Consider the following 110,480-nt stretch of genomic DNA (forward strand, 5'->3'; position numbering starts at 1 on the left):
GCCAAGGCCACGCAGAGAGATCCTGTCTGGAAAAATAAAACAAAGCAAACAAAACGAAAAGAAGCCAATGGAAGGGAAAGGTCAGGGGCTGAGGATGGGGTTCAGCAGTGGAGAACTGGCCCCCAGCACAGCCACACTTCACCCCAGGAGATCTGAAGAAAACTTGCTGAAAAATCAGCTTGGCCAACTATACTAATTTGCTCGAGGCAGCTTTAGGGCAAACACACATCTCAATGGAGAATAAAAGTGTTGCGTCTGTAGTCAGGTAAACCTGGGTTTGAATCCTGGTGCTGGCAGTGCCTGGCTGGTGGTGTTGAGTGAGGTACTTTTCTCAGCCCCCACAGCCGTTGCTAAAGCTAGGCTAGCAAGTCTTGCCTCATGGGGCTGTGGTGGATATGAAGGTGCTTTTTAAACGGACACCTTGCGTGTGCGTGTGTTTGAAGAGCTCTCTAGAAGCTAGGATGTCCTATTAGCTGAATCTGCCTTGCTGTTTGTTGGCTCAGCTTAAGAGCTCAGTTTGTCCTTGGGTGGTGACTTCAAAAGCGAGTTTCCCCAGAGTCGCTGAGAGGCTGCGGGCTGGGTTTCACTGGAAGCTTCCAATGAAAATGGCGTTTACACTTTGAAGCCGGTTTTCCTTTGTCATGATTTCTTTCTTTTCTTTTCTTTCTTTCTTTCTTTCTTTCTTTCTTTCTTTCTTTCTTTCTTTCTTTCTTTCTTTTTCTTGGCCATTGGGAGAAGGACTTTCATATTTCTAGTCATCCTGAAGTTAATTTTCCTTTTAAAATATTTCTTACCAGCAAAGATGATCTAGCCTTACCCCACAGATGAGCTCTGCGGGATGGGAAAGGAAAAAGATTCCTCCAGGAGCTTCACAGGGGGTGTGGGGAGCTACAGGTGAGAGAATAGAATCCACCTCATGCTCAGGAAGCAGCAGTTCCTGTGGACAGAGCTTTGCTGATGATGCCAGGGCTGTCTGTCCTTGTCAGGATGCGCTGCAGCCAGTCTTTGTGGGTCTGCACAGGAGACCTATGTCTATCCGGAAACCCACACTGACGGGCCCTCATAGTCTTTCTGCTGGCCTTTCTCTACACCTCTTGCCTCCTCTTGCAGTTTCTTGCATCTGCTTCTCTCCCAGAATCCTGTCTCATGTATTGCTGTCACTACCAGGAATGGCCAGTATCTGGGTGTGCAGCCTTTAAAGTAGCAGATTACATGCTCGGAAGAGCCCTGCCTACCTTTAAATCTCTCCACCTTGAAAATGTCAGCATTTTCTGTTTTGGAGACATGTTCGCACTGCATAGCTCAAGCTGGCCTCCAGCCTGCCTTTCTCCCACCTCTGTCATCTGAGCAATGAGGGAGTGTGTAGCTGTCCTTGGAGACCAAAAGAAGGCATTGGATACCCTAGAGCTGGAGTTATAGGTGTTTATGAAACACTGAGAACCAGTCTCAGGTTCTATGGAAAAGCAACTAGTGCTCTTAACCCCTGACCCATCGCTCTTTAGCCTGAAGTGACTCTTTACTTATTTATTTAGAGGTAGGGTCCCACTTGTATAACCCTGGCTGTCTTGGAACTCACTACACAGACCAGGCTGTTCTTGAAGTCACAAACATCTGCCTGCCTCTCCCTCTTGAGTGCTGGGATCAAAGGCATGTGCCATCACACCCAGCATGCCTCAACTCTTTGAACTTGTGTTTGGTCTGTGAAATACAGTAAGTCCTGGCAGCATGGATGTGAGCAGAGATAATGGTGACTACACATATAAGGCAAGGACTCAGAGCCTGGGGGCCCAATAGCCACACCTAGGTTTGAGACGGTCTCTGCTCGTTTGTGTCTCACCCTGTATTCCTGGCTGTCCTGGAACTCACTGTCTAGATCAGAGTGGCCTTGAATTTGCAGCAATGCTCTTTGTCTTGTTTACTCAGTGCTGGGATTACAGGTATGTGCCACTATGTCCTCTCTATCCGAATAGTCTTTAAAACTACTGGGGCTAGATTGGTGGCACCTATAGTGACAACAGCAGCAACCATAGAAGAAGGAAGAAGCTACCCGAGGGAGACATGCTGGAATCCCCAACTCGAAGTCTGCCTCTCTGTGCCTGGCTCAATAAATAATACAACAGGTTCAAGGACAGGAGAAATTAAATTTAAATGTCATTGCATTCAATGGATGGAATTTCATGCAAACGCTTATTAAGCCAGTTATTAACAAGACAATTTTAAAATTAATTGTCCTTGTAATTGAAGCCACAGCGAGAATGCATAAATGGATGTTTTAAATTATACATCAAAGCTGGAGCTACTTTTAGCTTCTTGTGTGACTTTTACAAGCCATGGAAAATGTCGGAAGAAACACTCAAAGGTCATCTTGTAAGCCTACATCAACGGCTGAATTCAGCCAGTGCAGTGGTACAGACCTGTAGTCCTACCCTATTTCATAAGGTGCAACTTGTTTTTTGTTTTTTCAAGACAGGGTTTCTTTGTACAGCCTTGGCTGTCCTGAAACTCACTCTGCAGACCAGTCTACTCTCAAACTCACCGAGATCCACCTGCCTCTGCCTCGCTAAGTGCTGGGATTAAAGACATGGTGTAAATACTTTTAAAGGCCAAATTTTGTGACCCAGTACCTATATCTTGTTCTTTGAATAAGCACACCATGTTTTGATTTTGCATTATGCTTTGAAAATTACATGATCAGCTCTGTCTTAGGCTTTGAAATCTCTTTCTATTCCAAGGAAGCCATAGATATTTAGATTTTAAGAATTCCACACTGGCCGAGCAGCGGTGGTGCAGGCCTTTAATCCTAGCAGTTGGGAGGCAGAGTCAGGTACATCTCTGAGTTTGAAGCCAGCCTGGTCTATAGCATGAGTTCAAGGACAGCCAAGGTTTCTTAGAGAAACCTTGTCTCAAAAAACCAAAAGAAAGAAAGAAAGAAAGAAAGAAAGAAAGAAAGAAAGAAAGAAAGAAAGAAAGAAAGAAGGAAGGAAGGAAGGAAGGAAGGAAGGAAGGAAAGAAAGAAGAAAGAAAGAAGAAGAAAGAAAAGAAAAGAAAAAGAATCCCACATTGGCTATGGTGGGGCAGTGCTCAGTAGGATCAAGACCATGAGCTACAGAATAGGTTCCAAGCCAGTTCAAGTAATAGCAGTGGATGAGGCTAAGTATCCCATAATGGGGCCAGCATGAAACCCATCTATATAAAGAATTAAATTTACTCCCACCATCAGGTCTCATCACATCCAAAATGCCGACAGTGCTATAGCTGAGAACCCTGCTCTAGGGTACTTACTAAGTGTGATTTTAAGAACCAAGCATTGCAGCTCCATGGTGAGTTGTTTCAGATACGGATCTGAAGGTGCCATCCCCAGACTCTCAGAATCTGCCTTTTAGCGAGATCCCTGGGTGATCTGTGTGTACACCAAAGCTTGAGGAGCAAGCTAGGGGATGTCAGTCTCGAGAGACGGCCTGGGGATCTCTTTCAAGTTCCTTAAGTGATGCTATGGCAGGTCATCCCTGTAGGGACTCTTATTAGTTACTTTATCATTGCTGAGTCAAAAGACATGCCAAACTTGAGGTAGGAAAAGCTTGTTCTGGTTCACAGTTGAAGGGTCCACAGTCTGTCGTGGCAGGGAAGTTTTGGAAGTGTGAAGCAGCTGGTCACATGTCAGACAGGAATGCTCAGCTCTCTCTTTCTCTTTTATTTAGTACAAGACCCCAGCCAATAGATAGTGACTTCTAAATTTAGGGATTGGTTTGACCACCTCAGTTAACCAAATCTAGAAAGTCTCTCACAGGTTTGTCTCCTCGGTGATTCTAGGCCCCGCCAAGCTGACAATCATTATTAACCACCAGACTCGAAGGACCATGCTATACTCTGCCATGTTCTTCATTTCTTGCTCATCTCCTAATGCCCTTCCAGGCATGGGGTAGGCAAGCTAGGGATGCAAGGACCCTGTGAGCCATGCCCCACAGCATCTCAGTCTCCTGGTATTTGGGGTTTAAACGTGCTTGTGATCAAGCAAGCATGCAGGGAAAGAGAGAGGGCTAGGGCCATCAGCAAACTTTCAGGCTCTGGCTTGTCTCTCAGTTGTTTGGGGTCAGGCTGGTGGTGAGGGATGGGAACCCTGGGCATGCATCTGGCTTTATAGCATGGGGCTGTGAACATGTGGCCTTTTCACACTTTGCCTCCTAGTTGGCACTCAGGGCTCACTGAGTGAGCTTTCAGTTTTCCTCAGGGTCCCATATCTGTCATCAGACAGACCTGTGACATTGGCTCCAAGCTTCAGGGTCTATAAAGACCTGGTAGGAAAGCAGATGAAAGTTAGATAGGGGTTGTGACATGGTCAGGCTCCTGACCATATGAATTCAAACTTTAGATTTTTTTTTTTTTAAGAGAGGCAGAGAAATTAGATTCTAAAAATGTGAAGCCTTTCGGTTTTCTCTTACTGACACTAAGTACAACTTTAAACAAACAACAAACCACAAGGCATATCAAAACCGTCTGTGGGAAGCTGGGGCCTAAGACATACTATCAGTTATGCTCAGCTACGTTGACAGTTGTTCTGTTGTTTAGCTGTTGTCTTGTCTCCCTAGTACCAGCATTCTTGGGAAGGAATTCGTGAAGGGCACTGCTCCCTGCTGAATGGTTCTAGCCATCTAAGATGGTCAAAGTCTGACAGTATAGGCTGTTAGGACATCAGGAATGTTTTATGCTGTTGATGATGAGGACATCTTTGGTGTCAAGGGCAAGACAAATAATATCAAGCTTTTTCTTATTATTTTTTAACTTACTGTGTGCTAGGTTCTGGTTTTAGCTTTTTGTTTTGGTGTTTTGTTTTTTGAGACAGGGTTTCTCTGTGTAACTTTGGCTATCCTGGACTTACTTACTTTGTAGACCAGGCTGGCCGTCAACTCCTCCAAGCTGGCCTAATGCCTGTCTCCTTAAGTGCTGAGATTAAAGGCATGTACCATAACACCCAGCTGGTTTTAGTTTTTTAATACAATGAAACATTTAATCTCAGTCTTACCCAGTATATTCTGCCTCCAAACCCATTTTACAGATGAGAGAGCATGGGTCAGTCTGCAATAGACAGGCTCTCCTTGCACTGTACAGGAACATCCTCTGTTGCATAGATTCCCTGCAGCCATGCCCTCATTTCATTTTTATCTTATTTTATTGAGACAGGGTATTGCTATGTAGCCCAGGTTGACCCATTGCACGGTCCATATGCTGCCACCCAAATGCTGGGATTATAGATATGCAGCCAGCCTTTGGAGGTTTAATGTAAGGGGAAAACATCATGTTATAATAGAAATATATATCTGTATCAAATATATATTAGAAATATATATATATATATATGTATGTATCAAAGATCAAGATCCTAAAGTTTTCACTTGCAGATAGTTTTACAACTGGGGCATACTTCATTCCATAAAATGAGCAAGTGTTCTGTGGGGTCCAGGAGAACAAGTTGGTTTTAGAGATAGGGAAGAGCTAAAGAAAGCAGGAACAACAACAAAAGGTAGATCTACCATTTTGAAATCCTTTTATGTTAGAGACAGGGAGATAGAGGAGGGGAAAAAAAAACTGTTTAACATTGGGTTCATCGAAGATACCTGTTGCCATGTGCACAGACCAAGCTGCCTTGGGAACATTGTTATCATGCTGATTGAAACCAGTCTGTTTTTTAAATTTGGCTAACTCCTTAATCTTGGTTTCTTGGAATGTTAGACAAAGAGTTTAGTCTCAGATTAATGGCTTGGGACTTTGGCCCAAGTGGATCCATTTTGATTTTTACCAGTGTAGATGCCTGGTTCAAATGATGATCTGCCGTTTTTGTTTCACAGTTGTATACTGCCCAGAGAGCATTCTGTATTTTTAAGCATTTTACCAAAGAGCTCACAATTTCAAAGGTCAAGGGAGCCAGTGGTAGCAATGGCCAAGGTGTTTATGTCACAAAAAACCACATAGCCACATCGTATCAGTGATTGCCATGGCCATAATTCAATCAGCTTTATCTTTCTTTTCTCATTTACAGTCAGAGCATTGAACTTTTTTTTTTTTTTTTTTGTGTGTGTGTGTGTGTGTGTGTGTGTGTGTGTGTGTGAACTATATACCTTTTTTCCCCCTGGGGGTGAGGAGAAGGAGGGATTGAGGAAAGGGCTCATTATGTAGGCTGGGCTGGCCTCAAATTCTTGGCAAAATCCTCCTGCTTCAGCCTCCTGAGTTGGTGATATTACAAGTGTTTGCCAGCACACTTCAAAAAGCCTGCTTCAAAAAGCACATATATATATGTGTGTGTATATATATATATATATATATATATATATATATATATATATGTATATATATATGTATAATATTGTTTTCTTAAGACAGGGTTTCTCTGTGTAGCCCTGGCTATCTTGGAATTCACTCTGTAGAACAGACTGGCCTCAGAACTCAAGTTTCCCTTGCCTCTGCCTCCTGAGTGCCAGGATTACAGGTGTGCACCACCACCATCCCACTAAGTATACAGATCTTAAAAGTGCATCTTGATGAATATCCCAAAATGAGCATGTCTGTGTAATTAGCACCCAGATCAAGAGACAAAACTGGGCTGGAATGTGTAGCTCAATGGTAGAACACCTACTTAACATGTTCAAAGCCTTTGATTTGATTCTTAGCACCAAAAAAGAGAAGAGGCTGGAGGAGTGGGGCAAAATTATAATCCCAGCATTAGGGAAGCTGAGGAAGGATGATCCCAAGTTCTAAGCCAGCCTGAGCTACATAGTGAGATCATGTATCAATATTTTCATTGTCCTGATTGCCCAATCCTAATCAAAACATCCCCAAAAGGTAACTGCCATTCTGACTTCTAACGCTATAAATGAACTTTGCCTTTCTCTAAACTTGATATAAGTAGTGGTTAGTCACAATGACTACAATACAGAAAAAAACAAAAACAAAAACAAAGCAAAACCCCAGCCTGAACCATTGAGATTTTTGTGACTGAAATTAACTGCCTTAAAGACTCATGCTGGGAACTGAATCTGTCAGAAGAGTTTTCCTGGAATCTGACAATATTTTGCAGACACTAGATTAGCCAGTTTGCCTCTTGACCTGGACATTCCAAAGGACTTATCACTCTGGTTCCCAACACTGAACTTATCTAAAATCTCCTTATCATCCTGGAAGAATGCTTTTTATGTTGTGCAAACCTCAGCCCTGCGTATCTCACGTGGAAATTCACCTGGCTTCTGAACTGAGCTCACATTCCAGATTTGCAAATTTTTTCTGCACTCAAATAAAACTGTCTTTCCTTTTACTTAAGCCTCCATTATGATTTCTTGATTTACAAAAACAAAACAAAACAAAAACAAACAAACAAACAAACAAAAACCCTGCAGCGCATCTATTTTAATAATGTCTGGCTTCTTTCACTTTTGATTCTCTTTATGAGATTCATTTACAATTTGAAAGTTTGTTCATTTTTATTCACTGCATAGTATGTCACCATATGGACAAACCACAACCAGTTGGTCCACTATGTCCTTGGTAGACATTTGGGTTGTTTTCTTTTTTGCTTTTGTTGTTGTCATTTTTTTTCTATTATGAATAATAGTGCTATAATTATTCTTGAACAAGTCTCCTATAAGAGCATGTGCATGTATTTCTTTATTTCTTGCAATAATGTGTTTAGGAAGATTCTGCTATGATCTTCATTTCATGGTAGTAAGGGCATCATTAGGTTCTTGCTAGCCTAAGAGGCACAGCTTCTGAGACAATGATTGTGGTTCTCTGGTTTGAAGAATTGCTTCTGTTCATGTTTGTTTGTCTGTACCAAAAGAATTGTTCCTGCTCTCCTCTTATGGGTGCTGGAGTCTATGGGTGCACTCTGTTTAAGGACAGGGCTGGAGAATTTTGTCAGGAGGCTAGAAGGCTGTGGCCAGTATTATCATTACCACTAGAGGTCACCTGCTTCGTCTCATCTTCCATGATAATTTAGGACCTAACTTTATTGGGAGAAAGAAATAGAGGCTAATTGGCCCAATACCAAACTCTCTGACCTGGTCTGTGGACCCACCTTTTTAGTTACTATGTAAGGTGTCAAGGGTCTGGCTGACTCCCTGGGTAATCTACTGTTCTCCACCCTCATTCACTCTAGTGACTTTGTTGGTGAGTTTGGCTAATCCTGGCCCACCTGCGCTGGGTCCACCTCCTCTAGTCCTACTCATTCACATCTGCTGAGTATTTCTTTCTTGTTAGGTGTATAACCTTGATATTTCAGATGTAAACGTTGAGCAGTGTGCGGGGGCTGAATTATAGGATTTGCCAGTTTCCCTCATGTTCATACTTCCACCCCGATTTGAAGTTGTCAATATGATGTTGTTGTTGCATATGGAGCTAGAAAGAGATGCCAAAATAGTGCTGTATTAGTATTCCCAACATAGAGATAGAATACATAAATGTAGATAAACTTGAGAGCAGAGAGAAAAGTGCAGCGTGGTATATCATATCGAGACATCACACTTCAGTGAGCTTTCTGTATGTAACTCAATTTTGTTTAACAGTAAAGTTGAAATTGGACGTTTGATCTTTTTGTATACCTTTATTTATTTATTTATTTTTGCTCCTGGGAACTGAACCCAGGACATTGCACAATAGCACAGTGCCTGGCAGCTGTCAGGGCCTCACAGCCTGAAGATCTGAATGAGGCCACTAACCCATCACCTCCATCCATTGGCGCCTCGGAACTGGCTGAACCAATCATACAGCCTTCTTTCCATTAAGTCACAGGAAGGTGAACCAACAAGAAACCTGGAGGAGGAAGAGTCATAAGACCGAGAGCAGTGTAGGTGAGGTCTGTGGGTTGGCTGTAACTACAAAGGCCTCAGGCTGTCAGCTGCCCACTGCCCATCCCTCCTCCCAGGCTGGCTATCTCCCAGAGTCTCTGCCCAGTTCTTGGGCAAAAGCAAGCTGATTGGTCAGCCTTGGGTGTGTGTCTGTGGCAGGATCTGGCATTTTTCTCTGGGTTACCACCTGGGCCACCTGAGGCCACAGCAGATGGACTCTCACATTTGAATTCTTTTCTCCCTTTTCCACCTCGCTCTCTCCTTTCTTTCTTGGTCTTGGTCTTTCTTGTGTAGTCCAGGCTGGTGGATCCTTTCTATCTTGGCTTTCTTTTGTGTGAAAAATGGACCCAATACCAATACTTTTATCCAGATTACTGGATCTGTGTTGGGAATAAAAATGTGGTTAGAGTTTTAGTGCTTCAGAAAATTGGGCATGGGCACGATCCACACCAACTGGCCAGGCAGAGTCCAATGCACATTTCCTTCCTTCCTTCCTTCCTTCCTTCCTTCCTTCCTTCCTTCCTTCCTTCCTCCTTTCCTTCCTTCCTTTCTTTAATTTGAGACAGGGTTTCTCTTTATAGCCCCATCTGTCCTGGAACTCCCTGTGTAGGTCAGGCTAGCTTCATACTCAAAAAGGTCCACCTGCCTCTGCCTCCTGGGTGCTGGGATTAAAGGTGTGGATCACCACATCTAGTCAGTGCACATACTCTAACTAGGGGTATGTTAGTTATCTGGGATGTTAGGTATATGGGCTATGCCGAACATTTCTCTCTAGGAGATGTGATTTGAACTCTGAACCCTGCGAAGCCCCGTATGCCTAGTTGTCTACAGAGGTCTGGAAATCAAGTTTGGCTCTCATGGGTTCCCATCAAGCTGTGCAGCTCACACACCCAGAGCTTTCTCCTTTGTATGGGGCTGGCCCCTCAGCTGGTGGAATCCCACCAGTCACCCTTACTGCACTTCTGCCTACTTGAGCAACTGGCTACTTCTACTTTCCTTGGAGTCAAATAGGTTCCTTTTCTTGGACTGTGAAGGCCACCCAAGTGATCTTGAACTGAAACACGAAACCGGAGCTAATGCCTGTTTGAGATGAAATAAGCCAGTTGTCTGCCCCTTACCTTTATGTGATTGCTCATGGCTCCTCACTTTATGGGAATACTGTGTGTAATGAGATGTATGAGAAGCCCTTTGAGAGAGATGAACAGATACAAGAGGGTCATTTTTTGCTATGAGTAGGAGAGGCTGCATTTTTTTTTTTTTTTAAAGAATGACCTTTAGAACAGACAAACAAGAACAGATTCTGGTTTTGCAACATACCTGCTGTGTTTTTTTTTTTTTTTTGATAGGTTGAAACCTCTCTGTGAGCCTCCCTGGTAAAATGATGTTGGTGATGCTTCACTTGGAAGGTGCTTACCAGAATTAGAAGTCCCAGGGATAAAGTTCCTACCAAGGAAGTACCTGGCACACAGTAGGTGCTCTATAAATAGTGGCTATCATTACAGCTGTTATATGTCACAACCATAGCAACAACGATGCCACACACTCATTCTGAGTGCCCCTCCCCCTCCTCCCAAAGAGCTAAGCTTCTCTGTTCCTGTCTGCAAGGTGTTAAGGCCTGTACACTCCTGGCTGGATTCCCAGCAAAGAAAGGCATACTTTGCCTCCGGGGCTCTTTCCTAAGGAACTGGACAACTTCTCTGCTTTGCCCAAGACTCTCCTAACTGTAGTGCTGGGAGTGTCACACATTAGGAAACCTCTTAGTCACTGGGAAGCTGCAATTCGTGGCTTTTCTACTTTTCACTGGGGTTAGCCCAACCCCTCTGGCATAGGTATTAGGCTGCCTAGATAGTAGAGTATTACAATTTGTTTTGGAGGCTACAGGATGCAGCTCAATAGTAGTCAGCATGCCTTTGCACCTCAGGAGCCCTGGCTTCTACCCTTTTTATTTGTGGGGGGGGGAGGTCCTGAAAATATATATTGAAAACATCTAATTGTGAATGTTAAATGTACATTTAACTGTGAATTGTATGACAAAATAAAGCTACTACATTAAAAGATATTTTAAAGTTTTAAAATGCACGTTTATGTATCTGTACACACGCGTGCACACACACACACACACACACACACACACACGCGCACAAAAGCACGCACTCATGCATCTCTACCACCACACACAGGTGTAAGTCAGAGGAATAATTGAGGAAGTCAGTTTCCTTCTTCCTCTATATGTGTTCTGAAAACCAAGCTCAGGTCATCAGGCTTAGTGGCCAGTACCTTTCCTGGATGATCTATCTGTCTTGCCAGCCCCAAAGTTTCAGCCCCACGGTTTTTAAATAGAACTGGAAGGACAGGATGGCAGATGCCTGTAGTCCTATCTTTCAGGAGGTAGTTGAGAAGATCAGTTTAGCCTGGGCTACAACAGAATCTGCTTCAACAAACAAACAAATGATGCCAGGAGGCCAAGGAAATATAGCGTACATAAAGACCTGGGTTTGGAACTGGTAGTGGCACATACCTTTAATCCCAGCACTTGTGTATTTGTGTGGGGGCAGAGGCAGGCAGATATCTGTGTGTTCAAGACCAGGTCAGCCTGGTCTACAAAGTGAGTTGCAGGACAGCCAGGGCTACACAGAGAAACCCTGTTGGGGGGAGGGGGCAAAAAACCAAAAAGCCTAAATTTGATTCCCTAGCACCATAAAAACCCAAAAAAGCCTCCTCCTTAAACCAATGTTCCTCTTATGCAAATTTAGTCCAAATTATTACTTACTCTTTCACAATTTCATATGTGTGTGTGTGTATATATATATATATATATACTTATATATACACATATATGATACACTTTGATCATATTCCCCAGCCCCATAATCTTCTCATCCCTAGACACCAAACTTTTTCTTCTTACCAGCACATCTCTCTCCTACTTTCATGGCTTTTTTGGTATGTGGGTCCTATTTCATTGATTGGGGCAGGAACATGGATTGGGGCACAAATCACTCTTAACCGCCATCTTGGGATATCTTATCAACTGTAAAAAATCCAAACCAAACCAAACAACAACTAACACTCTAAGCCAGAGGGTACCATCCTCATTTTGCAGAAGAGTAGAGCAAAGGCTTAGTATAAGCAGGCTATAAGATCTTTCGCCCAGTTCGCCCAGGACTATAGGGAGCATGGGAATGGTAAGCTATGAGGGGTAGGAAGGAGGGAAGAGGTTGGTGAGCCAGTACTGAGCAGAGAGAAAAGGGGTTTGCCCTGGTCCTCATCCTGGCAAATATAAACAAAGGGAAATAAGTGTGGAAGTGAAGGTAAAACCAGAGCGCCCCAGAGGGGCAGAAGGAGAAGTGCTGAAGTGAGGAAGGGTGAATTGAAACAAACCACTGTAGGTAGGGAGCAGCTGGTGAGGTCTCAGAGGCTTGACAGATGGTGGCTTGTTAGAGATCTGCCAGCGGGGTCAGGGGCTTGGGTGTCAGTTGTTGAGAGGGGTGATGTGATTGGATTTCTACCAGATTGTAGAGAGCCCTGGGCACAATCTGTGCTGGGGACTTTGTTCTCAGGTGGTGGACTCTGGTAGGTAATAAGTAACGATCCCATTTCATATCATGAGACGTGGCAGCATTACATTTATGATGTAGCAACAAAAACAGTTTTATGGTTTGGGGTCACCACAACATGAGGAACTGTTTGAAAGGGTGGCAGCGTTAGGTTGAGAATCGCTGCTCAGGAGGAAGGGTGTGTTGTGGTGGTAATTCACAGCACCTTTATTGAAAGCTTTCTAGGTGAAAGGCCCTGAGGTGTAACTTCGTTCAAAGGGCACTTGGCAAAACGAAACTCCCTCCCAGCTCCCACCCAGTAGAGCCTAGATAGGGCACTTGCCTAGAGGAAAAAAAAAAGGGGGGGGCGCAACCGGGCTAAGAGTTCTGCCTGATTTGTGAGCCACTGATTTTCAAGAAGCGACTCAACATTTATTGAGCACCTCTGGGACAGGCCAAGTCCAAGGACCTAGACAAAGAACTACAGTTTCCACTATCGTGTGGCCAGCGCCTCTGTAGTGAGAGGTCACTGTTAAATGGATGCAGCCGGCCAGTGCAGTTTGCTAACCAAAGATGCGCTTGAAAGCCATTCAGCGAGACTCGGAAGCAGAGCAAAGCTAGGAGGCAAGCCTGCAGGTCCGGGCTCCGCAGCCTTTGCTGGAAGTCAGTTTCCTCACTTTGAGATCTATCAGGTGCACAGAAATAGCACTCAGGGACAACCATTACAAAATTCCCGAAGCCCACCCCAGCTTTATAGAATCAAAACGGCTGGATCCACATTTCCACACCCACCTAACCCTTCGGGGCACTTTTGAGGTAGTTAAGTTACACACCTTAACCTAGAGTACTACTTAATAGGGACATAACAACCTGCTTCGGAGATGCAAGCGATTCAAGTCCTAAATGGGCAACGTGTGCGAAAGAGCCTCTTAAACAGCAATATACTTCTTTGCAAATGACAGTAATTAAAACAGCCAAATAATAACCGGACAATAACAGTAAAAGGACTGCGGGGCGCTCTAGGAAGGAGGCGAATTACCGTCTGCACCGCAGCCGGCGCAGTCAGGGCGACTGTCTCTTTAAGGCCCACCCCCCGCACCTCCCTCCCCCCCAGGGGCGTGTCAGAGGAGGTCAGCGGCGCGTGCGCGCGACTCCTTGGGGCGGCCGCAGCGGCGCGACGCCGGCGCTTGTGGCGTGTGCGTTTGGCCCCGCCCAGGCCCCGTCCCTGCCCTCCCCCACCCCCCTCCGCGGGGCCTCCCCCGCCCGCGCTGTCCAGCTGGGCCAGTGACGCTGGCGCAGCCGCCGCCGCCGCCGCCGCCGCCGCGTTCCGTCCTCGGAAGCCCGACCGCGGCCCGCGTCCTCCTCCTCCTCCTCCCTCAGCAGCCGGGACCGGCAGCGCGAGGCCGACCGGGGCACGCGAGTCGTCGCGGGGACCCGGCCGGGAGCGCGGGCGGGCGGGCGCGCGCAGCGGCGGAGCGGATCCGGCGGCGCGGGAGCTGCTAGCGCCCCCTTCCCGGAGGTCTCGGCGCCGCTCCCCCCCCCCCCCGGTGAGTTGTCACGGCCGCCGGGGCCGGAGGGCCGGCTTTGTGTCCGCGGCGCGCGCGGGGCTGGCTGTCAGGGCGCGGGCGGCCACGCACCCCCGCGGGGACGCGGCGGGCCTCGGCGCGGACGCTTGCTCCTGCCCCGGCCGGTGTCAGTGCTGCGAGCCGCGCCGAGGCTAAGCCGGGCCGGGGCCGCTCGGAGGCCGGCGGGGTGGCCGTGGGGCCGGGGGAGCCGAGGCTCGTCCCCCCGGCTCGGCGGAGCCCGCGGCGGGCGGAGGCCCTCCGTGCGTCCGCGCTGGCCCTCCCTGCACGCACGCCCGGCGAAGCCGAGGCCCCGCACGGCAGGACGGGCTCGGCCGAGGTGGGTTTCCTGAGGAAATCTTGCAGCCGCTCGCGAGTGCGTGAGAAACTTTTCTTATTATGTGGGCTGGAGCTCGCGGAAGCCACTTCCTGTTCGGTTTGGTTTTTGATGCATACAGACTTTGCCTTTTTGAGCCTCTGAAATCCCAGATATTGGTGAGCCTCACGGTCCCTCGCGGTGGTGACTGTGTAGCCACCGTGGGGGAAAAACTTACCTTGTAACGGGATTGGGAGGGCAGCAAGGCCCAGGGAAAGAGGCGTCAAGTTCATTGGGAACTTCACGGCTCGGCAGAGGCCTGATGTTGTTGCGCTGCACTTCTATGGTGACAGGGCAGTATGCTGCCCTTTGTTGCTCTTGCTGACTGGGGTTTGAAGTCCTCTGTACAGAGATGTACGGGAACATAATCCGGTTCAGTTAAGCCATGGGTATTCACTCTTTTCTAGATCTGCAGCGTCTTTCCACTTTTTCCACTGTGATCAATTTGCTTTTTGCTTTTAGAACCTCTTTGGTTAAAAAAAAAAAAAAAATGAGACACACACACTTACTTTTCGTGTTCTGGGAATTCTACACCCAGATTGTCACCATCTAGTGGAGACTAGTAGAGACATGCCCTTGGCATTGACTTCTTAGTTTTCTGAGCTTTGCAGCTTTCAGTAGATGCATATTCTGCATAGTAGAAATGAGAATTGTCTGAGTTGGAGGGTGTTGCTATTGGGGCGCCCCTTCCCTCTATCATATCTCGCTCCTTCTCTCTCTTCATCTCCATCTAATAAACCTCTTTCATATAAAATCTGCTGTGGACATCAGCGTTTTATTTGGTCCTAACACCTGTACTTCAGTGTAGGAATGTTTTCATAAAGCAGTGATAATGTGGAAAACTTCTTGAGGGGTTATTGTATATCAAGGTTGTGTCTCAAGAGTCTCAGTTAAAAGAAATTAAATTTATTTAGTGTGCGTGAGTTCGAGTGTGTGAGCCTGTGCACATACACACCCGGATGCTGGCGTGGAGGTCAAAGAGCAACTTGCAGGAGCCAGTTTTCTACCTCCCAGGGATTGAACTCAGGTGACCAGGTGTGGAGGCAAGTGCTTTTACACATTGTGCTATCTCACTGGCCCCAGTTTCACTTTTGATCGCGTTTAATACTATTTGAGGCAGGGTGGATATTATCCTTATTTTTCAAGTTGAGACAAAAGCCACACAAGGTAAATAATCTAAGACCATAAATGTAAATGCTGGCATCTCCAGATCTTTCTCACAGAACCAGTATTTGGGGCTGTTTATCTAATTATAAGCATTTCTAACTCCCAGATACACATTAACAGCAGGTTTGCACAAATCTACTTGTTCACCTTTTTTTTTTTCCATTCTATTTCGTGTGATACACAACATAGGCCAGTTGTTTCCTGGTATTATAGGCTGAATAAAACTAAAACCAGACAGGTCTTCATGGTGTTCTGGGTTTTTTATTTTTTTTATTTTACGGGCATTGGTGTTTTGCCTGAATGTTTGTCTGTCTGAGTGTCAAATCTTGGAGTTATAGACAGTTGTGAGCTGCCATATGGATGCAGGGGTTTGACCCACAGGCCTCTGGAAGAGCAGTCAGTGCCCTTAACCACTGAGCCCATCGCTCTAGCCCTGGGTGCTACAGTTTTTAAGTTAGTTTATTTTGGTTTATGGTGGTAGTTTTCATTACTGTTTGCTGCTTCAGGAACTTGTTACCCATTAAGTTAAAAGAGAGGACACTTGTCAGTTTGAGACCTGCAGATGGGATTCCTGTCTATTCTGGATGTTATAGTAGTAGGAATTATATATGGAACAAATCTTCACCCACTGCTCTAGAAAAGCCTCAGGGTGTGGTCCTGAGAGTAAACCCACCAGATGGCAGTTTGTCTTGCTGAGCCCGAGCTTCTGCAGAGCCAGCATCTAGGCTTGTTGAAAAGGTAAAAAGGTGCTGCAGCCAGTCTGGCCGGTGGCAAGACCTCAGCACTCGGTTTCCTGGCTGGTCTCCATGGTGTGGTGATTGAACTGAAGCTCTTATGTAATGGTGCATCTTCTGGCAGGGGATTTCCTCCTCTGCTGTTGCAGGGGCAGCAGTTTCTGCTTCACCACTTCCTCCACACACATACAAACATACCCTCCAAAGCTAGTAATTTACTTAGCTTCGAAAAGTAAGTCTTTTTACAAGTTTATTATTACTATTAATCATTATTTTGCACACTTGTGCTTGTCCATTTCTCATACTAAAACTTGCCTTTGGTTGTGCTAGTTTGTAATCTCAGCATTGGGGAGGCCTGAGGGCGGAGGGTCATGAGTTTCACCTAGCTTAGATACATAAACAGTGACACCCTCTGTCAAAATCAGATGGCAAAAACCAAAAGAGCTCTCTACCAAAATATCCTTTGCTCTTACTTCATACTTTTTCTTGTGCTTTTTCTGTATCTTTAGCTCTCTTGAAAACTGTTCAAGCCAGGCATGGTGGTGCATGGTTGTAATCCCAGCACTTGGAGGCAGAGACAGGTGGATCACTGAGTTCGAAGCCAGCTAGGTCTACAAAGCAAGTCCAAGATAGCCAACTCTACACAGAGAAACCCTATCTGGGGGGAAAAAAAAAAACAAAAGAAAACTGTAAAACTATTTACTTTTGGTATCTTCTGTAGGCTTAGAGAAGTAATAAAGTATCTTAATAATTCAGTTAGGGTCTGTAGAGATGGCTCAGTGATTGAGTGCATGCTGCTCTTGCACAGGACTGGAATTTGATTCTTGGCACCCAACCAGCTCACAGCCACTCATAACTTTACAGCTTCAAGTGACTTAATGCCTTTTTCTGGCCTCTGAATGCACACAGACACCTACACAGAAACAACAAAATCTTAAAAATGTTGAGGCTGGGCAGGGTGGCAAATGCCTTTAATTCCAGCATTGGGGAGGCAGGGGCAGAGTTTAAGGCCAGTCTCCTCTACGTAGTGAGTTCTAGGACAGCAGGTACTAAAAAGTGAGACCTTGTCTGAAAACAAAGAAAAAGTAAAAAATTCAATGGGGAACATGATTTTCTTCGTTTCAGTACCAAACAGGTGATCTAGGAGAATTAAGCAGAACCAGAAGGAAATGAAGGAAAGCCAGAGAACACATGGGTGTGTTTTCTCTTCTTTCCCTATTACCAATTTATGAGAGGTAGTGGCAGGTCATTGTAGCCCACTTATCTGCCCACATTAAACATTTTACTGAGCTCGTGGATTGACATGGTCTAGTTGAAACTGATGAGCAAAATTCATTTTCCTTCCTCTACCTGTCTTGAAATCATGAGATTCCTGCTGAGATCATTCTCGAGTAGTAGAAGAATGGAGAAAAGGAATCATGCAGCTTTTTTTTTTTTTTTTTTTTTTTTTTTTTATGTTGAAAGCAAGGATTGCTGTGTTGCAGACTTGAATGTAAAGATTATGACATTTGTGTTAAGGGCAAACATTAAAATAAAAATATGACAAGCGTTTCCCTGAAGATTGTAACAAAGTACCTGAGATGTGGGAACTCATTAAGAAGAGAAGCTTATTTGGCACACAGTTCTGGAAACCAGGAAGTTGAAGAGCTTGGCACCAGCGTCCTGCATGGTATCATGGCACAGGGTATCACATGGTAAAAACTTGGTAACTTGAGTCAGCATGGGAGCCCCACCCTCAGCATCTCATTTAATCCTAGTTATAGCCAGCCACCTTCTAATCCCACTTCCAGCTAGAATTCATCAATTTGAGGTGTCTGTTCCCTCCTTCCTTCCTTCCTTCCTTCCTTCCTTCCTTCCTTCCTTCCTTCCTTCCTTCCTTTCCTTTTTTGGTTTTTCAAGACAGGGTTTCTCTATGTAGCCTTGGCTGTCTTGGACTCGCTTTGTAGACTAGGCTGTCCTCAAATTCAAAATCCTCTTTAATCCACCACATCCATATGTAATAACAATGATCTTTCACCTAGTCAAATGGTTTTTAGAAAATTCATGCTCATAAGGTATATGGCCACATTGTAGGATACTTAAAAAACTTGAAGCAGTAAAAATACTGTGATGTGGGAGGGCTGTTGGCTTGTTCATGTGAAAAAGAACATAGTTTAGGGCTGGGACTAGAATTTGAAGCTGTTGATCTTGAGACCTAAGAAGCAGTCAAGCAAATCTTGAGTATGAAAATCGTATTTACTACATCATGGCTGAAATTCATGTAAGTAGACATTGTTCTTTTGGTTGATGTGTGTTCACCAGTGTCAGCCTGTAAAATTTTTTTAGGTGAGAAGGGAGAGGTCCATCGTGCATCTCTTATCTGTGCATGCCCACCCCCTTGAGGTTTGTTTTTTAGCTGGAAAGCATCAATGTTCCTTTATTTGCTCTTTGTCTTTTGTCTCTCAGCTGGGTGTAAAGGTCTCTAGGGGCCTAGTAGATCTGGAAGTGCTGCTGAGCTGAGTTACCGAAAGGCTAGCTGCTGCTCCCAAGACTGCAGACAGTTGAGTCTGAAGGCACTGGGTATAAGAAAGAGTAACAGGGAGTACAGCAACTGTGGTGGAACTGAGTGGGGTTTCAGACTCTGGTGATGTCTGTGATGTGTCTCCCTCCTAGAAACAGATGAAGGCTGTATGCCAAGAATTCACTCAGTACTCCCAAAACAGGATGTTAGTGAGGCATTCTCTCAAGCAGAAACAGATGTAGTTGCCTGTTACTGTGGCCAGTGTTGAGAGAGCTCTAAAAATTACCTGGTAGCTGTGTGCCTTGATCTATCCCCTCCCAAGTACTGGTACAAGTATTTTGTTTTTATTTTTTATTTTTTTGTGACTTGGGAAAAGTCTGAGATGCTTTATGATAGCAGCAGACTCAGTGCCTTTGCAGACTACAGAGGTGGTGACTGATAGCTCTTTATTGCTTGGATCTTTTATGTTGCAAAGTAAATGGTTTGGGATTCTTTTTGCCAGTAGTTGGAGATTGGGAGCAAAACTTCAAGAGAAGAGATTTGTATAGTGACTCTTCCTGATTTCCTTTTCTTACCAACTTTTTCTCAAGGAGAACCTTGTACCTAATCTGCCCAAATCCAGCTACCGCCAGTATTGACATGCCTGCACACCCGCACAAGTTTAAGGTCAGAATGGAGTTAACCTGTTACTTAGACTGTCCTTGCTGAAGTTCTTTTTGGCCAGACTTGGTTTGGCTTTTGACTGGACTGTGAGTGGAGCTGACTTCTTCCATAGGATAGCTGCATCTTAGTCCAGTTCTTCCCCCTTTGGATTGTTCTCAGTAGATCTTTGTAAGCTAAGTGGGTAGGGGTCTGAAGAAGGGAACAAGGACCTGGGCTGCTTATTTTCATCTTAAATTGTAATTGTCTCTGCAGAGAGTTTGAGGGAAGTGCTATATGTACACGAAGGGGAGTTTTTCCTTCCATTGCCATTGAAGTGGGAAAATATTACAGAAAAGTTGGAATATACAGGGAAAAAAACTGTGCAACCCAACATGTCTTTTCTGTGTATTCTATTTCTTCTAACTTTTGTGATAATCCCTAAGCATTCAGTTTGAATTTTGTCTTTTCTCAGCATTATTCCATAACCATTTTCCTGTGACTCATCCTTAATAGTTAAAATGGCTTTATATGGTATGATAGATAGATAGATAATTTCTACGTTTACTCAAGGAATATTTTTTGGCATTTAGCATTTTATTTTGTCATGTGCGCCCCCCTCCCTTTTAAGAAATGGCTTCATTGGATTATAACATACAGATTATAAAAATTCACCCGTATGGCTTCTTTCACTTAGCTTGGCTTATTTCCCATAGCATGTTTTTGAGGTTTGTGTTATAGCCTGTATCTGTCATTTATTGTGTTCATTACTAAGTAATAATTCTTTGTATAGATGTACCACTTTAAAATTTTTTCTTATTTTGTGAGACAAGGTCTCCTTGTGTAGCTTTGGCTGTCCTGGAAATAAATATGTTTACCAGGCTGGTCTCAATTCACAGAACTCTACCTGCCTCTACTTCTGAGTGTGAGATTAAAGGTGTGTGCCACCATACCCAGTCTATACCACTTTGCTTATGCGTTAGTTGATAGACATTAGTATGCATAATGCAACCTTTTTTAGCATATTTGTAGGGTTGTATAAGATCACACCAGTCTAAATTTAGACTGTGCTCATCTGCTTTCTCTCTGTTTTACCTACTTGGACATTTCATATTATTGTAATTATGGTATGTAGTCTTTAGTAACTGGCTTCTTTCAGTTCCAGTTTTTTGTTTTTGTTTTTGTTTTAAGTATGTATGGCTGTTTTGCCTGTGTACCATGTTCATGCAATACCCTCTGAGGCCAGAAAATGGTGTTATATTTCCTGGGACTTGAGTTACAGACAGTTGTGGGCCACCTTGTGGATGCTGAGGATCAAAGCCAAGTCCTGGAAGAAAAACTGGTATTCTAGGCTCTCCAGCCCCACCTAACTATTGTTAAGGTTTATTGGTGTTGTAGCATTTGTCTGTGTTTCAGTCCTAGTTTATTGTCACATACACCTTACTTAAATATCAGCTGATGGACATTTGCATTGCTTCCACTTTGGTTTTGATAGTATTTCCAAGAACATTGTTTTTGTTTACTATAGCCATGTATAAAATTTGAGATCCTCCTGCTTCAGCCTTCCACGTGCTCGATTATAGGCATGCACCACCACAGACAGCTAAAAACACTTTTGTGTAAGTTTTTGGGTGCATGTGTGTTTTCATTTCTTAGGGCTATATTTTAAAGCTACATTCATATTTCTGATTTTAGGTTAACCTACTTGGTAATGCAGTTTGTTTGAGGAAGAATAATGTTAGAACAAATCTCTTGGTCTTGATCTGTTGTGATTGCCCTAAAATCTTTGGTACAAAACCCAATGATGAGTGTTGGCATAATATAGTATCTGAATTTAGTGCACATATACTTCTTCTCTGAAAATACTCAACCTTTTGAAATTGTAAAGTGTCACTGTACTTTTCAGAGAGGCCTTTACCCAGTATGCCACAGTGCTTTCATTATGAAGTGTGATCTGTAGTTCCAGAAGTTTTTTCTTTCCTTGTAAAAATTGTCCTGGAATTTTGTGTACCTGCTGGGGAGTCAACCAGTAAGATAGAGGAAGATGTAAAGTGGCTATGAGTGCAGTGAATATGCAGATCTGAAAAACCCTGCTCTTTAGAGAAGTGTTCACCGCCCTCATACAGGTGGACTTTGGCTACTGCTGAGTTAAAAAAAAAAAAAAGAAAGAAAGAAAGAAAGAAAGAAAGAAAGAAAGAAAAGAAAAAAAAAAAAAGATCAGGCTAGACACCAGAAGGAGCAGATGGTGCTGCTGAGTGTCATTTCCTCTATGGGATCTAATCCTGAGCGTTTACACCAGGCCAGCCATCTTACTGGAATAATGTAACAGCTTGTCTCTCTTTTGCCTTGTCCTAGTCTGAAGTAGCCTTCATGATCAACAGCAAGTTTTGCTTTTCTTGCTTCTAGATCATTAGTAAAAACTCTTGAAGCTACACACTTAGAAGCCACCTAGTTATTTTATCAGAGTGTCAAGACAATTTCTTTCTAAAGAAACAGGTCAGGGTACATGCCCTCCAAGACAGATAAAAATGAGAACTTTAGTTAGCCTTCTCTGGGTTCCTGTATCTGAAATCAAGCCAAAGACTAGTCCTTCTGGAAAGTTCTTCAAGATGTGTATGTATAAATATTTATGAATACAGCTATAACTTAACCTGGCAGAGTTGATTGTCTAAAATGGTGGTATCTGAAGTAGGCCCTGCTGGTAATACAAATTTATTCCCAAGTATTAGAGTTTCAAGAGACCCAGTGGTAAGTCAAATTATTTTTAAATTTTATTTATTTATTTTAATTTTTGAGATGAGCTCTATTTGGAACTCACTATGTAAACTAGGCTGACCCAGAATTCTCTAGAGATTCACCAGTTCTTTTTTTTTTTTTTTAATATTTATTTTATGTATATCAGTGCTCTGTTTTCATGCACACCAGAAGAGGGGATCAGATTGCATTACAGATGGTTGTGAGCTACCATGTGTTTGCTGGGAATTGAACTCAAGACCTTTGGAAAAGCAGCCAGTGCACTTAACCTCTGAGCCATCAACTCTAGTAGGTCTCACATGTTTTTTTAATCCACCTGCAATGCTAGGTTTAAAGGTGTGTGCCACTATACTGGCATAAAATTTTTGTCTGTAGTAGGTTTCTGGATTCTTGTAGATTCTTGTGCAGCAAACCAAGTATATGAAGAGAAACTGTAGGTTCATTAAAGTTGGAAAAATTGGGACTTTGAATGCTGAGATCCTTCTCTTGTAGAAAAGAAAAATGAGAACTGGAGGCTCAGAGCTTACTTTGAAAGGATCAGTAGAGAAGCCAGGCTCCTACTCCAGTATGATCACTTTGTTTCTTGTCCTCCTCTGGGCCTATCTTTAGAAAGTAGATTGAGTCCTCAGCCAAGTTTGTGATTCATATTGCTTTGTTTTGTTCTGAATAAACTCATGTTCTTCTATGGTATGTTGTTGTTTTTGAGACAGGATATGTCACCAAGTCTGGCCTGAAACTGGCAAGTAGCCAAGGGTGACCTTGAATTGTGATCTTCCTGCCTGTACTTCCCAAGTAATAGATTATAGGCTTGTATCCTGTTTTATAAGGTACTAGGGATAAAACTGATGGCTTCACAAACGCTGACAAACATTCTACCATCGGAACTACCTTAGCCTCTGCAGTGGTGGCTTTGCGTCTAATAGCAATAAAGGGGAATGTGTCTTTATGATGTTTGAAGAAGCACTTTGAAAAAGAGACTATTTTTGTTTTTTAAGAGTGTGTGTGTTGTGAGGGCCTGGGTGGAGTATGTGTACTTGAGTACATGCACCCAGAGGCAAGAAAAGGATGTTGGTTTCTTGGCGCCTGGAATACAGGTGGTTGGGAGCCATCCAAAGTGGTTGCTGGAAATTAATGTCTGGTGCTCTGCAAGGGCAATGCATGCTCTTAAGTGCTGAGCCATCTCTCCAGCCCAATGGAATACAGGCTTCTTAACCATTTCCCCCCTCTGTTCTGTGCTTTTTTTGTGATTCAGAAATGCCATTTGACTCCAGGCCAGTGGATTGTGTCTTCTGTTGTTTTTTATTTTCCTTAGGTCCTCCAGGTGAGACAGTGGCTTGTGCAGTTAGTATCCTAGATATAGTAGGATTATTTGAAGATTGAGAGGAAGCAGTCTTTTGGAAGAATCCCACAACCCCACCACCTAATTTATTACCTATCCCCCCCCCATGCCAGTCCTTTTCCCCCATTTATCAGACAAAACCCCTTCATAGCTGTGGGGTTGACTTCCTCAGGCTTACTTTATGTGGTAACAAGTATCCACTTGAAAGCAGTGTGAACACACATCTGTAACTATGTGTCTCTAGTCATCTGGGAAAGAAACAGCTCACATGTTCTCTTTTTCCCCATCCTTGAAAGCTAATAAATGAACTCTATCTGTTTTCTATTTGGTAGGTGATGTTGTTTTGGTTGGTGTTCTGAGGGCATTTTTAGATCATTAGTGGATTATATACTGACTGGTGTGTATCTTTAGCAGTCCTTGATTATTTCTCATCCACCTGCAGATAGAAACTCTGCTGTAGGAAGGCCGTCTTCCTCCTTGTTTAATCCTATGGGGATTTTGCTTGTTACACAGCAGGATAGCAAGAAAAACAGGCTCTGGGTTTCATAAGAGTTCGGGGCTCACCTTTATTTTATTTTATTTTTTTATTACATGTACCCTCAAGTTATAATAATTTGTGAGCAGATAGTCAGCTTGGGCTTTGGACTGGTGAGAAGCAGGTAAATAGTTACTGAAGAAACCAAAAAGGAGTAAGTCTAGTTATTTATTTATCATGTAGTAAATACATGGGCTGGGTGCCTTATAGATTGTGTGCTTGTTTGTTTGTTTGACATGGGGTCTTATTGTGTAGCTCTGGCTGTTCTGGAACTCACCATGTAGACCAAGCTGGCTTATTTTTAGGAATATAGGTAGAGAGTTGTAGCGAGAACAGATGTCAGAGCCATTGGTGGCACCTTTAATAAGGAAGATACAGATAGGATGGTGTTAAGGTGACAAGATAAGGAATTTTTCAAGTAATGTGTCTGAACTCATTTAATTGTACAAGAATTTATTGAATGTCTTCTCTCATATTCTTTGAAGCACAGTTTAACACTTGATGCATTATTTGAATTGTTCTCCAGTGTTTTAGTTAGTCTTTTCTTATGCACATTTCAAGCCCCTTAAATGCGTTTAAATTTCCCGTCTATGGGCTAGACAGCAATATAAGCAAATATAGCAGCAAAAATTTCTGCATTTTACAGGTTGTTCTTACACAAGACATTTCATATATCTTTCATGTGTGGATTCAGCCTATCTTACATTGCCAATTTGGGGGGAGAAAAGTGTGTCTACATTGGGCAACATTTAAACTTTTTTCTTATTACTCTCTACATAATACATCATGACAATTATGTTACTATATCTTATATCTTATATATTATAACTATATCTATTATTATTGTAGACTTATTTAATGTTTATGGGAGGATATTTGTAAGTAACTACTCTGCTATTTTTAAATAAGGTTTTCAGATTTTGATATCCACGAATCAGTGGATCTTGGAACCAGTAATCTTTGTGAATACCAAGGGACAGCTGTACTTGAATTTTAGTCCTGGTATACAAATGGGAAAAGCAAAACCTTTGACAATGAGTTGAAATTTTGAAAAATTTATGTCTGTGAGTGTTTTGCCTACATGTATGTATATACATCACCTGTATGTTTTGGGTCCTCAGACAAGAAGAGCTCATTGGATTCCTCTGGAACTGGAGGAAGTAGCAGGTGGTTGTAAGCTACATGTAGTTCCTGGGAACTAAATCTAGGTCCTCTGTAAGAGCAGCAAGTGCTCATAACCACTGACCATCTCTCTGTCCCCCTTCCCCGGAGGCATTCGGCAGTTACTCTACTTAATGTAATTGGGATATTGACTCAGACTTAAATCCAGCATTGGTAGCTCATCCTGGGAAATGGAAACTTCAAGGGATTTCAGATCCATAAAACTTATTTGCTGAGTAACAGCAGTGTAATAGCAGTAGCTCCTTTGCTATTCCTCTAACTCAGTACAGGAGTCCCAAAGTCAGTATGTTTTTATGTACTGATGGGACAAAAATTCAAATGTGGGGCTGGAGAGATGGCCCAGCATTGTTGGGCAACTTATATAACTGCTTGTAATTCCAGCTCTAGGGGCATCTGATGCCAGTGGCCTATGCAGGCACTGGCACTCATATACCTTGTGGGCAAGTATATACCCACCCACAGAGACACACACATTAAAAATGATTAAAAAAAAAAACAAATTGGAGAAGTGTGAATGAGTATATAATGTGAAAAAGCAGCCTTCTATAAATATCCTTAGGAAGAATGTTTCCTTATATTTTCAGAGTTCTCAGGGTTTTGTTTTTTGGAGGAGGAGGAGGAGGAAAGTCCTCAGGGCAGAAATACTATCTCAAAGTCTTTGTGGTTGATAGATCACATAGGAGTAAAACAAAGCAGAAATTCCAAGTTTATTAGGTTCTAAACACTGTGCCGTGGGGATTTGAGTGGCTCAGCAAACTAGCCCCAAATTATTATTGTTGGAATCCTGGTTCTAACTGTCCCTTTGCAGTCATCTGATTGACTCTTCAGCCTGGTGGTGTTTCCAAACTTACGAGGGTTTCTGAAGACATGTTCTTCCCTTTGATGTTGCCAGGAGGGGACCAGCATGGTCTCTGATGCTAAACCATTGTCCTTGTATTGTTTCCGGATGCTGGAGATGAGACTGTGAGCTGCAAGGACATTATAGAAGGTCTTGCTTGAGCTGTGGTAGCCTAGAATAGAAAGGATATGAAGGAGTGCCAGCGTTCTTGGACCAGAGGTGTACTTGGGCAGCCTGCCTGCTTTTCCCATTTGTTGGGAAAGTGGAGGAGTAAAACTGGCTGTGGGCCAGGTGCAGTTTCCCTGTTCCTCTGTCCTTTGAAAATGACAGTTGTTTCTAGAAGAGAGTTCTTAGTAGGAGGCAGCAGAGAAGAAGGTAGTGGGCTTAGAGTACCGTGCTTCAGTCTCAGCTCTTCTACTTGAACTGTGTAACCTTGAACAATTGAACTTTGATTTTCGGGGTTTTAAAAATTTGTTTGAGATGAGGTCTCACTATGTAGTCCAGGCTAGTCTCAAAATCTTGGCAATCATCCTGCCTTAGCCTTCCTAATGCTGAGACTATAGGCAGTCATCATTATGCCCAGCTGATTCTTCAGTTTATAGTTTGTAAAATGGAATTGATATTAATGTGATCTCTAGAAAGGTAGCGTATTAACAGAAAGTTTAACTTCATCTTCCTACTTTCTTTCTTTTTCTTTTCTTTTCTTTCTTTCTTTCTTTTTTTTTTTTTTTTTTTTGAGACAGGTCTCACTATGTGTAACTCTATCCTAGAACTTGCTGGATAGACAAGGCTGGCCAAAAACTCACAGAGATTTATCTGCTTGCCTTTACCTCCAAAGTGATGGCATTAAAGGCGTGTACCCCCCATGCTTGGCTAAACTATAATTTCCTCAACTACTTTTCTGGGTTACTTGAATTTTTTACTAGTAGTATGTATAACTTGAGTAACTTAATAAAACCACAGTAAATAAAATTGAAATGAAAATAAAATGGGCATATTCAAAACTGAAGGCACAGTTCTGATAACTAAAAGATAATCAAATTGCAGTGTGAGGAAGATGTGATAAAAGCAGCTGACCCCTGCTTCCATACCTTTAGAGTTGTCTACATGGCTGTATGTGTCTTTCCTAAGCCGCAGCTTCTTCGACTGAAAATAGGAGTTAATAATTGCATGTACCATAGGCTGTGGGTTCTGAGAATTATATGAAGAAGGATATGTAAAGTGCCTGGCCTGGTATCTAGCACATGGGAAGTGTTCAGCTAATGTTGGTGTTCTCAGCTCTTATTCTCATGATTGTGGCTTGAAGTGAGGTGGGAACTATACTTTAAAGTTACTGAAGACGAGGCACAGAGTGATTAGGTGACTTGCCTCCCTTCTTCACATTTTTCCTCCTTTCCTATTTCTTTTCTTCTCTTCCTCCTCCTTCATCATCTCTTCTTTTCTCTTCCTCTTCTTCTTTCTCTCTCTCACTTTGTAGACCAGGCTGGCCTCAAACTTAGAGATCTGCCTGCCTCTGCCTCCCATAGTGCTGGGATTACAGGTATGTGCCACCATGCCTGGCTCTCTTCATTTTAAAAATAGGACCTTGTTATAGAGCCACCACACCTGACTTCATGTGTAGGGACCCTTTCTTTTTTTATTTTTATTTTTAATTTTTTTTTTGTAGGGGCCCTTTCTTAAGGCCAGATTTTGGGTTCCAGTAGAAATAGTGCTAATACTTATGTGGTGTCTGGAAGTACCTGTTCTATCAGCATAGGCTGTAGCAAACTGGAGGTCTTGCAGGTGTCCACTCATGTACTGGCCAGGACTGTGGACAGTAGAGCACCATTGGTCTGGCCTAAGGGGTTAACAATCTCAAGTTTGGTGAGACTGAGGCCGGTTTTGGACCACAACTTTTCCTCCCACTTTCCTAGGCAGATGAACCACATCCTGAGTTACTAAGGGGTAGGGCTGTTTTTCCTTCCCCCTTTCCACATCTATCCTACTTGGTACACGGCAGCCTCTCTACCATTGCCATTGCTTGTGTTTCAAGCTTCTGAACCGTCAAGTTCAAAACATTTTAGTCTATCCTCCATGGAGTTGTTCTTGCTTGCTGCAGGCCACACTACTGAACCTCTATGTAACATGAAGTTAATAAGGCGATAGTTTTTCTTTAACCCAGCTAGCTCCCAAAATAATTGACACAGAGAGGCCATGATTTATTTTTATAAGCTTTGAAGTACCAGAGCTGGGCAGGTATCAACCCTATAAGCTATTGTGCTATTTACCAACTATACAACCCAAGTTACTTGCCAATAAATTGTCTTTTCTGGGCTGGATCTGCTCCATTAGGCCACGTCTTCTTTCTCCAGCTTCTTCCTCCTTCCCTTTCCCTTTCCCTGTCTGTGGTCCCTCCTGAAACCCCAGCCTAGGACCAAAGCTCTGCCTATCTCTATTCTGCCCAACTACAGGCACCAGCCCTTCTTTATTTTAACCAATCAGAGAATATTGGGAATCAAACTTCATGCAACAAAGACCAGTGTATGTGAGAATGCATTCATTTGGGTGGCAAACAGATCTTGGGGTTCAGAATTTAGCATTTGTAGACAGAGCCCTAGACCATCTGTGCTTGCATTCTTTTTTTTTTTTCTTTGTTTCAACAGGCCTACACAGCATAGGTTGAGCCTCTAGTGGAAGACCTCTCTCTCAGTTCACTTTTGTGGTTCCATGGTTATCTGCCAGTTGTCAGGGACTGAAAAGTTTAAGGGACTACTGTAGCTAGTCTTTTCTACTTTGTGGGTTCTTCTTTCTTTCGCCCTTTTCCACTCCTTTTCTTCCTTTTTTCAACCCCCTAACACTAGATAACATGGAGGAGAAGGAGGAAGAGAAGGAGAAGAAGGAAAAAAAAGGATAGAGAGGAGAGAAAAGAGATACCTGAATAAAGTCAGGTTGGAAAAAGGGCCATGTTATCCTTAGACTACTTCCTGCTGATTAGGGACCTTTACCTCCTTGCGGCAAGTTTGATTGTCGTCGACAGGATATCTAATTTCTTCTTGTTTTTTCTTTGTGCATGACTACTTAGCCAACAGTGACCAACAACAGTCAACAACTCACACTGACTCTTGGGGGACCTAGCTTTTATATACCCTCTGAAAAGTCCCCCAAATTCCAAAGGTCACCCAATTACAAGAACTTTCTGTAGCTGGCAAAATCATGCCTCTGCTAGAGCACAAGGCAAATCATAGTGAGCTGCTGTGAAGCGGCCCCATATCCCCACACCTGAGATTAGTACAAAAACATATTCTTTTGTTTGTTTGTTTTTTGTTTTCTGTTTTTCAAGACAGGGTTTCTCTGTGTAGCCTTGGCTGTCCTGGACTCGCTTTGTAGACCATGCTGGCCTCGAACTCGCAGTGATCTACCTACCTCTGCCTCCCAGAGTGCTGGGATTACAGGCATGCCACCACTGTGCCTGGCGAAAACATATTCTTATCTTATATCGCTGTGTTTTTTAAAGAGACCAGATTCCAAAATTGTCACTACAGCCTATCCTTGAGGTAACCCAATTTTTTTAAAAATTTTATTATTATTTTTTTAAAATATTTAAGGCCATCCAGATTACTGTACCTCTTCAGACAAGTATACTTTTGGCTTGGGTCGTAGGAGGATTTTAAAGACCTCATGAAAGAGAACTTCTTGCTGCTAGCTAATTTCAAAATAATAATCATCAGTGGAGAAGCACCTCTTATCTCTTTGTTGAAAGTCCCTTTAAAGCACAAGCTGCTTAGGGCTTTAACTATTCTCTAGTATTAATCCAGGTTTGAAGTAATTTCGTTTTTAAGGGTGATGACTGAGCCAGGTGTGGTGGCACACATCTGTAATCTCAGTGCTCGGGGAGGCAAAGGCAGGTGGATATCTGTGAGTTTGGGGCCAGCCTGGTCTACAGGTTAAGTCCAGGGCAGCCAAGGCTACACAAAGAAACCCTGTTTTGAAAACCAAAAAGAAAAAAAGAAACAAAAAAGGGGAGGGGTGATATCTGAAAATTTTGGAAAAGGTTCTTATAAAAGAACCAGATTGTGAGTTTTTTTCAAGGTTAATTATGAGTTTGCAGAAATAGCTTCAGGACACTAGGGAGAGAGACCTGACATACTGTTTTGGAGCTGTCCTCAAGGATGCCACCTTTTGAGAATCAAATTTTAGGCAGTCCTTGGCCTCTGGAAACTCACGCCTGAGTCTTACCAGAAATTAATCAGATGAGGACCAGTAAGATGGTTTAGTGAACAAAGGTGCTTGACACCTGGAGCCCATGTACAGGTGGGAAGAGGAAACTGATTTCCATAGGTTGTCCTCTGACCTCCACATTCATGTTCCTCCCCTCTTACAAATAAGTAAACATTAATACTTTTTTTTTTAAAGTGAATCAGATGATATTTCTAACAAAACTGACTGATATTCTTGCTATTGGGATAAAATTAACCTGTAAGTGTGGGACTGTGGGATTGGATTCTCTTGCTTTTGGAGCTTTGGTCATATGTGGCAGATCTATTCTTACCATTATAGAGACATAATGACTTCATTTCCATCCCTTTTGATTCCCTTCTTTTTTCAAGTTGGAGCTAGAACCAGCTTTGATTTCAGAGCTGGTGTTTCTTTCATGGCAGGCAGAGTCTGTGGGGATGGAAATACTGAATTGTGGGATGATCTGGAGAGGGAGACAAAAACAATAGAAAAAAAAGAGAACCATGTAACGGTGTTTGGGAGTGGATTGTTTAGACAAAGTGTATGGGAAGAAAGGTCAACAAAAACAGGCTAAAGTAGAAAAGGATAAGCTGAGGTATATTTATTTCTTGGATTTAGTACACTATTGGAGGACAATTCTTTTCTCTGAAGGATGCTCCCTAGGGTTTGCCTCTCTATTTGGGGAGGTGCAGTTGAACACCCCCACAGGAAGTCCTTTGGTCCCTGATATTTATAGACTGGTCTAAGCTCTGTAAAAGGCAACACCCATTTCAATTAGCAAGGCAGCATTATATGCCTCTGAAGCATATATGGATCCCTATTTGGCCTGGTGAGAGGGCCTGTACAATGTCCCATTACATTAGCCTGACTCTCTGCTGCTTCAGAGGTCATTTTTGCAGGGGCAATACTGACATTTCCCTCTAAGTGACCCCTGGCTGCTCCCTCGTCTTTCAGGAATCAGTTGGAGTCTGGCCTGGGAATAGTAGTCCTCTTGTCTGTGCATGAGCTAGGAATGCCCAGGACTGATGATTCCTGTTTGTTTCCCATCCGTTGGCTACAGGGCTGGGGTTGTTCTGTTCACAGCCTGACAACTCTGTGGTGAGTCCAATTTAACATGGATTTATTGAATATCTGCTAGTGTGGGTAGGGGAAAGAGGGTATTCACAGATGGAGACAAGGCTCTGACCTGAGGACGGAGATTGCTGTGTATTCAGTTCCTACCCTTTTGGCTAGTTGGTATAAGGAATACCAACTAGGAACTATCCATAAGCTTTTAGTCTGCTCTAATGTAACATGGTTATGAGGTTTGAATCATAGTCATAATGGATTAAAACTCATTGAAAATGGTTAAAGCCCCAAATTCACACAGAACCAAATTAATGCTATAAAGTAGGATGATACAAAATGCTAACAAGTATATAGAATTTTGTCTTGTTTTGAGTCAGCATTTTGAAATGTAGCCCAAAGTGGCTTCAAATTTGCAGTATAGTCAAGGCGGGTTTTGAGTTCAGTATCTATCCTTTTGTCTCATTCTGAATCCTGAGATTATAGGTATTGAAAGCTTTCTTTGTGTCAAATGTTGTTTTTACTGTTTTGTATGGGTTTGGTTGGGGATTTTGTTTGTTTCTCTTGGTTTTTGAAGACAGGATTTCTCTATGTAGCCTTGCCTGTCCTGGACTCAATTTGTGGACCAGGCTGTCCTCGAACTCACATAGATCCGCCTGCCTCTGCCTCCCCCAGTGCTGGAATTACAGGCATACCCCATGTTTTGTATATATTAATTTATCTAACCCTTCCCTGCCCCCTCAACCCAGGATCACTGAGGATCTTAGCTGTTGGGAGTTGAGTCTCTCCCAGGGGTGACCAGTCACATGATGGGATGCGGATGTGGTTAACACTCATGTTTCAGAGGAATGGGTCATTGTATTTGGCAGTGGGTGGAGGACAGGGCTGAGGCCCAGAGGTCACTAGAAGGGGGCACTATTTTGGGAGAGGAAATATGCCAAGTCAGAGGAGGGAAAGGGGAAGAGAGGGTGGTGATGGACGATACAAGAATATATATATATATGTATGTATATATGTATATATGTATGTATGTATGAGAATGTCAAAATAAAACAAAATGAAACAAACTTGCAGGAAGATATAACCATAGTATCCTAGCCCTTCTAAAGTCAGTGCCCTCTTGGGTGGGTTATTGGCTTCCATTTGTTCAAGATTTCTAAGTCAAGCACAGTGGTACACGCCTGTAATCCCAGCACTCTGGGAAACAGGCTTGTAGGTCTCTGTTAGTTCAGCCTGGTCTATAGAGTGAGTCCAGGACCTGAACAGTCTGAACAGTCTTTATAACTTATGAAGGTACCTCCTCATCTACAGTCTATCCATAATGTTTTTTAGATTTACTTTTTTTTAAATATATTTATTTATTTATTTATGTATGTATATGAGAGCTTTAGCTGCATGTACATGTGCTTGACAGAACAGAGCATCAGATCATGTTATAGATGGTTGTGAGCTACCATGTGGTTGCTGGGAATTGAACTCAGGACCTCTGGAAGAGTAGCTGGTGCTCTTAACCGCTGAGCTATTTCTTGAGCCCCTATATTTACTTTTTAAATGCGTATGTATGTATGTATGTATGTATGTATGTATGTATGTGGGTACCTGAGGAGGCCAGAAGAACGTGTTGGGATCCCCTGGAACTGCAGTTGCAGGCTCTTGTGGGTTGTCTGATTGGTCAGTGCTGTGAACTGAGCTCAGGTCCTCTAGAAGAACAGCAAGTGCTCCTAACCCCTGAGCTGTCTGTTCAGCCCCAAAATAATGTTAACATTTAAAATGAATTATGTAGTACATGAAATGAAACAAATTTATACCTCTACCAAGATTGCATGCTTTGGGGTCAGACTGCTTAGTTTGAAATTTTATCCCATCTCTTTCATCTCTCCTGCTAGGTTTTCCTTGTCTAAAACTGGAGATAATAATAGTACCTACCCTTTAAGGTGATTGTCAGGGCTAGATCAGATACTAAGTGTAAAGTGTTTCAATTTATGCCCAGTGAATAAGTAGTCAAATGCTAGTTAATATAATAATGATGGTGTTACTATCTTGAGGCTTCATGGAATTATGGAATGAATTACTGGGATGGAATTATGACTACCTCAGTTATAGAGAATGACAAAATGTCCCTGTCCCCACTGACACAGCCACACCATGATTTTATAAAGGATTTTTTTTTTTGCCATTTCTACGAGGCCTGATCCTGGAACAATCATGCAATAACAGGTATTCTCAGGTCACCGCCTAGATTTAGTTTTTGAGGCTCCTGTGTGGAAGAATACAGTGTGACTGTTCTGGAGTGCTTGAATCTGTCACTGTGGGAGGGAACACTTGTTTAGAAAATGTCAGAGAACTCACCAAGTTATAACCAACAACACTTTGTTCTTCATCAGTCTGCTCTCTTTCCCCCTTATGCTTATTTAATAGTTAGAAAAGCACTGCAGTGCGCTTTTCCTGTGTGAACATGCACGTCTGGAACCTGTTCTTCCAAAATCATGAAAAGTTTTTAGAAATCACAGATGGAGGGCTAGTGGCATAGCTCTGTTGGAAAAGTGCTTGCTTAGCATGCATGAAGTACAGGGTTTGATCCACAGCACCACATAAAGCCTGGCTTGGTCATGAATGTCTTTAATCCCAGAACTTTAGAGGCAGAGGCAAGTGGGTCTTTTTGAGGACAGCCTAGTTTACATAGGTAGTTCCAGGACAGACGGGGTTGCATAGAGAGAACCCCGGCTCAAACAAAACAAAACAAAAAACAAAAAAACAAAACAGTTCAAGGTCATTTTCAGTTAAATAGTAAGTTGTAAGTTTCAGGCCAGCCTGAAATATGTAAAACTCTACTTCGAAGAACATAAGAAAAGGGGGAAAAAAAATAAGGCTTGTTTGTTTGAGACAGGGTCTTGCTATAGCTCACTCTGGCCTTGAACCCTCAATTTTCCTGACCTACTTGTGTCCTCCCCACCCCCACCAGATTCCTCACTGTGAAAGGCTGTCATTCAGTTTTCAAGGGTGTTGTGTACTTGGAAACATTTTTGGTCTTATATTTTGGCCCTTGGTCCCTTGTTTTGTGTTCATTACTCACACAAGGCAGTAAGGAATCTTGGGTTCCTCATCTGTACAGGAACCAGTCAGGACTTAGGGCTCAGGAATAGAAACTGTTGGTTCTTCTCCCTTTTTCTCACTAAATGCATTCTGGGAAGGCTCAGCCAAAAGGGGAAATTGATTGTGTAAGAAGGGCACTTCCCTTATAGCTTTCAAAGTTAGATGCTTCCTTCTCTTTTCTCTTCTTCCCATAATCAGGTACCAGTAAAACTGTAGTGCAGGACTCTTGAGATGTGTTTGTCACAGTGTGATGGACAGAGGAGTTGCCGGTGCTTATCCTTATCTTCTCATCGATCCCTTTATGAACAGGAATTACAGGAAATCACAGCTAGCATATAAAACCACAGACAGATGGGAAGGATGGAATGTATAACCCCCATTCCCAGAAACAAGCAGAGTGAATGCTGAGCTGACTGCCCTTAGCGTTTGGCCTCTGTCAGCAGGTCTGAAGATAATGGCACCATCTGGGAATGGAAACCTTATCTTCCAGCTCCACTCAGTGCCCTTTCTTCAGAACTCTTCTTGTGCTACCTTATGCAGATTTCTGTCACCAGTATCCTGACTAGGACTCTTTTTTGTTCTGACAGGCCTTGCAAATTGCTGTAGTTGCTCTTGCCAGGGTCAGTTAGCTCCCTTTCACAGTGCTTATCATCTCTGGGGATTAGGTAAAAGAACAAAAGCTGTGTGTCAGGGTGTGATGCCCCTGTTCTCTCCTCCTGTACTCCTTCTGGAGGGACTGTAGTTGATGCTGTGGAGTTGGATTAGGTCAGGTTTCCTGCTCAAGAATAATCGTTTCCCACTGCCTGCTGACCCAAGGGTGAGTTTCCAAGTTGCCCTACCTGAAGAGTCAATTGAATACTTAATACTTTGTGGAATAACCAGAACCTGTCAAGTGGCAGAAACTAGGAGAAACAAGTAAGAATTGTGCCTTGCCCTGAGGATTTTAGGATGGAATTTATTTTCTGTTCTTTTTTGATCCTCGGCCTTTCTCCATCTAGGATACTTAATTTCAGTGTTTTACTCTAAAAAGAATGTTTCTTATGTGTTCCCCTCTTTGTTTCTTGGTATTTATTATTATTATTATTATTATTATTATTATTATTATTATTTTTAAGACATGGTATCATTTTGTAGCCCAGACTGGCCTCAAATGTGTGATCCTCCTGTCTCAGCCTCCTGAAACCTGGATTACAGATGTATACATTGGTCTAGACTGCCCCTCTATACTTTCTCAGTCATCAGAGCTTTTATGTCCAAACTCCTGACTTTCTTTTTCTTTTTTCTTTTTTCCTTTTTCCTTTCCCCCCTCCCCTTTTTATTTTTTAGTTTTTTGAGACAGGGTTTCTTCTCTGTGTAGCCTTGGCTATCCTGGACTCACTTTATCGACCAGCCTGGCCTCAAACTCACAGAGATCTGCTTGTCTCTGCCTCCCTGAGTGCTGGGCACCACCACACCTGGCTCTGACTTTCCTTTAAAAGGCCCTCTTTGATTATCTTGGGTCTTTGCTTTTCATTATTTTGTTCATAACTCATAAGTAGTTGTTGCTTATTCTTCCTCATTTTCTCATTATTTATACTTCATAGTTCAACAGTATTGTGCACACATAGATTGTTGAAATAGATACTCCTGCCTTAGTTGTTCGCTGTCTTGAATTTACAGCCTCCTTAGCTCTGTTGAAAATTCTGGTGGGTTTGAGGTCTGTACATTTTACAAGCTGGGTAGAGAAGGCTGTTTGAAAATGATGAAACAGGAAATGTAGTTCTTAACAGAATTTCAGGTGAGCCAGAGGGTGGAGCAAGGATCTGGAGACTGGGTGCCATTCAGGGACTTTTGGGATATTGGGAGCCAAGACCTAAGAGAAACTGGCAACTACAGACATGGTAGACCTGTGTCATAAGAGTTTGTCCCACCTGAGATTCTCCTGCAAGCTGAAAGGTTTGGGTGGAAAATACGTTTAGTCTGGAAGATTGCTAGGGTTATTGGGGAATGGTGGTAAGAGCAGGTGCCTCAATTTGATGCAGTTCCTTTTTGTGGTGAATCACCCCAATTGAAGATATGAAAGATGCCTAGTCACAGGGAAGCTTACAGCTCAAGAGACTGGATAGGAGTATCAATAAGCAGATCTGTCTAAGAAAAGATTTACTTATTTGCATTATTGACATTTGCCTTATATTTATCTGGGCAGCTTGGAGATCTGAGCTTGTTATGTAAGTATGAGAGCATTTTTCCTTTGCTTTGTCACTGATGGGAAGTATAGGCTATGTTAGGTTTTTAACAAGTAATAGAATCTTGGATAAAATTGAAAGTAGTGCCTTCTATTTCTGACTTGGAAGTAAAGTTTTAAGCATCATGTTAACCCCCTCTCACCATTTTTCCTCTTCTCCGAACTGCATAGGACTATGGAACATTTAGTAACAACTCTGAGCAAGAACCAGCTTCAGCCAGGTAGATTCCTTGGGTACACTGAAGTTTGCTGAATTTAGGTAGAAAGTGTAGTTGCATAGACAAAATCAGGGAGTTGTCGTTTGTGTGGAAATGAAACTAGAATCAATTTCTTCTCACAAGAAGACCTTTTCCAACCCTCTCTACCTCTGTAGATCCTTTATTTTGCAAATGGACTCGTGGTAGCAGCTCTGCTACTGTTGTGGTAGACAAGCTCGTGAGTGGGTGTCAGGACCCTGAGTTGTTGGTGAACACTGCCTCTTGTTCTGTTGTGCCTAAAAGACAGTGACTCACAGCACCTAACTGTTGCAGCACTTGGTGATGAAGTTTAGCTCTTTGACGGTAGTAATGGTGACACACAGTGCCAGGTGCCCTGATTGAATTGTGAACTAGTACTGCTACATTGTAAAAATCATTTTTCTTAATAATTTAAAAAATTTAAAACTTTATTATAAAGGGCTTGCAAATAAGGAGAAATAGCTCATGCCAAAATTAACCAGACCCAAAGGCTGTATAACTCAATGAATTTCTATATGGTTAGAGTATGTATTTGGAACAGAAGCTTGTGGAGCTTCCCATTGTACACTTTGCGCTTGAATACCACCTAAAGCAAAAAAATCCATAACTTTATTTCTCTTTTCATGTTATACTTTCTACCCACATGTACACATTATTGGCTAGATTCCACATATAAGAAAGAACCTGTCTTTTTTCTTCCTTTCTGAGATGTGTGACCTCACTTAGTATGCATTCTAAGTCCATCTGTTTTTCTGCATTTTACCATGGCTTTTAACTTCATTTCTTTAAAAGCTGAATAGTTGCAGCAGCAGCAGTAATAATGTTGATGGACAACTCAGTTATTTTCCAATTCTTTGCTATAGTGTATAAAGCAGTAATAAACGTAGGGGTGCAGATATCTATGGTAGGATGTAGAGTTCTCTGGGTACATGCCTAGGAGTGAAATAGCTGGGTCATGTGTTAGTTCTATTTTTAATTTTTTGACCTATCAGTTTGGAGATCAATCTTCTTTCTTTCATTCCTTTCCTCTCTTGTTTTGTTCTGTTTGAGACAGGGTCTCATTATGTAGCTTTGGCTCTTCAGGAACTTGATAATGTAGAGCAGGCTGCCCTCTAACTCACACATATCTGCGTATCTCTGCCTCCTGAGTGCTGGGATTAAAGGTATATGCCACCATGCCTAGCCATCTTTTTTTCTCACCATGCCTACTAGCTGTTGCCTCCTCCTTTTCCTCCTCCTCATCCCCACCCCACCCCCACCCCAACCTCAACATAGGCTATCACTGTGTAGTCCAGAATGGCGTTGATGTCAGTATGTAATTTAGGCTAGCTTCAACCCACAGTCTTCCTGTCTCTTTGCCAATATTGGGAATGCATGTGTGTGTGTACATGATCAATAGTGACCTAGTTATTTCTAGAGCTCCTAATTAGAAAGTTCTTAGCTCACATTATATGTGAGAGTTTTAATGTCATGTAAAATAAGAAACAGCCATGAAGAGCAGAGACATCGTCTGCCAAAATGGTATGCTTCAGAGAAGTAATCTGAATGAAATGTATTTTCTGGTTGGAATGGTTTTTTTTTTTTTTTTTTTTTTTTTTTTTTTGCGTCTTCAGAAGGCTTTACAAAAGTGTAATGGTTCTGGAACTCACAGTAGTCATCCTTTCCTACCCTTAGCTGCTCTTTCCTTATGGAGCAGTTGTTTTAAAAAGCACAGAAAAAAGTCCTGGAAATCAGAACTGCTTCTCTTTAAAGAGTTCAAGGTCTGAAGAGTAGTTTTTATGGCAAGAAGGAAGTCTGGATAGTCATCTCACACAGATATAAATATCCTCACCTCCACCCATCACTTTCTCATGGTAAGTGTGAAGGACTTTAGGATACAAGGCTTGAACATGGCTTTTCAGCCCCTGTGTAAATCAGTTCTTTTGGCAGGCTGCTTGTATGCGCTGGCTTTTCCCAGCTAGATTTGGCCCCGAAGGCTCGGATCAGACAACCTTTATGATGTCTTTGTGGTCCTATATGCTAGGTAAGTGGTGTACCACTGAACTACACTCTCAGACCTCAGAGCCACCATTTGGCATTTGCACTGGAGTATATGGTCAGAGGAAGAATCTGAGGGTAAGGGAGGCTGCAAAGACTTTTAATCTTTAGGATGTTTTCATTATCATACCCTGGCTTCAAGGTCTTGGAGTAGAGGATCACAAGGCAGTAAATGGGATAGTAAATGGATTTGACCCTTTATCAACTGATCCTTCTTGCCAGCCCCTTTCTGCACAGTTTTAACCAGTTAGTTAGATATTGGCATTCAATTTTGCTTTGTTATAAGCAGTGGAGAAATTATGCTTTGGCAGTTGAACAACTGCACTTACTGTCTGACATATCTAGAGAGAGTTAAATTTCAAAAGTTAATGAATTCGGTCTTCTGCCTTACACATACTCTGATCCAGAGTGGGCAGCCTGTTTGAGAGCTGAGGATCACAGAGCAATTGCTGTTGAAGAAAGAGATTGAGGTGACAGGGCAGCTGGGCTCTGACACTGGAGGCTTGTCTGTTAGACTGATGGCCCACCCACCAAGACTAGCTTCTCTGTAGTGACTGCTTCTCACAGCTAAGTTAGTGTGACAAGCCAGATGAGGAGGTAGGCTCCTGGGGAACAGGTTCTGGAGTTCTAATTAAGCCTGCCTGTACACCTCTGTTCTATACTGGCAGATTTCCCTCAACTCTTGCATTTCCAAGGTTTCCCATTTTAAAATAGTGTGTGTGTGTGTGTGTGTGTGTGTGTGTGTGTGTAAATGCATGCTCATGCACCTGCAAAGACAAAGACAACCTATCTCATGTTCTGCTGCAAATGGCCTTCTTTTCAGAAGAGATAGGTAGGTACCTCCTATTTGCTTATGAGCTCTTCCTGCCACACTGGTGCTTCTGAAAGAACTGTGCTACTGAGTTCCTTATCTGGTAGAGAGGCCTGGAAAAGAGCCCTTCCTCGGGTGTTCAGAATATACCTAGCCCAGGGAAAGTAGACCTGTGGTTTGATACTGTGTACTTGAAGGTTTAGTCAACAGTCTGATTCTGATTGGGAAACACCTGAAGAAATTAAGTGAAAGAATTGGGCTCTAGTTTAGGCACTCATTAGGCCTGTATCCCCTGGCAAGTTGCAACTCATTCTGAGGTCAGTTTGCTGTTAAATTGGATAAATGGGACATTATACAGTGCTCCCACAGTTCATTTTAGGCAGTAATAGTTAAGGTCTCATGCTAGCAGCAAAGGTGGGGTAGTTCTAAATTCTCTTCTGCCTCTAAGTTGTATCTTTTTGGAATGGTCCCTATGCCTTTCTCTACCTCTTTCATTTCTGTCTGGCTGACACCTATAAAGCTAGGGTCAGTTGGTACTGCTGTGTTCTGGGTGTCTCTTGCCTACACCACTGTTTTGCCCTGTTCTCTGCACTTCCCCTGCCTTACTGCCATCTGTTTACTTGTTTACCTTGATATTTCAGTGAACTTCCTGAGAGCAGATTGTCTTTTGTCTCTACATCTGTCATCACTGTTTCCCTAGTTGCTGGTACACAGCTTGGTATATACATATTAAATAACTGCCTGACTGGACCAGCATACCTCAGTACTAGCTTTAGAGTTGTATTGGATCTTCCCCTAACTCCAAACTCCTTATCCAGACTCTATGAGCTCTGTGGGTGCTGGAGAACCTTGGGTAATGCTATTGATTTTTTTTCTGTGCCAATCCCCAGGCACCCTGATAATCAGTGATAGGCCTTAGTTTTGTCCTCTGTATTTAGTTATCTAACTGGGTCTGGGGACATCTGCTGCCTGTGAGTGACCTGAGCAGGGGAAGGGGTGTGGATGAGTAACAATCTTTTTTTCAGGGACTAATTGTATGGATGGATCTAGGACTCCCTCCCCAACTCTGACTTCTGTTGCAATGTGTGTCATGCCTTCTTTTTGTTCAAGTCTTGGTGGTGTTCCTGATGCTGCCCCTAACCACTCTGCTAGAGAACCTTTATTGAGTTTTTGTTTAATCTGTGGGTGCTTTGTCCTTTCACCCTGGTCCCTGGGAATCTTCATGTAATGTAAATATAAACACACACGCATACATTTTTCATCTAATATAAATAGCACAGCAGAAAGAAAAACCAGAGAAATAAAAAACTTGAGAAATGAACCTTTGGATCTCTTTCAGATGTAAATGATGAGCTTCTGTCTATCAGTTTGTATCTTTAGGTTCACCACCCTGCTCTCCGCTCTTCCTCCTGATATATCTTTAAACAATATGTGTAGACTGAATTACTTACTTGGAAGAGTTATAAAAAAAGGTTGTGGGTCAAGCTTGCCTTTCTTTGGCTTTGTGCACAAGGAAAAATGCAAGGGGAAAGTAATGTGCCCTTATCATTCTTGGTTTAGGCTGGCATAAAATTGTGAATGTAAACTACTAGGAGGTGGCGTCAGCAAGGAAATCTGGGCAGAATATTAAGCTTTGGGTTTTTTGTTTGTTTGTTTTTGTTTTTTTAACTAAGTGAAGAAGCAACAGAATAGTGACTGAAAGTAAGCACACAATAAAGCAAGATTTCTCAAATGTTATTGATTATTTGTGAATCTTAGGAAATGCACATGCTGGTTGAGTGTATTTGGGATGAAGGTCGAGGGTTTCATGTTTCTGAAAAGCGGTCAGGTGGTGCCAGTGCTATGCTTGGGTGAACTCTGGGTGGAATAGCAAAGCCTGTTCTCCATCTGGATTGGCCTGAGGAAGGCAGACTAGTACAGAGTTTGATGTTTTCAATTCAATATTAGCCAGGATTTGCAAAGCCTTCCTTAGTGTTTTTATATGAGCTCTTGACTTTTTAATGCTTTTTTTGGTTTGAGTTTGGCTTTCATCTCTACAGGGTGTGTGAACCTTCACCCTTTTCTGTGATGTATTGTAAACAGATAAGGCCAACCGTAGATTTTAAATAGAATTTTAGAGGTAGAGGAACTCTTAACAGAAAATGAGCCCAGAAAAATGTCATGTCATGCCTACTGTCAGGCATTACACCCAGTGCCTGAGCTAGAGTAGAAAGCTAGATGTCTTCATTCCTGTGGTATGTCTACTCTTCATCTTCCTTGCCTTCAAAAATAAATCTATGTATGTATGTATGTCTATCTATCCATCCATACGAGTGTTTTGTCTGCATGTATGTCTCTTCATCGCACATATACCTGATACCCACAAAGGCTAGAAGAAAAGAGTCCTCTGAGACTAGAGTTACAGATGGTTGTGAGCCAACATGTATGAGCTGGGAATTGAAACTGGGTTCTGGGGGCTGGAGAGATGGCTCAGAGGTTAAGAGCACTGGCTCCTCTTCCAAAGGTCCTGAGTTCAATTCCCAGCAACCAAATGGTGGCTCATAACCATCTATAATGAGATCTGGTGTCCTCTTCTGGCATGCAGGCACACGTGCAAGCAGAATACTGTATAAATAATAAACATATTTAAATAAATAAATTGGGTTCTGTGGAAGATCTGTGCTGTTAACCGCTGAGCCATCTCCCCAGCTGTAAAGCTCCAGTCTCTTGAGAGACTATAACCCTGAGTCGGGAAGAGGATAAAATGTGTTTGGGGACCTGTAGTAGGTAGGATTCAAGGCTTTCCTGTGATGAGGGGGTTTTACTCTAGGTACCATCAGTTATCTCCTGGAATGTCTGCAGCTCAGCTCAGCATTTATTCACTTGGCCATAGTTCTTAACTGCAGCAATATTGTATTGGTCAAATAATTATTTGTTTTGGGTAGCTGGCCTGCATATATTAGAGTACTTAGCAGTATTACTGACCTTAATCATTAGTGTATCATTAATCATTCTCCAAGTTGTGACAGCTAGAATTACCTTCAGACATTGCCATATGAGGAAGCAAACCAATATTCTTGGGAAAATGAATTATCAGCACATGCTTCTCAAGCATATAGACTCTAGGCTGAATTATAAAGAACAAGTCACCAAACCAGAGTATGTGATGAGGTTGTGCTGCCTTAGATTGCATGGTTAGTAACTTAATAACTCCATTTTCTGTTTCTGCTCAGAAACAGTTATCTAATTTGAAAAAAAAAAGATTTTATATGAATCTCTAGATGTCCATCAACCATTCTCGAGACATGCAAGTCTCTCTCTCTCTTTATTTTATTTTATTTTTTTTTAGACAGGGTTTCTCTGTGAAGCCTTGGCTTGGCTTGGCTGGTTTGGACTTGCTATCTAGACCAGGCTGACCTCCAACTCAGAGGTCTGCCTGCCTCTGCCTCCCAGAGTGCCAGGATTACAGGCATGCGCCACCGCGCCCAGTTGTTTGTTTTGTTTTTTGACAGGGACTTATATTCCAGATTGGCATTGAACTTGTAGACCTCTTTACCTTTCAAACCCTGTGGCCAACTTCTTTTGGTGTCTTTGCCTGAAGTTTGACCAATTCAAGATTACTTTTGAAGTCTCCATTTAAACATTTAATGGAATGCCCCTTGATGTAGATTAATTAGATTCTGTCTCGGTTGCTGAGTGAAGGCCCTACCTAGAGGGAACTTGAAATAAGATTTTGGCTAGAACTAGAACATATTGGATCCGTCTTGGTGCAGGATTTTATACAATTAGGTGCCATGCAGTCATTGCTGGGGGTGGTGTCACAGGACTAATCAAAGGGCAGTTTACCCTTGATGGCTTACCAGAAGTCTGGCTAGTTTGTGAGGAAGAGGATGGGAAAAAACTTGGTTTATTTACTTAGGAGGCTTTCTAGAACTCATACAAGATGAAAAATATTTGGATGCAGAGTTTTATTTGATTTGAGTGCTACCTCATTGAGGCTGTTAAAGCATTAGTAGATGGAGGTGAAGAGCATGCTTCTAGATCCTAAACTTTAACTTTGAAAAATACCCTGGTGACATCTGAGCAGGAAGGAGGAAAATAGTAGAAGCTATGATCATATTTGTATACTAGGGAGATCACTTCTTTGCCTTTTCCACTAAGTTGTCCATTTTTCTGAGACAGGATGTGTGTGTGTAGTCTTGGCTGTCCTGGACTCCTTTGTAGTCCAGGCTGGCCCCAAGATACACCTGTCTTTGCCTCATAGAATGCTGGGATTACAGGCATGTTCCACCATGCCTGTCTGTGCTGGTTGGTTTTTATTGTCATCTGGACACAACCTTAGAATCACCTAGGAAGAAAGTGTGTGGGGGAGCACGTGTGCACACATGCAGAGCGTGTGGGTGTGTGTGTGGGGTGAAAGAGTTTGAGAGAGTGAGAGATAGGGAATTCTATAAACAACAGAACTTTGGTGGTGGGATTAATCACTAGAAATGAGTGGGATTGGCGCTTGTGCTATGTTTTAGGACTTTCTTAAATAACTACTGGGGACCTTTATGTAGTGAAATATGAAGTGTATGAAGTCAGATTCTGCTGGCCTAAGGGAATGTTGTCCTAGGCATTCATGGGATGAATATGTCACAACGCTTTGAGTTTAATGAAAAGAAAATACACAAATCTTTCCATTTTGGAGAGTGATATTTCTCATTATCTTATTTTAACTTACTTATGGATGTTCTTCTAAACTGGTCGTTTCTTACTGTTTCTAACATAGAGGCTAAGGGTGTTGTAACTGTCAAGCTTTGTCTAATTTATCTTGTTTTTCTTGTCTAGCACTCTTAAAAGAAAAATGGAAGAAAAAGTAGAGAAAGTAACTAGGAATCATAGGATTTGGAGCAGAGATGCTCTTCAAATAGAGCTTATTTGTCCCAACCCTCTGTTTCAAATGATGATGACAATAATGATAGGTATTGATGATAATAGTAACTACCATTTTTAGTGGCTCACAGGTGCCAGCATTATGCTAAGTGTTTTCTGTTTCTTTCCCTATATAGTGCTTAGAAAAGCCCTGTGAAATAGGTATGCAGATAGGGAAACTGTGGTTCAGACAGGTTGGATAACTATGCTGGGATTATGGCTGTAGAAGCACTTCTTTTGCAGAGATGAAGTGTCTTTGTTTGCTCAAGGTCAATTAAGAGTTGATACATAAGTAGAACCCACGTTTCTTTACCTTCCACTGAGCACTTTTTTTTTGTTTGTTTTGCTTTGAACAGAAGATTCCTTCTTTGTCATTATTTTGTTTCCTTTCTTGCTCTCTAACACATTTAATTTCAGTGAAATTGAATGAAATAGAAGGAAGGATGCTTTAAGTTTGGAGGTTTTGGTGAGCTTTAAAAGTTTATTTTTAAATAGGCAGTCTTCCCAGACAGACTGGGAATGTAACAGAAGGCCTGAGAACCAGGAAGTGACACAGACCTGTTTATATCATCCCACTTAAGGGCCTTTGGAAAGCCGTCCACATAGATGGTAAAAAGTAAACAGAACTGTAGCAGCCTTTTCCTTTGGGCTTGCTATTTTTGACATGGAGGAGGTGTTTCCTGCACAGCCATAACTACTTTGAACATTAAAATCTGGCTCCTAAATAGCCTCTCCAGTGATATATATATAGATAGCTATTTCTTGTTACCAGACAGAAGCATTCTGTGATTCTAAGCACACGGAATGGATTGTCCCCCTCTTCATCATTTTTAGTGACTTAGTCTTTTGGGTTTTGTTTGTTTGTTTGTTTGTTTTATCACTGCAAGTAAGTAGTTTCTGCATGCAAAAGATTGTCCTAGAAGTATGGTCACCAGTGTATACTTAGTTCAGGGTACAGCTCACAGAACCCCCACCCACACATCCTTCTAAGTCTTCTTAACTCTTTTGTTTTCTCTTAGCACTGTAAAAAGTTTTTTTCCTTTGGGTCCTAATAACAGTTTGTGAGTGCTATAGTAGATAAACATGTACTTCTTCTCCAGCATATTGTGAATTTTTTGAGAGTAAGTTACCACATTTGGTCTCTGTGATTACCCAAACTTTACATAGACGATAGCTAGTAAGTATTTGCTGAATTGTAATATTGAATGTGAAGTGTCTAGGTGTTTAAGTATAGGTGGTCCCTGTTAGTATTTTGTAACACAACCTGCTCCTGGGTTGCCCAGCAATTTATGATGTCATCATGTGTCGACTGCCAGGTGGCCACACCTGGAAGGCGTGGTTACCTTGCCCCTTAAAGGGCTAACCCCGAAACGTGGTGGCTCTCTTACACTCCCTTTCTCTCTCTCTATCTCCCTCTCTCTCTTGGGGTGCCCCCCTTTTCCTTTCCCTTTCTCTCTCCCCACCATGTCCTGCTCCCCCCTTCCTCCATACTCACTTAATAAACCTCTTGCAGAAAATATCGGTTAACCAGCCTCATGCTTTTTTTAATTTTTTTATTTTTTTTAATTTTTTGTTAATTACACTTTATTCACTTTGTATCCCCCCATAAGCCCCTCCCTCCTCCCCTTCCAATCCTACCCCCTCCCCCTTCTTCACGCATTCCCCTCCCCAAGTCCATTGATAGGGGAGGTCCTCTTCTCCTTCCTTCTGATCTTATCCCATCAGGAGTGGCTACATTGTCATCTTCTGTGGCCTGGTAAGGCTGCTCCCCCTCAGGGGGTGGTGATCAAAGAGCAGGCCAATCAGATTTTTAACAGTCCCTGGAGAGTTCAGATTGAACAAATCACCCTCTAGGACTTTATTTTCGAAGCGAGTACTGGAGCCTGCTCCTCTCAGCTCTGCTGTAAATTATGCAGAGGATGTAATGACATAAATGGCCTAGAAACTAATTGCTGCTGTTTTTTTGCCAAGCATCTGTTTTGCTATTTGGCCAGAACTTGAAGGTTGATACATATGCCCCCTTCCTTCCTGTTTTATGTCAGTTGCTGCTTTGGCATCTTGTATTCTGCACAAATTATCTGTCTAGATTTTAATCTTCTTCTCCCCAGTTCAATAAGTATTTGTTGAGCATGCACTCTGGGGTGTATAGAGAAACAGAGTAAGTGAAGCAATGATTGATTATTTATGTGTGGTAAATGCAGCATGTGAAAGAAACCTGTGTCTGTATGGGGCTTCAAGGAGGAGGTTGTCTCAAGGTACTGTTGACCCAGGAGGCAGAGACAGGTGAATCTGAATTGAAGGGCAGCTTGGTCTACACTGAGAGTTCTAGGCCACCCAGGGCTACATAGAGTGACCCTGTCTCAAAAAAAAAAAACAAAAGAAAAGATAAAATTGAGTTTGACCTTTAATTTGGAAAACAAAAGAGTAGGGCAGTCTTTTCAGACAGGAAGTAGGTTTTTAACTTTTCACGTATGATCGGTTAAGTGCCATTAAAAATATTTTGGTATTCAGAAAGAGCCTTGTTTAAGGTTGTTTAACTCATTGGCTTTTTCTTTTCTTTCTTTTTGAGACAGGATTTCTCTGTGGAGCCTTGGCTGTCGTGGAACTCAATTTGTAGACCAGGCTGTTCTCAAACTCAATGAGATCCACCTGCCTCTGCTTCCTAAGTGCTGGAATCAAAAGTGTGTGCCAACATGTCCAGCTTTTGTTTTGTTTTTTAAATCTGTACAGACCTCGTGCCTTGAGCCTGATTTTAGGATGTTTCTAAACCATACGCAGAAATTCTTTGAGAATCCAGTGGGTATCAGCCACAGCGTGACGGAAGAAAGAGCCCTCACCATCATCAGTTTCAGATATCATCCTATAGCTTGTGCTGCTGCTGCTTGTTATTATTATTTCATTTCACACAGTCCAGTAAAATCGGTATCATCCAGTTTGCAGTATTAACTGGATCACCCAGTTAATACTGTCTGAGTGGGCATATCCTGCCTTGGTCTGCTATGCTCTTCCTGAGAGATACTTAGCTGAACTGTTTTCCTTTCCCTGGTAAGGAAATAGAAGCACAAGAAGTGAGGTTTTTGTGGTAGATCAGCCTATCAGTCCATGGTAAAGCTCTGCCTTAAAAAAGTGGCTTCCTTGCTGCAGATTAGAAATTTTTGAAGCTGAGTTCCTTTCTCTTGTTCTCTTCTCAAAGTCAATTTTGCTTTATGTTCCTCTGCTCTTTGCTGTTGCATTTCCCTCCTTCCTAGGCTTCTGCAGTGCTGCAGTGTTCCTTGTGCATAGAGGCTTGGAGTGGTTGCTTTTTTTTTTCTCTCCTTCTCTTTGTTAGATGTTTGTTATTTTTGGAAAGCACTTTAGGAACACTGTGTACTTGATTGTAGGTACAAATGTGCTGGTAGATTGATTAAGCTCCAAATGGGAAAGAAGACTCTCCTGAGTTTACTGCAATGCAGAGGGAGATAGGTGCTGGAGTTTGGTCTTGGAAGATTCAGGCGGAAGGGATGCTAGTATAGATTTAACATTTCTTCCTTTCAGTTAGAACTTTTGTAGGCTTTTCCAGAGGAAATAACTTCAGGTCCTTTCTAGAAGACTTTGAATTCCTTAGACCTGAAAGGGCATTGGGAACCACCCAGGTCCATCCTCAAGCACTGGGAAGACTGGGTGACTTGCTTGAGGTCAGAACCACTGCCTAATACTGAAACTGGACCTAATTGTCTCCTGTGTTGGGTCCCTGCTGTAGTCAAAATCTGCTGGGTCCTAGAAGAGAGGTGTTGGAGACTGTAAGAGAGGACTGAAGGAGGCTATGGTAGTGTGTCTGCTGGTATTCCTGCTTGCTTGAATCTTGGGAGGAAGTGTGATGCCTGAGTGTATCAACGGCAATTCTTCCAGAGCATCACAGGCTTATAAGGAATATCAGATATCAACTCAAGAAAATCTCTGGCATGTTCCAGTAACTTTTAGGTAGCTTAAGAGGAAAGCTGAGGATAATTTGTATTTAATGAGATTAAATTCAACAAGTTTGTTTTTTACCCAGAACATAGCTATAATCCCAGCATTTGAGAAGCTGATGCTAGAGGATTGCAAGTTCAAGGGCAGCCTGGATTACTAGCCTTCCTCTTTACCCTTCTCTTCCCTCCCTTCCCCTCTGCCACCCTGCTCTGTCCTGCTTTGAAATAGGTAATATTCTGCCAAATGTTTGTCAAATCCCAATAGAAGAAAATGTGGCTGTTGAAACTCGGTGGAAATAGAAGTTAGTGATTGGAAAGATTGACAGGAAGAAGAAATAGCAGGTATCTACAAAACCTCATGTATGGTAGGAGGTCCTGATGATTTGAAGGTGAAAGGCAGTAAAAGAGAAAATGCTACAATCCCTTCTACGAAGGTGAGAAATAAGGCAGGGCCTGGGGAATCCCTTTTTAGTTACTCTCCTCTGGGGACTTTGGACTAACCATCATTACATTCTGAAATGTAATCAGCTGCTTACCTTCTGTTCATACTTCAGAAAATGGTCTTTGTCCTTTCCTACCATGTAGCAGTGAAGAGGGTTGGTGTGTAGATGGTTGGTCAAAGGGATACACTATCTTGTTCTAGATTCTCTGACACTCCCTCCACCCCTTTCTCTTTTAGCCTGAGACAAGAAAAGGTTTCAAATTGTTTTTCTCTTCTCAGTTAGCTTTTCTAATAAATGGATGAATTATGGTTTATTGAATATCTTGTCCTAAATATTATATGTGTACTGAAGCTAATATTTCAGAACCTGGGAGTCAGGGCCTACTGAGTCAGGCATTTTTGACTCCAGAGAGGAGACCTCAGTGTGCCAAAACCCCACACCTTCAGCAAGACTGTGGCATTCTTTGCAGGGGTGTTCTCGAAGACATGTAGGCAAATGAGCTAAGATGATGTGCACGGTCTACCTAGAGAATAGGGTACCTACTGTTTCACCTATTGCTCCACCTGCTGCTACTTTCTCAAGCATTAAACAGCAGGATGAAGAGTTTGAAGCCAGCCTGGACTACCTAGCAAGGTCAAAACCAGTCTGGGCTACACAGACTGCATCTTAGAAAGCTAAAATAAAGCTGGGTGTGGTGGTACACACCTGTAATTCCAGCACTCAGGGAGGCAGAGGCAGGCAGATCTCTGTGAGTTCGAAGCCAGCCTAGTCTACAAAGCAAGTCCAGGACAGCCAAAGCTATAACAGAGAAACCCTGTCTTAACACACACCCCCCAAAAAAACTAAAATAAATGAATTAATTAAATACAAGTATGCATTCAAATTTTATTCAGATATTAATTTTAGAAGCCATTTCAGATTAATAAATATTGGAATGCCCTATTGTTAAGCAATTGAACATTGTTATTGAGTGTGCTATAACTAATTTAGCCAGCCTCCTTATTAACTTTTAGATTTAGATTATTCCAGTCTTTTTCTTTTTTTTTTTTTTAAACAATGTTCTGAGTGTTCTACATGTGTGTATCTTTGTGCACACGTGATTGCTGAGGACAGATCTGGAATTAGAATCAGTAGGTGAGAGAATATGCACTTTTTTGGACCCACATTAAGTTGCCCTCTAAAGGCATTATATATAAAATACAAAATGATTGTCTTCTGTCTTCACCAATTCTTTAAAATCCCGTCCAGAGTAGTCTTAAAAGTAAGATTGGTCTCATGAGTCTAGAGAGATGACTTAGTGGTTAAGAGTGCACATGCTGTTCTTTCAGAAGATGACAGATAAACACATGTACACATAATTTTTAAAGCAATAAAAAATTTTTAAATTTATTTTTCTTTTCTTTATTAATTTATTTTACATCCCAAGGGTACCCCCTCCCTCCTTCCTTTCGCCTTCCCCCTTCCCCTTTTCTCCCAGAAAAGGAGAGTGTCCCCTCCATCAGTCTTCCCCAGCTCATCAAGTCACATCAGGACTGACCATATCCTCATCCCCTGAGACCAGGCAAGGCAGCCCTGCCAGAGGGGAAGTGATCCAAAAGTAGGCAATAGAGTCCATGTTAGAAACAGCCCTCCCCCATTCGCTAAGTGCTCCATATGAAAACCAAGTTGCCCATTGGCCATATATGTGCAGGAGGGCCTAGGTCCAGACCATGCATGCTCCTTAGTTGATGTCTCAGTCTCTGAAGGCCCCCATGGGACTGGGTTAGTTGTCTCTTTTGGCCTTCTTGTGAGATTCCTGTCTCCTCCAGGTCCCTTCATTTTTCCCCCACAGGACCCTCAGAGCTCCACCCCATTCTTGGGTACAAGTCCCAGCTGCTGACTGGAGCCTCCCAGATTGCAGTCAAGTTAGGCTCCTGTCTGCAAGCATAACAGAGTATCATTAGTGTCAGGGGCAAGCTGTCTACCGTGGGTCTCAGGATGGGCCAATTATTGGTTGGACTTTCCCTCAATCTTTGTTCCTTCATTATCCTTGTACTTCTTGTAGGCAGGGTAAGTTTTGAATCACAGGTTTTGTCGGTGGGTTGTTATTCTCTTTCCACTAGTCCTACCTTGCTAGGAGGTAGAACAATAAAAAATTTTAAATTGCTTTTAGAACTCTTTATCTTTGTCAGTATTACCTGCTTTTCAAGTAGAATTTCAACTCCTTGGCTTAGCTTTCTTCTGAACCTCTGCTAGGAATATTCTTGATTCACCTGTATGTGGTAACTCCTTTCCACTTCCTCTACAGCCAAGCCTTCTATATATTACCCATCATTTAGGACTCAGTGGCATCACCTCCTCCAGGTAGTATTGTTTCACTCCTGATACTCACGCGCAGAACACCTAAAGCACTACCTTTCATACACTCACCACTTAATTATGTACTGTGCACGTGCTGTGATATGGCACATGCAGATGGCATTCTTGATGGTTCCCAGTTGTTGCCTTGAAGAGATGACTAAAGAGTGCTTCATAGGGTTATCTAGTGTGAATACACTGAAATGGTAGCACCCGCAAGGCTCATTGTTAATCTGTCATTAGCCAGCTAGGGCTTTTTTTTTTTTTTTTTTTAAGTAACCCGGCATATCCTTTAACCTCTTTGACTTTGGACTACTCCTTCCCACTGCCCCCCTTTATCTTAAAGAAAAGCAGCTTAAAGATGCATGCTCAGGTTTTATTAGTGACTGTAACAGCAATGACAATAAGGTTACTGAAGACTTAAATAGGGCTGGGCACTTTGCTTGAGTCAAACCTTTCACAGAGAGGAAACTGGGCTAAGAGCCACAGGAGCAAATATTTGAATATAGGCATTCTGACTCTCCCATTTGCAGCCATATAAATGTGAACACTCTCTACACATGCATAGATATACAGACTTCTCCATGAGCTACTCTGTCTACAGCTTTAAAAGTTCAAGTGTGAGTAAAAGCTAAGGACCAAAGATGCTGTTGTCACAAGTTCCAGGGGGAAAGAAGTGAAGACCGGTTGCTAACTCTGTACTTGATCCCTAGCTAATGTTTAATGAAGATTCTCATAACTGTTCTCTTTCTGCTGAGAGAACTCATGTTACTGCTTGCAATAGTCTTCTCTGGGAGGAGACATAGGTTTGAATCAAGACTTCAGACATATTAAAGTTGTGTCTAGTTAACATTTTGGACAGGTGTAGGAGTCCTTTATTAGGGTAGTAGATAGCAGGCCCTCTAATCTGTGTCTGTAAAGCTTTATGTTGACTCCACAGATTTTTGTTTGTTTGTTTTTTGGGTTTTGAAGACAAGAGTTTCTCTGTGTAGCCTTGTCTGTCCTGGATTCGCTTTGCAGACCAGGCTGGCCTCAAACTCACAGTGATCCACCTGCCTCTGCCTCCCTGAGTGCTGGGATTAAAGGCATGTGCCCCCATGCCCAGCTGAATACATAGAAAAAAATTTAAAGCATGTCATTTTGAATACCCTCTATAAACTAGAATATACGAGTAACTGGTAAATAATTAACTGAATAAAGTACGCTCACTTTATAATGTGTCAGCAACTGAACATCCTCTCTAAAGACATTTAGAAAATAATCTTTAAATTGTTGACTACTGGCTGGTTTTATTTGTTTGTTTGAGACCAGGTCTCACTGTAGTCCTGGTTGATCTGGAATTCCCTGTGTAGACCAGGTTTGCTCACAGATATCCTTGCCACTTCCTCCAGAACACTGGAATTAAAGGTGTGTGCCAACACACTAGCTTTGTTTTTTTGTTTTTTTAATACTTATTTCCTCTCTTCAGAAGTCAACCTGAACCAGAATGGGTGATGGTGCCAATTAATAACTATAACCTATCTTCCACATCCCCAATATTGTCAAGGATAGTCAATAGAATGTCACCCCTGTGGTCACAGTTGTGTGGGTTGAGCCTTGACTAGTTTTGAGATTCATGGCTGTCAGAGTCAGATCCTCAGCCTCTGATAGGTTAGGCCGCTGTGGCTTTGGCTCCTGCTGCTGCATTCCTTCTCTAGGCGGTGTAGTTATTCCTTTCAGACATGTGCTCACTCTGTTTTTCCTTTTGGTTAGTTGAAGTTGCTTTGAGGCCAAGTGACATAGGCGTAGCAGCTCTGTGTCAACAGCTGATTTCTGCTGGAGCCCATAGGACAGTGGTCCTGGGAGAGCAGGCAGTCTCTGAAAGCAACACTGACCTGGCTGGCCATGCAGGTGATATCCAAGTGAGCCGGGACTGTCCCCTACCCTTTTTGCTAGGGTTTGGCTACTGGATTAGATTTTTGACAACTGGCAGCAAGCTTTGGCAACTCCCCAGAAGGAGCTGAAAACCACTTCTGTGCTTGTCTCTTCTCTTGGCAGTAAGGATTCAGTTGTTAGAATTCTTCCAACTTCATGTGTGACTGTGGCTTCCTTGCAGAGTGCTTGTTGATTCTGATCAATTTATGGCTGAAATTTTCACTTAAGTATTTTTTGTTTGTTTGTTATAGGTGAAGCTACCCCTGGCTGACCTTAGGATTCCTCTGGATTTTAAAGTCATTCTTTAAAAACAAAATAAAGAAATAAAATAAATAAATAAAAACCTCGGACGGATAAAAGATGTGCCATGGCAGGATAGCACCAAAGAGCAGCTCAGCGTTTGTTGTGACCTCCGTGGGGCATGGAATGTTCCTTCAACTGGTGATCCTTAGCACCCTGCTGGGAGACGGATTAGCCTTCGGAGATGGATTAGCCTCTGGTAAGTTCAGACCTGCCTTCTGTGTGTGTGGGAGGGGAAGACTTTATACCAGGGTTTCTCCTGGAGTCTGGAGTAGAGACTTGTTCTTTGTCAGGCAGTTCAAGAAAAGGGTTTTTTGTTTTGTTTTGTTTTTGTTTGTCTTTAAAAAAAATAAGGCTGGTATGTATAGCAGGAAGCCAGGTTTTAGAGCCTAATGAGCCAATAGAGAGAGATGAGGGAACCTGTGATTACATCGTCTCCCTTTCCCCTAGCTGTTGGCATCTTCTGGCAAGAGAGAAGCCTAGGATCCAGGTATATGGTATACAGGGAAGGGAATAAACTGGATGGAGTTAGACTGTCTATGTTCCTATTACTGCCTGTGACCCTGAGGAAATCACTCTGTTACTGTGAATTTCTGCCTTCCTCAGCTTCGGAGTGGGTTATTAACAGTACTCACCTCACAGAAAGTTGTAAAAGTAGGAATGTGGCATAGTAAAACACTTAATGATGCTCACTCTTTTTTTTTTTTTTCTATGCTTATTCTCAGCCCAGGTACATACTTGAGATACTATATCTTAGTGAAAATAGGGCCTTGTAATCGATCACTAACATTGTAATTTTGGGCAAAGCTACTTAACTGTCCCATAGCTCCGTTTCTTCATGTGTTAAATGAAGCAGTTGACCTAAATGACCTGGAATGTCACTTCTGGTTCCTCAACCTGTACTTTCATGACTCTTGAGAGCTTTTTTTATTGAGAATAAATAAATAAGCTGGAGAGAGGCTGAAAATGCAGGAGTGAGCCATTTTGAATTTGTTGATCCTTGATGTGTTGACAGTACTCTAAAGTTCCTTATCACTTCACTTTATGCAATACAGACCTGACATCCTTTCCAGAAAACACATTTTTGGATGTGCTCAGCTTGCCATTGAATGGCATGCCAGAACCGTCTCTCCATCTGTGAGTCCTGGTGTGACCATTGATGTTCAACAATAATAGAATTCTTGCCAGAGTTCTTTAGAAAAACCTTGATGGCAGTTTTCTTGGATTTGCTACCTGGAGGGGGATCACAGAGCAGATCTAGAAGGGGACTTTAGTGGTGATGAGGCCCATTATGTGTGGCTATGGAATTGTCATAACTCAGTGCTCTCTTCCATTACTTATCATTCCTATTACCCTCTCACCCATACCTATTGAAGATAGAGCAGGTTCATTTTCTTTTAGCATTATTCTGAATTGTTGAAACAGTTATTGATTCTGTTGTTTCATTATAGCCTTCCCTATCATACACATACTTCCTTTTTTGTTTCCCCTCCTGCCCTGTTTTGGGCCATCGCTTTCTTTCCTAGCCATGAGGAAGTACAATCCCTGGTAGCATTGAGTGGGATCATTCTTGTATAAAAGGGAAAACAAGACCAGACTATACCAGGCTAGAAGTGATGGGTACAGAAAACAAGGTGTAAAAGCTGTCATGCTTACTATTCTTAACTCTAGAGCAGAAGCTAGCAAATTGTGACCTTCCATGCTAAACCCCCTCCTACCACTATGTAGCCAGAGCTAGTCTGGAAATTTTGATATAATGCTATAATGCCAGTTGGCTTTGAGTTTGAGGTCCTCCTTCCTCTAACTCCTCCTTAGTGTTGGGATTATAGGTATGTACTACCATGCCTGACTTGCTAACAGTTTTGCATAACCTTCATGCTAACTAACTAACTAACGATATATATATATAGATATAGATATATATATTGCTAACTATATTTTTAACTTGTTAAAAAAGGTAGAAAATTAGTGTTTTGTGACATATAGAAATTATGTGAAATTCAAAATTCAAATTTCAGTGTCCATAAGTAAGATTTGAGTGGAACATGGCATGTGCATTCTTGAATATATTGTCTATGCCTACTTTTCTGCTATAGTGGCAGAAAGTTAAATAGGTATAGTAAAAACCAATGGCTAAACAATTTGGCTGTTTGCCTATAGTCCCAACATTTAGAAGATTGAGGCAGGAGGATTATCCATGAGTTTAAGGCCACCCTGGGCTGCAGCGTTAGACCCTGTGTCAGACAGACAAACAAAAGATTTGGTTCTTTATAGAAGTTTTGTATCCCCCTGGCCCCATTCCCGCACAGTTACTCTAAAGCAAATGCTTCTCAGTAAGTATGTACTTGGATGGGACAACTGTAAGAGTTAGAAGAAATGGTGAACTCAGCCATATTTCAGAGGTTGTATATTTGCCTGAGGTCTTGCAGCTAATGGTATGGCCAGGAACAGAACCTGGAGTACCTAGGACACCACTGCAACCTGCCTCTCCCAGGATTTCCTCTGGGAAGCTGCCCTAGCATCTTAGGCAGCAATATTGGTAGCAGAGTATCAGAAGTCGTTAGCCCCTTTAGTTTCGTTAAGCCATCTGTCTCACTTCACCCTCCTTTTTATTGCTCTATGCTTTCTTCCTTCCATTTTTCACTCTTTTCCACCTACTCACCTTCCCTTCTTTCCACCCAAAGTTTCAAACTGTCTAGATAATGGGATTACTATTGTTCAATGTGGAAAAACTATCTGTTTACAATGTGGGCCCAGACTAGAATGGAAAAGTTGTAGCTTTTTTTCTTTACCCTCTTCATTGCAAAGACTCTTTCCTCCCCTACCACACTAACATTGAAGTCTTTTTCTTTCTCATAAAATGTATACTATCTGGGAGCAGAGTGCAGACAGGGAGAAGGGGCTTCACCATTACTTTGATCCATTGTGCCAACTTGCTGCCAATGTTTTCACTCTGTGAAGTAGGTTCTATGGGAGAGTGATACCCATCTTTGGCCTGACAAGCCAGAGCACACCTGCATGGCTGTGACTGCCATGAGCACTGTGCCAAATATGCTAAAGAAAGGCAGTTCCTTTCAGAAAGAGTCCCTGCTTCCCCCCTGTGTGTGTGTGTGATGCATGCATGTGAATATGTAACTGCATGTTCTTGATCATATGCGTGTGGAGGCCAGAATAAGACATCTAGTGTCTTCCTCTATCCTCCTCCTCCTCCTAAATTGCCTCTCATTAAACTAGAAGCCCTGTTTTGGCTACCTGGCCAGCCAGTGAGCTTTCAGGAGCCCCTTGTCTTCATCCCACAATATAATCACATTTTATAGGTTTTTATGTCCAGGCCAGGGATTCTAAGTCAGGTCCTCAGGTCTTCAAGCTTACATAGCAAATGATTTGAACCTACTAAACCATCTCCTCCAGACCCCACCTTGTTGATTTCTTACGGGTTTTTTTTTTTTTGTTTTTGTTTTAGCTGCTCCTGAATACCCATTTCAGAGATATCTTTTGTTTTGTTTTTCAAGACAGGGTTTCTCTGTGCAACTGTCTGGCTATCCCGGAATTCACTCTCTCGACCAGGCTGGCCTTGAACTCACAGAGATCAGTGCCTGCCTCTGCTGGAATTAAAGGCATGCACCACCACCACCTGGCAACACAGTTGGACCCTTTCAGAGATATCTTAAAAAGAGTGTTTGTAAAATATATAGCCTTGCTACCAGTGTACACTACTAGACAACAGACATGCTCACACGTCATGTACACTCATGGATATGAGAATCCCAGTGGACCTTAGGTAATGCCTTCCCAGGGGCACTGTGTAAGCCTGGCCTCTGATTGTAAAATCACATGGAGTTTGGCTCTAATCTCAGTTTAAACAGAAAAGAATCATGTGTACAGAGGCACTTGAGAGTTCTAGGGTAAGTTACAGTATGCTTGGGGTCTGAGTTTCATAGCCATCCTGCTATGTCTTTTCTTCCATCTTCTTTTCCTCACCCTTCAGGTTTTTTGAGACAGTCTCAACTATGTAGCCAGGCTGACCTTGAACTGGTGAATTTTTTTTTTTTTTTTTTTTTTTTGGTCAAATTCTCAAGTGCTGAGATTACAGATGTTTCTTTTATCTATAGCTCAGGATTTGGAATTATATTAGCAAAAGTACTAGAGAAGCGTTAATGAGAGGCCAGGTTTTCCCCTGGTTTTTCTTTAAGCAGAGAAGATTATTGGAGATTCCTTCTTTGGTCTAGCAGAGGAAGCATAATGTGCGTATGCTACTCAAACTACCTTTTTTCAACTAGAGAGGAACTAGGACCTCCATGTGGTGCTGTCTCTCCCAACTCTCTCAATCTTTCTGTTTGATCTGAAGAAACATGAAGTATGACCTTGGGTAAATCACTTGACCACTTCATGCGTCTGTTAAAGAGAAACAACGATCTTTAAGAATGTCAGGTTGGTGTGTTGTATAGACTAGTAAAAATGATTGGAGGGCACATGACATATAAAATGTGATGTAACTTCTAAATAACAACAGAGTTGTTACGTGACCTACCGTTGAGTCACACTGCACAGGAGACTTTGTGGTGACAGCATCTTTGCTCTCATGAAAACATGGAACAGAACACCCAGAGTCATTGTTTGTTCAGGTTAAGAGATTTGGAGTAGGTGTTAAACCTGACCAGTGAGAAAGGGTTGATTACTTGAGGAATTCCTTTTGTCTTTCAGAAAGCTCATGTTTGCACAGTTTGATGATCTCAATTGAGCTGACCTGCTGAATCAGATCAAAAGTTTTGCTTTGCAGTCTCTGTCCTGAAGATATTTCCTGACAAACTCAATATTTTCTTTGTTTCTGATCACCCCCTTCTTGTGTTGCCAAGATGCATAAGATCATGTTAAACATTACAGTTCATATAATACAATTTTATGATAGTAGGAAAAGCAGCCACCTGCATTTCTACACAGCAGAGTGAGAAAGGAAAGTACTTAGTTTTTGTTGAAGATAAAAGTTGTTGAGAACCAGATTCTTTATGATAGGATGTGGCTTTGGCCCTGAGCATTACTGTATCAGAGAGGTGTTAGCAGACCTCCTTGGCTCACCTCACCATTTCAGAACGACCTGAGTTAAAAAATACACACCAAGCTGGGAATGGTAGAGCAACAAATAGGAAATGTATATAAGGAATGCCATTTTTGTGCCACATGGAGAGAAGAACTGAGGTGGGTGTTAGATAGCTTATTGAACACATAATTGCAAGTGGTGGGACTGGCTGGTAATTGTTTTCGGTCTGACTTGGTTCATCTTTGCTGGTGTAGGCCCGCCTATACTGAGTGGTAGGTGTCCTTGGACCCATTCTTAGGTTTCCTGATTAAAGGCTAGACCAGCCTTCAGAGACTTGTTCTGATAATAAAGACCCTATCTGTGTTCTTTCCTTGTGCATGAAAGGATACAGGAGTCATCTCTGGGTCACTGTTTTTCCCTCTGAGGTTGTGTTCTTACCCACAATGGCTCTTGGTTGTTTGGTTCCAGTTTAGACACAGGGTTTGCCAAGGTAGTTCTATTCTTAGAAAGAAACAATGGGGACTATAGCAGAGTGTTTCTAAATGAGGATGTAGTTCCCAAAACATCCGCAAAGCATCTTCCTGTCAGCTGCAAACCTTACTGACAAAAGTGATGTAATCTCTCCATGGGGTAATTACCTGTGACTATAAAAAGACTTGGGGCTTGTGATAGGAGACTGGATAAACCATTGCTGGGTTTGTTGAACCCTAGTGTCATGAAAAGGCATTGAGAAATTGCTCTCTGTGGATTAATTGTGCCATGTTTCAGGAACATGGTACGTTTGTACTGTCTTTCTAACAAGTAAGACCTAAGCCCACCAAATGAAATACTTGCCCGAATGTCTTTGGTTTAAAACCTTCATTCAACAGAAACTCCCATCTTTTCAGCAATGGTATTCCTTTACTCTGTAGATATTTTTAACTTGGAGGTCCATCTTTTTCTTCAGAAGAAAAAAAAAAAAGAAAGGAAAAGAAATAAATTGAGTTGCTAATCAGAGTATCTAATGATTATGGGTAGGTTTCTAGATGAACTCTGTGTTACCTCTTACCCACTAGAAGATTACATTCTTCTTTGTCACTCTGGAGTATAAGCCTCCAGAGGGTGTGAGCAGTTTCCTGCTCTTAAGTAGCTTATGTTGCTGTGGCTGAGTGCCAGACTATGGCAGATGGTCATGACTTTGGCCTGTCTGGTGTTTACCCTTGGGGCCCAGAAGGACAGCAGTATTTAGAAGATAGCCTTTCCATGGCGCCATATGAATGAGAACTTTATTGGTAGCTTTCCTTAGCTCTTGATCATCCAACTCATTTGAGCAAGTTAAATACAAGAAAATTTGAATTCATGAGAGGATAAGGTTAATCTTAAAATGGTTCTTAGAATTTCTTTGCATAGAGGTGTAAATTGGTCAGATGGATTCAATTCATGGGTATCTTCAGTAGCAGCTCTCATAGAGCCACTGAGGTCAGTGGTATTTATCATGTGTGGCTGTCATTTGACTTTACCTCCTACCTCGTGTTTTAGAGAAACACTATACTCATTAAAAGCATGAATTCCAGAGCCAGGTTATCTCTGCTTGAGTATTCTTGTATTCCTTGCTATCCATGTTACTTGGGTTAATTTTCCTGACCCTACTCTATATTCTCCCAGAATATTGGTATAATAATACCAGCTTTACACAGTTATTGTGAGGATTAAATAAAATGACATGTATAGGGTTTTTGGAACATTGCCTGGCACACACAAGCAATTCCTTATTGGGAATTCAAATTCAAGCACTGGTTGATGCCATTGTACAGTTGAGGCTCTATGAGGTCTCAGACAGATCATATATAAGGTGAGATGTTCTTTGTTCCTTCTGTATATCTGATGCTCTTTTTTTATTCCATTAAGTACAGCACTGAATAGAGTTAGGCCCCTTACAGTCAGGCAGTTTCCTTAATTATCTAAATTTGTCTAATTATCAACTGTTGCATGTTGGCATCTTACACATTAGCACAAGCTTGAAAGCGTGGGTAAAGCCTCTTTGAGCTGTTGGTGCGTTGGTGACCCCACAGCAAGCCTTTCCTTCAGTGAGGTTATATGTGTTGTTGGCATTTCAGAGCTGTGGTTAGGAGCTTGGGAGTCATTTTCGAAACCTTATATATTAAGTTTCAAAATGTCAAAGATATGTTTATTAAATCAGTTTATTTCACTAGCACAGTGATACAATTAAAGAATTACATTTTAAAAGATCCCAGCACATACTTCGAAGAATTGGAATTAGAAGAATTACTCCAATATGATCTCACTTGGTTGTCTTTTTGTCTTTCTTTTTTGAGACAGGATCTTTATTGGCTAGCCTCAAACTCACATCCTTTCTGCTGTAGCTCTTGAAAGCTGTGATCACAGAAGTAAGGCCTGTAATATCTGGCTTCTACTTTTCTTATCTGTGTTCCATATGTGGTGTTTTTTTTTGTTTGTTTGTTTGTTTGGGGTTTTTTGGTGTTCTTTTTAATTGTGTGTTTGTTTAGCATGCTTGTGTGTGGATGCACATGCACTTGGAAGCCTGAAGTTGACATTTGGAATCTTCCTTGATGATTGTCCACTTTATTCCTTGGGCCAGGGGGCTCTTCTAACTTGAACCAATCTGTTAGTTTAGCCTTCCAGCTCGTTCTGGGTACCCTCCATTTCTACCTTTCTGATTCTGCAGTTAACAGGTAGGCCTTCATGCCCATCTACCATTAAAAAGGGTTCTAGAGATACAAAATTTAGGCTTCACATGTAGACAGCAAGCACTTTAACCACTGAGCCATTTTTCCAACCCAGAATTCCTAAATTTAAGAGCCTTTTCTACCAAGATTCTTGGACATCTCCAGAGATGGAGATTTCCCTTCATTTGACTTGACTTGTTAGCTTTGCCAATAACTACATATTACGGTATAATTGTTCAACCATTCAAAATTCCAGGCAGCAATGCAAGGAAGATAACTGGATTTTCTTCAAATTTTTTTATTCACAATGCTTTTTTGAGTGTAGAAAGTATTTTTGACATTGCAGCTCTTGGGGGAGTGAACAAATGGGTTTCAGGAAGTTAGGACTGAGTACAGCATGGTTTTAGAATCTGCTGTAGCTTTTATTAATCTGAGTAACAAGCAATACTTTATGAAATGTAGAAGTTGAGGTCAGCTCTCCATGTATAGCAGACACATGTCTCCTCTGGAGGGGATGGGACATGTGTTGTCACTAGGTTAAGTTCAGCCTTGTTGACTCAGGAATGGCTCCAGGCACATGCCTGTAGCTGTGATCATTGCATACAGAGAAGGACTAAGTGGTCATAGTGGCAGCCTGTCTGTGTTTCCTGAGGGTGGGGCTGGGTGCAGAGAGGTTGAAGGTGAGATGGGAGAAAAGCCCCTCTCTTGCTTTCAAGTTGTTCACACTCCTTTAAGAGCTGGGTTGCAAAGGACCCAGTGATGTTTTGAGCCAGTATACACTTAGGCTCGTTGACTGCTATGCACAATCACTTAAAATTGCCAGCTCCTGGACTATGAAATTAGTTAGAGACTTTATTAGGCTGTTTAGATCTCTGTTTTATATCCTTACAAATAAGGCATTTTTTTTTCCTGAGCTTTTATCAGAGCTTTTTGCTTGAGGTCATTTATACTTAAGTTTCTTGGTCTTTAATCTTGTTTCCTTTTTTTTTTTTTTGGTTTTATATGTATTTGCCCTTATAATTATCGAAGGCAGGGACAAAGTTTTATGTTGTTCCTTTGCTATACCTGGGCCAATAATAATCATATGTGTGTCACAGGGTAAGTCCACCTTGAGTGATATTACTTTATTTTGAGTTGTCTTCTGTTTAAGTCTAAAGCCTATGAGTAGTGGCAACATAGGGGGCTCTCTGTTGGTTTATGTTTCCTGGTGAGGTCTTTGTTCCCAGCCTTTTGGTGAAGAAATTGGGAATCATATAAAGATATTTTTAGGCTATAGTAATGAGGGTGGAGGGAAAGAGAGGGCCTAGTCAGACCCCAGAATCCATTGTATAATGGCTGATTTTCATTGGAGCCCAATTTGATCCCTTTAGAGCTGAAGTAGAAAAAAGGGAAGGGAGAAAAGAGGAAAAGGAACAGGGAGAGGAAGACCTTCATTGTTACCAGAGTGGAGGAGGGAGGTCAGTAGAAGAGTGTAAGTAAAACCATGGCATCTCTGAGCACTTCCTCACGCTGAAGAATGAGGCTGCCATAGTGTTGTTTGGCCTTACATTTTTTTGTTTAAGATTTATTTATTTTACATATATGAGTGCTTTATCTGCGGTCGAGTGCATGCCAGAAGAGGGTGTCAGATCTCAGTATATATGGTTGTAAGCCACCATGTTGTTGTTGGGAATTAAACTCAGGACCTCTGGAAGAGCAGACAGTGCTCGTGAAACTGCTGAGCCATTTCTCTAGCCCTGGCTTTACGTCTTTATCCATAGCCTCCTCTTCTTCTGGCCACTTAGCCTTTCTCCTTAAAGGTCAGGCTAAGGCACGTCTTTATTCCTCTTTGCTTGAAGAATAGCGCTTTCAAGCCTATTCTCATCCTATTCTTCCCATGTCTAGAATCCCACCTGCATTCCTGCCCTTTCACACTCCTCTTTATCCTGAAAGGTCCAGTTCAGCGTTAGCTCCTTCATAGGACACCACCTGTCCCTTACCACTTAAGGGTTTGAATGAGAAATGTCACCCCTGGCTCGAGTATTTGAACACTTGGTTCCTAGTTGGTGCTGTTGGGGAGTGGGGTTAAGTGGTGCAGTCTTGCTGGAGGAAGTATAACACCAGGGTGGGAGATGCTTTGAGAGTTTATCCTTACCCTTTTCCAGTTTGTTTTCTCTCTGCTTTGTGTTTATAATAAAAGGCGTGGTCTCTCATCTTCCTATTCCTGATGCCATGCCTGCCAATTGCTACCATTCCTCTGTAATCGTGAGTCAAAGTAAACTCTTCCATAGGTTGATGGTGGTCATAGTATTTTATCACAGCCACAGAAAAGTGAATTGATAGCATCTAAGAAGGACAATAGTCCTTGTATGTCTGTACTTAGGTGGAATTAACAAGATTCTTTAGTCCTGGTCCTTTCTCTTAGGGGATTGTCAGCATTTTCCCCAGGAATAGAATTGGAATGCCTAGCTGTCTTTGATTGGATAGGATCTACCATTTTGATAAGACTTAGGAAATTTTGGCCTTAGAAAACTGAAATTCTTTGTTTTGCAAATTATAATACATTGTATTAGAACCCTAGAAACTTGCTCCAAACCCTAATGGCCATAGGATGGTTAATTTACTTGATGGAATTTAGAATCACCATGGAGATATCTGGGCATGTTTGTCAGAGGTTTTCTACATTAGGTTAATTGAGGTGAGAAGACTTTCCCTAAATGTGAGTGGCACTGTTCTGTAGGCTGGGGTTCCCAAGCTGAATAAAAAGGAGAAAGGGAAATGAGCAGCAGTGTTCATGGCTCTCTGCTTCTGACTGCTTGACATGACTGCTTCAGCAACTGACTGGTTGCAGTATAAACAGCTGTATCACATTCTTGCTAACAGCAAAAATGTTCTCTCGAACTGTGAGCCAAAATAAATCCTTTCTTCTTCATGTTGCTTTTGTTAAGGTATTTTGACATAGCAATAACACAAGTAAGACTGAGAATCGCCAGAGTTGCTGTGAAACATTTGGGTTTAGTATTTTCATAATCAGCATTGAGTCTTTTATTTAGCAAGTGTGTGTTGACAGAAAGTAGGCGGGAAAGGATGCAGCAAGAGGTATGTAATGGCATGGGGGGCTTTCTGGGAGCCAGATACTGAGCTGGTTTGTAATGAAAGTTGTCACTTATCAGATTATGAGATCATCAGTGGTACTGGGAGCAGTAGCCTGCCCTACAGTGAAGGCAGCTGTGGTTTAGCACTCTGAGTACTCTACAAGCATGTGACAAATACTTGGCTAGACTGTGGCACTAATGTGAACACACTATTGTGATACACAAGAAGGGACTCCTAACAAAGATTGGGATGGTCACTGTGAGGCTTTTCTTGGGGAAAGATCTGAAGGCAAACAGGAATGAGTAGGCAGAAGAGGCAAGATGGCATAGGAAGGTTAAGAATACCATCTCTTCCACCAGGCTGGCTGGTATAAATCATAGTTGGGCCAAGAACATGATATGTAATTTTGAACTAGATTCTCAAATTCTGTCCTCAGTGGTTGAATCTGTAATGTGGGCTGGCACTGGGAACACCCAGTAAGGTGGTGGCAGAGATTAAATGTTGCAGATATCCTCACTGTTGCAGTATGGCCCCTACAGGCGGCAGACCACAGCCAGGTGGTGAGGACTGTGGAAGGGAAGAAAGTAGTGTTAATGTGCGGTACGTCCTCCTCTCAGAGCTTGTCAGGTTGATTTGTGTTTAAGGCTTTGGGGAATGGTAGGATGTGCGTGTAGAATGTAGAATGGTGCGTGTTTGTGTGCACGTGTGCTTGTGAAGGCTAGAGGGTTGGTTAACATTGGGTGTCTTCTTTAATTGCTCTTTTTCCTTTTTGAGATAGGCTCTATCATTGAACCTGGAACTTCATAAATTTAACTAGGCTGGCCAGCCAATGAGATCCGGAGATGTTTGTTTCCTCAGCACTGGGTTTACAGGCACATACTACCACATGGGAGTCTTTCATTGGGTTCTGGAATCTGAACTCAGGCCCTTATGTTTTTATACCAAGCACTTTACCAACTGAGGCATCTCCTCAGCACTCCATTCCACTTCAGTTAAAACTGGTATCCAGAAAAACAGAACCCCAACTGGAATCCAGGATACTGAATCCCCAAACTAGTATACTCACTGCTGTGGTTAGTGAATGTATGATAACCTTCACTTTGATGGAATACATTCAGAAGCCGAAGTTTCCAAAAAGAAAACTGGTGGCTGATGGTAGCCTGAAACATCCACGAGTTCAGACCACATAGCACCAGATGAACAGGTTAGTGTCCTTCTACAGAGAGGCAGGGTGCTGCTGGTGGAGATAGACACCTTTCCCAGTGAGTGTCAGAATTGAAGAAGAGGAACAACTCTCCTGTAAGATCTGAAGGATTAAAGTGCAAGAAAAACATTAGGTTGAGTCTAAGCAGGGAAGTAGGAGAAGGGTTAAAGGAAGATAAACTTAAGTACAAGTTGTGGGAGGAGATTGAAGATGATAAGATTGGTATTTGAGCTTCTATTTCCCCTTGAGACAGACGGGTTCGTCTGCGCTGCTTTTCCAGACTGTCTGAGAAGAGTCCAAATAGGTCCTTCTCCATCCTTTCCTTCCAGAGTTTAGCCAGCCTGTGGAGACATGCCCAACAAGGGTTTCTTATTTTTCTGATGCTCTGTGAGGGGTCCCCTGTAGATCTTGGCTAGCGTCATAGATTCTTTGGAGAGGCCATAGGATGTGGGAGGTTCTTACTTGATTAGGAAAGGAAGAATACCAAAGGTGCCATCTGGCCCATGTGGATGTATTCCAGAAGATCTGTTCTGCTGGAATAATTGGGGAAGTAGGTTAAGGACTGCTCTATTTGATATTTTTTAGGTTGCAGAGAACTCTTTCAGCAGAGATGTACATCAGGTTTCTTTTTTTGTTTTTTTTTTTTTATACAAGGTTTCTCTGTGTAACCTTTGGCTGTCCTGGACTTACTTTGTAGACCAGGCTGGCCTTGAACTCACAGATATCCACCTGCCTGTGGCTCCTGAGTGCTGGGATTAAAGGCATGTGCCACCATGCCCAGCTACTTGCTTTGAATTTCTGTGAGGACTGTTGATAAGGAGCACTGAATCAGAATGGCATCCAAAGACTGGCTTGCCAAAAGTTAAAACAACTTCTTTGTGTTGCTTTCCTAATACCTGCTTCCAGAGAGAAGAGTGACTTAACATGCTTGTCACATCCCCACCCCCGAACTCAAGATCACCACACTTCATTGCAAGGCTTCATGGGCTAATGATCTGTTCTTATTTCCAAGGTTCACAGGATTGTTAGCTAACATTCTCCACTGTCTGGCCTGTGTTATAATGGATTGTAGCAACAGGAAATTGTATCTATGTCCCTCTTCTTTCCTGTAGTCTCTCCCTTAATAAGACTTGGTACAGTTGTCTTCCTCTGCCCTGTTCACTTTCCTCCTTCCCTCCTTAACCCCTATACTCTGTAATTCCATGTTGAGCGTATTAGAAATACACACACGTTCATCACCAGAGACCCTGTATAACTGTGTGGCATGTCCCTTCAGGGCTCTCATTACCCTTCTCTTTTCTGTCCATGTTATCCAGGGTAGCTGTTAGTAACAGAATGTTTTGTCCTAAGGGAGTTTGCTGTTCTGCAAGTTGAGTTTGACCCTGTTTTCTGCCTTTATTTCCTGCTGGAGCCTGGTGATGTTTGTATTGGCAAGCTAAAGGACTTCTGACTTTAAAGGAATTAACATACTGCCTCAGAACTATTGTCTGGCCCTGTCTTTCTAGTTTGTGGCAAGGGAGCCAAAGAAGATTTCCCAGCCCTTGTTAATTGTTTGTTTAGCCTCTCTGATCCAGCCTGGGCAGTTTTCAGGGAACTCAAGCACTGACTAGCCCAGAACTCTGTTGAAATAAGGAAAGACTGAGCTTGATTTAATTCGTTTTAAGCAAAATCACCAGTCTTCTGATGATTCCATTAATTTCCTCCCTTTTGAACACCCTCTTATTAGCAGTAATTGGAAATATTGTTTCTCATTTCCCTTACCCTACTGCTTTAATCTAGGCAGCTGGGTACTGCATTCTGCTTTTTCATCTGTTAGAAGTATGGTTTGAAGATGATTTTAATGAAGGACTTTGGCTGGGTTTCCAAAAACTGAGACTGTTGCTGTGATTAAGTTCACACTCACCTGGAGCCTGGCTTGGGACAGGTAGGGAAGGGTCCTATCACAGACCCCTACCACGAAGTATATTTGCAAGATTTTCATTGCTCATTTTTAGCACTCAACATTTGTAGGCCTCCTGGAATGTGATATGCATTGTTCTAATACTGAGCTTGTTCCCAGAACATCTTTTGGCCTATGTGGGAATGCAGAAGCTTCAGCAGTTCAAATTCCAGCAGGGTAGTGGCTACACAGGCCTGTAGTTAACACCTGCAAACATTTTCACAGATGTAGTTCTATTTCTTGTGCTTTCCTATTCTTGACTCTAAAGAAAAGTAAATAACACACCTTAGGAGGCCAGAGAAGTAACAGTTGTAGCTACAGCTATGATGTAAAGCAGATTTGTGCGTGTTTCATTATATTGCTATCCTTATAATAAGCATAGCACAGTTCATACAGGATGAATTTGGAATTTGAGCCCACATCCTGTCATTGTAAATCAAAAATTTTAAAAAGATTTATTTTTATTTTTTTATGAGTGTTTTGCCTAAATGTGTGGATGTGTACCATATGCATTCCTGGTGCCTATGTAGGCCACAGATGATCTTGGTTCCCCTGAAACTGGAATTACAGGTGGTTGTGGGCTAACATGTGAGTGATTGGGGCCCAGCCTTAGTCCTCTGCAAAGCAGCAAGTGCTCTTATCCACCGAGCCATCTCTCCAGCCCCTTAGTTATTTTTGTCCTACATAATTTTGTCTGTTTTGTTTTTTTTTTCTTCTCTTTTTAAATTATTTATTTAGTATGTATACAGTGTTCTGCACCAGGTCTTATTATGGATGGTTTTGAGCCACCATGTAGTTGCTGGGAATTGAACTCAGGACCTCTGGAAGAGCAGCCAGTGCTTTTCACCTCTGAGCCATCTCTCCAGCCTGTCTGTGTTGTTTTTAACACAGACTTCCCTTGCCATTGTCTAGTATTGCTTTAAGAACTAATGTTTTGCTAGTCTGGATACGGTGGTGCATCCCAGCACTGGGGAGGCAGAGGCAGGCGGATCTCTGTGAGTTTGAAGCCATCCCAGTCTACAAAATCAGTCCAGGACAGCCAAGGCCACACAAAGAAACGCTGTGTGAAAAAAAAAAAAAAAAAACACAAAAAGAAAGAAGTTTTGCTATTTTGAGACACAGGTTGGTCTCAAATTTTTCCCAGCCTTCTAAGTGCTGGGATTGAAGGCATACACCCCTTCCCCAGGTTACTCGAAGGTTAAGGACCATTTGTATCCTACAGACTGATTGCATAAAGGATATTAATTGACTGCTTGATGCTCTGGAGTATAGAAAAGATGTGGAGATTTGCATTCTTCATCAGACTTACAAAAACAGTGTCACTTGAGGTGATGCTTTTACCAGTCTGCTGGGCTGTGGTGATGGTAGGGGTCCTTCTGTCTACCTGAATAGAAATTGTGGGTAGGCAACAACAAGTTCTTCAAGAGTTGGTCTCTAGCAGCAGGCAGATGGTAGCAAGTGGCACTTTGTATTGTTGCAGTCCTCCTGTAGGCCTCAGGCATTAGGACTCTCAGCTCTACAAGTATTACCTGGGAGGTTGGGAAACTGGGATTTGAATCCATATCCTCTCAACTGTTTAAGTGTTTTGTCTGCATTATGTATGTTTACCATGTTGATGGACATACAACATGCTCACAAAGTTCTTAGCTGTGGCCAGCTTTGCAACTTCCAGGAAGGCAATGGTATCAGGATTCCTTAGCTCTTACAGCAGCCAATACAGTACTTCTGTAGTCTAGGAGTTGGAATTCCTTAGCTCTTAACCCTGGCTTGTGTTAACAGTTCTTGTTCCAAGGTCTGAGACCGTTAGCCTTTTGACAGCTCTCTGAACTCTCCTGTCAACTAGAGCCTGCAGTTTCTCCTCTTCGCCTCCATACTGCTTCTGTACTTCAGCCTCGTCTGTCTGCCCTCAAGTGTCATCTCCTTCTGCCCTGGTTTTCTCTTGAACTCTTTAGCTGCTATTTCCTCAGCTGTAAAGTAACCAGCTGCCTTGCTGTTTTCACAGCTAGTCCTGCCAACTGTATGGCTTTCTCTCCATAAAACTGTTTCTCTCAGCCTATACTACTAAAAGGAGGCAAGAAAAGACCACTTGATGAACTTACCCACTCTGGTGCTGCAAAAGTAAGAGGAGGCAGCATAAGAGAGGTGTTCTGGCTGGCTTAGCAAGTGAACCTGAGCATCCTGCTTATATAGCCCAGTAAAGGATGTGTGGACTAATCACAGCCATTGAGGTTTGTATGTTGGACTAATCAGCCTTGCCTCCTTAGCACCAATAGTCTCTGCTAGGCCACCAGAAATACTTCCTTTCTGACCTAGGGTTGCAGGGTCATCTAGAGTTCACTGAAGCTAGCAAAAAGTCCATTGAAAACTATTTTAAACAGTCCGTGCTGAGGCTCAGTCCTTAGGAACCCAGGTAATTAATTAGTTGCCATTTTGTCAAGGATGGAGCATTATAGATGGCAGGAGCTGGTGTCAGATAGGCTGGCTATTTGACTGACAGTTCTTTTAAAGTAGGCAGGGCAGAAAAAGAGCTTAACAGCTGCCAATTAAGTTGTCAGATTGCCTCGTACCCCCACCATCTTTGCCTATTTACAAATGCTTATATTAAGAATTCAAAGAACTTAACATTAATACTGACTTTGCTTAATTCCCAGCACTGGTGGGAGTGGTAGGTCCTTTTCATCTGCCCCAGCACCTCTCTACCTTTGCTGTGCTTTTAAAATCAGATTCCCATCCCTATATGACCTAAGGAGCAGACCAACAACACATTCTTTAAAATAATAATAGTAATAATAATAATAATAAATGTGAAACAGTTTCTCAGAGCTCAGTCCTCCTCACGGAAGAGAAGAAACTGATTTTATTTTTTTCTTGCAGAGGCAGAAAGTTTACTCTCCTTTCCCTCATTATTCTGTGGCAAGTGGGGTACACCAAGCCACCAATCCAAGAACATTTTGCCTTCTGTGGTTTCAGAAAGCATCAGAGATCAAGGATCTAAGTTTTGACAGTGTGAAGCTTGCTGTCATTGAGGTCTAATGGGGAAAATGAATGTGAGAGCAGAGGGTAATAAAAGATATACATTAAGTTGTCTGCAGCAGCTGGGTCAGTTGCTGGCCTCACTTGAAAGGCAGGTGGTAAGCCATTGTGACTGAGTACCTTTCAGCAGAGTTCTGACTTGCTTATAGTTACTCTGTTAAGAGTACCTTTACAGATCCCATTTGGGTCTTAGCTTTCACATGAGAGTGTTCGGAGAGGGGTAAAGTTAGTCACAGTATTGCTGGAAACAGGTCTACATCTAAGTGAGTTCTTACAATTTCTGTCTGTACTTAGAGACCAAATGGGACCTAGGGTACTGAAGATTAGAAAACAGTTTTCAAGTTCCAACATGCCTTGGTGAGAAATGATATGCCTTAGTTTGGGGGCATTGCAAAACACTGTCTATAAAGAGTATTCAGGGCACCTCTGGTAGCCTGAGGCAACAGCTGAAGCAATATTAGCCCCCTTGGAGGAGCCCAGCCCTGGCTTCTGCTTACCTGGACTGGTCCTGGAAGAACTGCCTGAAAAATACAAGAAATTATTGGTTAAAAATATTGTAGATGAAAAAAGAACATTTATATATATGTGTGTCTTTGAGATACCAGCAACTTTAAATCTGTAACCATTTCTCCAAAAAGTTGTAAACACTGAAAAAACAGTATATGCACTTTCTCATGTCCTAACATGAGAAAATGAGCTGAGAAAATTGCTTAAGCCCAGAAGTAAGAGAAATAATCTCAAAAATAAAACAACAATAGCAAACCAATTTGATCATACATGGGTTCTAGGCTATTGTATACCTAAACATGTATTCTTAAGCAATGTAGAGTATGTATGTTTAAAACTTTGTTAGATTTATTCATTTTCTTTTATGTGTGTTTTGCCTGTATGTGTATGTGCCACATGCATAATCAGTGTCTGGAGAGGCCGAAAGAGGGTGTCAGATCTCCTGGAGCTGGAGTTATGCATGTTGCGAATCAAACCTGGGTTATTGCAAGAGCAACAAGTGCTCTTAATTGCTGAGTCATCTTTTCAGCCCTCTGTATGTGTTTGAAAGTATAGTAAGCTTTTATAACTTTTCCACAGTTTTTTAGAATTAGCAGTATTAATATGTATATTTTACATATAATGTAGCATTCTGCTGCATTAATATAATATTTGTAACGTTACACTTTTGTGTAATTATCATTAACAACTAAATTATAATTGTGTTAATAAAATAAAATTATTGTCACTGGTTGATCTGTAGGTCTTTCGTTTAAACAATGCGGTAAAGAGCATTGTACATGTGTCGTAAGCTGTATACACAAGGCTGGGCTTGGTAGTAAACACCTTTAATCTCAGCACTTGGGAGGCAGAAACAGGTAGATTGGTGTGTGAGCCTAGCCTGGCCTACCTAACAAGATCCAGGCCATCCAGAACTACACAGTGAGATCCTGCCAGAAAACAAACTAACTAAAACAAAGAAGCTATGTACACAGGACTTCCTGGGGTATCCCCTAGCAGTATGGCTGTTGGACTGTGGTAAGTGCGTGACTCCAACTTTGTGCATCTTGTCAACTAGCTCTACTAAATACTTGTTCCAGTTTAGGCTTCTACTGAAAGAGGAGAGAATTCTTTTTTCGCAGTAGTTTCTCAACATTCTTGTTGCAGCTGATAGTGTTAGATACTGCTGTCTAATGAACAAGAAATGAAATCTTCATGGGACTTTAATTTTTTATTTCATTATCTCCTAGTTTATAGATTATTTTAACTTTTTCTATGGCTGAGATTCTTGAAGGAGATTGACAGGGTTGAAGCTATTTTCTTATTAACATTGAAAGAGTATTTGCCCTCTTGCACTCATGTATGAAGCTTAATTTACAGAGGCTATATGTCTTGTCATGATCTTACAGTGTTAATGTCCATTTCCTATTATTTTTAAAAGAATTTATAAATTAAATAAATTAGCTATTTTCACATATAACAGGAACAGATTCTGCATTAGTGCCATGGGGTCCTTAATAATTTTGAATTTTTTTCTTTCTTAAGAAGCATTCATTCACTGTGTTGCTCAGACTGGCCCCAAATTCCTGGGATCAGTGACTTATCTAGCTACTTCAGCTCCTAGGTAGCAAGGACTACAGGCACATAGCACACCATCTGGCCTACATATGCATGCGTGTGCTTTCTCCCTCTGCTGATGCCTTTAACGATGTTAAAAGAACCTGAGAATGAAGAGTTTGAGAACCAGTGTTGTAACTGTTCCTTTACTAGTATTTTTTTCCTCTGGGATGTACTTTCTTTGCCCTGTTTCACATAGTCTCTCAGGATGTACGAGATGGCTCAGAAGATAAAAGTGATTGCCTTACAAGCCTGGTGGAAGGAGAGAACCCACTCTGACCTCCCTAGGCACACTGTAGCACACGTGTGTGTCCCCCCCCCAGTTATTCTTTTGAACTTAGAAAGCATAGTCTCTTACCCTTGTTTTATAAAGATAGCCTCTTGGGCTGGAGAGATGGCTCAGAGGTTAGGAGCACTGGCTATTTTTCCAAAGGTTCCGAGTTCGATTCCCATACAACCACATGGGTGTCTCATGACCCATGAGTCATCCGGTGCCCTCTTCCGGTGTGCATGTACACATGCAGGTAGAACACTGTGTAAATAGAGCCTCTTATATTTTCTTCTAGAAGTTTTAGAGTGTATTTTATGACTGGTACTTTCCATTTCCCAGGACTTTTAACAACTAGAAATAATATTCATTTAATTTTGTTTCGTCCCCAAAATACCCAGTTTAAACAGAACATTTTCTATACCTCTTCATGGGTGGGGAATGGGAGCAGGGTGTTAGGATTTATGCAGTGGAGTTATGTGGTGGGTTCATGAATCATGCCACACGACAGGTTCCACGTGGGAGGTTTCATTAGGGGACGGGTTACAGAGACAGTCTCTGGGTGAGGTGGGGAAGGGCGATACTGCATATGTGGCTCAGCACATGCGCAGGACGAATAGGTTTTTGAGTCGCAGGTGAATTCTGGTAGTGGCCTCAGAGATGCCTGATGCCCCCTTGTCAGGTCCTCTGGGGACTGGCCCAGAGCTGACTGTCTACCAGTTCCAGCACTGGGTAGGTCTGCCATTTTCTTCAGACTTTGTTTAAGAGAGACATCTGGCATTTTGCAGACTACAGCTGTGACTCTCTGAAGTGCTGCATACTTTTCACTTTGGAGCTCTGGTTTTGTAGCTTGCTGTTCAGAGACCAGAATCTACCAGTGACAGAGAGATTCTAGAAGTATCCCCTTCCAGAGACACTGATATTCTTATTCCTCTGATATCTGTAGGGGTGGATAGGTGGGCACACAGCCAGGTGGTTAACTAGTCAAGGGCACAAATGACAGCCCACTCCAAGCAAAAAATAGCTGACACTCAAGGTCTTATATCTTACTGGTTTTCCTGTCTCCAGTGAATTCTCTGTTCCTCTCTCCACAAATCTCCCTTCTACCACCCTGCTAAAATAACTCTTAAAATCTCAAACTTGGAGCCAAGAGTCAGGTGATGGTGGTGCACGCCTTTAATCCCAGCACTTAGGGAAGCAGAGGCAGGCAGATCTCTGTGAGTTCGAGGCCAGCCTGGTCTACAGAGCAAGTTTCAAGACAGCCAAGGCCACACAGAGAAACCCTGTCTCAAAACAACAACAAAGTCCACATTCTGTAGCAGCATAACCCTGATCGTTTCTTCCAGCTTTCATTCCAGAACTTACGTCTTCCCAGGCATCATTTATTCCCATCATACATCATGGCATGTGCCTCCAGTGCCTTGGTTATGCTGTTTTGCTTTGTTTTAACTCAAATGTCACACTCCAGTTGTTCCTCAGTCACCCTGAGAGGGTGATTCCCTTGGCCTGTTAATTCAACCGTTCCAATGAAAATGAAGGTTTCGGTGTTAGACCCTCATAGGGGTGAGGGCAGGGTAGTGCTTGTGCTTGCTAAGCAAGCACTCTACCACTGAACTAAATCCCCAGCTCCTCCAAGTTAATTCCTGTCTTTATTTTAGTTGTGGCTTTGTTAGAGGAAGAAATATGATATATCTCTACCCTTCCTTCAAGTTCCTTCCCCATAAATTCTATATATAGAATTGGCCCCTGTCATTTTGCAGCCCAGTTTTTAGTAGCTGCAAGAAAAGAGGGTTATGGTTTAAGCTTATGGTTTAAACAGCTGGTGGAAACACGGTAATAAATTATCTTTCAATATAGCTTGCCTGCAGGGAGGGGATACACTGAATAAACTCAGAGAAACACTGTAAGTTCTTTCCTTACCATCAATCCACATACTGCTCATTTTAAAAAGTAATAAATTGCTATCTGGTATAGTTTAAAAGTGATACGTGAGCAATGTCTATAAGTTACTGCCGCCTGAAGGGAGGCTCCAGAGAAAGAATTCTGTATGGTACAGCAGTGTTCAAAGCAAAATTTAATAAACTTAGGCAATAAAATTTAGGCAGATTAACTTTTGTTCTCTAAAATTGCTTTGTAGCAATGATTACCCAGAAAGGAAGCTCCTGCTTCATGGTCTAGGCCCAAATGTCTGTAGCGGAGGAGGGTGGACTGGAGAAGAGGAGAACCCTAAAGGACATTTTGTGGGATTTTTTTTTTCTACATCCAAAGAGTCAGGGTTTCCTTAGCAGCTTGTTTATGGCTCTTTCATTCTTCTTGAGAATAGCTACTGTAAAGATGAGGTAAGGAGGACAATAAAAGGGGTGGGTGGGTTACATGTTTCAGCCATTAGGAAAAAGTGAGGGGGTGGGTTGTTACAAGCTGTTATCTAGCCCAAGCCAACAGGATAGATGGGGATGAATTCTCAGATTTGGTAGAGGATTTATGCCAAAGAAGTAGGGGTAGAACCCTCCAAAATACTGTATGAATATCTTAAATGTTATCAAGGCGTCAGGGTTGTTTGTTTTGTTTTGTTGTTGTTTGCAGACAGGAACCTGATGGAAGTTTCCTTTGTGGATGATGTTTTTCTTCCTTCTATACTGTGAAGAGTACTTCCAGTATCATAGTAATATGGTTGTTTTAAAAATTAAATTTGAGAAATTGATAAGCTCTGCATACCAAGCAGATTGATAGGAATTTTCTGTGTCTCCTAGTTTATACATGTACCTGCCCTGAAACCACTCTGATAAAAGTAGGAAACTGGGGCTGGAGAGATGGCTCAGTGATTAGGAACACTGGCTGCTCTTCTGAAGGATCTGGATTCAATTCCCAGCATCCACATGGCAGCTCATAACTGTCACTCCAGTTCCAGGATCCAACATTCTCACACAGACATACATGCAGGCAAAACACCCATGCACATTTAAAAAGAAGATAAAGGAATAAATGAATGAAAATAAAATTTAAAGGAGAAAACTGTCTTATAATCTAACCAAGTATGTGAAATACAAAATGTATCCTACCTCCTTTTTCCTCTTTAAACAAAACAAAACAAACAAAGTGTGACTGTAGCAAAAGGATTTTCCAACCTCCAGAAAAGTCATTTTACAGTTGTTTTTAAATAACAAATGCTATAATGTGTCTACATATGATTGCATTTGCACCCAAGTTTTTGGACCACATCCATTGCTTAAGATATGTAAAGAGGAGAAAAGGAAGGGGCTGGACTTAGGGGATCATGCAGGATCAGATGCCTGATAATGCTAGGATTCTGGAAATTACGCTGAGTTCCTGTTTTTCTCCTACATGCCCATCTCTTTCTGTTCCTGTAGAGCAGCTTTGCCAGGGATAAAGGGCCTAGATGTTAAATCCCTTTCTCTCTGCCTTGGCAGGGAAGGTGTTCTGGTTTCCAAGAAGCCATTTTTTTTTTGCACTTGGGGACTTTTTTCCTTTCTCTTATGGGAAGTTGCTTCATCATTTCCCAAAAATGTACAGCACCTCTTGTTTAAACAAGGGTGCCTTTCAAGAGCTTTAGAGCCTGCAGCAGGGGTGGGGTGCTGTGAGATCTTTTGTTTGCTGCTTGATGCAAGTTGCAATGTGGGCTGTCTGCAGAAGTCTCAGTCTCGGCTAGGCCTGGTTCAGGAACCGCCTGTAGAAGGGACTTCCCAGGAAGCAAGAACCCAGGGTGTTTTTGAGCATTATGCTTGTCTATGAGAAGTATCAGCTTTCTGGACACAGGCTGTTTCTGGTTGCCCAGTGACTTAAATGTGCCCCAGGTGGTGAAAGTAGGTGTGTTATGAGTTGCTCATGGCTGCTGGACAAGCAGGACACACATTTTAAATTGTGAACATAATGTTATAGGATTGTGTGCTTGATTGTTGGTATTGGAGATGAGTTCAGAGGGGAAATTTCTGAAGGAGATGCTAAGAAACAGCTAGTATTTGATTTGGGTTTAAGTTGAGGCACATATTTGGCCTGAGACTTAATAGAAATTGGCAACATTTGGAAGATTCATCTTCAGGAATCTTGAGGAAAAAATGTGGTTAGAAAAGGTTAGCCTATGAGAATAAAGTAGAATATAACCCCAGGTAGAAGCAGGAAAGAGTCCCAATTGCCCATACTTGAAAAGGAAATGGTGAAGTAGGCATTGGGAAAGGGGTGGCTGACAGGTGGCTGCTGTTGTCTTGGGTGATCATGGAGTGGTGGCATCAGCTTTTCGAGTTCAGACCTCACAGCTAAAGCCCTAGGTTGCAGCTGGCTGAGTATGATCAGCTGTTGGGTGTGAGTAAAGCTTTAACCAGGTCCTGCCTCCACCAAATGTGAAGTTCTCAGGTGTTCCCAGTAGAGTCTAGCATAACATGATCGTTTTAGGATGAGACTGGCTAAAGATTACTGCACAGTTCCTAGGGACATTAGTCACTTCATACTTAGTTGGTAGTGAAAGAGTATTATTTCTGAAAACCCTAGCCAGTGTTGACTGAAATAGCCTTCCTCTATATCTGTCCCCTTACAATTTCCAATAGGAAACTTTGAGTTTATACTAAAATAAAAGAGAGAAGTCAAAAGGTGTTTTTAATAGAGAATCTAGCTGTTGTGCTTGATAAGAAATAAAAATTGGGAAAATTAATATTTACTAGGAGATTCTGCGGGAATGAACAAACATAAACACACTCATCTCAAAATCTGCTAATGCCTTGTAGAAGTGGGGAAAGTAAAATAATTGCCTAAGAAAGTGAATGCATTTTGCTTTCATACTGATCCTTGGTGGAGCTGCCCCTTTTCCACAGACCTGACTCAGGTGCTTGGCAGAGACCCATTGCATGGCCTATAGCCCTAGAAAGTGAGCATTTCTTTGTGTGTTAATCCCACATGTTGCCAGGCCCAGCTGAAGCTCCACTACCAGCCTTGGTGTTTTCCACCAAGTAATCTGGGGCTCGTAAGGCAGAAAAAGTGCCAAGGGAAAGCCCAAAGTTTTCAACATTCACCCCATTTACTGCTCTTAAAGAGCAAAATATTCTTTCCCTTCTCTTGAAAGCTACTGTTTGGGTTTGCTGTGTTGAGAAGTATCTCATTATAGTTGAGTAAAAGTTGCCCCACCCCCGCCCCAAACAGTGCTTATCTGCCAAAGTTCAAGCAGAACTTGCAGTTTGTCCTTTTTTTGTCTTGCAATGAGAAGATCGAGGGGACTAAGGAAGGACTGAAGGAGAAAGCATCGGGCCTAGAATTCAGAATCAGTCCTATAGCATCTATACTCTTAGCTGAGTGGTTTGGTTTGGTTTTGCAGGCAAGGGACTGCCTTAGAGGACATTGTCCACTTGTATGGAGAAGTGAGCACATTGATTCTGTTTACCATAGGCTGAGCTGCTGTCAGCTGGAGAAGAAACTTGTGCAGCTAATGTTCTACTGGGAGGCTGGCTGGAAGCATCTGTGAAGTCTTCAGGGCACTATCTGCACAGTTGACAAGTCTTTTCAACAAAGAGCAGGGACTGGAGAAGCCCAGGATGAGCATCATTTGAGTAACAGGCTTGTGTAGTTTCTGGTGAACTTGAACTTTCCTTGTATAGCACAGCAAACCTCGAACTCTGGATACAAACCTGCTCTCTGGGAAATGCAGATGTATATGTTGAGTGACAGATCCTTGGTCATAACCACATTCTTTGTTTGCAAGTGAGGGTTCTTAAGAATATGTTTTCTCTAGTTTTATCACAGTGACTCTGAGCCCTTGGAAGCGAGGGCATCTGAAACAAAATTGAAGTTTACTTGTGGACATTTAGGAACAACCTGCTTTCTGGTCAGTTGTAAATCAACACCCAGATGCCTCTGGGTAATAAATAAATTTGAACGGATGTTCAGCAGCTGAGAAAGAACATCATACTGTGAAAACAGGCTCATACTTTGAGCTATGTTGCACATTCCCTCTGTGTGGCCATCTATACTACAGCAGGAACTTTTAGAATTGAATTTTTATTTTGTAAGGTTAAACTGAAAATGGAAAATGAAATTGCTAGTTTCAGTTATAAGAAGGATAGGTCTTATAAAGCTGACATACTTGAAAAAGGTTGGAATTTGGTTAGTGAATGTGCCAGAGGTGGTGGTGGAGAGGTCAGTGTGGGTAGAACATTTACTTGAGTGAGTCAGCAGCCCTGCTCAGCTATGAAGAAGAAAAGACACGCGCACACACACACACACACACACACACACACACACACACACACAGCTACAAACTATTGTTTGAAATACCCAGATTGCAGTGCCCAGGGTTATAGTCAAGAGGCAGGATATAATTAAGCATTTTAGTGTCTATTTTCTGGCTGAGAGCATGACTTCCTTTTAACATATAAACTCATTGTTTGACTTTGTTAGACCATTTAAGAAGTAGGGGAACAAATTCTACTATACTTTTAAGAGTCATACCTAAATAAAACTTCTTTATAAATATAGAAGGCCCTTGCAGAACTGTGAGAGTGTTTTCTGGAATATATTATGTAGGTACCTAGCTTCTTTATGGCTGTACATTGTACTCATTCGTATATGCTTATTTTTACCAATTTTTATTCCACTTAAATGTATTTAACATATGATTTTAAATCTGTTAAATAAAAGCTGCCGGAGGCTGGAGAGATGGCTCAGAGGTTAAGAGCACTGGCTGTTCTTCCAAAGGTCCTGAGTTCAATTCCCAGCAACCACATGGTGGCTTATGACCATCTATAGTAAGGTGCCTTCTTCTGGCCTGCAGGCACACATGCAGGCAGAACTCTATATAAATAATAAATAAATAACGTCTACCCTGGTCAAAGATGGTTGTTAGCTTTCTCTAATTTGCAAAGTCTCAAGTTTGAGAACTTAAGAAAACCATCAAACAGTAAAACAGCTCCTATACTGTAAACTTTTTTTTAGCCCTTGTCCCCAACTTTTTGAGTATAGAGTTGTTAATTATGTACTTTAAATAATAAAGTTTTTAGGGAAAACTAGTTAACATCCCAAACGGGGGTTACCATTATTCTAGAAAAATCTTTCTAATTATAATAGTATTTCGAGCCTCTTCTGTGCCTGGCTGGTCACTGAATAGAGTTGGTAAACATACAATGTCTTTCATACTTACTGTTACAACACTTTAATTAAGAGAATTCAGCTCTGGCACCAGCTGGCAGTGTCTGATGTTGGAAGATTGCAATTAGATGCTGTATATTCTATCTTCTTTTCCCCCGTCAACTCTTAGTGGAATGCCTTTGAGAAGGGGCTTTTAGTCTCAGCAATATAAATACTTTAATATGCCTAATTATGTAATCATACAGTTATACTCTGTGTACACACACGTCATTTTATGGATTCTTTAATCCCTCTTCTAATACTGAAATGTCTAGCCTGTTTTTTGATTGTAGGCAATCAGTGCTTTTGGGTAAGAAAAGGAGGACCAGAGACATTTAGAGGTTTTCTCTGGTTGTGCCCCATCCTTCTGTCTTTCAACTTTATGGTCATGTCTGTTTGTATCTGGAATAATTAACATCTTATTTTCCTAGCAAATTCCAGGCAGTTTATGTAAAATTAGATCTTATAATACTTTTCTATTAATTTACAATTGTGGTCTTTTAACATAAGTTGTCTCATTTTTTTCCCCAGTCCTCTGTCTGGGAAAGACAAGTAGATGTAGGATATAAACCTAGGATAGGAGAGTCTGACATGCAGGCACGATAGGACCCATTGATTTCTGGCATTGAGCTTGTGCAAAGAGGACCTGTCACCCCATCTGTGAGAACTAGAACCTGAGAGCAGCTGCTTTCTGGGATCTAGTCCTCCAGGGATGTGCTCCATCTGCTGCCCTGTGACAGCCGCTGGGAAAGAGACTGACCTCCAGCCATCCTTGTATTCCTTTTCTCACCACCCTCCAGTTCTTTTGCTGCCTGCCTGCAAACCTGAGAAGCAAGATAACTGTACTGGAAAACATCCATGATTTTCTTCTGTCTTCCCCCTTTTCCTCATTCCACCACACTGCACAATCAATTCCATTGGGAAGCACTTGTTTCAGGTGTATATATGCAGATTATGTGTCTGGCTTCTCAAGGAGAATTAGTACCATAAAGCAGACTTTCATTTTATTATGAACAAGGCACTTCTACATTTTAGGGCTGAAAGGATTTTTAGAACATTCATCTCTTGGGAGAAGAACCCAGGAGTCCTCATTCTTAGTCTTGCATTTAGGGTCTTCCCTAATTTTCTGAATCAGAGACCAATCTGACATCCTTTCCCATTGCTTTCCCTTAAGATAGGAGCTGACTGTGTAGGCCTGCCTGGCTTTAACTTGCATTTTGGCAGGGGCTTCTAAGTTTTGAGGTTAGAGGAACAGGCTACTGTTCCCTGCTTACCAACCTGAATTTTCTAAGTCTCTATCTTCTGCTAATACTGGACATATTTGTTACTTACCATACATAAACCACCTCTTTTTGCTTTTCTGCATTTGCCTTTATGTCCACCCCCAGTGTGTTCTGCTTATTCTTGTCATAATCCTTTATCATTGTGGTCACCTCAAATTGGAAATTAATTTCTTCCATCTCCTCTGGTCTCTTCTCCAATGGATTAATCCTTGTTCAAAACTTCTTGTATCTCATATTGAGTTATGCTGTGGTCACTTAACTAGATAATAGCTCCCAAGAGAGTAGGGCCACTGTCTTTTTCATCATTCTACCTGCCTTCCTTCATTGCCTGGCACAGTGCTTGGTACTTAGTAAAACCTTCCCTAGGGAGTGAATGAATAAATGCATTCCTTATGTGAACTCTGAGGCTTAAACAAAGAGCAGATGGTACTATTATATCAACCTACTTGGGGCTCTTTATCCTATACCCTAGAGAGACTGGATTCTCTTTAAGGACAGATGCTGAATTATTTACTTTTTAATTTCTATCACCAGCCTGGGACATAGTAAGTATTCAATAGATAATTCTTAAGTTAATGAAGGAATTCCTGTTAGGAAGGTTATTTCCAGTAACAATAAGATGAAGACTTTAATTTTTTTTTTTGGTCCTCTAGGTAAATATTTTCAAATCTACTCTTCAGAAAGTAAGATTAAATGGCTTTTCTGTTTATAAAATGTTGCATTTGTACATTACTATTTGTAGAGACACAGAGTAGGTGAGGTTACATCAGATAATATCTCCTGACCAGGACTGTTAAACTGGCCAAATGTATGTATGTATGTATGTATGTATGTATGTATTCCACTATAATCCTAAGTGCTTGGAGGTTGAGGCTGGATGATCTCAAGTTTGATTCCATAGCAAGGCCTCATCTTAAAATAACAAGAAGTTTTCCAGGACTTAAGAGTGGCCACAAAAGGGAACAGGGTCATGGTCTTCAGCCTGATTTTTAAATTTTTAAAACAAAACAACAAAACTAGCTGGGCATAGTGATGCATGGCTTTAATCTCAGCACTCAGGAGGCAGAAGCCAACCTGGTCTACATAGAGAGTTCCAGGCCAGCCAGGGCTACATGGGGAGACCCTGTCTCAAAACTAATAAGCCAGGTGTTGTGGTGCATAACTTTAGTCCCAGTACTCAGAAGGCAGAGGTAAGCAGATCTCTGTGAATTCAGTGCCAGTCTGGTCTTCACAGTGAGTTCCAGGACAGCCAGTAGAGAGACCCTGTCTCAAAAACCATAATAATAAATAAAACATTGAATTGAGACAATACATTTGTCTAGCCCCAAGGTTTCACAAATCAGTTGCAGGCAGGCATAGGTGATTGTTTAATGTGTGTGTGTGTGTGTATGTGTGTGTGTGTTGTGTTGTGTATACACATGTTTTGAGACAAAGTCTTACTGTGTAGGCCAGGCCAACTTTGTATCAGCCTCCTCAAGTACTGAAATTACAAATATGTGCTACCATGCCAGGCCCACAAATTCGTATTTTGACATTGCTGTATGTGATGGTCAAGGGACGGAGACATGCCAGAGTAAGTACAGGCTCATAGCACAGGCAAATCCTAGGACTATAGAAAGGATTACCTTGCCTTGCACTTTGCATGAATTTAGACTAGATCAGCCAGCATGGTATTCATGGAGAGTTTCAAGCAGCCAGGGGTACATGATGAGACCCTGTATTAAAAAAGAAAAGAAACTTAGTTGAAGATATGGCTCATTGGTTAAGATCACCTACTGCTTTTGCATAGGACCCAAGTTTACTTCTTAGCACCTACATCTGGTGTTCACATGTAAATAATTGTTTTCATTTCCTCAGATGAGGGGATGAGATGGGAACTGTACCTAAGCTTTGCAAATACATGACATGGGCTGAACCCAGAGCATTTCTAGCTAACTATCCCTAGGCTTGGAAGTTTCAAGCTTCCATATAATCTAAGCTGCAAGCTTGGATCTTGAAGGCTTTAGCTTCCTGCCTCTGCCTGCTAACACATACCTAGAACATTTTCAGACTCTGAGACTTACTGCTGAATAAGCTCACCCTTTCTGAACTCTGGCTGGGCAGTTCGACTCAGCTGTTCTGGCTTAAACGCTTCTCCAGGCTGACTGAATTGCCTTCCTTGGGAAAACGGCCTCTGAATTGCATGAACTCAAGTGCTCTCAACTGAACTGCTGAACTGTGTTCCCTAACTCTACTGTACTGTCTCCTGCTCGCTCTCTCTGGACTCTTTTAGACAGGGTTTCTCTGTGTAGCCTTGGCTCTCCTGGACTCACTTTGTAGACCAAGTTGGCCTTGAATTTACAAAGATTCACCTGCCTCTGCCTCCTAGAGTGCTGGGATTACAGGCATGTGTCACCTCTACCGCCTTCTGGGCTGCTCTTAAAGTAGCTTCTTTTTCATGTCTATTCTCAGGAGAGCTGGGATATCCTATTTGATTCATTCTGTCAAATCTTTCTCTGATTTGTCACTTTGTCTGTTCCTCAAATAGACATCATTGTTTAGGATTAAAGGTGTGTACTAAGGGTGTGCCTATATTCCAGCCAGATCACACAGACCTCTTTGGATCTGATCCCTTGCCATAGTAACCATGTTGTTGGATTTGTTCAGGTCTCAGCAGCCCAAAACAACAAACAGCTCTAAACAACAACATAATACTCTCACTGGTTATGATCAGCTGGTACAGGTTTCCCTCCTGGGATAGGTGGTGGCACACACCTTTAGTCCCAGCACTTGGGAGGCAGAGGCAGGTGGATCTCTGTGAGTTTGAAGACAGCCAGGGCTACACAGAGAAATCATGTCTCGGAAAACAACAACAACAAAAACAAATAAATCTTGTGGCTTAACATTTAAAGCTGAGACTTCCATCCCCTACAGCAGTGGTTCTCAGCCTTCCTAATTCCGTAACCATTTAATACAGTTCCTCATGTTGTGGTGACCCCAATCATAAAACTATTGTGTTGCTACTTCACAACTCTAATTTTGCTGCTGTTATGAATTGTAATATAAATATCTGATATGAAGTTATGACCCACAGGTTGAGATCCACTGCCCTACAGGGTGGAGGAGAAAGAACACCTTTTGATTCTTCCAACCCATATAATTTTATTACCTTGTTTCTGAGATGTTTTGGTTCAGAAGAAATCAAGACAAGACCTGCTTATACCCCTGTAGTAACCTCCATCCCATTTCTATCCTGTTGTCCCTGTCTTGTGAGAAGGTGGACAGGCACAAATCCCCTGTAGAGTGCATAGAGCTCACTGCGTGGTATGCCTTAGATTAAAATGTCTGATCTGTTTCTCTAGAAGAAGATACTGCTCAGAGCTCTACCCCTCAACTCCTGTGGGTGCTTTTTAAAGCCACTGCCTCAGCAGAGCTCTATGGCCATCCATAACTAGGATTTGTTAAATGTCTCGTTTTTTTATAGGTTGTCCAGGTCTCTGTGAGTAGCAGTGGCCTCTTGAGCTCCTAAAAGCAGTGTGTACTGCCTGGCTCACTGGTGAGACATAGTAGGGCTGTTTGAGCTTCAACAGAGATGCGGTAGTGGCCCTGCATTCAGTGGTATCAACATTTTGCATTTCATTTCTGAAAGACTTGCCCAGCTGAAAATGTCCCCATCTCTCCAAGGTACAGCTTTGGTTAACTGTGATCTTTAAATAGCTCTGTTTGTAATAAAGGAAACTGTCCTTTTCTCCCCACTTTGATGGGGAAATATTGCCTAGTGATGTGTAAACCTAGGAGATCTCCAAGTACAGGCAGTCAGCACAATCTTCTCCAGATAGAAGTTCCAGCAGCTTGTATTGTGTCTCTTATCCCCTGTGATATATTGCAATTGGGGGGAGTTTTTCTTGTGACATCCATAATCAGGAGATTCCATGTAGCACCTAAAGGCAAATCAGAGTTTGAATCCAGATTCCACAGTTTAGTAGCCATGGCATATCAAGCCATTACCAAAATTGTCAGAGCCTTAGTTTCTTACTCTGGCTAAATTATCATTACACCTTCCTTGTAGTGTGAGAAAATTTCAGTGTAATGCCTACTAATAAATGTTATTCTCTTACTCATTTCCACCTTGTGGAACAATAGAGATTAAGTTTGTTTCACACTTAAATGTGTGCTTCTTAAATGGGTATGCCTAGATTTTACAGGCTCTTAGCTTTTTGTCTTTTGTTTTTGTGTTTGTTTTGTTTTGCCCTGTTTTCTAGACAGCGTTTCTCTGTAGTCTTAGCTGGCCTTGAACTCACAGAGATCTGCCTGCCTCTGTCTTCCTGAGTGCTGGCATTATAGGCATGTACCACCATGCCCAGCTTCTCTAAGTATCTTAAACCCCCAGAAGCCCTCAGTTTATTATCGTAGTTACTCTGTGTGGTAGATTAAACAATGTCTGAGTAACTGTCTAGGGCTTCCTCTACGTGGAATTCTGAGGGCTACAGTGTACCATTATCACCCAGAATATCCTGACTCCTTAGCTTTTATGGTCACTCTTCCATCCCTTCCATCCTGGGCATAGAGGACAGCTATGAGCTGTGCGCTGTAGCTCACTGAACTAGGAAGCTGATGGCTAGCACTGAATGAGCCAGGCCTGGACCTATACCAGCAGGATGGAGAATGCCCTTCTGCCTGCCCCTTCTTTTAGCAATCATAACAGTGAGATGGGGAAAGGACCCATCCCAGCTGTCAGCCTGTTCTCCCCTCCTTCTGAGCTATGAAAACAAGAAGAGGTGAAAGGGTTGCAGACCATATGGAGGCCATTTGTCAGCCAAGTGTAGCCTGAGCTACAGCTAAAAGGGGAAATGGAAAAGGGTGAAAAGAAAGAGCAAAGGAGGAACTCCCACGGTGCTTATCCTGCTGTTTTCTGCCTGTCTCCTCTCTAAACAACCAGAAATTTCTGAAACAATCCCCCCTCTCTTTTGTAAAGTCGTTGTCCTGCCCCATTCAAAAAACAGGGGTTTAATTTGCTCTGTGAACGTAAATGTAAAATGTCTTAGTGCATATTATAGTGTGGGATGATATAGTATTTTCATCAAAGTTTTTTTTTTTTTTATCAATCTAGTAGAACTAGATATTGCTGTTGAGTAAGGCTCAGAGGAGGCAGGGAAGTTGACCGGACACAGATTGGACCCGTGGGTCAAACTCAGATTCATTTTGACGTCTATGACCATGCTGTGGTCCTTCTGCCCTGATGCTGTTAACCAGGCAGTGTATTTTCATGATTAGCTAGATGCTTATTTAGAGACTGAGATTTACTTGCAGAGAGAGTCTCTGTTTTGTTAGAAACAAGGCAGGATTCACAGTGAACAGACTTTTCAAGCTCCATACCACTTTCTACTATGCATTTATTGTCTGTCAGATTCTGTGTGAAGCACTGGGGAACAAACATGAGAGAACAAATTCCTGTCCTATAGTATGGGGACAGATGGGTGCAGGTACTTAGTGGGGAAATGGAAAAAGGGCAACCTGTGGAAAAATAAATGCAAAAATATCATGGTAATTTATTGAAAGGAATGATGTTGTTATGGAAGTACAGAGGAAAAAATATTAAAGATACTGCTTAGTGAGCACTTAGAATGTATAACAGACCTTGTATCAGGTACTTATCCTATATATTGGGATTAATTTCCACAGCAACTATGTGAGGCAAAGACCTTTGAATCCCCTTGTTTTAGATAAAGAAACTGAGGAATAGATAGATCTTCCTAAGGCTGTGTAATGGATAACTTTTGACTTTTGATGGCAACAAACAAGCTAGGCATCTAATTCTGGACCCACATTGGCAATCTCTAGCCTGTGCTCTTTGGTGGTGGCTGGAGAGATGTTCAGGAGCTACAGCCTTAGAACCCTGAAGTGCAAAAGAGGGAGTTTCAGCTGGGTGTGTGTGATTTAAGGTCAGGATCCTTGGCCAAAGAGAATAGCACTTTATTCTGAGTAGCTAAGGGCTTTTTGTGCTCTCTCCTGGTAATAAAAGTTGCCATGTTTGGGGCAATAAAAGAAAATGGTTTATCTTCTTCCTCTGAGGCTACTGGTTATGAGAAGGAGGAAGAAAAGGAGGGGGAGGAGTCCAGTCCTAAAACAAGGACCTGTCTGCCAGTTGCTGATGTTCCGGAACAGGTCTTGGGCTTCCTTTTCTTGGGAAGATAATGGCGGGGGGGGTGGGGGGGTGAGAAGGGCTTCAGGGAGACAGCCTAGGCCTATGTGGTTCCTCCTCTGCTCTCCCATTCCGGCACAGAGCCACATCCTGAGAAAGGCTTGAGCTATGGCAGACTGGCCTCACGCCCCAGTGTGGGAAGCTCTCCTAAGAAAGATTCTGGCTGGACAATGGCTTTCCTGCCTGTCTGCTGGGAAGATTTGTTTCATATGAGGAAGTTGAAAATGGCATGAGAAACCATCTTGATTCTCTTCACTGCAGCCTTTTAGACTTTTGACTACTCAAATGGTGATGAGTAATGCAGAAGCCAGGAGAGCCTAAGAAAAACAACTTAAAAAAAGGAAAGGGGTTTATTTTGGTTCACCATTTTAGTCCATTCACTTGAGCCCATAGCAAGGTGGAACATGTAGTGGAAACACATGATGAAACAGCTGCTTTTACCTGGTGTGGCCAGGAAAAACAGACATGGGTGTAGAGGGGGGCAAGGGGAGGGAGGACACTGCAAACAATCCGAGAAATTTGGACCCTAGCCTCATGACCATTCACAGTGTCATGGTCTGCCATGATGTTTATAGCCCTCCTAAAGACACCTGTGGAAAGGACACCCTCTAACTGTTGGCTAGAATTATAGCCCAGTAGGACATTTATAGTACTACTTCAGTCCTGCTCGAATAACCACCTCTTTAGAATTGATGTTTGGGCCTAGGACCTTCCTTCTCTGCCCTCCCCTACTCTCAGTCCCCAGAAGATTTTTCTCTCTGGCCATCTTTCAGCACTGTCATTATTTTAAGATTGATATTTACTTATGTATTTATTTTATGTTAGTATTTTGCCTGCATCTATGTTTGTACATCACATGCATGCAGTGTCTGTAGAGGCCAGAAGAAGATATTGGGTCTCTTAGAACTAGAATTATAGGTGATTGTGAGACGTCATGTGGTGCTGGCAGTCGAACTCTGATCCTCTAGAAAATCAGCCATTGCTCTTAAGTACTGAGCCATTTCTCCAGTCCCCTAAACACCTATTTCTTTGTACTTGTTTGTATCACAAATGCTAACACACTGATTTTAGTCTGAAACTGTATTATTTCAGACTTGTGAGTGAACACTTAACAGTTTGTTAAACTCCTGGCTTTGACAGTGTAGTCTTTTTTTGGTGATTGTTAACCAGAAGCCTCTTTTGTTGAGTCTTTTGAGAGTACACTTAGATATTTAAGTGTATGCCTGCCCTACTCATCTGCAATCCCTTAGAGACTGGGGTCTACATAACCCTGTTTTCTATAGCTCTTTACTTGCTTTGAAAGGGTTCAAGAACAAATAGTTCTGTTTGCCCCAAAGCCCATTCCTGGAGTTTTACTTTGCTTGTTGAGCTGTTATAAAAAAAAAAAAATTGTTTTAATTTGTCTTTCTCTGATCACACACACACAAAAAAAAAACAAAACAAAAAAAAAAAAACAAAAGCAAGACAGTTAGAAGGGCTATGGTTATTCTTGTTGCTTTCTGAGGTATGTGTTAGGCCAAGGTGACCCTGAAGTGGAAACTTCAGCTGGGTCATTTCTCTCTGATTTGTGTTTCCACTGTGACTGGCTAGTTGGTCACTGAATACTTATAGTATATTGATTCCTTGTGGAGACACTGCCTCCTAATGGGTTAGCCCCTTCTCTTGAGGGTATACTTGGCTAAATGAAAGTAAACATAAAGAATTATCAGGAGCTGTCACATACTTGGCGTGGTACAAGACAGTTTCAGGTATTACTTCACTCAAAGTCTGTAGAGCTGAGTGTTGCTGTTGAGTCTCAGAGGGAACAGGGCTTTTAACACTGGGAGCCTAGGTATCTGTGGGAGATGGTAGAAGCTAGGAGAATGAAAGTTTCCCCTGTGCAGTCATCTGACTTTCTATCCCTCTTAAAAAATTTAGTGGTATTACCAAATCAGATGAGTTCATTATCTTCCCACTGTTAAGAACAAATGCCCTCTTTAAATGAGGAATTGTCCAAGAGAACCTAAAGTATAGATTATTAGCCTCCTGGCCAGGACCTGGCTCCTAGAAGTTGTTGGGTGGTTCATTTGCATTGTGGGGTTTGGTTTTCCTGATGTTTTTCTCCTTCCTGTTAAACCCAAGCTTCTGAAGGCCTATGCTTTAGCCCCAGCCTGTGGTCATATTCCCCATAGGCTATTCTTTCTTCCTTCCTTCCTTCCTTCCTTCCTTCCTTCCTTCCTTCCTTCCTTTCTTTCTTTCTTTCTTCCTTTTTCTTTCCTTCCTTCCTTCCTTCCTTCTTTCCTTCCGTCTTTCTTTCCCTTCCTTCCTTCTTTCCTTCCTTCCTTTTCTTTCTCTCTCTTTCTTTCTCTCTCTCTCTTTCTCCCTCCTTCCCTTCCTCCTCCCTCCTGTCCTTCCTTCCTTCCTTCCTTCCTTCCTTCCTTCCTTCCTTCCTTGGTTTGGTTTGGTTTGGTTTGGTTTGGTTTGGTTTGGTTTGGTTTGGTTTGGTTTGGTTTGGTTTGGTTTTTTGAGACAGGGTATTTTTGTGTGTAACCTTGGCTGTCCTGGCCTTGCTTTGTAGGCCTTGAATTCACAGCGATCTGCCTGCCTCTGCCTCTCTGAGCATTGGGATTAAAGGTATGTGCCTTTTTATTTTCTTGAACCTGGGTCTGAAAGTCTTGATGCTGAATCTTCTGTATTTCAGTTTGCTTTCTTTGAGTGACTTCATAGATAAACACAAAATAATTTTATACCAAGTTTATTTTTTTGTACTGCTGAAATAATCTGGTGTACCATAGATAAGATTCATCTCTTTTTATAAAGGGCCTTAAATATATAACAAACTTCTCTTACTGTGAATCAAGGTGTTCTCTGGTTTTTGCTAATCAGCTCCACTAAACTGAGGTACTTAAGACTCTCTGGGCTTAACTTATATTCTCCAATCTTACTGCATTTGCTTCAATGAATGCATTGCGTTACCCCCATCTTTCTGGTGAAAACAAGCATCATCTGAAGCACATCTCTCCCAGAGTTGCTCTGAGCCCCTCCTACCCAAGCTGCTACTCGGAGCTCCTCTTTTGTAGCAGGATTCCCAGTCTTTGGGACATATTAGAATAAGTCTCATGTGGAGATCTTTTAGTAGGATAAGGAAAAATTACATGCTGAGTATCTCTAGAGAGAGCTGTGGCTAGAGCAAAAGACATCTGGCTTCTCTCTGTACACTTTACTTTTTAACTTTATACTACATATATACTGAGATCCTATCTATTTATGAGATTTACAGGGAGAAAATGTGCAGCATAGTAGACATGTATAGTAGATGTTTTTCTCCTTCCTGTTAAACCCAAGCTTCTGAAGGCCTATGCTTTAGCCCCAGCCTGTGGTCATATTCCCCATAGGCTATCCTTTCTTCCTTCCTTCCTACCTTCCTTCCTTCCTTCCTTCCTTCCTTCCTTCCTTCCTTCCTTCCTTCCTTTCTTTCTTTCTTTCTTCCTTTTTCTTTCCTTCCTTCCTTCCCTTTCCCTAGCCCTTTCCCTGAGAGCCTCTTCTAAGCACACTGGTCTGATTCTGTGTGGGTCCTTTCTCCTCTCAGGAGCTAGCCAGAATGTTCAGCAATAATTATGCCCAGGAAATGAACCAGTTAGACAGTCTGCAGAGAGCCAAGAGTCAGTCAGAAGGTCTGAGGAGCTTTACTATTCTGAACAAAAGATGGGAAATGAAATAATAAAGCAGCTGATGGCTGCCCAGCTCTCTGAATGACTTGGCCACCACAGGGAACTACACAAATGTTTACGTTAACTTCTCTCCTGTTCAGGACTTTGAGCCAGGTGGGTGGTAGGGATATCAGAGGTGTGTCCTTCAAGGGGATAGGGACTCTATTTGGATTTATTTTCTAGTTTCATAGTCGCTGACAGACTTCTAGATCCTTTGACAACTTTTTAAATTAGTAACTTTTTGTTGTTTGTTTTTGGGTTTTTTTGTTTTGTTTTGTTTTTTGTTTGTTTGTTTTGAGACAGGGTTTCTCTGTGTAGCCTTGGCTGTGCTGGACTCACTTTGTAGACCAGGCTGGCCTCAAATTCATGGAGATCCTCCTTCCCCTGCATCCCAGAGTGCTTGGATTACAAGCATGCACCACCATGCCCAGCTTAAATAAGCAGCTTTTAAAAACTGAAATAATCTGGTGCACCAGTTTAGTGGAGCTGATTAGCAAAAACCAGAGAACACCTTGATTCACAATAAGAGAAGTTTGTTATATATTTAAGGCCCTTTATAAAAAGAGGTGAATCTGATCTATGGTGAACTGGAACTGTAGCTCAGTGGAACATTTACTACTATACTATGCATAAGGCCCTGGAATCAATCCTCAATTCCTCGACCAAAGGAACAAATAAATGGGAAAGTGAATTCCGGAATGTCTTAGTGATAGGATGCTTGTCTAGCTATCATGGACAAGTCCCTGGTTCAATCCCAAGCATCTGCCCAAAAAAAATTATAAATGTACTTAAATAATGAAACAAAAGAAAATGGTGTGTTTTCTACCACTAGGTGTGTACAGCCTGAGGGCAGGGTTTTGGATTTTTTTTGGCGGTGGGGGCGGGGAGTTGTTGCGGTGGTGATAACTTGATAACCTTCCCCGAGCCAGACTTGATGTCAACCCAATAGCATTTGGGTCAGAGGGTGGAAGACTGCAAGGGCACAGATGCAGAATGTCATCCATGGGGCATTCACATGGGAGGAAGCCAGGGCCTTATCCTGATTGTCAGTCATGCCTGTGTAATTCCCTGTTAGAGGAAGTGAGCAGAGGAAACGACCATTCTAATTCCCACACAGATGTCTCTGTGATAGAGGATAGGCTGGCGTGGAATCAGCAAAACTAAATTTCCTTAGGAAAAATCTTTGTTGTGTTTTGTGTTTGTAAAACATTTGGAAATGTGGAGGTCATGAGTGGCTGGTCATGCTGCCTTCCCCAGGCTAGACTTCCAATGATTCTTAGTGGGTTTGTCAAGAGTGGCTAGACACACCACCTTGTACTTTCTGGCTTGGGATTCAATTCTGTAATTTGTGTGCAATAGAAATAAAGTTTTCCGTCTCCTAAGAGCTACATTGGGCCTTCCAGCTCCTATGACAGGTCTTCTAAACCACAGTTTCACCATACCCACACCTTGTTTGCCTTCTCTTTAGTTGACCAGTTGAGGGGGGGGAGTGATCTTGGTACACATAACCTTACAAACCAATCCGCATATGGGATAGGAATTAGCGATCATGGGAAGAAGAGTCCAGGGTTAGAATCAGAAGACCTGACTTTGGCCCCAGATTGGCTTTCGCCATGCCCTAATCTTGGCTAAAAGTTGTTTCACCTTTGTGGGGCTTAATATACTTATCATTATAGGAAGAAAAGATAACTTTCACAGACTTTTAAGAGATGACGTTAAAACTAGATTGTCATACCTAGAGGAAAAATGTAGGATTTATTGTGGGAAAAGGAAGTGAAGCCTGGCAGACAAGAGAAGGTGCACATGGGCTGGAGACATGGCTCAGGGGTTAAGAGCACTGTCTGCCCTCTCAGAGATCCTGAGTTCAATTCTAAGCAACCATGTGGTGGCTCACAACCATCTATACTGGGGTCTGATACCCTCTTCTGGCATGCACGTGTACATGCGGTCAGAGCATTCATACACATAGAATAAATAAATAACCCCCCTTCTAAGGGGGAGATTGCACAGGGCTTGGGAATCCTCCCAGGAAAGCTCTCTGAAATCTTCTCAGAAGCCAAACTCATTCTTTGATTATACCAGGGAGTTCTTCCTGGAATTGATATAAACATCCTAACACTTGCCCTGGTGAGTTGCCGTTACTTTATCTTCTCTCCGGCACTATTAGAATCAGGTCTAAAAGTACAGAACTTTTCTGGAGTCTACTGGCCAGTGAGAAGGAGAGAAATGGTGTAGACACAGACTGACCTATTGCTGGTGCACTTTCCCCACTGTCAGGGACAACTTGAATTCCATACTAGTTCAACAGGCTTTCCCAAGGATAGTTTTATGTGCCTCCTCATGTTTCGGGGCCATGCTGTTGAAAGAAGATGTCCATGGAAAGGCTCACTGTAGTACCATCTCCCTTTGTCTTTGCAGTGTGCCCTCTGCCCCCAGAGCCAGAGAATGGTGGCTACATTTGCCACCCCCGGCCCTGCAAAGACCCCCTGACAGCAGGCAGTGTCATCGAGTACCTATGTGCAGAAGGCTACATGTTGAAGGGCGACTACAAATACCTGACCTGCAAGAATGGCGAGTGGAAGCCAGCCATGGAGGTTAGCTGTCATCTCAATGAAGGTCAGTCTGCAAGTAAACAGGACCCTGGGTCCTGCTGCCTGGGTCCTGCTTTTTCCCTAGCTCCTAGGGAATGGCACATGCTTTTCAAGAGCTCCTTTGGCTGTATTAAGCCTCTTGGGCACTCTGTCTTTGGTATTCCATGTCTTTGTGGAAGTCATTGGGTTTGGTTGTGCATATTACATTGCATTCCACTGAACCGTCAAGGGTCTCTGTGTCTTTATTGAGGCATCTGCCTGGCTGTGTAAAATCCCTTTGATGTGAGGCTTTCTGTTTGCCTAGTCAGGTGCTGTGTTCTGCTAACACAGTGAGCAGTGAACACAGTTCTAATACATTTTCTAGCATCTCTTCCATTTCATTTTCTCTCTTGAATAGAAAATGATAGTTTTGTTATGGAGCTACAGCCCTGCTCTACAGAGTGCTTTTTCCTTCCTGCCTCCTCTTGTCTTGCATGATAGGAAATGCAAGTCCTAAAGGGAAATGTGTGTCATATGGCCATCTCTGTGCTTCACACTTGGGCTTTAAAACCAGAGTATGTATATTCCTAACACCTCAGCTATGGGTTGGAACTAATATGGGGTTTACAGAAAGGCTGAGGGTCTTAGGACAGAAGCTATTATTGCCCACTTCTTAAATACCCTGCTCTGGGGGGGGGCGTGGTTACTTTGTCTCCCCCAACCCCCCACCTTCAGTGCTGAGGACCAAACCCAGGACCTTGCGCTTGCTAGGCAAGCACTCTACCACTGAGCTAAATCCCCAATCTCTGGGGATGGCAGTAGAAAAATGTGGCCCTTTTAATAGTTGAGTTTACTATTGGTGTTTTTAAGAACTCTAGAGTTAAATGTGTTTAGGTACCAGATGTACTTCAAAGGCTAGAGTGAGGGCATGGGGGTGGGGATCTTTTATTTGAGGAACAGGAAAAGGAAATGTTTCCAGAAACACCATTCATACATAGGCCACTTGAAAAGATTTTCCTGAAAAGGCCCAGCTGTTAAATGTTTCTGTGTTGTACCTTGCAGGGGATATTTGACTGCATCATTTGTAGAACTCATATTTTATGTTCCTGGGTACCAAATGTTTGTGATAACTTGTTTTCTTAGACAAAGAAACCCACACGTCACTCGGGGTTCCTGCACTGTCCATAGTGGCTTCCACTGCCAGCTCTGTGGCACTCATTCTTCTCCTCGTGGTGCTGTTCGTACTGCTGCAGCCAAAGCTGAAGTCTTTCCATCATAGCAGGTGAGCGCAGTGTTAGCCAAGCATCCCCTTGAGGCCAACCTTGGACGAGTTGTAGGAAGCTGGCTTGTAGCCTCTGCTAGTCTGTGTCTTCAGGAAGTGGAGAGAAGGGTCATGCTGTGTGTTAAACTCCGGGCTGTGCCTGGTACTGTGCTTGTTGGCACACATACATTACTTTCATTCTAATGAAACAAAGAAACTGAGGCATTCAAGTAATATCTCAGCACTGATATTTGAACCTAAAACTGTTCAACCTCAAAGCCATGGCATTTCCATTTCATCACTGTCTGGTGTGGTTCCAGCATCATTGGCCTCACTGAAATGCTTGGGAGCTTTGGCGCAGTGATAGAATGTACAGCCCTCTGAATGGTGTTGATACATGCTTGTGTTTGCAAGCTGTCTCTTCCTGCTCCTGGTTTCTAATACTTAGTGCACCTCAGCTTCCCTCATATTCTTATTGATTTGGCTTGGAGTAGGATTCTGGTCTTACGATTTTCCAGATATGTGGTTTTTGGGGGGTGTGTGTGTATGTATGTTTTTGCGGCAGAATTTCTCTGTGTAACAAGCCCTGGATGTCCTAGAACTCACTTTTGTAGACCAGTCTAGCCTCAAACTCACAGAAATCCACCTATCTCTGCCCCCAAGTGCTGGGATTACAGGTGCGCAGCACCACACCCGACCTCTCACATAGTCGTAATGTGCGTTAAGAATCCAGGACCACGATACGTTTCTAAAATTAGAGGTGGTTTTCTTGTCTACAGATTTCCCCTTTTCTCTCATGGTGCATTATTATTAGTCATCCTAAACTTAGGAGCCGGGAGTGGAAAATGGTGGGGCACCAGTAGGAATGACCCTGAGTATGTCTCTGATAGGGGAATTTTCTCCTGCTCTACCTGGGCTTTTATAGTTGCTCCACTTTAATGCTCCAGATTTGGAACATACAGGTATGGACTACCCTGAAGTGAATTTCTGTATAGGAATGTGATTTTTCTTTCTCTCTCTTGTTTTATTTGGAAGGCAGGAGTAGTAACAATTATTTTTAGAGAGGTATTTTGGAGGGAACTATTTACTTGAAAGAGTGTGCTATTTCCATGTCAAGTCACACTAATCTGTATTCCATCCAAGCTAGGGAGTTTAATTCCCTCTGTAACTAACCAGTGAATCTGTTAAAAGTAACCAGTTAATTCTTTTTTGCTTGGGTAGAAAGTTGATTGAGTTTGATCTGAGTACCAAATGCATGTACATGCATTACTTAAAAAAAAAATTCCGGCCATGTGTTGCTGGCACATGACTAATCGCAGGACTTGGGTGGCAGAGGCAGGCAAATCTGAGTTCGAGGCCAGCGTTATCTATAAGTTCCAGGACAGCCAGAGCTACACAGTGAAACTGTGTCTTAAAAAACAACAAACAAAAATATGTATTCTAATTATATTTACTATGTGTGTGGGCACATCCCATACCATGGTGTAAATGTCGGCATCAGAGAACAACATACAATAAATAAATAAATGTAATAAAAATATGTTTTTAAAGTTTCCCTTCCATTCACAAATCTCTGGGTATTTTTAGGGATGTTAATTGTCTTCAGTGTGTATGTTATTTGAATGGGGCAACATAAATTGTGTCTGCCAAGTACAGGTAAGGAAATGAAGAGTTAATCACTTTTGAGCAATGGTAGTGTAGGCTGGCATCTGACTACCTGTGCCACTCAGTGTGGAAGATGAAAGAACACAACAAGTTCTTTGTGGAATTTAACCTAAATTCAGTTATAAGGAAATATAATTACATGTATCTAGGTGGTGGGACATCCTACTAGAAAGCTGGCCTGGACACTTCAAAAACTGTCAAGGTCGAGGCTGGAAAGATGACTCAGGAGTTAAGAGCACTGGCTCCTCTGCCAGGGGACCTGGATTCAATCTTAGCATCCATATGATGGCTTACAGCCATCTCTCACTGCAATTCCAGGAGATCTGACATCTTATTCTGGCCTCTAGAGGTGTTGCAGCTATGTGGTGCATAGACATACATGCAGACAAAACAGTCATGCACATAAAATTAAAAAATTTAATGTCAGTATACAAAATAAACTCTAGTAGATACTCTAAGATTAACAGAAATGAAAGGGACGGGACAACTAAACATAGAATGTATGTGTCAAAGTTTGGGTTGTTATTGCTGTGATGAAATACCATCCCCAAAAGCAAGTGGAGAAGAAAGGGTTTACACTTCCACATCTGTAGTCCATCACTGAAGGGAGGTCGGGAACTTAGAGGCAGGAGCTGAGGCAGAGGACATGAAGGGGTGCTGCCTACTGGCTTGCTCATCATGACTTGATTAACCTACTTTCTTATGAACCCAGGATCACTAGCCCAGGGATGAATCCACCCACAGTGGGCTGGGCCCTCCCACATAAATCACTAAGAAAATGCTCTACCGGCTTCCCAGTGGCCCAGTCTATGGAAGCATGTTCTTAGTTGGAATTCCCATCTCTCGGATGACTCTAGCCTATGTCAAGTTGACATAAAATTAACCAGCGCAGCATGTTTGGTTCTGGATAAAAACAAAGAACAGAGCCACAGTGGATAACTTTGCAGAGTTTGGGAAGTTTGTATTATAGGACACCATTGTTAAGTTTCTGGACTATAACAGTACTGTAGTTGTATGGGAAAAGAACTCCTGAGGATCATACAGATTATGTCTCCACCACACTTCCAAATGGTTCAGAGGAAAAAAAGTATGTTTAACAATAGTGATCCTACCAGGCACAGTGCTGCACATCCGTAATCCTAGTACTCAGGGAGGCAGAGGCAGGCCGATCTCTGTAAGTTCGAGACTAGCTTAGTCTACAGAGAGAGTCTAGAACAGTCAAGGTTACACAGAGAAACCCTGTTTTGAAAAACTAAAACAAAACAGAAAAACAACAAAAAACCAAGCGTGATCCCCCAAAAAGAGGTCTGCATAAATAAATCTCTCGAAGTATTCACTAAAAAAAGCCAGAGGGGTTTCATGTCTAAACATGTAAATTTAAAAGTAAACCAGTGTTAAAAGATTCATGTTGTACTCAAACTTTTAAAATAAAAAGTAAGCCAGGCCTAGTGTCGTATGCCTGTAGTCCCAGCACTTGGGAACCTGAGGTAAAAGGACCTGGAGTTCATGGTTACTCTGAGCTTAAGTAATACCGAGACATGTCTCTTCAAAACCAAAATCAGCTAGATGTGGTACATAGCCTGTCTCCAAAAAAAAAAAAGGAAGAAAAAAAAATCAGAGAAGTGGTTTCCATGCAAGTCAGGATGGTGGTGGTGAGGTCCTTGTGGTAGTGAGGAAGTGGGAACAACTGGGATGGGAACTGAATATCTGGGGTACAGTTCCTTTGGATCATGAAGGGGCCTGTATGTAGACTTTGCCACTTGCTCTTTCCTGCATTTACACTAAAACTTGTATGTAATTTTTTTTTAAGGACAGATTCTCCTTATGTAGACCAGGCTGGTCCCAAATTCATAGAGATCTTCTTACATCTGCCTCCCACATTCTGGGATTAAAAGCATGCACTACCAAGCCCAACCGGATGTACTTCTTTTTTACTTATATGTATGGGTGTTTTGCCTACATGTATGTCTGTGCGTGATCTGTATGCCTCTACCACAGAGGCTTAGAAGAGGGTATCGGAATCCTTGGAACTGGAGTTACAGGTGGTAATGTACTGCCATGTGGGTACAGATGGGAATCAAACCTCAGGTCCTTTAGAAGAGCAGCCAGTGCTCTTAACCATTGAGCCATCCTTTCTGGACCCAAGAACACAGTCTTTAGATAGAGTGTATAACTGGATTCAGTCCCAGGCCCATCCCTTACCAGCTCTCTGCCTGCCAAGCAGTTACTTAGCTTCTCTGAGCCAAGCCTGCAAACTTGGTGAATCCCTAGCTGGCAGGGCTCAGAAGAGGATCCAGTATGCTGGAAAATGATGGGCTTTGTTGGTACAATGTCATTTATTCACCTCTATGTTACTCTGATTCTTCTTTTGTCTTTTTCTTTTCTGATCCAGGCGTGACCAGGGAGTTTCTGGGGACCAAGTCTCCATCATGGTGGATGGGGTCCAAGTTGCACTGCCTTCATACGAGGAAGCTGTGTATGGCAGTTCTGGTCACTGCATGCCACCAGCTGACCCTAGAGTACAGATTGTTCTGTCAGAAGGGTCTGCACCTAGTGGGAGGAGCATGCCAAGGGAGCAGCAGCTGCAGGACCAGGGGGCCTGCTCCTCTGCAGGTGGAGAGGATGAGGCTCCAGGCCATTCCGGGCTGTGTGAAGCCTGGGGTTCCCAGAGCTCAGAGACTGTGATGGTGCACCAGGCAACGACATCTTCCTGGGTGGCCGGCTCAGGGAGCAGCCGGCTAATACACAAAGACACTGCAGATTCAGAGAACAGTGACATACAAAGCCTTTTATCCCTCACATCAGAAGAGTATACAGATGGTAAGTAGTCTTTGCTAAACATGAATTACTAACTGTTGGAATCCTCCTGGGAATGAGGAAGCCCCATGGGTCACTCTAATGATTAGTGTATTTTCAGAAAAAAAAAAAAAAAAAAGTTTAATTGCCAGAGCCATTAGCCTACAAAGTAGGACCTCAGAGTGCCAGATAGGCTTTGGGTTCTCTTCATTGTTACCTGTGAATTTTGATGTCTCTAGAGTCTTAAGATTATTCACAGCCATATGCTCTGCTAAACCAACTGGATGGAATTAAGGCCATAGGACTATTAAACAGTTTTGTGTTCACGAAAGGCAGAAAATAACAAGGAAACCTTGGGTTGTACTGCTGAGAAAACAGTAGTCTGCTTGTCTTACAGAGAAGACATCTGCTTCATTCTACACAGGAGTATATTGATGGTTGCCTTGTGCTGTCCATCTCAGTTGAGCTTGACAGTGAGTGACTGTCCCCATTTTACAAATGGAGAAAATGGGACCCACTTTCATCATATATCCACTGGTAATTGACAGATGAGATTTAATAGTAAATGACTGGCTCTAAACCAGCATTGTTAACCTCACAGTACCACATTGGCTCCCAGGTAACTCTAGTTCCTTTTTGGCACACTGGCCATAAAGTGCAGTCTGCCTTTGCTGGAGCCTGTAGAGCTTAACTATGAGTCTGTCACTTTAAAAGATTTCTGTAGGTGAAACCCCAGTGTAGTTCAGGATTCAGACAAAGCCTAGAAGCTCCGCGTTAATAGTAACACCTTCTGCCTTCATAATGTCTTTCTGAAAGAGTCCAGGGGAAGCGTCTCGGTTTCTTATGTCCTGGATAGAATCCATGTCTAACACTTGAAAATGTATCTATCAGTAGCTTGCCTCCTTTTCTCTTTGTTGGAAAGAGATGGCAAGGGCCCTGTAAGTAGCTGACCCGGTTTGGATGTGGCAGTAAGTGACCTCAACCCTCAAGCACATATTTTATGAGATGTGGCTAAGCGCACATGGCTAACTTCCTCAAGAGCCAAGGAGGTTCCCTTGCTCTTCCTTAATGGCTACTTGTTTGTGTAATAAACAAGTTTTGTTTTTTTTTTATTTGTTTGGAGACTTTTTTATTGTTGTTTTCAGAGACAGGGCCCCTGCATAGCCCAAGATAGCTTAGAAACTATTATCCTTCTTGCCCCAGCCTTCCAAGTGGCTGATCACAGGTATCTGCCATGACACTGTTTAACAAGCTTTTCCTTTCAAAGACAGGATCTCACTATGTAGCCATGGTTAGCCTCAATCTCACTATGTAGACCTGGCTAGCCTCAAACCCCCAGAGACTGGCCTGCTTCTATCTCCAATTAAAAGTATCCTGCTAGAAATAAAAGTATGTGCCATCATACCTGGCTTGAGCAAACCTTTTTGAAAGCCACATCTTGTGTTTGGTGCCAAATGAGGTTTCAGATCTGACTCAAATAGGAAACACACTCTGCTGCATGGAGTATCAGTTGGAAAAATCAGTGGAGCCTGCACTGAAGAAATAATGGAACCACTAATTGTAGGACTAGCTTGATAAGGTGCCTTAAGCCTGCAGTCTTAGTACTTCAGAGGCTAAGACAAGAGGACCGCGAGTCCAAGTTAGTTTGAACTACATAGACCTTATCTCTAAAATAAATGAGGCCAGCAAGATGACTTGGCAGGTAAAGGCACTTGCTCCCAAGCCTGATGATCTGAATTTAATTCCCAGGACCCACATAGTAGAATGAGACAACTGACTTCCAAAAGTTGTTCTTGACCTGCAGGTACAGATGCTTATCATCACATATTTCCTGCAGTATGTGCCCAGACAGACAGACACACACGAATGCACACACGTTAAAAGAAATTAATAAAGTAATAGTTCTTCAGAGTACAATAATAAAGCTGAGTGTGGCAATGCATGCCTTTAATCCCAGCACTCAGGAAGCAGAAACAGGCAGATCTCTGCTAGTTTGAGGCTAACCTGGTCTACAGAGTGATTACAGGATATCCAGGGCTAATACACAGAAAACCCTGTCTTGAACCCCCACCACCACAAAAAAAAAAGTACAAGAATGAAATAAAAATTGAAGAACTCTTGCCATAATGAGATATTCAGAAAACAGGGCACCTGTGTTGTTAACCTGGTGTCCTAGGAATTCAAGAGCTTGAGTATGACCTAACACTTGTTTCCTCTGCTGACACAGGAGAAGACCAGAACCCAGAGAGACAAAGTAATCTGTTCAGGGCCACACACATGGCAGGTGGCTTCTTAGAGCAAGAATATAACTAAACCATCAGAGAAAGGAGGCAGGGTTGTATTGGTGGGACTGGAAAGTGTTTGAATGCCAGGCTCAGCTTTGAGATTTTATCATACAGGCAATGGGAGGGTGGAAGCAGAAAGGCCAGAAATAGAAAGCAGGAAATTTTGACTGGCTTAGACATGTACAGCAGGACAATTTCTTTCTTTAAGTGAGGGCTATGTGGGGGTCCCTGAGATGGAGTTGGAAGTGATATTGAGGGACACCTTTAGGTAACTGCTGTACTTCCTTTGTGTTTTTCTGCAGATATACCCCTGTTGAAAGAAGCATGAGGGCTGCCACTGGCCTCTCTCCTCTCTGCCCATCCTCTCTCTTCCTGTGGGTTTGAGTACCATGTCCTCTCCAGCTGCCCCACCTGGATGCCTGAGCTGCCACATGTGTATCTGTGTGTACCTGAGGGCCAGAAGGCCACCTGGCTGGATACTCAAGGAAGATTCTCACCATTTGCCCACTGGACATCTGGAGGACCTGGCTCTTTGCCTGGCCCAGCCTTCCCATCTGTCAGGGACATGTCTGAATGTGCTGGATTGAACCCTCCCTTTCCCTGAGCCTCTGGGTCCCTTCCAGCCAGCTCTCTGGTGGTAGCCCCACAGCATGAGGGCCTGAGCACTGCTGTGTTTACTTGTGCCTTCCCCATATTGTCAGGTTCCTTGTTGTGCAGGTGGGTTGCTGTCCACAGGCCTTAGTGGCTATTGCCACCTGTACATGGGGCTGGGCCTGAGGCTCTAGAAACAGATTGAAGAGTAAGGCCCTCAAAGCAGGAGTGGCTCTTGTTGGGTCCAGAATGTGGGTCCCTGAGCTTACTCTGTGTGTTAACACTGATGGCATCTTCCTTGACTGAGGATAGAAGGTTTGGAAGTCATGCCAAAGCCACCCAGCACTTAGCTGTCCAGCTCTGGTGCACATTCCTGGCTCTGCTGAGAGTTTCGAAGAAGCACCCAGAAGATCTGTGGGAGGGAAGAAGGATGTCAGATAATGATTGTCTTCCTAATATGCAAGTTCTCACTTCCGGCTCCCAGCACTGGCTTCCTTGGCCTTAGTTTCTGTTCCTGGATAAGGGGAAGTTGCATGCTATCTCCTGGACTTCATCCTAGGTAGCTCTGGCTTCCTTGCAGCCCACAGAACCCTGATATTTGCTGAGATGCCAACGAAAGCTCATCTGGGTTTTGGCAGTCTGGGCAAGGTACCCATTTTTAGGTTTGTGGTGATGGAGGGGAGGCTGAGAGGTACAGACCAAGTCCCCGGTTGCTGCAGGCAGCTCCGGCCAGGTCCTGAGGATCCTCCTCACCACAGTCATGTGCCTTAGTAACTATGCCCAGGAAGTGGCCTGCTGTGCCACTGCTTCTCCTACTCTGGTCTCTTCTCCATGCCCTTCCACATGTTGCTGATGCGCTACTCTTTAACGACCCTGCCAGCTGATGTGGATTGAAGGGAACCGAGAAACTTGAGAGCTAGGCCTTGGGAATGGAAAAGTGCTGGCACTGAAGGAGTGTTAGAGCTGTTTGCTGGACCTCCCTATGGCCCTGCACTGAATGCTGACAAGCCTGGGTAGCTGAGCCCCACCCCCACCAGGCTTCTATCATCTTGAGAAGACAGATGTGGCATTAAGTAATGTGTGCTTTTTTTTTTTTTTTTTCTTTTTTCTTTTTCCTTGCTTTGCCTCAAGCCTGGGAAACTTCAGAGCCAATCCTAGACTGAACTTGTGATGAGCCTCTGTGGGGTGGTAAAAATAATAAAAACCCAGTGTATTTATAGTTCATGACCCAAGACGGTTAGCTCCAGGCATCAGTGTCCTCAAACATTGGGGAATAACTTCTAGCTCACTGCCCACTGCCTCCACTCACAATGCACTTTAGTCCCTGTCATGCCTGGTTTCCTGCCACCCCCATCTCCTTTCCTCTCAGGGTAAGGGCAGTGCCTGCTGTTCCTGCTGGCCATTCCCACACTAACCCAGAAGGCCAGTCTGTTGTGCTCAACGTCCAGACAAGTATGGTTGGCTGAGGAATGGGCTAGAAGACTAAAGCCTGATGGAGACAGTACACACCTTGCAGTCACTGTCATAGACTCTCCTGGGGAGTGGGTTCCAAGGCCCTAAGTTACTTCACCATGGCTCTCTTTCACCCTCAGTAGTGCCCAGTCTCTTCAAGGGAGAACTGGGCAAGGAGCAGGAATCTTCTGAATGAGCCTTCCTTTCTTGCTTACTGCTTTTCTAAAATCTGAATTCTGTTCTAGAAGTTTCAAAATAGAACATCCTTCCCTTTTCTGTGTCTGTACTCTGGGTTTTTGCCCTTTTCGGATTGCACTTTTTGTTTTGGGTTTATTTAGCCTTGTGGGCAACTGGCTTGAGTCTTGGGTAAAAGAACCTCCTGGGGCCTCCTTCCCTCTTAACCATCCATAGCCCTCACTGGGGATCACAGCCCAGAGAGTAAAAGGGCCATGTTCCCCATCCTCCTATCACTGGCTTTGAGGTCTGTTCTTGAGGTTTCCCACGTACTGCCGCTGGCACCTGTGACTTCTTCCTGCATTATTCTCTTTCTTCTAAAGCAATTTCTTAACCATCAGCCATGTGCTGTGATTTCTGAGGCATCTGGACCTTATCCATTACAGAGGGACTGGGGGACTTGATTGCCTTGAAGTGGAGCCTGGCTAGAAACAGGGTCAGTGGCAGGTGGCAGGCTATTGGGCAGGAAGAAGCTTTGAGCAAGTGGGAAGAAGATACACAACCTACTTTCCTGGGCTCACCTCCAGGGGCATCCTGAGACTTGTCCAAAAGAGGCAGTCAGCACCAAAGGACTTTCACACAGGGTTTTTTGGTTTGGGAGATGTTTTTGCTTTTTCATACTTCTGCTAATTCAATGCAGGTTTTATATCCTGGTGACTTGCTGTCACAGTCTATCAATTTTCAAGGGCCAGAATGGTGAAATACATAAATAAATAGAAAATTCCGTCCCTCCATGCCTTAGTTTAACAGGTAAGCTCTATCTGCCCAGTTCTGTATTTTGTGTGTTTCACTGTGTGAGAACTGTGAAATGGATGGAGTCTTGACCACTTTGTGGGTTTGTTTGGTTTTATAAGGCATTTCAGTGTACATTCTACAAGCACTCCATTTGCAAAGAGAATTTAACATAATATTGTCTTCCCCATTCATCTTGCCCTCCTTCCCCCACCCCCAGCTTTACAGTTCTGTAGAGAAGCCAGGCTGCAAGACAAAGGTATATTTTTCCTGCTTTGTGAATGGCCAAATGGGGATAGATAGCAGTTGGCCTTTTCCTCCCAGTCTCACCAGAGCTCTTGAACCACTTGGCTTCCTACATAACAATGTCTCCTCTGTTCCTGAGGAGCATTCTAGCATAGAAAATGGAAAATGCTGCAAATATTTCTAGATCCTTGCTCCCTTCCCTCTCCTTAAAGTGTAAGGGGTGAGGGGAGCTAGAAGGGACACACAGCATGTCTACTACACAGCTTAATTCCAGGTATGCTTGCACCTGACAGTGTGGCTGGAGCCTCCTCTTGTGGGGCTTGCTGGATCTTCTGCAGTCTTAGAGAATATTTTTCTTGGCAGATGTTTAGGCTGAATGATGTGGTAGCTGGTTCCCTGGAAAGCCAAAGGTGGCAGGGCCAGTTTTTCTGAGATGTGACTTAATTCCCAGTTGAAAACCTAGTAGAGTTTTGAACAAAGCCCGACCTACTCACCCAACCCTCTCCTAATAGCAAAGTTCTTGGATTGCCAAGTAGGGAGAGGAAATGGTTGAGGGCTGCGTGGCTGTATCCACACTGGCCTGGCTTCCTAAGGCTGCACACCACTATGGGATCCTTTGCAGAATGGTACTCATAAATGGTTTAAAACAACACATGCATAACTGACTGTGCAGGATGTCAATCAATCTGGGTTTGCTTTATTTTATTTTATATATATATTTTTTGGTATCCTGTACATTGCAGTGGGTATGAAGATAGTATTTTAATATTTGTACAAAGTTTAATTTAATTTTAATTGTTCTATGTATATAATTGCATTTCTAAATAATAAAAAATCTTATGAAGGCAGTTGTGAGATGTAGTCCTTTGCAAAAAAAAAAAAATAGTTTTTATAGAATCCTAGATGATTGAAAAGAGTATAGGGGTTAAGTGTAGGGTTAAGGCTATAGGCTCTTGCCTAGTGTGTGTGAGGCTCTACGTTCAATCTCCAGTACCACTGGGAGAAGGGGAGGAGAAGAGGAGAGATGGCTCGATGATAGTGTGTGCAAGCATGAGGACCTGAGTTTGGATCCCCAGAACCCACACAAAAAGCTGGGTGTGTTGGTTTGTTCCTATTATCCCGCAATGAGGATAGAATCAGGATTATACAGGAGCTTGCTAGGCAACCAGCCTCGCTAGTTAGCAGCTCCAGGTTCATATTTTTTTACTCCCCCAAAATAAGTGGACAGCAATAGAAGAAGACACTCAGTATCATCCTTTGTCCTCTGCATGTGTACATACTGGTATGTGTACACACACACACAGAGTAGATGTAGCAAGAGCTCATGAAGAGCTGATGCATGAGCTCTGAAGAGGCTGTCTGGCAGGAGGTTAAGGAAATGGAACAGATTCATAAAGTATTCATTAAGAACATAGAACTGGGCCTGGAGAGATGGCTCAGTGGTTAAGAGCATTGGTGGTTCTTCCAAAGGACCCAAATTCAAATCCCAGCACCCGCCTGGCAGCTCACAACTGTCTGTAATTCCAGTTCCAGCGGGTCTGACACACACACACACACACACAGAGGCAAGCAGAACACCATATTAAATAAATAATTTAAAAAAGCATAGAACTGACAGGATTGACTAGATGAGGGACCTTCTTGGGGGTACGCAGACCATTGATGCCAATGCAGAGGAGGGTGGCCCTCGGAGAAGGACCATCAACCATCATCAGTAGAAACCCATTGTCTCTTGATTAAGTGCTTTCCTTCCAAGTTGCCAGCCACTGTACTTAAGCTGAGATTGGGCAGTTGAGCCCAATTGATACCATTGGGGCCAGTGTAGATTGTCGACTGGGCCAGGAGGGGAGACAGTTAAAAAGTGTAACATGGGAAGCAGCATCACCAGGCCACAGAAGAAGACAATGAGCCACTTCTGATGAGACCTGATTGACTAGGATCAGAAGGAAAAGAAGACCTCCCCTCTATCAGTGGACTTGGAGAGGGGCATGCGTGCAGAGGGGGGAGGAAAGGAGGGAACTATAGGGGGGATACAAAGTGAATAAAGTGTAATTAATAAAGAAAATGTTACAAAAAAAAGTGTAACATGATTGATATAATCTGGAACCTACAAGAAGGTGAGATGGAGCACTCAAAACCTTATTAGCCTAGATAGGCAGAGCATGGGATGCATCCCGTGTGTGGGCACAAAGGGGCCATGTGTGCATGCAGAATAAGAAAGAAGTTGCAGGCTGGGTGGTGATGGCGCACACCTTTAATCCCAGCACTTGGAAGGCAAAGACAGGAGATCTTGGAGTTCCAGGCCAGCCTAGTCTACAGAGCAAGTTCCAGGACAGCCAGGGCTACACAGAGAAACTGTCTTAGGGGGAAAAAAAATGTTGCACCTGAACCTGAAGTAACCATGACTGGGACCACAAGGAATTGAAGGGGTTAGGAGATGGAGTCTAACTGCATATAAAGAATGGATTTAGGAGTATAAGACCCTACTGAGCAGGGGGGGATGACAAAGATATCTCTAGAAAGATGGTTGTTGGGATAGAAGTTGGCAAATTCAGTTAAGAACAGAGCCTTTAATGCCACTCTTCAGAGGCAGAGGTAAGATTGGGGGCTCAAGGCCAGCCAGGGCTATGCAGTGAGACCCTGCCATTGGGGGAGGGGGAGGACCAGCTGATCGTGGTGGTATACACCTTTAATCTCAGCAGACGAAGGCAGATTGCTGTGAGTTTGAGGCCAACCTGGTCTACAAAGTGAGTCCAGGACAGCCAAGGCTACACAGAAAAACCCTGTCTCCAAAAAAGACACAAGAACAACAAAATGAGGGTTATGTAGCTCTGATGGGGTTTGGTCAGGTGCTATGTATTCTTTTTTTAAATTTATTTAACTTAATGTGCATTGGTGTGAGAGTGTCAGCCTCCTTGGAAGTGGAGTTACAGACAGTTGTGAGCTGACATATGGGTACTTGGAATCGAACCCAGAACCCTTAGAAGAACAGATGATGTTAACCTCTGAGCCACCTCACCAGCCCATGCTATGTATTCTGATGCTAATTTTTGGCTTCCAAGATCTGGTTGCCACCTAGACAAGTGTATTCTCACCTGTCTGTGTTGTGTAAACTTTGTTCTACCTAACTTAAAAGTTAATTGGTTAATAAAATAGGGAGAAGCCTGTAACTGGACAGAAGAGAAGTAGGCAGAGCTTAGGTTGGGGTCAGAGAGGTGCCACAGGTTAGGGGTTGGGAGGGAGCCAGAGAGAAGGAAGTCGCCATAATATAGTATGGCCATGAGGACTGGCTGATGGAGCCCAGCAGAAGCAGCCCAGGCAGGAACAATTATGGCAAGTAACTTGGGGTGTGTAGCTAGGAAATAGCGAGATAGCGTAAAGGGTTGATACCTGCCCAGTTACTGTGCTTTAAAGCTTTTATTAATCCAAAGGGTCTCTGCCTCAATTATTTGGAAACTAGCTGGGGTAGAGAAGCCCTTTAGAGTCTAATATCCCTTCAACAACAGCTCAGTAAAACAGCACTTGACTGGCATCCTCAAAGCCTTCAGAAGTTCAAACCCTAGCACAAGAAAAAAAAATGTGGTATTTCAGGAAGAAGGCAGTGAGATCTGGATTAAAATAAGGACATCTGAGTGTAGTGCACACAGATCGCTGAATTTGAGGCCATCCTGGCTTACATAGCAAATTCCAGGACAGCCAGTGATACATAGTGAAATGCTGTAGATAGGTGGGTAAAAGAAAGAGGAAGGAAAGAAAGATAAAATGAATGAATAAAGGGTACATTCCTATTGCCCAAGAAGCTATACAAGCTATACAAGGTCAGGTCATCGGGCAGGCACAGGAGGAAGAAAGCAGGAACGTAGGGTGTGCTGGAGATATGTCTGAGTCAAACAAAAAATAGCAACAGAATTGTCTATGGGGTGCATTCTAGGCTCGGTCTACACTCATTCCTCTAGTCCCCAGGGACTTGGCTGGGGTTAAAGTGGAGTTAGGGTGGGGGTAGTCAACCTGAGCTTTGCAAATGTAGAAATGGGCTTAAAATTATAAATGCTGAGGTAGTGGGATCAAAGGTTCAAGGCTAACTTGGGCTATATAGCAAGAGCCTGTCTCAAACAACTAAACCCAAAAGGGGGTGGGGGGGGTGATCGGCCTAGCAAGCACACAGTCTTGGGTTCTGTCCTCAGTACTGCAATGGTGGTTAATAACAGAATCAAAAAGTGCTTCATCATAAGGTCACACTGCTTATGAAGTGATGGAAACTACGATCAAACCTGACTCCCTTCCAACCCTCATTCTTAATATATGCCTCAGAGAACTCTCCCCATAACCCCAGGCTGCCTCATGATGCAGGAACAGAAAACCGCTCGAAGCTAGCTCTGCCAAGAAAGCTTGAAGGTTCCTATCCCCAAGCCCCTGGAATTCAGTCTGGAGTGTTCAGGGCAGGAAAGACAAAGCACAGACCATGCAGCGGTCATTTGCTTCCCGGTTCTGCAGCTAGAGATACTGACTGATCTTTTCAGCTGTGTGTCACCTGGCCACTGGATAGCTGAGCAGGGATGGAATTGAGCACCAGTCTGTGTTTCTGTCCCACAGGCTCAGCAAGTCTACATTTTGGCTTCACTTTTTTGGAAACTTTTTAATTGAGAAAAACTTTCATACAATGTTTTTTGGTCATGCCCTCCCCCCCCCATTCCTCTGAGATCCTCCTCACTTCCCTATCTACCCAACTTTATGTTCTCTCTCTCAAAAAAATAAAAATAAAAATAAAGACAATAAAACCCAATATAACACATTCATAAAACCACAAAAACAAAAATCAAAATAAGCAAAAAAAACAGTAAGACAAAAACAAAACAAACAAAAAGCCATGCCCAAACAAAGCAAAATTGATAAAACATCTACAAAAATACCATTGAGTTCATCTTATTTCAGCCAATTTCTCCAGAGCATGGGGCCTGCCCAGAGGTGTGTGGTTAATATACCCAGTGAGACTTCACTGAGGAAAACTGATTTTTCCTTTGCCAGCAGGTATTAATTGCAGATAGACATGGGTGGGAACCCACGTTTACTTCTCCCTCTTATTGCTGGGACCCTGTCTGGCTTGAACCGGTGCCTGTCACCAAGGTCTCTGTAAGCTCCTATGTGCACCTGTCCTGGTGTGTCTGGAAGATGCTGTTTCCTTGTAGCCATCCATCTCCTCTGGCTCTTACAGTCTTTCTGCCTCCTCTTCCACATGGATCCCTGAACAGAAGTGGAGAGATGAGATGAAGAAGACATCTCGTTTAGGATTGAGTACTCCAAAGATTTTTCACTTTCTTCACATTGTTCAGTGTGGATCTCTGTGTTCATTTCTGTTTACTGCATGCTTCTCTGATGAAAGCTAATGGAAGCACTGATCTATGGGTATACCAATTTGTCATTAGAAATCACTTTTCTGCTATGTTCTTTTTTTAATATTTATTTATTGTATATGTATGAACATATACTTTGTTTTCATGCACACCAGAAGAGGGAA

The 110,480-nt window shown here is 42.5% G+C and overlaps 1 protein-coding gene across 1 annotated transcript; it reads left to right on the plus strand.

The window, feature by feature from the left end:
• Positions 1-13,993: 13,993 nt before the first annotated feature.
• Positions 13,994-105,813, plus strand: Susd6 (sushi domain containing 6). The gene is made up of 6 exons (XM_021633517.2): positions 13,994-14,269; positions 53,460-53,707; positions 93,552-93,749; positions 94,847-94,985; positions 99,022-99,449; positions 102,013-105,813. Exons 2-6 carry the CDS (start codon positions 53,569-53,571, stop codon positions 102,036-102,038), a joined length of 930 nt encoding a protein of 309 aa, XP_021489192.1. The 5' UTR covers positions 13,994-14,269; positions 53,460-53,568; the 3' UTR covers positions 102,039-105,813.
• Positions 105,814-110,480: the final 4,667 nt, after the last annotated feature.

The sequence above is a fragment of the Meriones unguiculatus genome, chromosome 7, assembly GCF_030254825.1.
Source record: "Meriones unguiculatus strain TT.TT164.6M chromosome 7, Bangor_MerUng_6.1, whole genome shotgun sequence".
Classification (NCBI taxonomy): Eukaryota; Metazoa; Chordata; class Mammalia; order Rodentia; family Muridae; genus Meriones; species Meriones unguiculatus.

Bases quoted from the DNA above. Each gene is read 5' to 3' on its own strand.
- Susd6 (XM_021633517.2), top strand. From the start codon at position 53,569: ATGTGCCATGGCAGGATAGCACCAAAGAGCAGCTCAGCGTTTGTTGTG. The intron at 93,750-94,846 runs GTCAGTCTGCAA...TTGTTTTCTTAG, and splicing joins TAGCTGTCATCTCAATGAAG to ACAAAGAAACCCACACGTCA. The intron at 94,986-99,021 runs GTGAGCGCAGTG...TTTCTGATCCAG, and splicing joins AAGTCTTTCCATCATAGCAG to GCGTGACCAGGGAGTTTCTG.